At 37.7% G+C, this 144,179-nt stretch overlaps 7 protein-coding genes across 10 annotated transcripts in view; 2 read left to right on the forward strand and 5 right to left on the reverse strand.

Annotated features, from left to right (window-relative positions):
* Nucleotides 1–4,375: 4,375 nt before the first annotated feature.
* Nucleotides 4,376–73,441, forward strand: LOC127810649 (mRNA export factor GLE1). Of its 3 annotated transcripts, none has more exons than XM_052350223.1 (16): nucleotides 4,377–4,619; nucleotides 8,740–8,822; nucleotides 8,950–9,111; nucleotides 9,447–9,596; nucleotides 10,058–10,172; nucleotides 39,569–39,717; nucleotides 40,359–40,530; nucleotides 42,253–42,499; nucleotides 43,091–43,206; nucleotides 43,872–43,942; nucleotides 44,554–44,635; nucleotides 44,849–44,923; nucleotides 58,605–58,688; nucleotides 72,524–72,655; nucleotides 72,753–72,875; nucleotides 72,974–73,441. In XM_052350223.1, coding segments are annotated over exons 2-16 (1,965 nt in total). In that variant the 5' UTR covers nucleotides 4,377–4,619; nucleotides 8,740–8,820; the 3' UTR covers nucleotides 73,259–73,441. The 3 variants fall into 3 exon arrangements, with proteins under 3 accessions (XP_052206186.1, XP_052206183.1, XP_052206185.1); XM_052350225.1 differs by having other exon boundaries at nucleotides 43,097–43,206; XM_052350226.1 differs by lacking the exon at nucleotides 58,605–58,688 and having other exon boundaries at nucleotides 4,376–4,619.
* Nucleotides 73,442–74,515: 1,074 nt separating this feature from the next.
* LOC127809876 (uncharacterized) lies at nucleotides 74,516–94,453 on the forward strand. Its single transcript, XM_052349029.1, has 5 exons — nucleotides 74,516–76,218; nucleotides 76,303–76,379; nucleotides 82,653–82,764; nucleotides 82,966–83,082; nucleotides 93,786–94,453. The coding sequence occupies exons 1-5, from the start codon at nucleotides 74,815–74,817 to the stop codon at nucleotides 94,128–94,130; spliced, it is 2,055 nt and encodes a 684-aa protein (XP_052204989.1). The 5' UTR covers nucleotides 74,516–74,814; the 3' UTR covers nucleotides 94,131–94,453.
* Nucleotides 94,454–95,692: 1,239 nt separating this feature from the next.
* On the reverse strand, nucleotides 95,693–97,260 carry LOC127809877 (uncharacterized). The gene has a single exon (XM_052349030.1). The coding sequence runs from the start codon at nucleotides 96,935–96,937 to the stop codon at nucleotides 95,981–95,983; it is 957 nt and encodes a 318-aa protein (XP_052204990.1). The 5' UTR covers nucleotides 96,938–97,260; the 3' UTR covers nucleotides 95,693–95,980.
* A 23,920-nt stretch (nucleotides 97,261–121,180) lies between these two features.
* LOC127809206 (pentatricopeptide repeat-containing protein At1g13040, mitochondrial) lies at nucleotides 121,181–126,103 on the reverse strand. Of its 2 annotated transcripts, none has more exons than XM_052347966.1 (4): nucleotides 124,386–126,103; nucleotides 123,753–123,901; nucleotides 121,809–121,921; nucleotides 121,181–121,679 (listed from the first exon to the last, which is right to left on the reverse strand). In XM_052347966.1, the coding sequence occupies exons 1-2, from the start codon at nucleotides 125,947–125,949 to the stop codon at nucleotides 123,897–123,899; spliced, it is 1,569 nt and encodes a 522-aa protein (XP_052203926.1). In that variant the 5' UTR covers nucleotides 125,950–126,103; the 3' UTR covers nucleotides 121,181–121,679; nucleotides 121,809–121,921; nucleotides 123,753–123,896. The 2 variants fall into 2 exon arrangements, with proteins under 2 accessions (XP_052203926.1, XP_052203927.1); XM_052347967.1 differs by having other exon boundaries at nucleotides 121,804–121,921.
* Nucleotides 126,104–132,020: 5,917 nt separating this feature from the next.
* On the reverse strand, nucleotides 132,021–133,436 carry LOC127810655 (F-box protein At5g03970-like). The gene has a single exon (XM_052350233.1). The coding sequence runs from the start codon at nucleotides 133,434–133,436 to the stop codon at nucleotides 132,291–132,293; it is 1,146 nt and encodes a 381-aa protein (XP_052206193.1). The 3' UTR covers nucleotides 132,021–132,290.
* An 83-nt stretch (nucleotides 133,437–133,519) lies between these two features.
* Nucleotides 133,520–136,908, reverse strand: LOC127810656 (coilin-like). The gene is made up of 5 exons (XM_052350234.1): nucleotides 136,557–136,908; nucleotides 136,032–136,096; nucleotides 135,677–135,943; nucleotides 134,584–134,799; nucleotides 133,520–133,763 (listed from the first exon to the last, which is right to left on the reverse strand). Exons 1-5 carry the CDS (start codon nucleotides 136,752–136,754, stop codon nucleotides 133,520–133,522), a joined length of 990 nt encoding a protein of 329 aa, XP_052206194.1. The 5' UTR covers nucleotides 136,755–136,908.
* Nucleotides 136,909–139,312: 2,404 nt separating this feature from the next.
* The window catches only part of LOC127809126 (uncharacterized), a 5,945-nt gene continuing 1,078 nt past the window's right edge, over nucleotides 139,313–144,179 (reverse strand). The window contains exon 2 of the mRNA XM_052347826.1: nucleotides 139,313–139,759. Coding sequence (XP_052203786.1) covers nucleotides 139,750–139,759 — 10 coding nt within the window. The 3' untranslated portion in view covers nucleotides 139,313–139,749. The remainder of the gene's footprint in view (nucleotides 139,760–144,179) is intronic.

The raw sequence follows: 144,179 nt of genomic DNA on the forward strand, positions 1-144,179 counted from the left end.
TAAACTCAAAATTAAAAATTAAAACTGTAAAGAAAACGTAGCCTAAATTTCTTATTTAATAACAAAAATTTTAAAAATTTGACTTTTGTTTAATATTATAATATTTTGTAATAATATTTGTCATAGAATATTGGCGCCAAATTTTTGTTGAGATTAATTAGAAATATTGAAAAAAATAAAATAATATTTAACTTTTGATAATTTTTATCAAATATATCTATATAATAAAAAAAAACGATTTTTGAAAATGTTTAACATACATTTTGATCTTGCAGTTAAGATGAATTTTAAATGTTAATCAATGCTGAGATCAAATACTTACATATTTCCCCTCCCCCCAAAACCATCCCATCCTTCCTCAATGTGCCTCTCTCTCTCACAGACCCACTCACTCTCTCATTATCTCTCTCTCTCCCTCTCTCTTTCTCTCTCTCTCACAGACCCCGCTCACGCCATTGCTTGCCCCCTGTCGCCCCCAAACACACATACATATATGTACACACATATGCGGGCATACATATACACACACAGATATATATACATATGCATATACATACATAGGCATATATACATGTGTTTTAGAAAAATAAATTCCCCAGTGCACCCACTGTTCCTTCTGACCATGCTTTATCAATTCACTTGGCGGTTGAAAAACATTTGGGACAAACCATGGGATGGTGGGTAACGACTATAAGAGAGCTTATAATGCCTTAAAATGTAAATTATGAATTGCCTTTAGAAGAAAAACTGGGATATATGCCCTAAATGTAATTTATCTTTTGTTTTATTAATCCTAAGTTCCTTACACATACATATATATACATATACGCGTATATAGATATATATATATACACACACAGACATATATATACAGGCATATATATATATACACGCACATACGCATACATATATATACACATAGGCATATACACATATAGAAAAAAGAAAGGAGAAACATGATGAAGAAGAAGATAGGGAAAGAAAGTAAAAAAGAAAAATAAAATAAAATATAGAAAAAAAAGGTTTCGACCATGCGTGAAGGAGAAGCAGAAGGAAAAAAGAAGATGGGAAGGAAAAAAAATAAAAAAATTAGGGGAAATGGCATTGTTGATGGGTGTGTTTTGGCACGAGGGAAATATCCAAAGAGGTGACACGGGTGTGAATGTCTGCTAGTTTCTCCTTCAGATTGATTGATGTAAAAATAATTATTTTTGAATTATTTAAACCTTTGGTTAGTGTTGTTTGAAAATTGTTGATGGGTGGGTTTTGCGAGTCGGACCCTTCCGTTGTTTTTTATTTTTATTTTTTGTAAAAATATTTTTTGATAAAATAGTTTAGAAAAATATTTTTAGATAAAATATTAAAAGTTAGAAACATTAATCGATATTTAAAGTTTAAAGTAAAATTAAAAATATTTCACTTATAATATTTTAGATAAAATATTTAAAGTTAGAAACATTAATAGAAAGTAAAAAAAGGTTTAGATAAAATTACCGATATTTAAAATTAGAAACATTACACTTATAATTTGTGTCTATCTACGTATGTCTATTAATAAGATAAAATTATAATTATAATTTGTGTCTACTCGACCACTATAAAAATAAAGAGTATCATAGATTATGAATTCTTTTTTTATTTTTTTTAAAGAGTACCATTCTAAATATTCTAATTTTAAAAATATTTAATACTTAATTTTTAAATATTCTAAATATCAACAATGTAAGTTTTAATATTGTTTTTAGTGTAAAATTTTATTCAAAGTAGGAAGCTTAATTCAAAATTTCATATTTTTATCTTTAGGTGTTGAATCTTTGATATTTAAAGAAATGTGAAATTGGTTAATTTATCTTATTGAGTTACTTAAAGATGCAAATATTCAAAAAGAATTTATTTTTTTAATTCTATTTTTATTTTATTAATTTTATATTTTAATTTTTTAAATTAAAATAATATAAAAATCAAAGAGTTTTTGATCACGCATGGTCGGAGAACCCAAGGTTCTCTAACCCCAAATCAGAGTCCCCCCACCCGTTGATGGTCGCGATCATGGCTACCAGCGACAACTAATATGTATTGTTTGATATTTAATTTTTAATTTAATTTATTTAGATTGTAGAACACTTATTGATATACTTTATTATATAAATTTAGTAATTTTTTTATTATAAAACGTTAACAAGTATACAATAATTTTTGTTTTTATTTTGTGTTAAATGTTTACAATTTTTTTTAACTTAGCTCTTATATTTTGATTTATAATATTAGTGAACATTATAAATCTTATATATTTGAGTTTTGTAGAGCGTTTAATACAAACAAAATTATTACAACATAATATATATAAATTAAAACTATATTTTAATCTTAATATTATTTATATTGTGCTTTTAGGGACGAATATATGCTAGTAATATATAATAAGAGAGGAAAGAGAAAACAAGTTGTGCAATACCCCACGCGCTGCCATGCCTGGCCTATGTGCCCCATTGCATGCCAGCCACACCTATGTTGTGCCCCCCAATACACCAACCACACCTATGTCATGCCCCAAGCAGGCCATATCACGCCCATGCGTGATCCAACGTGCCCACACGTTATTTTGGCCATATAATCTCTCTTTTCTCATTTGTCTTAATCACATATATAAGGATTCCATCTACACGACACATTCATGTGCATGAGCACCTTGCATCATATTATATTTTTACTTTGTTAATATATCACTTTTCCATCATTAATATACAAATTTTTCGTTATTATTAATTAAAATTTTTAATTCTAACAATTAAATAATAAAAAATAATTATTAAGATTTAACTAACACTTATATAAATAATTCCTAATATAATTATATTTTTATGTAAATGTACGAATATAATTATTAAACAATTATAATTAAACATTAATTATTTATTGATAATATAATAAATTAAAAAATTATGAACATATTTAAAAAATATAATATAACAAACTAATTTATTATAATTAGTAGATTTATAATATAATTAAATTTTTAAATAAATATTAATTAAATATAATAATTTAAATTATTTTATTATCATATTTTAGATGATTATCATGATTTATTATTTAAATTATTTAATTATTATCATAATTTAAATTATCTTATCAATTATCATAATCTTAAATTATTTTATTTTTATTAATTAAATAATTATTAATATTTTTTTATAAATTATTTTTTTATTTAATAACTAAATATTTAAAAAAATAAAAATAATGATGAATTAATAATGAAGATTAATGTAATATTATTAATGATTAAATATAAATCTCTTTAAGATAAATTTTATCAAGAGACTAAATAAATCATGTTAATATACTACTTTTTTGTTTAATAATTTTTTTTTTTAATTTTAACAACTAAATTTAAAATAAAATAAAAAATAATGGTGAGAGAGGCGCTTTTTCCCTTAAGCAAATCTCTAAATCCCTCAATCCCCCTTGTCTTTTTAGGCTTTGTTTGGCAAAACGATTTGACCTGCTTATAAGTTATATCAATAACTTATAAGCTATTAATAAAAGTTGGTGAGGTGTTTGGATACACCTCACTGGCGTTTAAGCTAAATAGCTTAAACGCCATTGATATAGCGTTTTGCAAAAGTTATTGGGAGATAGCTTTTGCAAAAAGTTGTTTATTTAAAAGCTGAGTTGACCAAGTAGTTTACCATTTTACCCTATCTTTTTACTAATTTTCAGCCATATCCTTTATCTTCTACCTCTGCCTCCCATCGCCTTCTTCTTCAGCACTTCTGGCTACCATCGTCAGCCATTGCAGTCACCCCCACCTGCTACTTCCTGTCGACAATCACCCCTATCGACAACGGAAGCCGCCCTCGCCCCAACCGCTGCTCCCATCATCGCAGGCCGTTCTTCGCCCCATTGCTGCTCCCATCGTCGCAGGCCATCATCGGCCGTGGCAGGCCGTCCGTCACCCCATCGGCTGCTACCCGTCGCCGTCCTGCTTCGCCTCTCTTCCTCCCCGTCCTCGTTGCTCTCTGTGCGATGTATATATATAATGATATTTTATATATATATTATTGTTATATAATCTGTATAATAATATTGTATTAATATATTTTTTAATAATTATGTATAATTTATTTACATTTAATGATAAAATTTTATATCATTCAAACAACATGTCTATTTTTGTTTTTTTATCAAGTTATAATAACTTATCAGTTATTTCAAATCAAACATATAATTATTAATTAATAGCTTAAAAGCATATTTATCCAAACATATTATCAACTTAAACACTACCTAATTTAAACGCTATTACACAACTTAAACACTACTCAGCTTAAACGCTATTTAAAAAAAGGCTAGCCAAACTATGCCTTCATCTCTAGCCCTTCTCTCTCTCTCTCTCTCTTTTTCATACTCCCGTCGTCGCCGCTTCCAACCCGCCGCCTCTGCCTTTGGCTCCATCGTGGCCTCCTCGTTGCCTCTATGTCACCTACTGGTCGTCGCCTCTACATCGCGGCCTCCTCCTAGTTTCCGCCTCTGCCGTCGCAGCTCCAACGCATCGCCTCTGGCACCGCGGCCTCTAGACCATTGCCTCCGACGCCTCTACCTCCATCGCTGATCAGGTCTCTCTCCTCAGATTGCAGTTTGTTACCACATTAAGTAGTTTTAACGATGCATTTAGAATGAGGCATATCAAAGACTCTAGCCCATAATTACCTTAGGAAATATTGACTAGGTGTGTTTGTTTAATTTTTTGTCATTGTTCCTGTATAATTGCATATATATGTCAATGTAGTTTAAAAGTATTTCTTGGATCAAAGCCTCTAATGCAAAGTATTGATCGGACTTGGCAATGATGTTAATGATGACAAAGTCATTAGCAGCATTTCTTGGGGGGATTGATTTGGGCTGTCATAGTCTAAATCAACCATTCTGGATTTGCTTATTTATGGGTAGAAGCTAATTTCGCTGGCATGGTAAAAATTTCTTTTTGCTCATATTTTAACTATTAAGTAGTGTTTCGTGGATATGTTGACTATATTTTAGAAAAGTAGAAAATTGGCAACTGAAATTCCCTTGTAAACATTTCTGGGAATGACATAGTTCAGGGAAACAAGAAATTGATATTAGGTGTGTGCTCTATTGTATTTATGATTGGTATTGCTATGATCTCTTGCAATCCATTGACATATTAATGAATTTATGAATAAAAAATGTTGAACTTTTATCTTTCAGCTTATCTATGGGAAATTTATTATGAATTTGTCAATAAACATTCCAGACTTAAGTGGTTTGTTAAAATTAAGTATGCAAATAATTAGATAAAAGTTCATGAATTTGTCATTGCAACCTGATATCACTGATAACATACATCATATTTCAAAATTCTAAACAATTTTAGAAAACTACTTTTTAGGTGGTTAAAATGAATCAGAGATATATGTTCGTGTACTATAACATATTAAAATTTTAGAATTCAATTCCATACTCAATAAACAGAAACGGTAAGAAAGTCAAATTTTTATCTATTCTGACCTTACTCAATTAGATCAACAATATTTCCCAAACCCAAAGGGTTAGGTTTTGAAAGTTATAAATGTTAAGATACACTTAATTTCACACAGTTGCAGTACAAGATATAGATTTTTCAACCAAGAAGACAACCTCTCTCAAGTTTAGATTTCTTAATCTCTGAAGCTGATATCACTAAATCTTACTCTGTAATTCTTGATATCAATATAATCTTCAAACAGTTACAAATAATGTACTGAAAATGTGTTCTATTCCTAAAGCTTTAGTTCCGAACACTAGACTTCCTCATCTCTAACCTAAGAACATGATTATGCGCTATAATTAACAGAAGAGACCTCGACTTACCTAGATAATAAGATTGCTTCTAGAGAGGAAGGTAACGTATCTTGCTTTCCTTCTCTATCTTCTGGAGATAATTATTGGTAAAGAATAAACATAGGTTATTTTGTTAGACAAAAAGCTTCCACTATTTTTTTAAATCATGATTCCCGTGCACTAAATAATATTGCAAGGCAATATTTTTAAGGGGGTCTTACAATATCAAGACAATCCCATTACAGTTGTGCTTCATGTGAGTAACTAATGTTATGAAATTTGAACTTGGTGGACAAATTTGGATGTATTTGTATTTTGACAAGTCAGGATTTGTATTTGAACATGGGTCACAAATCTGATCCATTGCAGCTGCATGCAGTAACAGGATTGTAGTTTTCTGGACAACATTCAGATCATGTTAACCTGATTCTGAAGCAATATGTTTTCTGCACATCAAAATGTTTGTATGGGTTTGCCTTAAATTAGTTATTGGCTGTAGGCATATTCTGAATTTTCTGTTTCTAAGTTTAGTGGTTTGGCTCTTACATATTTTTATTGCATGTGGTGTTGTAATGTTAGTCTAGGATGGAGAAATATGATCTTTGTATATGGCAAAGAATTTAATGTAATTACCTCATTCAATGGTGTGTTGATTCAGCCTCTAGGCTGATCATCTCTCTCTCTCTCTCTCTCTCTCACACACACACACACACACACACACGACTGATTTTGTATTTTTTATATCCGATTTTTCTTTATACATTTTTCTTTCATTTTCTGAATTTATGATTCACTATGACTGTGTGTGCATTTTTTATTAAAGAGTATGTTTATGAAATTTAAATAATGGGCATGCAGGAATTGGACTCAATTTTGCTAGGTTTAGTAAAGTGGATATTTACCTAGCTAGGCTCTTCTTTTGTTTACTTGCTTTTAAAGTTTATTTTTTAAAAGTTCATACAAGGTTAAAGTCTAACTCTAATAATGAGAAGCTGAATTTTGTTATGAATAGCCAACTCTAGCATACTTTAAGTCAAGGTTAAACTCCTCTAGCATACTTTTTTCACTTTCAAGAAGGTAGATGTCAACTTGCTGGATTTCACAGAAGCAGTATTCCTCCTCTTTTGTATGTCAACTTGCTGATTTTTATAGAAAATTGATTTGACAGGACAAGTGGAAATACCGGATTTACCATGTTAGCTTGGGGTTGGAAAAAATGGGTCAGTTATCAATTGTTAATGTAAATGAAATGGTAGTGAACAAGAAAAGCCACTTACAAAAATTGATTTGAGCTTGTTAAAGTGATAGTCACTGTGACTGGGCACATTTTCGATCCCTTCTTTCAACTTGCACATTTACATAAACTTGAGTGGAAACAGTATTTATGGTCCAATTCCATTCTCACTTGGAACAAATACCAGCTTACAAAAATTGTAAGTATAACCATATATTGGTTTCCACTTTAAAAACTGTTGACTGCTTTGCTATATGTTTTGTAATTATGAAATGTTAATAACTTTCTTTATCTGTAAAGTTCATTGTGAGTCGCCTAATGACTTGTCAGTTGTGCAAGAAGTGAGAAGTAGCCCCGTTCTCTATCACCATATATATATAGTGGTTTGCACTGATTTGTTTATTCTAATTGTTTCTTCTGTTTGAATTGCAAGCATGTCTTGCCAAAGAGAGCTAGACAATCGATACCTCTAAGTAGACTTCCTAGCCTAGTTGTTGCAGGACTCTCTTTAAGAGACTTATTGTCGAGCTCGTTTGTTAAATAGAACGATTTTATTTCATTTTAAGTTTTGTTTTAGCTCATTTAATTTATGTGAATTAGTTTTAGCTTATGCAAGGAGAAGCAGCATATTTGTTTTTGTTTAAATTGTTCATCATCACTAACTTATCCAAAGTGATTATCAATTATTAAGTAATATTAGTTCCAATATTTATCATACATTATGTCTCTTAATTATTTGAGTTGCTATTTCCTCTTTTTTTGCTTGAATTACTTCGCTCCTAATTATTATAGGGGCACAAGTTCTAAAAATATTAGACAATATTAGATTATTAAAAAATATTTCAATTTTGACAAAACATTTTTGTCATTTTTTACGATTTTGTGAAAAAATTATTTCATCATTGTTAATATTTTCTTACTAAAAAAATTTGTCACTTGTATGAATTATTGACATAAATATTTTTGTCACTATTGGGACATTGACAAAAATATTTGATCACTGTTGAATAATTTAAAAAAAATTGTTTTGTCACTATTTTTATATTGTCAAAAAAAAAAAAAAAACTATCACAAGATTAAATGATTGACAAAATTATTTGTCATTAAAAAATGTACAACAAAAATTTATTGTCAATTTAGCTAATAAGTGACAATTTATTTTGTTGCATAAAAAATTATGTTAATAAGTTTTGTCACTATTTAAATTATGGCAAAATATTTTTTTTTACTAGATACACTTTGTCATGATAAAACATATGATTTGTATCTAAAATTTAGATTTATTGTGATTAAATTATACCTATTGTGACAAAAATATTTTATTTTTCAACAAAATAATTTGTCATAATAAGTTAGTTTAAGTGACAATATATTCTTTATTATAATAAAATTGATAATATTGTGACAAAATTTAGTTTTGTCATAATATACTTATTAACAAGCTTGTTATGACTAATGTGTGATAAATTAATTTTATCATAATAAATATGTTATGATAATTTTTATAATTATTGTGATAAATTAATTTATGACAAGAAACCTAAATTCTTGTAATATTAATAAGAAATCTAAAATTCCTTAAAGTCGGGTCGGGGATTAATCGCTTCTTTTGTTCAAAGCCTCTCAAACACTAACGGGTTTCCTTCTCCGTTGAGCAACAGGCAGAGGAGGAAGGAAAGGGAAGAGAAGAGGAGAGAAGGGAGGTGACGGGGGCTCGGAATACAGTGAGGAGGCCATTAACAATGTAAGTTCCAGACTTGGCTTTGCTTCAATCCTCCGCATATGATTTCGTGGCAATGAAGAGTTTTAGGGTTTTGGATCATTCTCTCTTTATCGTGTTCTGATCTCTAAATTAATATTGGTTGCTTCAGGGGTGCTGTTAAATTGGAACCTAGGTGTCCGCAACGCATTGGTGGAATTGTAATTGATCCCCAACCAGATTGGAGTTTCGATGGTCTCTTGTCAGAACTCAGTTTGATAGAGAAGAAGCTTCACATATCTTCAACATCGCCATTTAGCATAAGGAAGTCAGGGTGTTGTGCTTATCTCTACTAGCCTTCCTTTGTTATTCTTGAACTCGGTTGTTTCTTTCCCTGCTTAGTGTTTTTCTGGAACTATGATTTCTGAGAGGGGAATAGAAAGAAGGAAAAGGGTAGTGGAAAAAATTATGAAGAGTTTGAAAGTAAATTTATTATCTTCTTATTTGGTTAGAGAATGAAAACACAATTAATTTGCTACAAATCCTAATTCTGAGTGTACCATTAGCGAGTCTAAACTTTTTGTGATTAATGCTTTGCTTTTAACTAACTGGTTTGATCATCCATAAAAATGCATAATAATTTGTTTGTGCTTGGATGCTTGTTGACAGAGAAGTATTCTCTGCAAAGTCTGCTGAAAGGAGGGGATTTGTAATGCGTGTAGATGAAATGGTGGATAGTGAAGAAGACAGCAAAGGGGAGGCTTGTGACTGGCCTCTGGTTAGAGCTAGAAGATTTACCTGTGATGAATTTGATATCAGGTGCCAAATCTGCATTGTTGCTTGAATAAGATATCTTCAATACAAGCATAAGTGTCAAACATGAAATAGGCCACAAGAATAAAATGACGAGATATTTCACTGTTGAAAGCTGGGTTTTGAACTGTGGGTCTGCATTCATTGCATAGGTACTGATTTAGGATTCTTGAGACTCGTTCAGATATTGAAACAATAAATGGTGATAGAAGGTTAAGTGCTGGGAGTGATTGCTTTTTTATGTCTAATGAATATAATTGAAACAAATCAAAAGGTTTTATGAATGAAATGGAGCTCAGTGAGACAAATATTGTCAACCAATTACATATTGCAATGCTAATTTAGGAAGTCAAGTTATTTTTTCTTTTTTTTTTTTATCTGTCTTTCTCTACATTAGAGGATGCTGAAGTGAATTTTTTTTTCTGTATATCATGAGTATCATTGCCCTCTTATTTATATGATTACAGTTATGATTCAGAAGACGACTCAATGAGTGAAACTCTATGTCTTTTGATGGATAAAGTGGGATTGATAGAAGGTGCTTTGTCTGAGCTAACCCATGACCATCAACTTCGTGTTAAGGTGTGTTGTGTTGTGGATTTATTTTATTATTCATTTGACTTTCAAGCTTTGGAAGTCCATAAGTTTTTCATATGTTTCTTATAATTTGTAAGTTGAACATGCATAAACTTTGAACTGTCAAATGTGCGTATTTGAAAATTTATGTTTTACAATTTTGTTTCCAACTCTAATCCTTATTAGAATTCTATGGGAATTAAATAAAAGACAAATATAAGTTTTCTTCAGTAAAGCACTGTAGTTTTTCTTTTTTCTCTCTCGATAATTTAACAATATAGCTGCCAAAACGGCTAAAACATTTTCATATACAGGAGATATTCCTCCAACCCATACCCAAACACCTAAAAGTCTGAAGGAATGCATTATTTCCCCAGAATTCACAAAAGGATAAAACAAAAATGGTGCATGCCCTTCAACCAAAAAACTAGGTAATCAGTCTGGAACCCTTCAATCTAAGAATAGATGTGTCAATGCCCTCAGTGTTCTTTCATTACGTACCTCAATATCTCAAACTTTCTTCTATTATGCTGCCTCGATTATTCTCCTATTGCACCTCTTACATAAACACCACATCAAGCAGTGCAGAATTTTGGCCCAAAGTTTCCTAATAACATCACTCCAGTCAAGCACTGAAAAAAGGATCCAGGATATCACAAAACCGCATCATCCATATGAAAACTAGAAAATGTGTCTCCACTACTTTCTATAATAACATCACAAGCCTTAATTCCTCTAGGTGAAGTCGGCTACATGAATTCTAGCTTTCCAACAATTTCTATCCATGGTCATATCTTTTGTAGAATCATTTTTCTACTAAGTCTTCTTTTTTCGGTCCTCTACCTGTTTTGCTGGAAACTTCTATTTCATTCATTCACCTTAAGGTAGTTCTATTGGTTTTCTTCTTACATGTCCACATCATTTTAATTGGATATTGTGCATCTTATCTTCAATATTTGCCACTCTAACCTTATTATGGATAATGTTGTTTATAGTTTTGTCTTTTCTTATATAATTGCACATCCACCATGAAGTACTCATCTCAGTTTTGCTTATATTTTTCACATACCAATTCTAAACATTGTTATTAAAACTGGATTGGTCTTTGAACCAGTTGGGGTATTGGTTCACAGTTTGACCAATGGTTCACTGATTGTACAGAAATTTCTGTATTAAATATACTAATGCCATTGTTCAAGTTACATGAATATTGACAGTTACTAACATACAAAAAATATTAAAATGATTTAAAAACATGAATCTGTAGTTAAATGTTTAAGCTTCATAATCATGAACTAATAAAAAATACAAAAAGCTAATTAAAATATTCAAATCTCATCATCAAAATACATGCAAATAGAGTTTGATATGAACTGCTAGTGATGGAGACAGAGGTATGGGTGAACGGAGATTCCCCTTAGTAGGATAGAGACTAGGGATTTGAAGCAAAGGGTTTACATTTAGTATCGATTTGTGGTTTTGAGAAAAGGATGAGTTGAGCTATTTCAATCTTCACTTTTTTTGTTCTTTGCTTTTTTTTTTTCCCACAAAACTAATTTAGCCCTCTATTAAAGAAAAGGGATCTTTTGAAAATTGTGGGCAATTAAATATTTTTTTGATAAAAATAACATCTTTATTTGATTTTACCAATTAAAAAAAAAAGGCCAGTTTTTGACTGGTTTATACACATCTTTGGTCTTTTCCTTGAATTACATTGGCATGGTGACTGATTTGCGTTCTAGCTAATCAAATCTGGTTTTAATAACTGTAGTACTAACTCCCAACATTTTGAGTCATACAATAATGATAGTCTTGTGGTTGTTCAATAAAACTTCCCTTTTATTTTTAAAGGGATTTACAGCTTCTTAACAACCCAAAAATGGACAGTATTCCTTTCGTCTTGCACGTGCAACACAACCAACACTTGTATGTTTGATCTAGATTTTGTTTCAGCAAAAGAACAATCAGCTACCACCAAAAATGGAGAAAAACACCACTGTGTGGATGCTGCTGAAAAAACACCACATAGTCTACCAACAGAAACACCCATCTCCATCATTTGCTACTCCAATACATGTAGAGGCAGAAAAAGAAAACTTTGAAAGATGCTCTGCATAAAATCAGTTCCTTGGAATTTGAAAAACCTGTAACTGTTTGAAGCCTAGCAATAGACCCACAGAGTCAACCTCTTGTGGAGACCTTTTGAACAATGTGACCAAGCACCATCCGTAGAAGATGCAACTCAACAATCCTTGTCAAGCCTAGGATCTAAGGCGAGGCCAATTCTGTAATTATAAGTGTTGGAGAACTTGGAAAAGTGATAAGAAGAATCGAGAGATCATCTAGATGCGGTTCCAATTTAAAAATATATAATTCTAGAGTTTAAATGTTGTATTTTAAATTGTAGATATTGTTGTATAAGTTTAAATTTATTTCCTAAGTTTTAGGAGATAATTTTTCCTAGTTTCTAGGAAGTAGATAGTTTATATCTTCTCCTAAATTGTAGGAGAATTATTAGCAACTAGGGTGTATATATTTTCATTCGTACCTCTAGAATTATTTATTCAAGCTTTTCAGCTATCTCAAAGCTTGTTTCAATAAGAATATATAGGGAAGAGAATTTGGAGGGAGAATTTGAAAGGAGGAGGGAGAATTCAAGAGGGAGAGAGAGAGAAAGAGAGGGAAAAGAAGTTAGAGGGAAATAATCAATATTCTCATTCACGATTTCCATCCTCTTGCACATGGCCTTTTATAGGCTATTCCCTTCGATTGTAATGTCAAAACCGAATGGCTACAAACAATTAAAGTTATAACTACCTAGTACAATAGATGTAAAAAATACTAGCAAGCTAAGACACTTGCCCCTTTGGATTATTCTCTATTTATAACCACATAATTTACAGCTTAGGAATTTTAAACAAAAGAAAAGAATACAAAAGTTATCCTAATTAATACAAAAGTCATCCTAATTAGTACAAAAGTCATCCTTGATTGCCTCCATAGATTCTGCCATTTAAATGTCAATATTTACAGCTGTAACAGCTGTTTTGCCAGCCCTCTTTGACCCATGATTTCACCATGTGACAGTTGGCTTCTTTTCAACATTCTAGAAGCAACCATAGCTGGCTTTTTCCTTTCTCTTGAATTTCCTCATGCCAACACTCCTTCTTAAGTTGGTGAATGAATATCCATCATTCCCATCTTGCATACTAGGTCTTCAAATCTTCTAGTTGTCAATCCTTTTGTTAGGAGGTTAACCACCTGTTTCTTGAAAGGAACATAGAGCATTTGAATTATTCCTTTCTCAAGCTTTTTCTTTATAAAGTGTCGGTCAGTTTCAATGTGCTTAGTCCTGTCATGCTGTACAGGGTTATGAGCAATGTTTATGGCTGATTGGTTATTACAAAATAACCTAATTGGTTCATCAACAGTAATCTTCAAGTTTGCTAGCACAATCCTCATCCATAGCAATTGACATAGACCAAGTGCCATAGTGCTGAATTCAGCTTCAACTCTTGATCTTGCCACTATGCTTTGCTTCTTATTTCGTCAAGAGACCAAATTCTCACCTAAAAACATGCAATACCCAGTAGTAGACCTCCTATCCATTAGAGATCCAGCATAGTGTGCATCTGTATACCCTTGTATATCCAAAGAACCACCACCTGCTCTAAATAGTTTTCCTTTGCCTAGGGTCGTTTTCAAGTAGCATAATATCCTTCTCACAGCTTGCATGTGACTCTCAGTAGGACAATGCATAAATTGACTTAACAAGCTCACTGCATAGGCTATATCTAACCTAGTGTGTGACAAGTAAATCCAATGTTCAAAAAGGTGGCCACCTATGCGCCGTTGAGACGTTAGGCAGCCCCTGGCCACCGCGAATGCATGCAAATCGACACCCCTAGGCGTCGGGCCTGATTAATCAGGCCTAGGCGGCACCCAACCGCCTCGATCACCCAGATGTGCATTTGGATTTCCCTTGTTCAGTATTTGCCCTTTCCTTTTTATATCCTCTTGCAAGTGGCTGTGGTTTGGGTTCGTCTCTCGTGGACTTGTCACGTTCTCTCTCTCGTTGCCGCCAATCGTCTCTTTGATTTTCAAATTACGGATCCAAGGCCTATCTCTCTGTCGGTTCTCGCTCTTCTTCCTCCGGCAGTGTTCTAAAATGCGTTAGGCGCTATGCATATATATATAAATAAATTATATATATAGATGTTGTATATATAAATTTATCTCTATTTATATATATATATTAATAGAATTATTATATTATATATATATGTGATATTGTGCGTATAGGGTGAGAGACAACAACCAGAAAGGTTGAGACTCAGAGAGAGAGCAAATATTCTGCGGTTGCAACTAGAGGGAGCAAGCGGGGGCGGGGGCGACAACGATGGTGAGTTCACTGTCCATAAAAGGCGGTGGCGGCATGCGGCGAGAGAGGCTGAGACAAAAAGAGAAAGTGACAAGAGACGGTTGACGGTGACGGCAAGAGAGCAAGCGGCGACGGCGAGACAAGAGAGAGAATAGGTAAGGGGGAAAAAACTCTAAATCAACTTAGACGCCGCAATAGAGAGAGCAAGCGACCGAGGCAGTTCATGGGGTTAGGCAACCCATGTGGCTAGGCGGCTTGAAAAAGAGAGTGTGGTCTCCCTTACTCTGCTGGTATCCCATAAGCTTCATGGCTTTGGAGAACCTATCAAACCAGGCTCTCGGTGATTGCTTGAGGCCATAGAGGGCCTTTTTAAGTTTACATACTTCACCTTTTTTTCCTTCCTTGAATCTTGGTGGCTGCTCCATAAAGACCTTTTCTTCTAAATTACTATGAAGAAATGCATTCTTCACATCTAGTTGTTGTAGTTGCCATCCATAGTGAGCTGCTAAGGATAAGAGAATCCTCACCGTGGTCATCTTAGCTACTGGAGCAAAAGTCTCTAAGTAGTCAATCTTGTATGTTTGGGTATAGCCTTTGGCCACCAATCGAGCCTTGTACCTTTCCAAAGATCCATCTGCATTGTATTTTAAGTTGAAAACCCATTTGCAGCCGACTAGAATCATTCCCTTTGGTTTAGGCACTAGATCCCATGTGTCATTCTTTTTTAATGCCCTCATTTCCTCCTGCATGGCTAGCTTCCATTTTTGATCCTTTTAAGGCCCTTATCCACTGATTTAGGGATAACAATGGTGTCTAGAGAAGTCAAGAAGCTTTTACGTACCTGGGACAACCTGTGGTAAGAAAGATGGTTGGCTAGGATGCTAAGTGCATCTTCTAACTCCTTTTCTAATGGCAATAGGGATATCCAAATCAGTAGAGAAAGAATGAACAGGATTAAGGGGGCAAACCATTTCAGCACATGGCTGGGAATCAGATGTTGATCCTTGCTGAGGGTGAGACATAGGCTGCTGTTTTCTATGGTACACAAAAGGAGAGCCCTTAAACCTTATCGAGGATGAGGTCTTTGTCTGGCCTACTTGATCAAGGCTTTGATAATCACTGGCAGGATTAAATGATTATCACTATCAGAGGAGAGGTTTGAAGCAGTAGATGGAACAAGATTAACTGGATTAGGGGTAGAGTGATTTCTTGTTGGTTCTGATGTCTTGAAAGGGATTAAGTCCAGACTAGGAAGAGTTGAACCTTGGTCACCATTCAATTAATTCTCCCCCTGGAGACCAAGGTTAGGAGGACCAAAGAATGGTTGAGATTATACAAAGGTCAAATCCTTCGAAACAAAAAATTTCCTAGTAGAAGGATGATAGCATTTGTAGCCTTTTTGGGTAGGAGAATAACCAAGGAAGAGACATCTAAGAGCCCTAGGGTCTAGCTTGTTTCGAGCCTGTTAAGGAATGTGAACAAAGGCTACGCAGCCAAAAACTCTAGGAGAAAGGGGGGTGTGCAAGCTAATGTAAGGAAAATAAGAAGAAAGATACTAGAAAGGACTGTGATGACCAATAATTTTAGATGACACCCTATTAATTAGGTAGGTTGCAGTGAGGACTGCCTCTCCTCATAAATTTTTAGGAACATTATGATGATGAAAGAGAGTTCTAGTGACATTTAGGATGTGTCTCATCTTCCTCTTAGCCATTCCATTTTGTTGTGGAGTGTTGATGCATGAAGACTCATGGATAACCCCTTCTTGCAGGAAAAAATGGTGTAAGTGTTGATTAAAATAATCCCTTGCATTATCGGTTCTAAATTTTTGAATATGAGAGCCAAATTGAGTCAAAATCATTGGATAAAAGTGAGGCAAAATAGTACTAACAGCCGCCTTGTCCTTTAGAAGGAATACCCAAGTCATTCTAGTGCAATCATCTATAAAAGAGATGAACCATCTAGCCCTAGAGCAATTGAGAGTCCTAGATGGTCCCCAAACATTCGAATGAATTAGAGCAAAAGGGTGAGAAGACCTTTTATTACTAACAGGATAGGAAACTCGATGATGTTTGGAAATTTCACATACATCACAATGTAAAGTACTAGGATCTACTTGCTTAAATAAATTAGGAAACATAGTTTTTAGTAAATGAAAAGGTGGACGCCCTAGCCGGTAATGATGAAGCCAAATGTCAACATGGGATGAATGAGACTGAGATGTGTAGGCTATTTTTAGACTAAGTTCTATTAGGACGCAAGAACTTCCTCTTTAGAACATACAACCTAGAGATGTCAAAAGAGTCGGCTTGGGTTTGCCCACGGGCTTTTTAAACGGGTCGGGCCAGCCCATTTACTAAAAGGGAGTGGGCCCGGTTCGGCCTTTTTGCTGTGGGCCTGCCCATGGCCCCCCTGTAGGGGGTCGGGTTGGGCCGAGCTAGCCTGTGGGCTAGAGGGTCGGGCTTGACCCTTAGCCCATAGGGCCTAGCGGGTCGGGCTCGGTGGGCTTAGCCCACAGGCCCTGGTAAGCTAGGCCCACAGAGCCTGCCTTTTTTTTTTTTCTTTTTTTTTTAAATAATTTTTTTAAAAAATAATGCATATATAAATATCAAAATAATACATATATAAAAACCAATTTTTTTCTTTTTTTCCTTTTTAAACAATTTTCTATCTTAAGTTTTAAATATTATTTCATCATTTTATATTTCAAAATTCTATATGCCTTGTAAATTTTCTTGTGAATTGATATGAAAAATAATGCACATATAAAAAGAAGAATGTTTATTTATAATTTAAATATATAAAAAATTTAGCTTGGAAATTTTTAAATATATTGATGGTTATTATTTATATATATTGCGAAATATAAATTTTTTAGCATCCAATATCAATAATTAATAAAGAATAACACAGTTAAAAAAATAAATAAGCAAGGGACACTGCAATTTATAAGGTTCAAGCCGTTCGGTAAACAAATGGCCTACTCATCTCTCTTCAGGCCATCACTTGAAGAAGTTCAATAAAATAATTTTTTTATCTTTTTTACATGAGTTAGCCACCGTCCCTAATAATCCTAGCCTTTTTTTAGAGGTAGGAAATTTTTTAATCTGTTGCTGCAGCAAGATCATTATCTTGCGGCTAGCAAAAAACTCCCATCACTCAAATGGTAATTGCCAATACTGATTGACGAGGGAGTATAATAGTTAAATTAAATTTTTACTTCTTTTCGATTAAGTAAAAGACAATAGTACAAAATTGCAGAGGTAAAGTGGCGTCAGCTAGTCATCAACATCATCTTCACTTGATTCATCTACTAACTTGATCCCTTGTTCGAACTCCACATCGAATCAATCTTTAAAGCAAACACATTTCCAATATTTTTGGTGATAATCTTGATATTTTTGAATCTAACACCCTGTTACGTGCAGAGAAAGCAGATTCCGATAGTACTGTGGAAATCGAAGGAGTTAGCACATCAATGGCCATGGCAGCCAACACGGGATATGTGTGTTGGTTTAGGCACCACCAGACCAAAACATCAAAATTATTTATTTCATCATCAGAAAATTGCATATCTCTATTTAAATAAAAGTCTAATTCATTAAATACACTACTTGACGTTGTAGTTGTTTTTTTTATTGTTTACTTCTCAAAAATTTTGAAAATTCAAATTTTAAATTTCCTTTGGATTTTGTTTGTATTGATGAGTCTTCAACTTGTTGTCTAAGTTTAAAATGAAATTCGTACAAATTATATATTTCATATACTAATTGTTTAACTTCATATTTCGTATCATTTATATTAATGTTCATAGCATCACCATAAAAATCTAAAAAACCATCTACATCATTTCACTTTTGTGTGGGATCTAACGTATTAGCTATTAGGTAAAGTGGTAGAATTTGCATCCAATATTTCTTAAATTTTGCTTCCATTGGGTCAAGAAATGGCATGTAACTTTGATGTTCTCTATATTTATTGAAACAATTTACTATACTATATATTTCTCTTAAAAAAAGGTGAGTTTTGGGTATTTACAATGAGAAAATGTAACTGTAGCATGATAAAATTGTTCTAATATAAAAAGAAGTATATCTAACAAATTCCAATCAAGTTCAGTTATGTGATGAGATGGGGGCATTTCTTTCTTCCAAAACATTGTTAAAAGTTCTCTCTATGGTGTTATCATTTGTAATAACAAAAATGTTGAGTTCCATCTAGTTTCAATGTCTTTTGAAAATTTTTTATAGGGAAGTTGATAAGTATGAACTAATTGTTTCCATTCTCTAAGTTTAGATGTATTAGTGCGTATGAATTTTAAACAATTTTTTACTTTTTCTAATGAGTCTGAACCTACACGAAGACCATCTTGAATATATAGATTTAAAATGTGACATGCACATTTATTGTGGAACAATTTTTCCCCTAAAATTAAGGGCATATAAAGTTTTAATCGTTCCATTGCGACATTATTATTACTAGCATTATTAAAAGAAATAGTAAATAATTTTTTCAGAATATTGTAATCTAATACGGATTGTGAAATCACTTGAGCAATGTAGTTTCCACTGTATTCTTCTATAAGTTCTTTAAAAATAATTATTCTTCTTTGAATAGCCCACATGTCATCTATCCAATGGGCTGTCACACATAAATAATGGTTAGTTGTTAATCCATCATAACATATGTCGGATGTAAGTGAGATTTTACTAGTAAATTGATTAAATACGTTTTTTAGCTTATCTTTATATATTAAAAATAATCTCATTGTTTAATTTCTAATAGTGCTCCTAGAGAAACCTCTAGACTGTGAATTGTGTACAGTTTTACAATACCACTTAAAAGCGGGATCTTGTGCAAACAAAAAAGTGCATTCTGATTTAATTATCATTTTAGCTAAACATTCATTGTCTAATTCTAGATTATAGCGATGAATATTACTTGAAAGATTTAATTGAGTTTGTGTACTACCTTTTTCACTACAGGCCATTGCCTTCTCATGCTTTGTCGCATGCCTTTTCAGGTGACCTGTTCCATTGCCACACACAAGACGTTTTTTACATATCTTACATTGGGCCCTTTCACCCTCGCCTTCAACCTAAACTATTTCATAATAGTTCCAAACAACGCCTGTCCGCTATCTTTTCCTAACAACTCCCAAATTTGACGGACCTGCATCGTTTTCTTCGTTCTCTCTGAGTGTTGGTGGGGGTGGAAAATCAGCAGGTCCAGCAAAGTTGATGTTGTCATTCTTTTCTAGTGAGTCAAGTGGAAGTGTTTCATCCTAATCTGCATAATTTGTGTTATACAAATCATGAATGAAATCCACTGGGGGTTGGGGCTGAGGACGACGAGGTGGACAGATTATGGGGTTAGATGTGCTAGACCGTGGTGGATCCATAGAACCAGAAGAAGTCTCATGAGAAAAATGGGTGGATTTTGAGCGACGAAGGAAATACATTATTATTGATTGTTAAAAATAAAAAAAATATAAAGTGTTTAGGAATAAGAATAATATCTAACTTGTGAATGGATAAAACTTATAAAATGGAAAGGGAAAAATAAGTAAAAATTATAAAGTCAAACTCAAGAACAATCGAACAACTGAATTGCATGAAATTCGAAAGCAAATGAAAATAACTCATATCTGTTCTCCTATTTATAGACAATCAGTGATAGGGGACTTGCAAGGCTGCAAATTTGAATTTCAAACGTTGGTACTTGTGACATAAAGACATAAAGCAACTGTCCCAAGTGCTTGTGACATAAAGTACCTGTCATAAGCACTTTATGGTGCTTGTGACATAAAGCTTAAAGAAATGCCACACATAATTATGTGTTGAAATTGACATTAGCCCTGGATCTTTATTGGATCACTTTAGTAGGTTTACTAGTTTTATGAACTTGTTTTTCACAATTCAACATTCTAAGTAATGATAGTCCATTTACCGAAAAATATAGAAATGTTTTAATAAATGATTTTTCGTTAACCATAGGGCCTAACTGGCCGGGCCCATAAGATCCCAGCGGGCCAGGCCCAGTGGGCCACGGGCTGGGCCATGGACCTAGATTCTTCGGCCTGACCCGTTTGAACAGTGACTAGCCGAGTGGCCCTTTTGACATCTCTACGCTCCCCAAGGGCCGCCCGACCCTTTTGACATCTTTACGCCTCACCTTGGGGGGGAGGGGTCTAAGGCTCAGGGGCTAGCGCCCCTTGCGCCTCAGGCACGGTTTTCACAACTCTCTCTCCTATCACGACCCCAAGGATTTACAAGAATATAATAATAATTATGTATTATATGTATTTCTCTTTTGGTTGTACATTGTTGTTGTAGTAGTTGTACCTTTTAATTGTATAGTAACTGAAAGGATATAACAACCTATAAATAGGTTAGATCAGTTAAAGAATCAAATAGTTGATGAATGATGTCTGATTACTTCCCACTCAAATTCTCTCCCTCTATGTTCTATTTGAATTCTCCCTCCATTCATTTGATTTCTCCCTCCCTTTCTATTCTCTCTCCCTTTCTATTCTTTCTCCTAAAGAAAGTAAGCAGAGCCAATGATTCTCGGCTAAGAATTTGAAAATTTTTAGCAGTTTATTAAGGTCTAGATTGTGAAGGCCAAGCAGATCCAAATGATTTTCAATTGTTGATTCAAAGTAGCTAGATCTCGAATGTTGAATTAGATATAAGCGATTCAGGAAGCTAGTTGATTCTTGGTTGTAATTCTAGCGATCAAAGCATCAATTTGGTAGGCGACTCCTAGAAGCAATTACTAAGGTAAACTCAGGTGTGCTAAATGGAGTACTAAAAGGCTATCCTTGGAAGTTGATAGTAGGCGATTCTCAAGAAGTAGCAACGAGAATCAATTGATTCTTAGAAAACTCAACTACCAATTGAGTCATGGAAATTTGTGGATTCAAGCGATTTAGAGTTGATTCTAATCCAAAGGCGATACCTGTAGGCTATTTCTCGACTGAACTTGAAGTAGTGATTGAGGCAGATTAGGTTTGTTGAATTTTAGTACTGGAATAAGTTTCCAAGGAGGTCGTTAGAAATTGATCAAGAGGCGATTACTGGAAGCAAATTCAAAGGCAAATACAAGCAAATCTAAATTGTGGAGATGGAGAGCGGATTCCCAAAGAAAGTAGCTAACCTCAATCAAAATTGGATGACTTGATGATTCTGATTTCATAGAGGTTTTAGATTAGTTTACCAGAGAAATTTTTTTTAAGTTCCACTGTAGAACCAATCCGAGCAAACACCAGAAGCCTACCTAATGTTTCTAGTTTGCAGAAAGCGGATGAATTAGCATTGGATCAGGCAACTTCAACTAGAAGATCAATCAGATGTGCAGATACTAGTAATGGAGTCTTTCCTCATATTCTTGACTTACATGAGACTAAGGAACAGTCTAAATTAGAACAAAACATTGATTCATCGGATATGCCATTGCCGGCTATAAATTAGGTCAAAGATGAGAGTTGCAATGAAGAGTTCAATAAACTAAAACAAAAGCTCTGTTATGGATTACTAGATCAAGTTTGAGGAATTGAAATCATTGATACTCAATTCCCATTCGACCTTGAATGAGTCTTACTTTTATATCGAGCTTCATCCGTGGTCTAAATGATGAGTTGAGGTCTACCATGAAAATGATGCATCTTGCCATGGTAAAACAAGTGGTCAGGCTAGGCTGCAAGAATTGGCACTAAAAACCATTTTCAGAAAGCATAAGCTGTAGCCTAAAAGTTATCTCATGAGCAGCCAACAGATTAGAGGTACTTCTAAGGCCGCCAATCAAGTAGTGTAGAGAGGAAGCCCTATTCCTAAGGCTTTACCAAGTCTAATCTTGGTTAAGCCTCTTTCTATGGAGACAGAAGAAAGACGTAATGACTGCATGAAAATCAAAGAAATCACTTATGAAGGTCCTAAGAATATTACTTCTTTGCTTTTGATTCTGTAGAAGGCTGAGTTATCCATAACTTTGGTTAAATCAGGCATCAAGAAGATCAAGACAATTTCAGTAGGAGAATATCTCACTGTTGTTTTAAATGTTTTTGATTCCGAACAATGTGACAGTTTTGCTGTCAATTCAGATGGTGTAGACCAATTTCTGGTGCTAGTTTTATCAGAGAAGGAACAAGTGAAGTGAACTGACTAGAAGGATTGCCATAAGGCTCAGAAGATGAGGGAAGAGAAGGTTGCTGCTAATATACTTATTGCTACAACTCACTGGCATAATTTCTTTCTGAAGGTCAAGGAAATTACTGGCACTTATATATCAATTGGAGAAGAGAGCTTTGACATGGAGATATTTGAAGACTACATTTTATATTTGGAAAAGCAAAAGAAAAAGAATGTAAGAGAAAAGAGGACAAGCTTAGAAGTAGAAAGAAAGAAAGGAAAAAGAGAAGCAGGGACAACTAGATAGTAAAGGTGGGAATTGGATGAAGAACAGGGCCAGTCGCTGTACGTCCTTTGGGACAAGAACTCTCTCAAGGAAGGGAGAATTGTAACGATCCCAAGGATTCACGAGGATATAATAGTAATTATGTATTATATATATTTCTCTTTTGGTTGTACATTGCTATTGTAGTAGTTGTACCTTTCAATTGTATTGTAATTGAAAGGATATAACAGCCTATAAGTAGACTAGATCAGTTAGAGAATCAAATAGTTGATGAATGATATCTGATTACTTCCCTCTCAAATTCTCTCTCTTGCTCTTCATTCTATCTAAATTCTCCCTCTATTCTTCTAATTTCTCTCTCCCCCAATTTCTTCCAAATTCCCTTGCAAACCCTAGGTTAAACCTTGAGGTGTGACGTCTCTCTCTCTCTGAGTGGGGTTGGACTAGCACAATTTGTTTAAAGGTTTCTGTAAGAAAGGTTGGGGAATTTAATGTGGTACATTTTCCATAGGAGAGGTTGCCAAATTGCTTGTATTTTGGAGAAGTATTGAATGGATAAAGGAGGACTTTTGTGGGTTTTTGGAAGGAGAGTGTCTTTTTGGCAAAATGTTTGTGGGACCAAGAATCTTTGAATGAGGAACTCTTTCATGTGGCAATTTCCTTGAAGCTATTGTTAAGGATTATCACAACCATAAGGGTACTATTGTGATTGAGTTGTTAGTGAATAATTGTTACGAACCTAGGGGTATAAGGGATAATTGGGTTGTAACTACTGTAACTAACAAACAAGAGGGTGAATTGTAGGTTGTTAGGGAGTTGCAAGGAAGTTAGAAGATAGCCTTTAAGAAGGTGGGTGTAATAGTCGAAGGCAACTTTTGGAATAAGAGAGCTCTAAATGTCTCTCTCGAATGCTCTCTCTCCCTCTCTATTATAACTCTCTGTTTTATCCCTCTCCCATCTTTTTTGTTCTCGATCTCTCAATTCTTTTCTCAAATTTAGTTCTTTCTCGATAATTCTCCAAGAATTACCTAATTAACCGACTCTCCATCAGAGGTCGTGCCAACTTGGTATCATAGCCGGCGATCCCAATAACGCACGACCCAAGGCATGGTTGGGTTGATAGATGCAAGTAAGAGCGGTGATCGAAGGTGTGGTTGGACTTATGGACGCGGGTAGGAACGCGACCCAAGGCGAGGTAGAATTGAGGGTTAAGAGCAAGATAAGCGATCAAGATTGGCGAGATTAAAATCAGCTAAGTGGAACAGAGACTTGAAGATTGGTCTCGGTGGTGGTCAAATGCAGCTTGGTAGAAGTTCTGGCAATTCTTGTTGATGTTTAAAGGCGAAGCAGACAAAGCGAGTTCCCTTGATTAATTCGTGGTGGACTTGAAGGCGGAGCAGCAACCCCCTGTTCATCTAATCGGGATCGACTTAGGATCAATTGGGTCGTCGGAGGTGGACAAGCAGTTATGGGCTCTCAACTCCTTTTACTCGCCATTAATTTTTGTTGGGTCTTGGCGAAATTCCAAGATTGCAACAAAGGGGGAAAAAAAAAACAGCGATCCTTAGCTAAGGAGACCGTGCAACGGGGCTTTAACAAGATTGTGTGAGCAAGAACAACAACCAAGATTGACGGAATTGGCTAAGAAGGAAGATGCAATAAGGCTTGGCGAGATTGCATGATGGTTGAAGGGACTCGGATGAAACAATTGGAAGTCCAGATGGAGGCGTTAGAAGTCAGGATGTCACAAATGCAGGAAGCCATGATTCGGAACCGAGAGGACATTTCGGCTATTAAGGATAGCATTCGAGAACTGGAGAGGAATAGAGAAGTGGTGAAACAGTACGAGCATAAGATTATTTGCATGTTCAACATGCTGGCAGCACTACTCCAGTTCTGTCTTCCACCGGATTTCCCTCCAAGAACAGGTAGGGACCCGATCTTGATTCGTGACAGCATCCTCCCTATGCCAGACGAAGGTCCAGGAACAAGAGATCAAATCCCCTTAGAGCAAGGCAGCTAGGCAAAAGGGATTTCCTCTCAAACTTTAGTTCATACCCCCATGCCCTGACTGGAAATACTAGTATTTGAAGGGTTGAAACCACGATGGTGGGTCTGCCGTTGTGAAAGGTTTTTCTAATTTTACCGAATTAATGTTACGTTGGCAGCAGCCTATTTCAACGATACGGCTGATTCTTGGTATCAAGGGTGGGTGCAAGATAAGGATAGTCCACTGAATTGGATGGAATTTGCGGAAGAACTTTGTTGCAGGTTTGGAGAAAAAAATGTCAAATGTAGTTGAAGAATTCAATAAAATGAAGCAGGAGGGTTCGGTGATTGATTATCAGGTGAAGTTTGAAGAATTGAGGGCGTTATTGAGGTTGTCCCAGCCAAGTTTAACTAAGCCATATTTTATATCTAGCTTTATTAGTGGGTTGAAGGATGAATTACGACCTATGATTAAGATGATGATGCCTACAATAGTGAAATAGACGGCTAAGAAGGCAAGGCTATAGGAGCTTACGTTAGAAGCAATTTGCAATAAGTACGCAATGGAAGCGGAAATGTAGCCTTCGCTTTATCAACCATTGGAAGGAAATCAAGTGCATGTGAATTCTAAGGTTTCTCCCAACCCGAAAGTAGCCAAATCAACTACTATGGAGCAAAGACGGAAGTTGGGATTATGTTATAAGTGTGGCGATAAATTTAGCCCCGGCCACCAATGCTAAAAATAGTTGTTTAACATGGAAGGAATAGAGGATGAAAACAAAGAAGAGGAACCAGCGGGAATTGGGTCACGAAGAAGGTACTGTTGTTCTAAATTCTTGGGGATAAGAATCTTCTTAAAGGGAGGGGAATTGTTACAAACCTAGGGGTATAAGGGATAATTGGGTTGTAACTACTGTAACTAACAAGAGGGCGAGTTGTAGGTTGTTAAGGAGTTGCAAGGCTGTAGATAGCCTTTAAGAAGGCGGGTGTAATAGTAGAAGGCAGCTTTTGGAATAAGAGAACTCTAAATTTCCCCCCCTCTTTCTCTCTCTGTTATAACTCTTTGTTCTATCTCTCTCACATCTTCTTTCTCAATCTCTCAATTATTTTCTCAAATTCAATTCTTTCTCGGTAATTCTCCAAGAAAAAATGGTATTAAGAAAAAAATGAAAAAAAATAAAAATTTTAGTAAACCCTTCTCTAAGCCATTCTCTACAAGTAGGATACTCCTATGCGTTTTAAGCCATTCCCTACAATTACCCCAGGCATATTTTCGAGGCTCCACCTAGACAACCTAGGCCCCAGCCCGACTAGCGTTTAGCACGTTTTAGAACATTGACGTCTAGCGCCCAGCCCTAGCCTGGCCGAATTATGGCCCGACCCGTCACTGTTCAAACGGGTCGGGCCGGGTCAAAGAATTTGGGACCACGGCCCCGGCCCTTTGCCCACTGGGCCTAGCTGGTTAGGCCCTATGGTTAACGAAAAATCATTTATTAAAACATTTCTATATTTTTCGGTAAATGGACTCATTACTTGGAATGTTGAATTGTGAAAAACAAGTTCATAAAACTAGTAAACCTATTAAAGTGATCCAATAAAGATCCATGATTGATGTCAATTTCAACACATAATTATGTGTGGCATTTCTTTAAGCTCTATGTCACAAGTACCATAAAGTGCTTATGATAGGTGCTTTATGTCACAATCACTCGTGACAAGTGCTTTATGTCTTTATGTCACAAGTACTAACGTTTGAAATTCAAATTTGCAGCCTTGCAAGTCCCCTGTCACTGATTGTCTATAAATAGGAGAACAGATATGAGTTATTTTCATTTGCTTTCGAATTCTATGCAATTCAGTTGTTCGATTGTTCTTGAGTTTGACTTCTTAATTCTTACTTATTTTTGCCTTTCTATTTTATAAATTTTATCCATTCACAAGTTAGATATTATTCTTATTCCTAAACAATTTATATTTTTTTCTATTTTTAACAATCAATAATAATGTCTTTCCTTTATTGCTCAAAATCCACCCGTTTTTCTCGTGAGACTTCTTCTAGTTCTATAGATTCACCACGGTCTAGCACATCTAACCCCATAATCCGTCCACCTCGTCGTCCTCAGCCCCAACCCCTAGTGGATTTCATTCCTAATTTGTATAACACAAATTATGCAGATCAGGATGAAACACTTCCACTTGACTCACTAGAAAAGGATGACAACATCAACTTTGCTGGACCTGCTGATTTTCCACCCCCACCAACACTCAGAGAACGAAGAAGAGGATGCAGGTCCGTCAAATTTGGGAGTTGTTAGGAAAAGACAGCGGACAGGCGCTGTTTGGAACTATTATGAAATAGTTTAAGGTTGAAGGCGAGGGTGAAATGGCCCAATATAAGGTATGTAAAAAACGTCTTGTGTGTGGCAATGGAACAGGTTATTTGAAAAGGCACGCGACAAAGCATGAGAAGACAATGGCCTGTAGTGAAAAAGGTAGTACACAAACTCAATTAAATCTTTCAGGTAATATTCATTGTTATAATCCACAACTAGACAATGAATGTTTAGCTAAAATGATAATTAAATCAGAATGCACTTTTTTGTTTGCATAAGATCCTGCTTTTAAGTGGTATTGTAAAACTGTATGCAATTCACAGTCTAGAGGTTTCTCTAGGAGCACTATTAGAAATTAAACAATGAGATTATTTTTAATATATAAAGATAAGCTAAAAAATGTATTTAATCGACTTACTAGTAAAATCTCACTTACGTCTGACATATGTTATGACGGACTAACAAATAACCATTATTTATGTGTGACAGCCCATTAGATAGATGACATGTGGGCTATTCAAAAAAGAATAATTACTTTTAAAGAACTTATAGAAGAACACAGTGGAAATCACATTGCTCAAGCGATTTCACAGTCCGTATTAGATTACAATATTCTGGAAAAATTATTTACTATTTCTTTTGATAATGCTAGTAATAATAATGTCGCAGTGGAACTATTAAAATTTTCTATGCCCTTAATTTTAGGTGAAAAATTGTTCCATAATAGATGTGCATGTCACATTTTAAATCTATGTATTCAAGATGGTCTTCGTGTAGATTCAGAGTCATTAGAAAAAGTAAAAAGTTGTTTAAAATTCATATGCACTAATACGTTTAAACTTAGAGAAAGGAAACAATTAGTTCATGCTTATCAACTGCCTTATAAAAAAATTTCGAAAGACATTGAAACTAGATGGAACTCAACATTTTTGTTATTACAAATGATAACACCATATAGAGAACTTTTAACAATGTTTTGGAATAAAAAAATGCCCCCATCTCATCACATAACTAAACTTGATTGGAATTTGTTAGATATACTTCTTTTTATATTAGAACAATTTTATCATGCTACAATTACATTTTTCTAGTTGTAAATACCCAACAACTCACCTTTTTTTAAGAGAAATATATAGTATAGTAAATTGTTTCAATAAATATAGAGAACATCAAAGTTACATGCCATTTCTTGACCCAATGGAACAAAATTTAAGAAATATTGGATGCAAATTCTACCACTTTACCTAATAGCTAGTACGTTAGATCCCACACAAAAGGGGAATGATGTAGATGGTTTTTTAGATCTTTATGGCGATGCTATGAGCATTAATATAGATGATACTAAATATGAAGTTAAACAATTAGTATATGAAATATATAATTTGTACGAATTTCATTTTAAATTTAGACAACAAGTTGAAGACTCATCAATACAAACAAAATCCAAAGGAAATTTAAAATTTGAATTTTCAAAATTTTTGAGAAGTAAACAATAAAAAAAAAAACAACTATAACGTCAAGTAGTGCATTTAATGAATTAGACTTCTATTTAAATAGAGATATGCAATTTTCTGATGATGAAATAAATAATTTTGATGTTTTGGCCTGGTGGTGCCTAAACCAACACACATATCCCGTTTTGGCTGTCATGGCTGTTTATGTGCTAACTCCTTCAGTGTCCACAGTACCATCGGAGTCTGCTTTCTCTGCACGTAACAGGGTGTTAGATTCAAAAAGATCAAGATTATCACAAAAATATTGGAAATGTGTGTTTGCTTTAAAAATTGACTCGATGTGGAGTTCGAAGAACAAGGGATTGAGTTAGTAGATGAATAAAGTGAAGATGATGTTGATGACTAGCTGATGCCGCTTTATCTTTGTAATTTTGTACTATTTTCTTTTACTTAATCGAAAAGATGTAAAAATTTAATTTAACTATTGTACTCCCTCGCCAATCAGTATTGGCAATCACCATTTGAGTGATGAGAGTTTTTTGCTAGCCGCAAGATAATGATCTTGCTGCAGCAAGAGATTTAAAAATTTCGTACATCTAAAAATTGCCTAGGATTATTAGGGATGGTTGTTAGCTCATGTAAAAAAGCTAAAAAAATTATTTTATTAAACTTCTTCAAGTGATGGCTTGAAGAAATATGAGTAGGTCATTTGTTTACCGAAGGGCTCGAACCTCTATAAATTGCAGTGTTCCTTGTTCATTTATTTTTTTAACTGTGTTATTCTTTATTAATTATTGATATTGGATGCTAAAAAATTTATATTTCGCAATATATATAAATAATAACCATCAATATATTTAAAATTTCTAAGCTAAATTTTTTATATATTTAAGTTATAAATAAACATTCTCCTTTTTTTATGTGTATTATTTTTCATATCAATTCACAAGAAAATTTGCAAGGCATATAGAATTTTGAAATATAAAATGATGAAATAATATTTAAAACTTAAGATAGAAAATTGTTTAAAAAGGAAAACAATGGTTTTTATATATGCATTATTTTAAAAAAAAAAATATTTAAAAAAAGAAGAAAAAGGCGCGCTTGGTGGGCCCGACTTACCAGGGCCTGTGGGCCAGGCCTAGTGAGCCCGACCCGCTAGGCCCTGTGGGCTAAGGGTCCGGCCCGGCCCTCTAGCCCATGGGCTGGGCCCTACCCACGGCAAAAAAGACCGGACCGGGCCCACTCCCTTTTAGTAAATGGGCCGGCCCAACCCGTTTAAAAAGCCCGTCGGTAGACCCGGGCTAGCCCTTTTGACATCTCTAGGTTGTATGTTCTAAAGAGGGAGTTCTTGCGTCCTAACAGAACTCAGCTTAAAAATAGCCTGCACATCTCAGTCTCATTCATCCCATGTTGACATTTGGCTTTATCATTACCGACTAGGGCATCTCCCTTTTCATTTACTAAAAACTATGTTTCCTAATTTATTTAAGCAAGTATATCCTAGTGCTTTACATTGTGACGTATGTGAAATTTCCAAACATCATCGAGCCCGCCCCGTAGGGCCTGTGGGCTAAGGGCTCGGCCCGGGCCCTACCCACGGCAAAAAAGGCCGGACCGGGGCGACCCTTTTGACATCTCTAGTGAGGCGGCCTTATAGAGGAGAGCTCCTTAGCAAAGGCAAGAGGCATGCCTCTCATATCTTTAATATATATAAAATAAAACAAGAAAAGCCCTACAACCCAGCCCAATAGAGATAATCCCAAACCCTAAAAGCCTTTCTTTCCTTAGGGGACGTTTGTTAAAATGAGCAAGATAAGGTGGTATCAAGATAAGATTGAGATGCTTTTCGGATCAAGATATGAAATGATCAAGATAAGGCCGGGAAGCATTTCAAGATTTCTATCAGACTGTTTGTTAAATTTTTTAGAATCCACTGATAATTGTATTTTTTCTTTCCATGTGTTTGTTAATACATATGATAAGCACCAAGATAAGGGTTTTTTTACCAAAATATCCCTATTATCAAATTTATGATTAAAATAGTATTTTATGATTAATATGAATTGTCAAAAAAATTAAGATTAAAATTAAAAATAATATTTTATTTTTCAAATTCATGTCCAAAAATAAATTTAAAAAGAGTTGAAAAGAGTTAAATAAAATATATATAGAGAGAGAAATTTAAATTTTAAAAATCAATGAAATGAATAATGTCATTTAAATTTTAAAAATTGTCAAAACATATAATAATTTAAAAATATATTAAAAAATATTAATTATAAGAGTTAAATAAATAAGGTTTTTTAATAAATTTAAATCTTTAAAATGCACTAAATGGCATTAATTATCTTACAAGGGGCAGATAAGTAATTCAGCCTTATCTTGAAAGAGCAAGATAAATTTATCCGAGGGGGAAGGTCGGATAAATTTATCTTGAAAGGAGGAGATAAGAGGTCACGTGAGGCATTTTTCGGAAATGATCAGATAAGGTTAACAAACACGTTGGAAATACCAAACATCCGGAATGCTTCCCATATCTAATCTTTTCTCCTTCTTATCTTGGTTAACAAACACCCCCTTAATATGAATGCTTAGGGTTTCAGTTGCTAAGAAAGAAAAGAGGCAGACTATAGTCCTTTGGCCGCGACTAAGAGAAGAACCAACCAATCGAGAGCTCCTGGCCACGAAGAACCAATAACCAATCGAGAAATATTAGTTATTTTGAACTACAGTCCTTCCAACCAAGTATAAGCTTGCAATGATAGCTATCCAAAATACGAAGTATGGGCTTGTAGGAAGCTACGGAAGTTGAGAGGAAACCAACAATAGATGATGTAGATGAAGATGATATTGTTGGACTTAAAATTAAGAATCCAAAAGAGGGCAGTAATAAGGCTATCAATGCAAAAAAGCCAAATGTAAAAAGGCCAATGGATGTATTTTGTACTCCTAGTGCAGAGAAAGTATTGCAAGATAGGAAGAGGATGAGACAAAGTACAATGAATGAAGTTTGTAAACAGGAATTGTGTGAGGAAGCTTGTAGAGATATTGCTAAATGGATGTATGATGCGGCAATTCCATTTAATGTTGTCAACTATCCTAGTTTGGCTGTGATGGTTGAATCTATTGGTCAATTCGACATTGGGATGAAACCACCAACTTACCATGAGGTTAGGGTTCCTTTGTTACATAAGGAAGTTGTTGATGTGAAACTAATGATGAAGTCTCACAAGGAAGAATGGGCAAAGTATGGTTGCTCTATTATGGTTGATGGATGAATTGATAAGAAATAGAGAACTTTGATAATTTTTTTGGTAAATTCTCCAAAGGGTTCAGTTTTCTTGGAATTTGTTGAATTACTTAATAGCTTGGTGGAGTGTATCAGAGAGAGAAACGTTGTCCAAGTTGTCACCGATAGGCGATAATGCATCTGATAATGTCCTTGTAGGTAAGACAATTCAATTTTGAATTTACTTACAAAATCTTCAATTCATTTTCATAATCTTATTTTAGTTAGTGATTAAATTTAAAATTTATTTTCTTATCTTAATTTTTAGGGGAATTGTTGCAAGCAAAGCAAAAACATTTATATTGGACTCCTTTTGCGACACATTGCATTGATTTGATGTTAGAAGATGTTGAATCAGAGAACTTGAGAGAGACAAACCCTAGTTGGAGGAAATAAATTCCTCACTCAAACAATAGATTGTACACCTATATATACTAATACTAATACTAAATGGGTTATGACATAAGCCATGACATAAAAGATAAATCTCACACTCCCTCTCTAGTTTATTTGAGGGTGCGTGGGCCATAGTTCTGAAAGGCGCGAGGCGCAGCCTGAGGCGCGAGGCGCACGAGGCGAGGTGCGCCTTTGCGAAGCGAGGCGCACCTTTTAGGAAAAAAACTCAAAATCTTGTAAAATCATAAACAATTATCAAATTATCAATAATAACACATTCATATCATTCATGATTCATTATCTTCAAATTCTATAAACTAACAACATCAAAGTTAATTCATTCATCATGCAAATTCTAAACTAGAAACATCATCAAAGTTCAAACTTAAAGTCTTAAACTTTACCAAGTACCAATTATAATGCAAAGTTCTAAACAAACACATAAACACTACAAGTCCACAATCAATATAAAAAAGTTTTTTAATCAATCATCATCAAGGAGATCATCAACATCAAGGTCAATATCTTCATCATCCCCTTCAATCACCCCTTCATCTTCTTCTTCATCTCTCAATTCTTCTCCCTCTTCCAAGTCTTCATCATCTTCGGTCCCTGCCTCACTTTCCTCCTCTTCAATCTCTTGAGTTACTCGCCGCTTTGAAGTCGAAACCGAAGTTGATCCCAATTGTGATTGAGTTTGTTTAGTTCTAAATTGATAACTAGGCTCTCCAACTCCTGCAGCCGCAGCAACATTACTCCATGTCAACCCATTCCCAATGTCATCTGGAAAAACAGTTTCATCATCTTTATCATTCTCCTCATCAAGTTTTCCAGTCAACCATTCATTGCTTTCATCAATGTCGGTCAATATGATAGGGTCAATGGTATCACGCATTTGATATCGACGCCTCAATGCTCTATTGTATTTCACAAACACCAAGTCGTTTAAACGAAGTTGATCAAGCCTGTTTCTCCATTTAGTATGAAGCTACAGCAATTTATGCAAAAACATACTAAGAATAAGTTACATGAAACAAACCAACTACTAATAAAAATTGTAAGTGTATATGTACAATGCACTTACATTTTCAAACACACTCCAATTACGTTCACACCCAGATGAACTACAAGTCAAGCTAAGAATTTGAATTGCAAATTTTTGCAACGTGGGTGTTGACATTCCATATGAAGCCCACCATTCAGCTGTCCAATAAAATTCATGGGTTAGTTATTATCTATTATCTAGAATGATTATATATATAATGTAATATTTATATGTGTACCTGGTGATTTCTCAGCTCTCTTTTTAATAGCCATATAGTTTCCAAAGAACCCATCTGCATTGTTATACATCGAAAGCTCAGCATCAATTTGGTCTTGAACCTTTATATCTGGATTTAACTTTCTAATGCATTCATATAAGCCAGTCATGATCTCTGGATCTATACGTTCAGCCTTGTAGAAATATTCTGGGTTCAAGTACCAACCAGCTGCGTGCAAGGGGTGATGAAGCTGAACATCCCATCGATTATCAATAATCTGAAAAATGGGTGCATACTTCTTTTCATCCCCATTAAAAGAGTTAGCAATCGCTTCTTTGGCCCTATCCATGGCCTCATATATGTATCCCATAGCAGGCTTCTTCTCACCATCCACTAAGCGCAATACACGCACCAATGGACCAGCCACCTTTAAAGCAAATACAACATTGTTCCAAAATGAAGGCATCAAAATCACTTATACAACCTTTTTAGCCCCCGCTTCTTTTACCCACTTGCTTGTCATCCACTCCTCGGAGGTAAACATCCTTCTAAGGTTGCTTTTCAGACTATGCATCCTGCCCAAAGTGATAAAGGCAATTGCAAACCGTGTTTTTGCAGGTCTCAACAACTCTTTCTTGTCAGTAAACCTTCTAAGCATGTTTACTAGACCCGAACGAGTATAGATATAGCTATTCACCATAACAGTTCTCTCAAATGTCTTCTTCATATTAGGTAACTTGAAAATATCTTCCAACATTAAATCCAAACAGTGCGTTGCACATGGTGTCCAAAACAACGTAGGATATTTTGCCTCCAAAAATCTTCCTGTTATTATTTAGAGTGAAATTAACAAGATATTAGTAAATAATAAATATCTAATGAATATTCAAATTGTTCTATTTATAAACATAATACAAATTACAAAAATGAATTTCATACCTGCTAAAACATTGTTTGAAGCACTATCGGTGACCACTTGCACCACATTTCTTACTCCAATCTTTTCCACACATTTACTTAATAATTGAAACATCTTTTCCCCAGTCTTTGAATAGCTAGAACCATCAACAGACTCCAAGAACATACTTCCTTTAGGAGAATTGACTAAAAAGTTAATCAATGTCCTTTCCCTCTTGTCTTTCCAGCCATCTGACAAAATGGAACATCCATATTTGGCCCACGCCTCTTCATGATCTTTCATCATTTCACGAGTGGCTTCCACCTCTTGTTTGAGAAGGGGAACCCTGACTTCATGGTAACTAGGCGGCTTCACACCCGGACCATACTGACCAACTGCTTCTATAAATACTTTAAAATTGTCATATGTCACTGCATTGAATGGAATGCCTGCATCATACATCCATCGTGCAAAGCTTCTACAAACTCGAGCTCTTAACTCTTTTTTTGCAAAATCATGCTCACCCAACCTTGTTTGCTTTCCTTTGCCCTTGCTTTTCAACACATTAACTTCTGGGTCTTTAAGAAAAACATCAAGTGGACCTTTTTGTGTTGGCCCTTTAACACTACCAATACTACCAGTACCGCTTCCACTTCCGGTAGATACATTGGGTCTTTTTCTACTTTGAGGCAGCGGCTCATCATCATCATCATCATACCCTTCACCAAATTGAATATCATCATCTAACGATGCTATATTTCGCTCATCCCTGTTATTTTTCTTCTTTTGCATGTACTCTCCAATCTCTTCTTTTACTGATGGAGGACATTTTGGACAAGCTTTAGTATTCCTAAAATCGCCCACAAGATGTTGTTTCGCCCGAAATATACCACCTTTTGTTACTTTACGACAAAATTTACATGTGGTGGTATTTCTATCATTAGGATCAGCTTCAAAATAATTCCATGCCGGGTCCGTTTTGGAAGTGGTTGATGACATTTATTGGGCTGTTGCAACACAGTTCCAATTTCATCAAAATTCTCCTAATTATAGAAATAAATTATAAAGACTTAAAAGCAAATTTTAGCAACTAGCTGCCAGCAAAATAAATTAAGCAAAAATTCAAGAAATAAACAAATAAAATACAACTAAAGAACTTACAATATGAAATTATGAATATAGGAGAAGATGTGGGCAGCGGCGGCAGCAGCTTTAGGCCCTTAGCAGCTTCAACTTGAAGAGCTCAAGAGCAGATGAGAAGAGGCGAGGAAGAGAGGAGAAGACCGTGGCGTGGGCAAACTCAGCAGAGGAGAATAGAAGAAAGGGCGCGGCTGGAGACTGGAGAGGAAGATCGAGCAAGCAGCGAGCTGGAGAGGAGAGGAAGAGAGGAGGCAGGCGCGGCAAAGAGGAAGAGGAGGATCGGGCTGGGGCTGGAGAGAAAGAGAGGAGGGGGTCGCAGCTGGAGAGGAGAGGAAGAAGAAGATCGGGCGAGGGCGAGCTGGAGAGAAGAGGAAGAGAGGAGGCAGGCGCGACCGCGCGGCTAGGGCTAGAGAGGAAGAGGAAGAATGGAAGATCGGGCGAGGGCGAGCGAGCAGGGAGGGCGAGCGAGCAGCGAGGGCCAGCGAGCAGCGAGTTGGGAGGAGAGGCAAGCACGGTAGATGCTATAGTCGGGAGGAGTGAGGAGCGAGCAGCGAGCTGGAGAGGAGAGGCAAGCGCGGCTGGATGCAGTCGGGAGGAGAGGCAAGCGCGATTGGGCTGCAAGATTTAAGTAGAAAAGCTCAGTTTCATGAGGCACGCCTAGGCGCGCCTCACGCCCCAGCGCCTAGGCGCGCAAGGTGAGGGCCTCGCCAAAACCGCCTCGCCTTGGCCAAGGCGAGGCGCCAAACTGGCGCCTTAAGGCGCCTCGCGCCTAGGTGCGCCTTTGATAACTATGGCGTGGGCATTGTTGTAGAAGACAACAGTGAGGAAGGAGGCGGCGACGATGGTAGATTGGTGATGTGACCGGATTTGAGAAATGATGGCTGGAGGGATGGCAGCTGAGGAGATAGATCTAGCGAGAGATTGATGAGGCAGATTTGACGAGAGACGAGAGATAGATTTGACGATAGATCGTGAGAGACTAGTGAAAGAATGAAGATGCAGATTCGACGAGATCTGTAACGACAAGTCGACGGAGATGGTGTTAGTGGGAGGCGATAGCGGAAGAAGGTGGTAGCGACGAAAGTTGCGAACGTAGATCTAGGTGGGAGCTAGGATGGCTGGATTTGGAGGCAGCGATAACTGGAGTTGGGCAACAATGGCGGCGATGGGAGCATATCTGGGCGATGAGAGAGATGCGACCGGATTTGGGTAATGAGTCACGGCTGGATTTGGACAACAACAGTGGCGGTGACTGGATCTAGGCAAGTGGTAGTCTGATTTGAGCGAGTCAGCAGCGTCGGAGGCAGTGGAGAAGCAGCGACGACTATGGAGGCAGGCTGACAGGTCGCAGAAGAATCAGATCTAAGGATGGTGAGGCAAGGTGACAGACATATGGCTTTGAGGCAGTGGAGGCGCAGTAGCGGTGGTAGCAGACATAAGTGATGGTGGTAGCTACAGTGCAGGCCGTGGGTGATGACGGTCAATGGCAGTTGCGAGCTGGAGACAAGATGGTCGCTGCTGGAGAGGAGGCCGGAGGTGTGATGCACGCTAGAGTTGAGGGAGGAGACTGACAACGTTATGGCGGAGGCAGTGTTGAGGCAGCAAGGAGGCTACGGTTGCAACTAGGATTTGGATGGTGGCTCTGATACCATGTTGAATCAGAAAACTTGATAGAGACAAACCCTAGTTGGAGGAAATAAATTCCTTACTCAAACAAACCCTAGTTGGAGGAAATAAATTCCTTACTCAAACAGTAGATTGTATGCCTATATATACTAATATTAAATGGATCATGACATAAGCTAATCCTAATGAGATAAGTCATGGCATAAAGATAAATCTCACAGAAGATATAAGCAAAATGCCTATTGTTGGTACAACATTAAAGAGGACAATGCAATTGAATGCTTATATATATATATTAGACTGGGAGTGGTGAATATGTTTAGGAAGTTTACAGGAGCAAGAGAGTTTGTTTGAATCAATGTCATGAGATTTGCAACTACTTATCTCACACTTTTGAGAATACATAAGCAAAAGACGAATTAGAGACAAATGTTCACCTCAGAGGACTAGACAACAAGCAAATGGTCTAAGGAAGCCGCGGGTAAAAGAGTGACTACCACCATATTAATGCCCACATTTTGGACTAGCATTGTTTATGTTCTTAAGGTATTTGGTCCTTCAGTCTGAGTCTTTAGGTTGGTTGATGGTGGTAAGAGACCTGCAATGGGATACATTTATGGGGGATGGATCTAGAGGTAAGGAAACCATTGCAAAATTCTTTTAGGAAAGAGAAGAAAAATATGATGAAGTGTTAAATTCGTTGATAAAAGGTGGGAATGTCAACTCCATCAACCTTTGTATGCAGCTGGACACTTTTTAAATCCAGAATTCTTTTACTCAGATTCTAGTATTTCTGAAATTGAAGAGATTATGACGGGATTCTACAAAGCTTTGCAAAGGGTTGGTTCCAAGCTATGAGGAGCAAGACAAAATTAGCGACCATTTCACTCGGTATTAAAATTCTGAAGGAGTTTTTGGCATGGAGTTGGCTATTTGACACAGAAAGACAAAATCCCCAAGTAATTGGGTTTGTTGGGATTTATTTCAATTTTCAAATTAAATTAACGTGTAGTTAATTTTTTAAGATTAGTTTATAAGATGTTTGATAATTAGCATTAGCCTAATTATTCCATCTCAATAGTTGAATGGTGGAACTCTTATGGATCTTCCATGCCGAACTTGCAAAAATTTGCAATTAAAGTGCTTAGCCTTACTTGTAGTTTAGGGTTTATGGATAAAGGCTGGATATGTTGTTGTTGTTGTTGTTAGCCTTACTTGTAGTGCATCTAGATGCGAGCGTAATTGGAGCATTTTTGAGCATGTAAGTAACAACTAACATAGACTGTTTACTTAGTTTTTTGTTTCAGATGACATATACTTATTAAAAATGTTCTGTATCAATTTGCAGATTCATAACAAAAAAAAGGAATAGGCTAGCTCAACAATGCTTGAATGATTTGGTGTTTGTAAAATACAATCGAGCATTGTTGAAGGACATAGATGATAGTAATGAATGGTTGATGGGTAGAATGGATGGGTCATCAGATGAGGAAGAAGACTGTGTTTGAGGATGATTCTTTAACATGGAGTACTGTTACTAGAGCTGCTGGAGTTGAGGAGAGTGTCCATCACACTAGATCAGCCAAAGGAACAAGCGTTATGACAAAGGGAAAGGGAACGACAAAAGTATCTTCTTCTCAATCAAAGATTAGTACTCCTGTAACACTAAGAGATGAGGAGGAAGATATTGATTTTGAAGAAGAATTTGAAGAAGAGGAAGACTTTGGAAGTGACTAATATAATTTAAATGATGATGATGATCATCTTATGATTGATGATGATTGATGTTGGATGTTATTATTGTTGTGTTTATTTTCTTGAATTTTTTTGTTTGATTGTGAATTGTTTATGTTTGAATTTGATGATGAATACTTGTTAATTTATTATATTTTGCTTTTATCTTTTTAATTTGCCTATATTTTATTAAATTATATATATTTTTCCCAGTGCGCCTCACCTTTGTTCTGCGCGCACCTCGGGTTCCAGGACCCCTTTGTGTCTTAGTTTGCCTTGCATCTTTAATAACTACCGCAGGGGGGCGGGGGGGGGGGGGGGGGGGAGAGAGAGTCAATTGCTTAGTGTATGAGATGACAATGTGTAAACTCGAAGTAAAGCTGGCCACTTACTCTTTTGAAGGAATCCTTTGTTTGTTCCTCCCCTCATAAAACAGCCATTGTGTCCTAATCTTTGCTCTAAGTTAACTATGTGATGAACAGGATGAGATTAGGAACCAAATATTAGCATGGGAGGCAGATCTGATGATTGAAAACAACAAATTTACTTCTGCGCTTGCTCAAGTAAAGAAATATGTTGAAGCTCGGCAAGAAATGGATAGAAAACTTGATGTGCAATATCAACGCAAGAAGTAAGATCCTCTATTCTGGTTCTGACCTATTCCGTCAGCTGGTTCTGCATTGGTTTAGCAATCTGTTTACATTTTCAGTGTTATCTATGCAAATTATGCATTATAATGTAAATGAATATTCTTCATATATGATATTGTTGACCTATCTTCTTTCATCACTTTTCTTTTTATTAATCTGAGTTGGATTGTATATAAAATAGACGTTACTAAGATGTGTTGTTTTAAGTTTCTTTTCCCCCTTGCATAAGTTGATTTCTTTTATCATAATATTTTTATTATTATAACTAGAGTAGGTTGACTACAGAAAACCAAATGGTGATTGAAGTTTATTTTGAGATGCACATATATCTGTTAAAAATGTCCCAAAATTATACCTAGTAGTCGCATAACATTGATGAAAATTCATGTTGATTGATCAATTCAGTGTATTGATGTAGAGTTTTCAATTCCCTTGCATTATAGAAGAAAGTGTTGTCAATTTTATTACATGATTGGCTGAAGTACATGATTTAAACTGAGATGATATTTGGTTCTTTTTTTCCCTGAACCAAAGAGAAATATTTGATTCTGTTTTTGTGTGTATATTTTCTTGCTAGAATTACCAGAGCAATTAAATTTATACTTTTTATTAATTATGTTAGAGCAGAAGCACTTGATAATCACTTGACAGCTGTCCAGAGGGACCATGAACACAAATCCCAAATAGAAGAAAGGAGAATAAGAGATGATGCAGCAATTGAAGAGGCCAAAAGAAGAGAAAAAGCTCTTCAAGAGGAAAAATTTCGCCAAGAAAAGCTCAGAGCAGAAGCAGAGGTTTGTTAATTCAGTATCCAATTACTTAAATTTTCTTTGGGATAAGACGCAATATGTTCAGTGGCATTCCTCATGCAATAGCTAACTCGACCTGTCATAACTATTTTGGAGACAGCAATATGCTTCTTATTTTTCTTTTATTTTTTTAATTCAGCCCTTGAACGATCCTAGTAATGTCAATAATTTTAGCTAAGATACATGCTACCATGTATTTCCTCACTGTCTCCAGTCCACTCTCATTGATTCCAATTTCCCTAGTCTTGCACTAAATGTGGACCAAGTTACCTCTTCATCATTGGTTGAGTGATCAGTCTACTCTCTGTGTGCAGCAACATAATGTGGATCAGTTTCCTCTAATTGTGTTTGCAACTGGTTTTACTTTACAATATGCAGTTCTTCTTTTAACTGCTTATATGAACAACTCCACAACAAAATGACATGATTGAAGGGAAAAATCTGCTTCTTGTTGAAAAAACCAGTTGTTTACTCTTTTGAATAAAATGTCAAAAACTTTCTGGAGAGATGCTATACTTATTACCTTTTATGTCATTAATTGGATGCTGTCTTTAATTTTAGTGTCACTCTCCTCATTCTATCATGTTTCTTGGCGAGTCATTGTTTCCTCTTCCTCCTTTATCTCTGATTGTGCCTTGTTTGTTCATCAACTAGCTGGTAGAGATGATAAGTTGGATACTTGAGTTTTGAAGTGTATTTTTTTGGGTTACTCTTGGTTATAAAAAGGATATTGTTGGGAAAAAATGAGCTCCGTACCCACTACCCCTAAGGTTTGCCCTAAAAGAAAACATTACCCCCTGAGCTTCTGAAAATTGCAGTAACCTCCCTTGAGTTTACAAACATTTTTGCACTAAACCCCCTGCATTCAGTTAACCCAAGTTAAATGTCTGGAAATGACCAAATTGCCCCTGGCATATGAGAAATTACAGCAACCACCCTTTCTGTGTAAACCTTGCTGCATTTTGTCGCCCTCCATTTATTTAACGGCGCTAAAATTTTTGAAATATCCAAAATGCTCTCTCTCTCTCTCTCTCTCTCCCCCCCCCCCCCCCCCCTGTTTATCAATTGAGCTGAACCCCATTTCTAAACCCAGATAGAGTTCAACAATGGTGGTTTTTAGCAGTGGTGGCTGGCCACCATCAAGGATGGCATTTTTAAAATTTTTGAATTTTAATTTGTATATAAATATATTACATATTTTTAGGTTATATATTTTTTAATTTTCTATGCATTTTAAAATAGATAATATATTTTCTATTATTAAAAATATTTTTACTTTAGAATTAGATTTTCTAAATATAATTTTGTGAAATAAAACCAGGTTTATGTATAAATATATATAGTTTAGAGAGAGAGAGAGAAGAGGAGAGAGAAAGAGAGAGGAGAGAGCCCATGTTAAAATAGTCAATTTACCCTGTTTTTTTAATGGCAGGGTGGTCATTGTTATTTCCAAAATGTGGAGGGTACTTTCTGTAATTAGGTCAAACCTCAGGAATGGTCAGTGTAATTTACTTTTTTTTTTTTTTTTTTTTACGCAGCACTTATGACTATGCTGCTTTGAGATTCTTTAGATTATAGTAGTTTCATTCCATTAATTTGCACATAATTGATTGGCTTCTGTTCTCATGTAAATGTACTTGCTGAAGTTGGTGGTAATTTAATTTCAATACAATTGTGTGTTAATCTTGAGGTTCTATTCTTATGCAGGCTAGACTTGAGGCTGAAAAGAAGAGAGCTGAAGAGGCAAAAGCAGCAGCTTTGGAGACTGAGAGGAAGGCAGCAAAAGAAGCTGAGAAAAAGATTGCTGCAGAAGATTCAGCGAGGTCAGCAGCTGCTGCTGCTGTAGTTCCTTCAACGGATGCTACAGGGAGCCCTAAAAGAGCCAGCTTAGGAATTCTGAATGATCAATCCAACAAGTCTGTATCTGATGGAGTAAAAACAGTTCAACAAGCAGGTTGTCTCAACTCCCAAAGCCAATCCCCAGCCTCACCTCTGGGGCATGGGTATTTGATCCTTCTATTACCCAGAAATTTTAGGTGTAGAAGTGGCAGGATTGATGCTACCTTATTGTGCTTTGAGAGAGTCTTGAGTTGATGACTGCAATCAGTCTTGGTACTGAAGGCAACCAAAGCAGACCAACATCTTTTTCCACTTCCTCAATTCAACTTGATATGATGGCTCTTGTTAAGCATTAGTAACGATGTTTACACTTTCTACCTACTAAGTGTCTCTTCTGGCTTTCCTCTAGTTGGCATAATCTAAGTTCTGTAGCATGGCTCAATACTCTTGACAAATAAGATTGCATATCATTCAGGTCAATCATCTAGCAGTAGAAAATCAGCACATTACTAGACTTTTATTCAGAGTTATTTAGGAATGCCGCAAACACCAAGCCTTATTCCCAACTAGGTGGAGTCGGATACATGAATTATATCTCGTCAATCATTTCTTTCATAGAATAAAAATATGTTTTTTTGCTGGCCTTCTGCTTTACAACAATTAGAATTTTTTCCTTATCTGCAAAGTGGCCAACTGATAATTTTAGCTGCAGGAAATGCACTCAAGTGTGCAGAAAGTGCTTTAAAATTGGAGGATAGAAGACGGCAGATTTACCAGGAAGTAGCTGCTAAGAATGCATCACTGGGATTGGGTTCTAGCAGTGTAAGTGACAAAATAAAAGTTATCAGATTTTGAAGCTCCAGCTCAGTTAAAATGCTATTTTTTAGTTAATAATCCGAACATCTGTTTTCTTAAAAAAAATTGAAATAATAATTTAAGCATCTGCTTCTTTCTTCTTGGTCTTGTGCAAATTTCTATCTATGGAGTATCAAATTTTATATTATTCATGAAGTTCATCTAAAAAATGCTGGAGTTATTAAACTGCATCCGTAGAACCTGAATAATACGGGCATGATCTAGTGGTTTATAATGCATTCATTGTTTTCCAGCCAAAAAACTCTAGAATATTTGAAATCATTTTTTTTTCATATAATGTTGATTTTTGTGTGTCAACAAATTTTAGAACTAGAACATTATTTTCCTTTATGAGATAAATTTCTGAAACTAATTCACCAAGTGCATTTTCTTGAATTTATTCAGTTTGGACTAAAAAATAGATTTTACTACGAAAACCGAACATGCTCTAATGTTTTCTTGTTATTAAAAATGTATCAATGTTATTCCCCATGTCTGACAATTATATCCTTGTTTTAGTTTCAAATTCACAGTCAGATTCATTATTTGGCTGTTGAATGCTTTATTAAGTTCAAGTTTTGTATTTATGTATTGAAGTACAACATTTGATATAAATGTCTCTCCTGTGCCAGGCTCATCTCAGCCTTCAATCAAAAATAAACAGGCTGATCAAACAAATTAGTGGGTCGAAAGAGAATGTAAGGTGAGACGAATGCCTCCAATAAATGCGCCTATCTCAGTTATCACGGTTATTGTGCTCCCATTCGCCATGCATATCTATTTGTTTTACTAAAATGCACAGAGACATTCGAAAATTTGAATCCTTCTTTCCTTTTGATAATTTATATTTACTCTTCCACGGTAAAAAAAAATGGGGTTTGGGGGGGGGGGGGGGGGGTTGGGTCTGGAAAGGAGTAGAACCTTCAATTGGCTTGTCAGGGCCTGACACATTTCTGCAACCTGTCCCAGTAGACACAGGAGCCATAGAGCAGCTATTGAACTTAGTGTGATATGAAAGGTTGCAATACCACAAAAAGGAAGATACCATAATCACTAATCTAGAAGGGAAGTTGTTGGTATTAAAACTATAACTACACTATTGTCAGACATTTTGGAAAGGAACCTGCTTGTTCTTTTGCCCTTTTCCATTCGTAATAATCCTTATTCTGTGGTATACTAGGTTGTGCTTTTGGAATTTGCACTTGTTTACCACACCTAACTTTGTTCCCTCAGTCTTTAATTTGGGTTGAAGTACTTGCCCATGATGCATGTGTTTTATGTATATGTGTTATAAAGATCAATTTACTTTTGCAGAAAGAAAGTAGATCAACTGAACCAGATTTTTTTTGATTCATCTTGCCCTCAGTCTATCAGTGTTGCAATATATGCTGAGAAGGTAATATCCAGAATTTATTATTCAGTGAAAATGTTGTCTATTGCTCTCTCTGTATACGTGTCTGTGGGATTTTTCTGTTCTGTGTACGGGAATTAGACTGTTGTCTATTGCATCTTTATTGCATTGGTTTCTTCTACTTGCACACCTGTCCTAACAATAGATGTTAAAGTAACTGATTATTGCACTAACACATTTCCTGTTTTTTTGTTTCAGATTGTCGACCAATGTGTAAACCCTAATAATTCTGTTTTTGCATATGCCTATGTCACTGTTCTTCTTGCTTCTCAGGTACAGTAAAACAAGTTTTTTAATGTTTCATGCCTCTATTTGTAGTGGGCAATAGGCATTGCAATTGGAAATAAAATGAAAATTTTAAAGATAAACTTACTATACTTTTTGTCTTGATATTTCCGTCAGCCTCAATTTTGTTTGTCAAATAATCAGTTTTGTGATTTATATAAAACTGAATTAAGCCAGCTTGGTTGGATTGAAGGCCTTGTGAGTACCTAAGGTGGTGTGCTGTGCTCATGTCTTACATGTGATATTTTTGTCTAATGATGTCACTTTTGATACTTCTTAAATGAGATTGTATCTGGTCTGATTGCTTCAGAAAATGGTGAATACAAACTTAAGTCCTCACTTCTAGTATATTATAAATTATAAAAGGACTTGTCAGGGTCTCGACCTGACAATGGGGAAATTCTCCTTGTGAGGGGAATTAGGGTTGGGTTTGAGAGAGAGAGAGAGAGAATGAGAGGGAGAGAAGGAATAGAGAGAAATTGAGGGAGGGATTGACTGTAAATTCATCAAAGTATTCATTGATTCCTTTCATTAAAGGGAACACCCCTTTATATAGGCCCATCCTCTGCCAATCATCGATAGTTACATGTTAACAATCGGTGGTAACTTCCCAACCATCTTAACAATTTGTCCAACCACCTAACTGCCCTTAGTCGTTTAACCCCCTAGCTAACAGCCTATTGTTATTTGTTATAGCTGTAGCTAACAACCTAACTAATCCCACTGTTACAACCATCCCTACTAACCATCTAACTACCATAGGGTCCTGACAATTACCCCCTGGTTCAGAACTTTCTTGTCCTCAAGAAAGTGAGAAGCCAACCAACCTTTTTTCTTCCAATCTGTCATGGAAGCGGTCTATTGGGAGTTCTTTTAAATTTTTGCTAGTCGTGATCTTCATTTCTATGTTTATAATTTCTGCTGTAACCGTTAGTGTGCTAGAGGACTAGTAGAATGTGTTAGAATTAGTGTTTGTTATGCGGTTATGGGTGAGGGCCCAACTGTTAGGAGAATATACTCCCCCAAACAGCCTTACAAATATGCCTCTCGTGCGCTTGGGAAAGGCATGCATGAAAATCAACAAAATTCTATTTCTCCTATCTGACCACTCTCTCTCTCTCTCTCTCTCGTTCATCTTGCTCTCGTTCGTCCCTCTTCTATCATTCTCTTCTCTAATTTCTTACTTGTTCTTCTTCACTGTTGTCTCTATTCTCAAGTGGAGGACTAAATCTCCCTACCAATTCCATCGGATTAGTAGGAGGGTTGCAGCTGTCACAACAAGGCTGTAACATATTGGTGTTGGAGCTCGGTTTTGGCCAGTGGGTGGAGAAGGTAGCTCATGGCGGAAGGGACATGTATGAAGAATTTTGAATCCCAGTTGCAGCAAATTGGGGTGGTGATAGCTGAGTGCCAAAACAAGATGGAGCAGTTGGAGTTGGGTACGACCCGAAATTAGGAAGTGATCCTTGCGTTGGATCGTAAGGTAGAGGATGCCATGGATGGAATGGGAAGGAGGCTAGAAGGATCTATCACTCGAGTCCAGGAGGAACTGGGTGCACAAATGCGACAGTTCATGGCCATGTTAGGCCGTCAATACTTGATAAGGCTAGCGCCTGAGTTTCCCCCAAGGGAGGGGATAGATCCTATCCTTCAGAGGAATAGGATTGATCGCGAGTTAGAGATACAGGAGGACAAGATTAATCATGGGGGCAGAGAAGAAGGAATATTGGGTAGGGGACCTGGTGGTCCGATGAACCATCAATCCCAGGGATTCCCTATGCATAGAATGGAGATTCCAATGTTTGAAGGAATTAACCCCCGGTGGTGGGTGAGGAAATGTGAAAGGTTGTTCGAATGGTATAATGTCCCTGAACAGCAGAAGGTACCCTTAGCAGTTGCCTACTTCAACGAGGAGGTCGACGCCTAGTATTAGGGGGTGATACGACTAAGGAGGAACCAAACATGGGGGGAGTTCATTGAAGGATTGTGTGGGAGGTTTGGAGAAAGAAGCATGACTGACATTGTGGAAGAGTTCAATAAGCTCAAACAATTGGGAAGTGTGGAGACGTATCAGAAACTCTTCGAGGAGCTAAGGTCTTACATGATTCAACACAACCCTTATCTAACCGAAGCCTATTTTATGTTAAGATATTTGAGTGGCCTCAATGATGAACTAAGGCCAATGGTGAAGGTGTTGAGACCCCAAATCGTGGCCCAAGCATCGGAGGACGCTAGGTTACAGGGGTTGGTAGTAGAAGCCTTGATAAGGAAGCACAGGCAGCAGGCGAAGGGGATGGTGGCAGGAATCTCAAGTGGAGGTGGGAGGCATTTTAGCCGAGAAATAGGCAGGGGTAATAGTGGGGTAAAGGGGATTGCTAGCTGAAACCAAGCACCTTTTGGAGATCAATTGAGGGAGCAAAGAAGGTTAGCAGGTTTATGCTTTAGATGCAGAGAGAAATACCACCCCGGCCAACCCTGCAAGAGGTAGATCTTGCTGCTCGAAGGTGGTGAAGGTAGTGACCAAGAAGTTGGGGAAGAAGAGGATGGGGGTGATGTGAGCATGGAAGATAATGGATGACAATTACTGGAGGAAGAGAAGCTGGAATGTGTAAACAGGAAAAGGGTTGAGAGTGATGAGGGGAAAGTGGATTCAGTGGGCACAATTCTTTTCAATTGTGGCCAAGGAAGACATACTCGAGGGACAAGGGGAGTAGGGACAAACTTATCTGACAGTTAACAGCCTAGTAGAGCCTCCTGATCAGGTAATCCATTTGGCATTACTTAATGAATTATTGGTCAAATATGAGGACCTTTTTGCTGAGCCAAAGTCCCTACCCCCTAACTGGTTGTTTGACCATTCAATTAACCTGAAACCAAATACATGACTAGTTAACATTAGAGCCTACCGATACCCACCCATCCAAAAGAATGAGATTGAGAAGATGGTTAGGGACATGCTCCAACAATCTATTATCAAGCCTAGCTAAAGCCCCTTTGCCTCCCCTGTTTTGTTGGTCAAAAAGAAGGATGGAACGTGGCGGTTTTGTGTAGACTACCGCCACCTGAATTCCATAATAGTTAAGGATAAATTTCCCATACCTTTGGTGGAGGATCTTTTGGATGAACTCCACAATACCCAATTCTTTTCGAAACTCGACTTAGGGTTATCATCAAATTAGGATGAAACACAAGAATACGCCTAAAACTGCATTCAAAACCCACCATGGACACTTCGAATTTTTGGTAATGTCATTTGGGCTTATTAATGCTCTAGCAACATTTCAATCACTCATGAATCGTATCTTTGAACCCCATCTACGGAAATTCATCTTAGTGTTCTTTGACGATATTCTCATCTATAGTTCCACTTTTGACCAGCATCTACTTCACCTACAAACCACCCTTGACATCATCCTATCTCACCAATTATTCATTAAGAAATCCAAGTGTGAGTTTAGCTAAGGGCAGATGGAATATTTGGGGCACATAATCTCTAAAGGAAAGGTGAGCACTGACCCTAAAAAGATTGAGGCAATAGTATCTTGGTCGAGACCAACAACAATGAGGGCCTTAAGGGGATTCTTTGGGCTAATAGGTTATTATCGGCAGTTTGTTAAGAATTATAGAGTGATCAGCTTCCCCTTAACCGAGTAGCTGAAGAAGGGGGGATTTAGTTGGGGGCCCAAGGCAAAGAAGGCATTTGAAGATGTGAAGGAGGCCATGAGTAGGGTGCTTGAATTGAAACTGTCGGATTTCGACAAGCCCTTTATCCTAGAGATTGACGCGAGTGGCACTGGTATCGAGGTTGTGCTGGTGCAGGAAGGAAAGCTTATTGCCTTCCTAAGTCAAGTGTTGGGCCCTAGGCACTCCGGGCTAAGTATTTATGAGAAGGAATTCTTGGCAATCCTAATGGTTGTGGATAGATGGAGGCATTACTTGGAAGGGGGACGATTTATTATCAAGACAGATCACGAAAGTTTAAAGTTCTTATTGCAGCAAAAGCTTCAAACACAGCTTCAGCGGAAGGGTATGGCCAAATTCGTGGGATTAGATTATACTATACAATTTAAAAAAGGAAAAGAAAACATTGCCACGGATGCCCTTTCCAGGTGCCATGAAGAGGGAAGCCTTGCAACAGTCACTGTGGTGACTCCACAGTGGTATGAAGAAATGATTAGCAGTTATGTTGGGGACTAGAGAATTACGGCCTTGCTAGGAAAATTGACTGTGGGTAATGGAGAGATGGAGGGGTATACATTGAATGCGGGAATGCTGAGATTGTAGGGAAGAATAGTGGTTGGGGACAAGGCTGATCTCAAAAGAAAGATCATGCAGGCCTTGCATGAGTTTCCCTTAGGGGGCCATTCAGGTGAGTAGAATACATATGTGAGGGTTAAAGGAATATTCTATTAGCCGAGGATAAAGGCAGAGGTCAAGGAGTTTGCGCGGTAATGTGATGTATGCAAGAGGTGCAAAACAGAGCTGGTACCCTACCCTGGATTACTGCAACCCCCTACCCATTCCAAAACAAGCTTGGTCGAGTGTATCGATGGATTTTGTAGATGGGTTACCTAGATTAGAGGGCAAGGACAGTGTTTTGGTGGTGGTGGAATGGTTCACCAAATTTGCCCACTAGGGTTGTCCCATCCATATACTGCTCAAGAGGTAGCCAGGGTCTTCTTAGATCGGGTAGTCAAGCTGCATAGTGTTCCTCAGAACATAATCTCGGATAGAGACAATATCTTTACCAGTTTGTTGTGGTAAGAGTTAATGAAATCATTGGGCACTGACCTAAAATTATCCACAGCATACCACCCTCAAACAATTGGTCAAACCGAGAGGGTGAATCAATGACTTGAAACCTATCTAAGGTGTATTTGCCTACTGTGCCCCAAGGAATGACATAGATGGTTATCTTTGGCGCAGCGGTGGTACAACGCCACTCTACACTCATCTAGTAAGGTAACCCCCTTTGAAGCTTTATTCAAGTACAAGCCCCCAGTGCTACCAGTAGGAGAAGGATAAAATGTGACCTCGGTGGAAGAATATTTACAGAGGAAGAGGGAAGTGACTCAGCAAATGAAACAAGAACTGGCTTCTGCTCAGCATCGCATGAAGCAGTATGAGGACAAGAAGAGGATGGAAAGGGAGTTTGAGGTTGGAGAAGAGGTGTACCTAAGGCTGAGACATCCACATTTGAAGTCACTGACACAAGGAAGGGTTACCAAGCTTAGCCCCAGGTGCTTCGGATCTTTTCCCATAACTGACAAAGTGGGAAGAGTGGCCTATCGTTTGCAATTGCTGGCCAAAACTCACATACACCCTGTGTTCCATGTTTCACTACTAAAGAAATAATCTATTGGGGGGCAACCGGTAAGTCCTGCACTACCCTCTCTATCCAAGGGAATTGACCAAGCTATGGAGCCTGAGGTCATACTCGAGAAAAAGTGATCCAACGTGGAGGAGCTCCATTGATCTAGGTTTTGGTTAAATGGCAAGGCAACACTACGGAGAGCAACACTTGAGAATACCTCCTAAATTTGCTCAAGAAGTTTCCCTGCTCTGTCAGCCTACTTAATCTTCCTTGAGGACAAGGAAGCGTTTAAGAGGGGAGTATTGTCACGGACTCGGTCTACTGGGAGTTCTTTTAAATTTTTGCTAGTTGTGATCTTCATTTCTATGTTTATAATTTCTATTGTAACCCTTAGTGTGCTAAAGGACTAGTAGAATGTGTTAGAATTAGTGTTTGTTATGACGTTATGGGTGAGGGTCCACCTGTCAGGAGAATATACTCCTCCAAATGGCCTTACAAATATGCCTCTCGTGTGCTTGGGAAAGGCATACATGAAAATCAACAGAATTCTGTTTCTCCTATCTGACCATTCTCTCTCTCTCTCTCTCTCATTCATCTTGCTCTCGTTCGTCTCTCTTCTATCATTCTCTTCTCTAATTTCTTGCTTGTTCTTCTTCATTGTCGTCTCCATTCTCAAGTGGAGGACTAAATCTCCCTACCAATTCTATCGGATTAGTAGGAGGGTTGCGACTGTCACAGCGAGGCTGTGACACAATTTGCCATGTTGATTAACCCGGGCTGCTGACTGTTACCAGCATTCTTGCGGTTGGATCCCCACTTTTCTGCAGTGGTTTGTAGAGAAAACAACTTCGCCACCTGGTTCAGCCGGGATTTAATAGTCTTCCTCAACCTCTTCCCAGTTATTATCTTGCACTCCCCACTGTCTATGCTCCCCATCAAAGTTACTGATCTTCTGTCTTTCGTGATTGTGACTTCCAGCTTGTTGAAATTGAAGCTGATGGTACTAACGGTCTGCATCCAATCCACCCCAACACGACATCATAGCCTTCAAGTTGTAATAGTTGTAAATCTGTCGAGAACGCTTCACCTTGCATTTCCCAGTGAAAATTCGTACAAGCCATCCTACTTACCATTTTTTCCCCATTTGCAGCCATCACCATCAATGGTTGCACCCTTGCGGTCGTACACCCCAATTTCTTCGCTATTTCTTCACCCATAAAGCTGTGTATTGCCACTATCGAGTAGAACCATCAATTTTTGATTTCTTGTCGTCCCTTCCATCGTGATAGTCCTACTGTCTTAATGCATGTAAGGAGATCACTCCATTCTCCGCTTCTTCTACCACTACCTATTCCTCATGTGGAACATCTTCAGATGTGAGCTTTTCTTTGCCTCCTTCCAACATTAGCAGTTGTTTCTTACACTGATGCCCGGGTATGTACCGATCTCCACACTAGTAACACAAACTAGCTTGTCTCTGCTGCTCAAAGATCCCAGAACGGCCTTCAAACGACGAATTTGCCTTTGTCACAAGCAGAATAGTATTGCCCTTCATCTTTTAGCCAAATTTCCCTACTTCCTTACCCTCACAGATGAAGGCAATCTGAATGTTGCCAAAAGAAAGCTGTTGTTTTTTCATCAAAGCTTCCCACCAGCAGCTCCTATAGCCGAGCACCTTCAGCTGGCTCCTTCATCGACTTTGGTCATTACATTTTGACTGCTGGCCTAAGTTCGTCATTTAGGCCACTTATGAAACTCGAAACGAAGTAGGCTTCACTTGATCCCGGATTCAACGTGTGCATCACTGACTTGAGTTATTCAAATTTTTCTTGGTATTGCTATATTGTTCCTACTTGCTTTGTTTGTTGAATTCTTTCAGAACGTCCCCTGAATTCCGGTCTCCAAATCTTGTATAGAAATCCTCCACGAATTGTGACCAACTATTGCCTTCTTGCGATTCATACCAATCTTGAAACCAAGAATCAGTAATGTCATTCGAGTAGGTTGCTGCCAATGTAATTGTTGAAATCCTGAATGATTTGAAGGGGATTTGGAGGAGATTGTGGTATGAGATTGAGATTGAGAGATCCAATATTTGGAATGTTTAGGCTGTTTATTTGGGGCTGATTATTTTGGGTTTAATTTCATGTTTCCATATTTGTTCTCTTTGTTCACGTTAAATAGGGATTAAGCATGTAAAGGAAAAATATACTTATGGAATAAAAAGTCTGATTCAATTTCCATATTCTCATCGTCTTCATGGTATTAGAGCCCAGGTCACTCTGAAAACCCTAGCAAGCCATGGTTGACAGCCATGAGTCCACCCAGTTGGTAACTCAGGAGGGAGAATCAGAGATAATCCCCTCCATGGGCTTAACCGACGGGTTTGAAAATTCTTCAATTTGTCTTACCGTAGAAAAGCTGAATGGGAAGAACTATCGAGAATGAACCCAATCCATCAAGCTGGTCATCGACGGCAAAGGCATATTGGGCTTCCTTACCGGCGAGACCAAACAACCATCTTCCAAGGAGGTAGCGGCCTTCCAGAAATGGCGGTCTGAGAATTCCCTCTTCACCTCCTACTTGATCAACTCCATGCGACCAGCAATCGACAAAACATACATGTTCCGGCCGACAACAAAAGATGTGTGGGAAGCTGTTCGCGAAACCTACTTCGACGTCGAGAATGCCTCTCAAATCTTTGAGATAAAGACTCGATTGTGGCAGATGAAGCAGGGAGAGAGGGAGGTGACGGAATACTTCACGGAGATGTTGGGTTTATGGTAGGAACTGGATCTCAGCTGTGAAGAATCTTGGGAGTGCACGAGTGACAATGTGCGATTCAAGAAGAGGATGGAGAACGAGAGGGTGTATGAATTTCTGGCCGGGCTCAACAGAGAGCTCGACGGTGTGAGGAGTCGAGTCTTGGGTCGTTAGCCATTACCTTCCATTCGGGAAGTATTCTCTGAAATACGGTGTGAAGAAAGTAGGCAAAAGGTTATGTTGAAGGAGAAAATTGTATCTGGGCCTGACGCTTCAGCCCTTGTAATCCGTGGGCCTCCTACTAGATCTGGGTTGAGACAAAACAAAAGGCCATTTTGTGATCATTGCAAAAAATCAGGCCATTCCAAAGATACCTGTTGGGTTTTACATGGCAAGCCTACTGATTAGAAGCCCAGACAGCCCAATAAATCTCATGGGTACCAGGCCTTGACTGAACAACAAATAGAGACAACCCATCATACTCAGTCAGCCTCTATTGGGGGTTTTAACCCCGAGCAACTTGAAAAGTTATATGCTCTTTTTTCGACCTTACAAGCCTCGGGTCAGTCTTCTACACCTCTGCCATCGGGTTCCTTAGCCCACAAAAGTATCTTTTTAACTACTCTTAGTACTACTTCACGTCGTACTCATTGGATTATTGATTCTGACGCATCTGACCTTATGACTGATACCCATTATTTATTTTTCACATATTCACCTTGTGCTGGTAACTTGGAAGTAAAAATTGCAGATGGTACTTTACCCCCAGTAGCTGTCAAGGGGAGTATCTGTATCTCTAAATTTATTACTTTGGAGTCTGTCCTACATGTTCCTAATCTATCTTGCAATCTGTTGTCTGTTAGTCAGCTAACTAACTAATCTCATTGCTCAGCTACATTTTTGTCTTCCCATTGTGTCTTTCAGGATCTATCATCGGGGAAGACGATTGGCAGTGCTAAGGAATACGAGGGGCTCTACTACTTTGATGACGCTCGCATGAGTAAACAGTGTCATCCTTCTATTTGTAATTCTGCATCTAGTCCTAGGGACAATGACCTTGTGTTATGGCACAAATGAATGGGTCATCCAAATTTTCAATATTTAAAACGGTTGTTTCCTTCACTTTGTTCGAATAAAACTCCTTTGGATTTACAATGTGAAGTATGTGAACTTGCAAAACATCCTCGCATTACTTTTCCCTCATGTCCTTATAAACCATCACTGCCTTTTACTTTGATTCACAGTGACCTTTGAGTGCCTTCACGTGTTCCCAATCGGACCCACACAAAATAGTTTATTACCTTTATTGATGACCATTCTCGTCTTTGTTGGGTGTATTTACTACATGATAAATCTGAAGTTAGTTTTGTCTTTATGAACTTCTACACTATGATTTACACTCAATTTCACACAAAAATTCAAATTCTTCGTACTGATAATGGCACTGAGTACTTTAATCATTCTTTGGGCCCCTTTCTTCAAGACAAAGGTATTGTTCACCAGAGTTCTTGTGTTCACACCCCCTAACAAAATGGGGTTGCTGAACGGAAAAATCGGCATATTCTTGAGGTCACTCGTGCCCTACTATTTACCTCTCACATGAAAAATAATTTTTGGGGTGATGCCATTCTAACCTCGGCATTCCTCATTAATCGAATGCCTAGTCGAATTCTTTCATTTGCAACCCCTCTCCAAAAATTCTTGTAGATCTTCCCTAATTCTCGGCTCAATTCATCTCTCCCGCTTTGTGTTTTTGGGTCCACCGTGTTTGTCCACATTCACACCTCCCAACGTACTAAGTTGTATCCGAGAGCCCTCAAATGTGTCTTCCTTGTTTACTCCCCTACTCAGAAGGGTTACAAATGTTATGACCCCCTTTCACAGAAATTATATGTTAGTCTGGATGTCACATTTTTTGAGCATACTCCCTACTACTCGCTTCAGGGGGAGTCCTTGAGTAAAGCTCGACCCTCAGACACCGATCTCGATGTTGCAATCTTTGAGTCTACCTCTTACGATATACCCTCTCCTTCTTTGTCCAACGCAGAAGGGATCTTGAACTCAGGGGGAGATGTGGGAAAACAAACAGATAGGGAACCACTTGTCTACTCAAGGAGACCTAAATCAAAGCCCGATGAGACCCTCACATCCGAAGCACCAAAAGAGTTTGAACCGGTGATAGCTTCGACTACTCACGAGCCAAAACCCAATCCTGACCAGGTAAAAAATCTTGATGATTTACCCATTGCTCTTAGAAAACAACCTCGTTCATGTACTCTCCATCCTATCTCAAAATTTGTATCTTACAATGTTCTTTCTGCCAAGTGTCGTGCTTTTATGTCTAACCTTGACAGAATCCAGATTCCTAAGAATATTCAAGAAGCCTTGGAGGTTCCAAAATGGAGAGAAGTAGTGATGGAAGAAATAAGGGCATTAGAAAAAAATGGAACTTGGGAGGTGATGATGTTGCCAAGGGGGAAGAAATTAGTGGGCTGTAAGTGGGTATTCATGGTGAAGTACAAGGCGGATGGCACAATAGAGCGGTACAAAGCCCGCCTAGTTGCAAAGGGGTTCACTCAAACGTATGGTTTTGACTACACTGAGACATTTGCACAAGTAGCAAAGCTGAATACCATACGAGTTCTCTTGTCCTTGGCAGCAAACCTGGACTGACCACTCCATCAGTTTGATATCAAGAATGCCTTTCTGAATGGTGAGCTAGAGGAAGAAGTATTCATGACACTACCACCAGGATTTTACAAGGAGGGAAAAGAAACCAGAGTAGGTAGGTTGAAGAAATCTATATATGGGCTCAAGCAAACACCAAGAGCGTGGTTTGATAGATTTGCGAAGGTAATTAAGAATCAAGGATATCAACAGGGACAGTCAGATCATACTATGTTCTTCAAACAATCCAATGATGGAAGAATGACCATTTTGATCGTGTATGTCGATGACATCATACTCACTGGAGATAACATAGGAGAGGTGGAGAGGTTGAAGAAAGTCTTAGCCACAAAATTTGAGATAAAAAACCTAGGCCAAATGCGATATTTTTTGGGAATGGAAGTTGCCAGATCCAAGAAGGGAATTAGTGTCTCTCAGAGAAAGTACGTTCTTGACCTTTTGACTGAGACTGGTATATTTGGTTGCAAGCCAAGCAATACCCCGATTGAGGCAGGGAAAAGAATGGAAGACGTTGGAAAGCCTGTGGATAGAGAGAGATATCAGAGGCTAGTAGGTAGATTGATTTACCTATCTCACACTAGACCTAACATTGCTTTCGCTGTAAGTGTTGTCAGTCAGCATATGCATTCACCAAAGGAGAGTCACCTAGAAGCAATGTATAAGATTCTCAGATATCTGAAAGGCTCACCAGGACGAGGTCTATTCTTTAAGAAATGAGACAGTAAGAAGATAGAAATCTATACAGATGCAGATTGGACAGGCTCAGCAGAAGACATAAGATCCACTACCGGCTACTGTACCTATGTTTGGGGAAATCTAGTAACATGGAGGAGTAAGAAGTAGAATGTGGTAACCAGAAGTATTGCTAAAGCTGAATTCAGAGCTATTGCACAAGGGATGTGTGAAGGGCTATGGTTACAAAAGCTTTTGGAGGAACTACATATCACGGTAGAGTTCCCCATCAAACTCTATTGCGACAACAAAGCTGCTATCAGTATTTCCCATAATCCTGTTTAGCACGACAGGACTAAACATATAGAAGTTGACAAACATTTTATAAAGGAGAAATTTGAGAAAGGGATAATCTGCATGACCTATATTCCTACTAGAGAACAATTGGGAGATATATTCACTAAGGGGTTACAGAGGTCTAGCTTTGAAGAGTTTATCTGCAAGTTGGACATGATCAACATCTATGATCCAACTTGAGGGGGAGTGTTGAAATCCTAAATGATTTGAAGGGGATTTGGAGGAGATTGTGGTAAGAGATTGAGATTGAGAGATCCAATATTTGGAATGTTTAGGCTGTTTATTTGGGTTTAATTTCATGTTTCCATATTTGTTCTCTTTGTTCACGTTAAATAGGGATTAAGCATGTAAAGGGGAAATATACTTATGGAATAAAAAGTCTGATTCAATTTCCATATTCTCATTGTCTTCAGTAATCTTCTGCTCCTCTGGGGGTCTAATAGAGGCGGAATAATTTTTCACACCTCCGAACCCACCATCGTAGGTTCTGTCCTTCAAACATCGGCATGTCTAGCTTAGGCATAGGAAATTGGGGACGGTATGAAACCGAAGGCATTATTGACCTCCAACCAGCCCGCCCATTTCTGACCTCCACAGTTAGTACAGAAACCTCCAAGCCCGTGGTTTCCACGATTCTTGTTGGAGCGGCTGATTCCTTTCGGCATGCTTGCCCAATTCCGTCGTCCTCCGCTACGAATCTTTCTGCCTCCAGATCCACTGTTTCAGCAGTTCTTGGTGCTGTCCCATGCTTGGACAAGATCGGTTCTGATTGCTCTCTTGGAGGAAATTCGGGTGATATCTTGACTGAATTTTGATCCATGAACATGAGCATAAAGCTCTGGATTTGGTCCATCACTTCTTGAAATTGTCTGAAAAATTCCTCCCACATGTTCGCCATCTCTTGATCAAACTTGTGATCAATTGTCTGCTCGATCTTCTGTTTAATCACACCATCGATGGCCACCATCTTCCCTTGAACTCCCGCTACCGCCGCACTCACTTGCTGAATTTGCAGCTCCATCTGCTTCAATCTTGTGCTATCAGCCATCGTTTCTTGTTTGAATTAAATTGCTGCAAGCCTAGATTCAAGCACCTGGGCACCCTTTCTACAATTCCCACACCCAGTGCCTACTGTCACCCTTCAATTTTCTGGATGGGTCGGCTTGGCCTCCCTGCTCAAATCCAAGATCACCACACCAAGTCATCGCTCTGATACCAATTGTCTAGGTCTCGATCTGACAAGGGGCAAAGGCAAATTCTCCTTGTGTGAGGGGAATTAGGGTTGGGTTTGAGAGAAAACGAGAGGGAGAGAAGGACTAGAGAGAAATTGAGAGAGGGATAGACTGTAAATTCATCAAAGTATTCATGGATGCCTTTCATTAGAGGGAAAGCCCCTTTATATAGGCCCATCCTTTGCCAATCATTGGCCGTTACATTTTAACTATTGGCAATAACTTCCCAACCATTTTAACAATCTGTCCAACCACCTAACTGCCCTTAACCATTTAACCCCCTAGCTAACAGCCTATTGTTCTTTGTTATAGCTGTAGCTAACAACCTAACTAATCCCACTGTTACAACCATCCCTACTAACCATCTAACTACCGTAGGGTCCTATCAGGACTACAGTCCAACTCATCCTACAATACTTTGCTATATGTTATTTGGTTATAAATTTATAGGGGATGAGGAAAACCTGAACTTTAATTCCATATGCCTAGCAGTTGCATGAATGATGAAACTCTAGCAGGCTTGTGTTTGCTGAGACTCATTCTTACATGGACATTCTTTTCACATAGAGAAATGACTACATGTGAGATAACTGATTGTTGCAATTTTTTCCAGTTGTTTACACTTGTGTTTATTATGAACTAGGTCCCACTTGTTATGGATCTTGTCCTTGCCAAGTTGAATAAAGTTTGCATCTACACAGTCCCAAAGTATATTTCTTACTCCAAGGTACTGAACTTCCCTTGATAATCCATTTTTTTTGGTGATTGCCATATTTCATGTAAAATATGTTCTTGTTTGCTGCATAATATCGTGGCCACAATTTTCCATCAAGTGCCTGAGAAATTTTAGCTGGGTTCCCATTATTCTAGGATATACAAAGAATAGGAAAGGATATACAAGAATAGGAAACTACTAATAGAGAAAGTTGACCTAAATCAATCCTTCAATTCTAAATTTATTATAGGATTCTAACACTCTCCCTCAAGCTAGTGAATAGATGTCAATCATTCCCAGATTACTTACAAATGACTCAAATCCTGCTTTTGATAAAGCTTTAGTAAAAACATTAGCTTCTTGTGATTTAGTAGGGATATAGGATATGACAACATCTCCACTTTTGATATCTGTTTTGATGAAATTAGGTCAATTCTCACATGTTTCATTATGTCATACTAAATTGGATTATATACCATGTTTATGGCTGATTTGTTGTCACTGTACAACTTCTTAGGTTTTGACCACAAAACATTTAGGTCCCTCGATAATCTTTCCAGCCATATCAGATCACAAATGCCTTTGGCAATAACCCCATACTCAGCTTTAGCACTGCTTGTGGCCACTACAATTTACTTTTTACTCCTCCAAGTAACCTAGTTGCCCCATAGTTTTGTGCAGTAGCTAGTTGTAGACTTGCTATGCTCAATTGCACCTACCCAATCTGCGTTTGCAAAGCCTTCGACTTTCTTATGATCATTCTTCCAAAGCAAAAGTCCTTTTCCTGGGTCCCTTTTAGATAACTAAGGATCTTGTTTACGGCCTCTAGGTGTTTGTGTTGGTAAGTGCATAAATTGACTCACAACACTTACACAAAAGGTAATATCAGGTTTGGTAAGGGAAAGATAATATCAAATTTCCTATTAGACATTGGCATCTTTCCTTATTTATCACTTTCAGTGATCTTTTGTTTCCAATTTCGTTCTAATGGACTATCTGCAAGTCTACAACCAAGCTTTCAAGTTTCCTTTAAGAGATCAAGTGTGTATTTTCTTTGGTTTATGAAAATACCTTGTTTACTCCTCGCTATCTCTATACTGAGGAAATATTTAAGTGTACCGAGACCTTTGACCTTAAATTCAGCTCTAACTATTCTTTGAGCCTTTCTATCTCTTCAATGTCATCACTAGTTATCACCCTATCATCTACATAAACTATCAAAATTGATTTTTTTACATTTTCAGCTTGTTTGGTGAAGATTGTGGTCAGCCTGTCCTTGCCAATATCCAAACTGTTTCATAGTAGTACTAAACCTCATGAACCATTCCTATGGTGATTGCTTTAGACCATAGAGAGACCTCTTTAATTTAACGACCTTACTTGAGACTTTAGAGGATTCAAAGCCAGGAGGTAACTTCATAGACTTCCTCTTCCAAATTCCCATTTGAAAAAGCATTCTTGATATCCATCTAATGAAGTTCCCAATCTAGGTTGGCAACAAGAGACAAAAGGACCCATACTAAATTTAACTTTGCTACAGGAGAAAATGTTTCTTCATAGTTTATGTCATATGTTTGTGTAAATCCTTGAGCAACCAATCCTGCCTTATATCTCTCAATTTTTCCATCCAATCCACATTTCATAGTAAAAATCTATTTACATCCAATATGTTTCTTTCATTTAGGTAGTTCCACAATATCCCAAGTTCCATTATCAATCAATGCATTTATTTCCTCTAAGACTACTTTGTCAGGATTGGATCTTGACAAGGGCTTCTCTTCCTAAATAGAGGAGAATTAGAGAGGTTTAGGAGGGAAATTTGAGAAGGAAAGGAAGGATATAGAAGAATCGAGAGAGAGAGAGAGAGAAGGAAATGAATTATGTACTGATCGATATCCCTCATGAGCAAGAGCAGGGCTTTATATATAACCCTCTGCAGTAACTACACAATTCAATGTAACTACCTACCTTCTGAGTTATTACACTTAGGCCTTCCTTATAACAACTGCTTACAATATTTTCCATTTGGCCCTTATAACTTTTGGGCACATAACAATTCCCCACCCCCCCTTTAAGATGTTTCTTGTCCCCAAGAAAGTTAAAGCAGCCCGATCGCCTTTGGAATTACCGGAAGAGGTTGGGTTGACACTTCCAAGTATTGTTCTCTGGGTGTAGGTTGGACCAACAAACTAGGACTTGTGTAATTGGGGCCCCTTACTAATGCATGACTCATCTATCCACTATAGCCATCTGCTCTACTTGTTGGCTGTTGCTCCAACCATAGGGGGTAAAGTGGAGCTCGAGGGACTATTTCCTGTCGACTTCTTAAGGAGGGAGCCAAGAAACACAGGGTGTATCTATGTACCCTTTGGCAGTTGCAGTCGATAGGCCACCTTACCTACCCTGGCCACAATTGGATATCGTCCATAGAACTTCAGACTTAATTTGGTCACTTGTGACTATGCAAGGGTCTTCAAGTGAGCCTGCCTTAGTTTAAGATATATTGCTTTCCCAACCTTGAATTCTCATTCACTCCTTTTGTCTGCGAATTGCTTCATTTTATTCCGTGCATTAGAAAGTTCCTTTTTCAATGTGGTCAATACCTATTACCTTTGTTGTAAATAGGAGTCTACTGTTGCCACTGTGGTGGATTCTCCCAAGGTTGGTAGCAGTGGGGGCTTATAGCCATATAGGGATTACAAAAGGGGTCATATTCAGAGAGTTGTGGTAGCACGAATTGTAACACCATTGGGCCAAGGGTAGCCATTTGTGACAACCTATAGGGTGTATGAAACAGGCAGCGAAGATATGTTTCCAAACACTAATTAACCCTTTCTGTCTAACTGTCTGTCTTTGGATGATAGACCGAAGACATGTGGAGTTGAGTGCCTAAGGACCTCATCAATTCCTTCCATAGGAGGCTGGTGAATACTTTATCTTGGTTTGAGACAATGGATGGCGGAATCCCATGTTACTTCCCCACCTGATCTAGAAATGCCCTTGTCACTTCCTAAGTAGTGAAAGGATGGGCCAAGCTAATGAAATGGGCTTACTTAGTAAACCTGTGCACGACTACTAATATACAATCTTGCCCTTCTGACCTTGGGAGATCTTTCACGAAATCCATAGTGATATTAGTCCAGGTTTGGTTTTGTATTAGTAAGGGTTGTAATAGACCTGGGGTGGTATGGACTCATGCTTACACCTCTTACATATGTCACATGCTGAGATATAGTCCTCCACCATCTTCTTTTGTTGGGGCCAATAGAATAACTACTTGATTTTGTGACAAGTACTCTGCATGCCTGAATGCCCTCAAACAGGGGACCCATGTAAGGATTGGAGTATCTTCTCCTTGAGTGTGTCACAATCCCCGATCACTAATCTCCCTTTGTACTTGAGTATGCCATTAGTTAGTGTATAATCAATTCTACAGTTAGGGTCGAGAATCAATTGTTCTAAGAACTCCTTGGTTCATGCCCCCTTCTCATAGCTGTTAGTAACCTCTATGTACCATGGTCTGTCTTGATGATGAATTCCCCCCCCCCCTTCTAGTTAGTATCTCCACCTTTCAACCTCAATGAGGACTGCCAGTAGTTCTTTATCATACACACCGAGGCCAAGGTGTTTAGGGGCTAATGCCTAACTGATGAAGGCTAGGGGTCTGCCCTCCTGCATTAGAACCGCTCCTACCCTATTGTTACTGGCATTCGTCTCCAACACAAATGGTTTGTTGAAGTACAGAAGGCTCAAGGTTTGTACCTCACTTGTAACATCCCAGCATTTTAAGAAAATAAATTGGGGGTGATTTAGGGTTTTTAAGGAGTTCGATTGAGGGATTCTTGGCAGCGCGCCGAAGTGTTTTAAGGCCGGTGGATTTATACTGAAAAATGACGACATGGCATGTCATTTTGTAATTTTGGTAAATGGGTCGTCAAGTAATGAATTGGGCAATTAGGATAATCAAATATTTTGCTTGGGGGTATTTACGGAATTGCCAACATGTGTTAGTGTATTTATGAAATTAATGTATTTAAGGAAAGGGGTGCCTTTGAGAATTTGTAGAAGCTCAGGGTGTAAATGATATTAATATGGTGGTGTGTATGTAATTACCGGAAGCTGTGGGCGTTGAATGCAATTTCCGGAAAAGGCTGTAAAATCACCTTAAGTTTAATATTGGGGGGGGGGGGGCATATATAGGTTGAAGGCAACGTGTAGCGTGGGCAGTCGTGCGTGAGGAGGGCCAATTGAGGGACACGGGTTCAATTCCGCAGAGGCTCGCGCAAGGCTGGAGAAAATTGCTGGATTTTTCCAGCAAGCCATCCCTGAAATGACGTCGTTTCGGGGAGGCGGTGGGGGCAGCCGCTGGCTTCCACGCGGCTCGTTTTTGGCCGCTTATTTTTGCTATAAAAAGGCCACATTTTGAGGAGAAATCAGGCAGAAGAAGGCGTGGAATAGAGGAGGAAATTGGGAGTGGGAAGAAGGCACAAATAGCAGCTAAAAATAGGAGAAAAATCCAAGGAAAGTGAGGAAAATCTCGGATTAATTTGCGTTTAAAGTGGCCAGGTAAGTAGAAAGATTTGTTAGAAGCTTTGCATGGTTAAATTACAAGTTTTTCACGGTTGAAATTAATTATTTGGAGCTGTGGACTCATTATTTATTTTAAACATAATGCTCTGCAATGGGAGTGCGGAGAAGGCGAGAATCGGCTATATAAAGGCAAGTTTCAACCCGTCTTCGTACGTTCTTTAATTCGTTAACAAGCCCTTATCGTTTTGTGTATTTTACTTCTTCCCTCACTATGATTCGGTTCCACATATTAATTACATAAACACGCATGGTAACCATTGTATAACTGGTGAGTTGTTGATGAGGCTGTTGGCGGTGGTTTTAAGCTGAAAATGAGACCCCTTGCGATATTCCTTTCCAGCCATCATGGGGCTTTGTATTGCCCCGCTTCCTTGGGAATGATGTTGAACCCATGTGGGGTTAGGTTCTTAGAGAGAAAGTTGGGGAGACTCGGTGTGGCCGGGGAGCTAATGGTGTGTCCACTTGGTTGTCTCACATGGCAATGACGGTTAATTGACTAGCCTCCGCTTAACCGGTAATGGCGACTTATAAGTAGTGGGCTGGGACCTACCACCGGCCGTATGAATGCGGGTTAACGGTGTGTGGCATCAACTGTATGCACCAAATGGTTTGGGTGGTTGCGTGGGATAAGTGGGGTCATGTGTGCATGCATGACATGATATTTACGGGCTTGTGTGTGTATCGAGTAAGTTGCCTCTGCATGATGGTTGATAAGGGTTATGGGATTTGACGTTATGCATAGTACGGTGGTAGTGCATTGACGAGTGTGGGCTTGGGGACCATTTGCATTCCATGAGCATAAGCACGTACTAAACATGAAATAAATCATGACATGGGGTATACCACGTGAAAAGCAATATGAATGAAAAACGTGTGTTATTGAAGTAACATGACGTGATCACAAGTTCGTCACGTGTGTACATGATATATTGATGCTGACATTAGCGCACCTATTATTTTGTGTGGTGGTGTGACTGCAAGACGAGGATATCCATCTTTAATTGACTCGGTGGTTAACCAAGGGAGTTACAACTCACCAGACTCACTTGGGTTAAAGCCAAGACGAGGGATACTCAATGGATAACCGAGGGAGCTACGGCTCAACAAACTCACCTGGGCGAGAGCCAGGATGAGGGGTGGACGATGGTCTACAGTGTTTACGTGATTCCTTATTACACGTACATGGCATATGGGGTTCACACTGGTGTATGTTGTGTGAGCAAGTAATTAAGTGGTTATATCTGGGCATCATTATATCTATGTGCGGCATGTGGGGGGTATGCACGTGGTTACTTTCATGGCATTTCTAGATGTGTACGTTTGGCATGTGGAGTGCACATTAATACGTGTAGCATGAGCATTCATGCATTTGTGAAAGTCTGTAGTATAGCGTTATGCTTAGTGTGACTAAAGTCATGGCACAGGGCATGAGTGACCATAGTGGGGCATGGTTGTGCATGGGGTTCTTGGCTGCATGGTATCGATAAGTTTAGTGTGAGCATATGGGCTTTGTTAGTAATAGCATAGCCGTCTCTCATATGACAGGTAGTGTGAGCTCGCTCTGTGTCGATTTCATACTGTGCCCTTTCATTTCAGTTATACTTGCTAAGCCTTGTGGCTCACCTTGTTTTTGACATCATTCTAGGTGTGGGAGTGCTGATGCCGAGGATAGGCTTATAGCGTGTCGAGCTTAGAAGGCTACGTGTATAGGGCAGTCCCGACCAATACGATCTTTGGGAGTGTGTTGTGAGCAAGGGGGCCAGCTACTGGGACCGATTAGTTCTTGTTTGGTTGATGGTGGTTGCGGATGATGAACCCCTTGAAACATGTAGTTATAATTAAGTTGCTACCGATATTGTAAATAGTAATTGAGCAAAGTTTTGGGGTGTTACATCACTCAGGGCCTTTTTCAATAACTCAAATGATTCTTCCGCCTTGTCACTCCAATGAAACCTTTCTTTTTTCAACAACTCCGTCAATTGCTTACTTATCATGCCATAATTCCTTACAAATTGCATGTAGTATCCTATAAGCCCTAAGAAACCTCTTAAGGCCCTAATGGTGTAGGCTTGGACCATGAGATCACTGCTTCAACTTTTCTGTGGTTTGTGTTGCCCATGTACCAAAAATTATATGCCTCAGGTACTCCACATGAGGTTGTGCAAATGCACACTTGGACCACTTGACATACAAATGGTTGAGTCCAAGGACTTGAAGTGTTGTTCTTAAGTGGCTTAAAGGTTGTTCTCTTCGTATTTCAATTTTTATTTTTCAGTTTTGAATTAATTTTTAGTTTTGTGTTTTGAGTGTCTGTTTTGAGATAACTGAAAACGTGTTCTTTTTGTTTATAGCATTTTTCACGTTTTGGAAATTTTCAGCGTAGTTGTGATGAAAACAACTAAAACAATTTTTTGTTGTTTTGAGTTTTCTTTACAAAATTTTTTCTTGTTTTCGAAAATGCGTTTTTGAAAATACAAAAGTAAATTTACTGTTTTAGAAAACTGGAAACTGAAAACGGTCTAAAAATAGCAAAGAGAGCAGGGCCTTAGGTATTGGGAAAAAGAGGGATTGTAGATAAGGATATCATCCAATAACACAAGGATAAATTGGCGTAGGTAAAGTTCAAAAATATAGTTCATTAGGGCTTGGAATGTTGCAGGAGTATTGGTGAGGCCAAAGGACATTACCATGAATTCGTAATGGCCTTGGTGGGTGCGAAAGGTAGTTTTGTGGATGTCTTCTGGGTTCATACAGATCTTGTGGTACCTAGATCTTAGGTCAAGTTTGGTGAACACTTGTGCACCCCCCAATTCGCCCAATAAGTCCTCCACAATGGGTATAAGGAGTTTATTTTTGACTGTGAGGGCATTAAGTTGGCAATAGTCAACACAAAAATGCCAACTATCGTCCTTCTTCTTAACAAACTAAGGGTAGGTTTGATGATGGACTTCTGTAGCATGTCCTTGATCATCCTTTCTATTTCGGTTTTCTATTTGGGAGGGTAACGGTATCCTCAAATGTTTATGGGCTCCAAGTTAGGTTTGAGGTTAATGGTGTGGTTAAAGGGTCTCTTTGGGGGTAAGGTATTGGGTTCCACAAACAAGTCCTTAGACTCAACTAGAAGTGACTCAAGAGACTCAAGTTCATGTACTTGCCATGGCCCTTTGGGTTGTTCATCAGTGGTGAACCTTAGCTCTCCTTCTATCTTCATGTCCTCCTTTGATCTTTCCATGGCATGGACTGAGAATAATTGGGCCACTAGTGATAATTTGTTCCTGAGCATTCTCAGAACCTCTTCCTTGTTATCATTTTGCACACCCCAAACTCCACACTGCTCGTTAGTCTCATCCTTTTCTCTTCTTTTTCAAAAGTGACTTCCATTTTATTGAAGTCAAATCAAATTGGACTCACATTCCTCCTCCAATCAAACCCCCAACACAATGTCATAGCGCCCGAGCTTTAGCAACCTTAGATCTACTTCAAATTCTTCTCCTTGCATTTGCCAACAAAATCCTTCACAAGATGATTTACACACTACCCTTTGGCCATTAGTCATCGTCACCAAGAGTGGATGTGTGCAGGTAAGGGTACACTTCAACTTCTTAGCAGTCCCTTCATCTAGGAAACTGTGGATACTCCCACTATCTATTAGTATAATCAATTTGTTGTTTTGTGCTCTGCCCTCAACCTTGATTATCTTATTGTCAGTCAGTCCCCTCAGGGTGTGTAGGGATATCTCCACCTTCTCTTCCTCTTCAATTTCCTCTTTATTGTTCTCTTCTTCTTCTTCCTCTATCTCCACTTCTTCTTCTCCTTTCAACAACAATAATTGTTGTTTGCATTGATGCCTTGGGGTGTATATGTCCCCACAGCAGAAGCAGAGGCATGCTTGCCTCCTTTGTTCTAGTAATCTCCCTGCCAAGGGTTGGGCAGGGGTGATAGTCACCATCCCCTTGTTGCTATGGTTGATCCTCACATTCTCCTTGTTATACCCTTTACTCCCCTGTTGAGATGCCCCCCCTTGTACCATCCTTCCAATCCACCTCTGTTTCTTCATGAGGGCTTCGACTCTCACCTCTTGTAATTTAGCACATTCCGTGGCTTGCTTAATGGACTTAGGTCAGAACATCTTAACCCTGGGCCAGAGTTCTTCCCTCAAGCCACTGATAAAGCTTGAGACAAAGTAATCTTCCGTGAGGGTGGGTTTAGTATTAGCATGAGGGATTTAAACTCTTCGAATTTTTGTTGGTACGCTTACACTGATCCTTCTTGTCTAAGTTTATTGGACGACTCCACCACATCTGTCATGCCCTCATCTCCAAATCGATCACATAGTTCTTCCACAAAATCTCCCCATACACAATTCTCCTTCACCTTACATTCCCCCTGGAATCAAGCATCTCCAACATCATTCAAAAAAGCAGCGGCTAAGGTAACCTTATGTTGTTCTGCTATGTTATACATGCGCTCATAGCGTCTAACCCACCATCTCGGGTTCTAACCATCAAACAACAGGATCTCCAATTTAGGTATAGGAAATCCAAGTTGACCAACAGAATAGGGACTCCATGTCTCTTTTCCACATTATTTTCTCCAATTATAGGTGGATCTATCTTCAATTCCGAAGATCCTTTAGGCCTAGGAGCCATCCCTTGTCTGGGAAGAAATGGCTTGAATCTTTCTCTAGGGGGAAAATTGGGAGAGAGTCTTACTGGAATTTGGCCGATAAGCATGACCATGAACTGCTGCATCTAATCTCACAGCTGTTGACTATGCTCGTGCATATGTTCTTGTAAACCATTGTGCTGATCATGACTCTCTTCGCGCCAACTCTCCATCGCTCCTTCAATTCTCCTTTCAACTATCGAATCCATTGAGGATTCCAATGCTCCCATTTGGATTTGCACTTCTGCAACTACCGCGGAGGCTTGTTGCAATTGCGATTCCATCTGTTTCATCCTCGTCCATCGGCCATCACAATGGAAGTTTTGATAGCAATGATCACCCTGAATCGAGCCCTTATAACTTTCGGGCACATAACATACTTCTTTCCATTTAGGGTCTTGAAGGGCACAATGAATGTCCATTGGGATTTCCACTTTTTCAATCATAGTGGTAAGGCTCAATACTTAGGAGACAACTTAGACTAAGTCAAATAATTGGAAATAGAATGCTTAGTACAAGATCTTACCCCTTTCCTTATAGCAATTGGAACATCAAGATCATCTAATGTGGCAGCCTCTTCTCTCGTGAATTCCAAAAAAGGACTTGGCTTTAGTTCAGAGGAATGACTTTGTGGAGGAGCTCTTGGCCTTCTTGAGTAACCCTTAATAGTCTGAGTTGAAGCATTTGGTTCTACCCCTTGACTTGCTACTTGAATAGGCTCGAGTTGGTCTAGCAAAGGAGGATAGGATTGTTCTAGTGTTGGGATATGGGATGGACAGGTTGGAAGGGAAATGGGAAGTGAAATAGACAAATCCCAATGATTTTCTTCATGAGATGGCTCCCTCTAAAGAGAAGCATTATGTCAAGTACCTAGGGTTTAGCTTAGGATTGGATTGACAATCAAAAGGATCTGATGAAATAGAATCAAGAACAGATCATTGGAGAGGAAAAAATGGACAGAAATGGGAGAAGGATGTAGAGAGAAATGAGGGAGAGCAGTAGAGAGAAAGGAGAGGGAGATTGGAGAGAAATGTAGAGAGAGAATTAAGATCTTTGTTTATCAATTCAAGCATAAAATCTTCCATCCTCAGTTGTGGCTTATATTTAGCCTAACAGCCTCCCACTTGCACCCATGTGCAATGTAACAAACAACCCAACTGCCTAGTAGCTAAAGACAAAGCCTTATAACAGAAAATACAAAGGAAATGTAAACTCCTACTATTATATTTACTAATCTATCCTTGGGAAATCCTTAGGGTCATGACACATTGGAATAGTGAGGCTGATTTTCTAAAAAAGAGACATCACAAGAGACAAAGAATCGTTTGGTGGAAGGGGAGTAGCACTTGTAATCCTTTTGTGTGGGAGAGTAGCCAACAAAAATACATTTGAGTGCCTTAGGAGCAAGCTTGCCGCAATGTGGGGGATGATTATGAACAAAAATCATACAGCCAAACACTTTAGGAGGAAGAGGGTTTAGGATTTGGATTGGGAAAAGCAGCAAGTAGACAACTCAAGGGGGTTTGGAATTTGAGAGGTTTGGAAGGTAACCGATTTATAAGATAGGCAACGGTGAGAATAGCCTCACCCCAAAAAAAAAAAAAAAATGTGGAACATTTGCAGCAAACATGAGGGATCAAGATACCGCAAGGAGATGGTGATTTTTCTGTTCTGCTATCCCGTTTTGTTGAGGGGTATAGGCACACAAGCTTTGGTGAAATATACTATGATCACAAAAGTATTAGTTATGTTCTTGTGAAAGATATGAACGGAGGATTGGAAAAGACTAGTAACAAGCTTATGAAACTGTTGAAAATATGGAACTAGCTTCAGATTTATCCTTCATTAAATAAACCCAATAGGTACGAGCAATGTTCAAAAACGTGTTAGGCGCTAGTCGGGCTCCAGGCTGGGGCCTAGTGCCTAGGGCGCCTAGGCGGCGACTAGGAAAAATGGTTGTTTTTTTTCCCTAATGAACTAGTATGAATGTATTATAGATAACAGCAACTTGCTGCCAACGCAAGCTTGCTGCTTGTTGCAGCAGTAAGCAGCAAGCAGCAAGTTGCTGCTACTTGCTGCAGCGAGCAGCTGCAGCATGCATAGCGGAGGAAGACAAGATCGGAGGCGGAGGAAGATGGATACATACCGGCCAAGAGACGAGATCGGCGGCGAGAGAGAGAGAGATAGACGACCCGCAATGAACGACCAGAGAGAGGAAGGGAAAGGGGAAATAGAGAAAGGGAAGGGGGAAATAGATTGGCCCAGGCCGCGTGCAACCTAGGTGGTTAGGTGTCCCCTCAGCCGTCTAGGCAGTGCCGTGGCCCGATTAATCGGACCCGGCGCCTAGGGTGCCGACCAGCCCTTATTCGCCATGGCCAGTGGCCGCCTAATGCCTAGGCGGCTGCCTAGGCCGAATTTTCGAACACTGAGTACGAGTGTGGTCATCAATAAAAGTAATAAACCAGTGAGTACCAGTTAGGTTGGAGAAACAAGCGGGCCCCCTAAATGTCACTATGAATAGGATGGAATGGTTGGGAAGATTTGTACGGATGAGGGGAATGATGTGTACATAGGGATTTAGTATAAACACAATTCACATTTCAAAAAACCTAGATCGTATTGATGAATAATTTCAGGGTACAAAGTTTTAAGATAATGGAAGCTACGGTGGCCAAGGTGTTGATGCCACAGCATAACATCACACTTAGAAACAATAGACAAGGAGACAGGATTAAGGGACTTAGGAAGTGAGGGAGAACCCATAGTTGAGAAGTAGTAAAGGCCATTTCACTCGTCAGCATTGCCAATTGTCCTCCCTGGAGGTAGGTCCTATAATACACAGTGAGAAGAATAAAAAATGACTACACAATTGAGATCCGTAGTCAATTTACTAATAGAAAAAAGATTGCATTGAAGACGGGGAACATGAAGGGCATAAAACAATTGTAACCCAGGGAGATTAACAGTGCTGCAGCCAGCAACGCCGGATATACTCCCATCAGCAACTGCAATCTTAATATTGTCAGTATATGTGCTCCATAAGTGGAAATTAGTGTGGATGAGCCAGTCATATGGTCGAATGCCCCTGTATCAATAATCCAACAATTGTCTGAAAGGGTATGAGATAAGAAAGAGCATTGAATGGTCCCTCAATGAGCAACCGTAGCTATGGCAGTTGGAGTGGTAGGTTCAGGTTCCTTAGGCATTTTGGACTGGGTTAAGAGATTTTGCAAAAGCTCCATTTGATCAATGGTAAACGGAAAAAGAGGGCTCGATTTTCAAAGAAAGTTAGTAGTTGATTCAGTTGTGTAGGTAAACTTATGCTGTTCTCATTGGCTTCTCGGCTTCCAGTTGTCTGGCTTGCCATGAATTTTCCAGCATGTGTCCCTAGTGTGGTAGGGTTTGTTGCAATATCACACTAGAGTTGTTTACCTTTGGATTTCTGATTCGTGGAATTGGATGTATCACTACAGTGAGCAGCTACAGCAGAGTTCTGGGAGCCTAAGTCAGATGGCTGGTTTGGAGGACAGGTGAGCATGACTCGCTTGCTGCTCTCCTCACATTGGACTTCAGCGAAGGCTTCGCAGATGAAGGTTAGAGGCTTGGCACCAAGGAGACAACCATGAACTTCATTAAGATCATTGTTGAGGCCATGTAGAAAATCAAAGACCCTCTCCTTCTCTAGCATTTTATTGTACTTGGCACCATCCTCAGGACAGTGGCAACTGTGATCATAGAACAAGTCCATCTCCTGCCAAAGTTTGGTTAAAACATTGTAGTATTCTATGACTGACATTGTCCCTTGTCTGGTGGTACAAAGAGTAGATCAGACTTCAAAACACTAAGCTGTGTTTTCAAGGTCAGAATAAATTTCTTGAACAACATCCCAGATTTCCTTTGCTGTTTTGTAGAAGAGGTAAGTCCTTCCAATCCTAGACTCTATAGAATTTACGAGCCATGCCATGACAATAGAGCTTTCAGCATCCCAAGTTGCATAGGAATGGTACCAGTGAGATAGCAGACTTTGCCCTTGCCTTTTATGACAAGCAAAACAGATTGGAACTATTCATGAAAATTGGTGCCATTTGAGTTTGTGCTGTGTGATTTGAAGGGAATGAGAATCAAGGGTCGAGGATAGGTTTGGTATGGGATTGGCAGATGGGTGGGAAACAGCCGAGGCGGTGGAAGAATCTGCTGTAGACAAAGAAGGGGTATTGGCCACCATAAGGGAATCAGATCAGCACCGAAACTAGAACCAAAACCAGAATGGAAAGAGGAAGGAAAAAAAAATCAGACCAGCACCATTGCTGGCTCAGATACCAGGAACAAAGGTTTTATTGAATGAATACCTTCCTTCATATAGAGGAGTATACAATATATAGAGAAGGATCATTAAGATCCTATTATATTCTAGGATATACAAGAGTAGGAAACTAGGAAAAAAGGGAACTACAAAAAATAGGAACAGAAAGTTGACCCAAATCAATCTCTCTAAATCTGGATTTATTCTAGGATTCTAACATTCTTTGTTACCATTGCTTCTTCTTCTTTTTTTTTTTTTATGGATATCAATATGGTTCTTGCCACTTCAGTCATCATTTGATACAAAAGCAGCTCATTACAAAGCCATTGGGTACAAAGAAGAAGATGGACAGATCGAGAACGAAGAGAGTTATGTATCAGGAATAGCATCATACATGAGCCTATACGGAGCCCTTGTTCAGGTTTGTCCTGTTGTTGCTCAGGCAAAGTCCATTGCACTCTGCCTAGCTTTTAAATTTTTATTGGGTATCGTGCTAATATACCTCTGTGCTTTGACAGACAGAGATTCAAGGCATCCAGCATGCGCATGGTCTGGGCGAAGGTTGGTCGTGGCTCGCAAGATTCTTGAATGCTCTCCCTGCAAATCTATATACAGCAGTTGCACTGCAGGCATTCCTAGAAGTAAGTTGATACAAAACCAACACACACACACACACACACACTCATAAGCTGATTGAAATTTGAAGGTGAAGCTGATTAATAATGCATCGTACCACCAGGTGGCAGGATTCGGTCTCTACAGGAGATACAAATCTCAATTCAAGAAGCTGTTGAGTGTCGTCTATCATGACTTTACGAGTGCATTCAAAGAACCGGCAGGAGTCAATCCGAAGCTCAGCAGAGCCATTACGGGTATCCGGACATATATGGAAACAAAAGGCTTCCTCAAGGAACCCGAAGGCCGGTCCCTGCAGAATTCTTTGTTGTCTCACGACTTTGTTCCTGATTTAGAGTCCAGTGACCATTATCATTATCAGCAAAGTAGGCCTTTCTACCATTATTGAAACTGTATGTATTAATGGTTTATCTGTATACTCTTCTCAACTTAACTGAGCGTTGGTTTGAAGTGAGCCATCTTCTGAACGTGCTTCCTATCCCCAGCTTTGGTTTCAATTTGGATGGATCAGGAACATGTGATAAAACTTTGTAAATTCTAATGATTTTAATAGATATTCTTATTTCCAGTATTTAGTTGTTACCAGGTCCCAGTTATTGGCTTGTGGTGTGGATATATGAAGGAGACGTACAAATCACGCATGTTGGCTAGCTTTTGCCTTGTAATGGCTTAGTCTCCCAATGCTAAAGCAACCATCACAATTTCAGGCGCGGGGTTTAATTTTGTTGTCAATTTTTGTGTTCATTTTTAGTTGAAAAAAATGAAAATTGATTGTCATTTAATTTTTTATTTTATCTTTAAACTTTTAAAAATAAAAGCATAAAATATGACAATTTAGCGATAATTAGACTCAATAAAGATCAAAAGTCTTGAATTGGAGCCCTTTGTCTTGAGTTCATAGATGGCCGGCCACCTCTATGCATATGCAAGGTTTAAAAAATAATTTTTTATTTTTATTTTTCCTCCATAAATTTATAATGTTTCATTCTTTATAAAAGATATTTTTTTTATAATATGCGTATTTTTTTAAAACATTTTATTATAGTTCTTTTTATAAAATGCAAGGTTTAAAACAATTTGTAAACCTAATTGACTATAAAATTATTAATGAACTATAAAATTATAAATTATAATAATAAATTTTATAAAATGTTAAATTATTTTAAAAGATAAAAAACTTCCGATTCTTTCAAAAAAAATTTATTCAGCATCAAACACTACACTTGTATTAATTTGATTAAGTGGTTACCGATTGTTCTCACTATTGTATTCTCTATCAAAAATAGATATAAAAATTATAATTTTTTTATAAAAATTATATATGTAAATTATTTTTTTAATGATTGACCTAATTGATTAAAAACATTTGTAGTATTTCTATATGTATTTAACATTTTTGATTAATGATTAAAAAACATTTTTAACCTTAACAACAGATATTTTTAATAATAAATTGTTTTATATAGTTAATATTATTTACGAAGTATAATATTTATAATAATTTGAAATGTTCATTGGTAATTTTGTTTAAAAATAATTTTATTTTTTTCCTTCTTACTGCGAAATACAAATACGCCCTAATACACGTGCAGGCTGCAGCACGCCAACTCAAATCATTAGCCCTATTGCCTTCCTTTTTTTCATTTTTGTTTCGTTTAGTCGGGAATACAGAAGCAGACTGGTTGGTGGCGATGGTTTGTTAAATCCTCTCTCTCTCTCTCTCTCTCTCTCTCTCTTAGAAACTTCCGATCCTCCTATCGTATTTTGGCGTCTTTGATGAAGTCCACTGATCGATAGAAATTTAGGAACATCGAATGGTTTCTTCGATTCCGACTCGTGTGATCGGAATTCTTTTACTGCAATTCGCTTATCATCAATGCAAGAGTGTCTGATCGATTCGTTGTAGTAACATACACGCTTAAATACATATTGATTTCGACGATAATGGCCAGCGCCGGGGAAGAAGAGAACGACGCCGTTCTAAGCGACGTGGAGGAAGAAGATCCGGTGCCGATTGACGTTAGCTGCTCATCGCCCGAGGATGTGTCCGTCGAAAGGTTCCGGGAGGTTCTCCTTGAGCTCGACCGCGAGCGGCAGGCTCGGGAGGCGGCCGAGAATTCTAAGTCGGAACTGCAGGTTTCTTTCAACCGACTGAAGACCCTGGCTCACGAAGCCATCAAGAAGCGCGACGAGTGGGGAAGGCAGCGCGACGACGCTCTGCGCGAGAAGGACGAAGCTTTGAAATCCAACGAGAAATTGTCAGCGGAGTTAACCGAGGCTGGTAGAGTAAAGGAGGAGACGTTCAAGCAATTTGAGGAAGCGGTGAAGGCGAAGGATTCGTCCAGGTCGGAGATCGAGACCGCCGCCCAGATGCTAGTTACAGGAATCGAGAAAATATCAGGGAAAGTTAGTAGCATCAAGAATTTTACCGCCGGTGGATTGCCGAGGTCTCAGAAGTACACAGGCTTACCTGCTGTTGCCTATGGAGTAATCAAGAGAATGAATGAGATTGTTGAAGATCTCCTGAGGCAAATCGAATTGACCGCGAAGTCAAGGAATGAAGCACGGGAACAGATGGAGCAGAGAAATTATGAAATTGCTATTGAGGTTTCGCAGCTTGAGGCTACAATTAGTGAATTGAGAGAAGAGGTTTCCAAGAAAACCTCTGCAGGAGAGAATATGGAGAAATCTATGGCTGAAAAGGATGTGAAGATAACTGAGATGGAAAAGGAAATGTCAGAGAAGCTAAATTTGGCAGAGGATGAACTTTCACGCCTGAAGCAGCTAGTCAGCGAGTATGATGATAAGTTGAAGAATTTAGAGTTAAAAATGGACACACAAAGGCCTTTATTGGTGGAGCAGTTAAATTTAGTATCAAAAATTCATGACCAGCTTTATAATGTTATCAAGATAGTCGATGCAAGTGAATTAGACCGGTCAGATTTGGCAGAGTCCATGTTTGTTCCACAAGAAACAGACATTGAGGGGAATATCCGTGCCTCCTTAGCAGGGATGGAATCCGTTTGTGAATTATCTAGAATTGTAGTTGAAAAGACAAAGGATTTGGTGGAGGTGAGAAATCGTGAAGTGAAAAGTTTAAGTGAAACTGCATCCCGGTTATTGAAGGAGAAAGAACATATCGGTTCTCTCCTGAGAAGTGCTTTGTCAAAGAGGATGTCAACAGATTTGTCGTCCAAGACAAACGAGTTGTTTAAAGTTGCAGAAAATGGATTAAGAGAGGCAGGGATAGACTTCAGATTTAATAATCATCTTGGGAGCAGAACTGGTGCTGCCCCTCATGATAAAGATGATGCTTCAGAGATGGCGAAAGATGAAGTATATGCTTTGGTATGTCTTATCATAGCATTTAATCATGTTTGGAAATTCTCATTTATCATCCTCGATCAAGTTGTTAATTCTTATTTTCCTCAGGCTGGTGCTTTGGAGAATATTATTAAGCAATCACAAGTTGAGATCATAGAGCTGCAGCATTCAGTGGAGGAGCTAAGGTACTTACATCTATGTCATATTTCATCTGTATGATGTTGTCCTGGTTTTCCTTGTTGCAGATTTGTGATCAATAAAGTGATAAAGAATTTTCTAAAGAAAAAAATAATTGTATCTAAAGCATTTGTGTATATAGGATAAATGATCAAAACAAGGCCGAACTTTGACATGCTTTATAGATTTATTCTGAAGTTTAAATTTTATCAATTAACCACAAAACTTTACAAATTGTATTAATTGTGTTCTACTGTCAACACTCTGTTAAAAATATTGTATTTAACTGTTAAAATGCTTACTTAGCAATGCTTGAGTGTGCAAGATGGGGATGATGTGTACTAAAATTGGTTGACCTATGGATGAGTTGGTGAGATTTGGAGGGAAAATATTGGAACAATTAGGGCAAACCCTAAATGCTAGGATTCCACAAAGATTGGTCAAGAAGCAGTTCAATTCGGAATGATTAACCAAGAAACTAAAAAGCTGGGATGGAGGAGCTGCAGAGGCATTTGGTGAAGAGCAATGGAATTGTGTCAGAGAGAGCCCTTCTTCTCTATAACCTATGTTCTTGTGTGTTTGTGTTTGTGGGGTGGGGGTTGTTTCTTGGGTTTTGTCATGAAGGATATGCAAATGGAGTTGGTTTATTTTTTTTTCTTTCTTTGAAGAAATTTTCTGGTCACCCCCCCCCCAAAATGAATTATTGCCTGTGAGTCTCAATGGATTAGTCTCAGTTTTTTAGATTAGTGGCTATGGCAAAACTAACTAATTCTAACCAAGGAAAACACACAACCCACTAGTGGACCGCTTGGTAACTTTGCTGCCAGCATGGTCTGCATCAGTGTAGATTGTTAGGGACAAATCACTAGATGTAGGGGCAAACAACAATCCCAAACCAATGGTTCCCTTGAGATATTGAAGCAACTGTTTGCAAGCTAACCAATGTTGCAATTTTGGAGAGGACAAAAACTGGCTCAATTTGTTTACCACAAAAGCTATATATGGACGAGTATAGGTCAAGTATTGGAGAGAACCAATGATAGTTCTATAGAGAGATGGTTCAGAAAAAGAATCCCCTTCATCAATCTATGAGACTCCCAAGTTCATAGGTGTATCACAAGGCTTGCAATCCTGCATTGTTGCCTTTTTCAACAAATCCAATGTATACTTAGATTGGGTAAGATATATACCCCTAGCATCCCTATAAGCTTCAAAACCTAGGAAATAATTGATAGAACCTAAGGTTTTGAGAGCAAAATGAGTGTCCAAATCCTGAATACAAGCTTGAAGAGCAATAGGGTTAGAACCTGTGGCAAGGATATTGTCATCATAAACCAAAATGAATATCACAGCTCTAGTAGTCCTTTTAATGAACAGAGATGGCATTAGAAACAACCCTTCTAAAACCCCAATTTTGCAAAGCTGACCTCAATTTTGTATACCAAGCTCGAGGAGCTTGTTTAAGATCATAGAGTGACTTTTTCTGCTTACACACATGAGAGGGAAACTGAGAATTGACAAAACCTTCTGGTTGTGACATATAGACATCTTCAGTTAGGTCTCCATTAAAAAAAACATTGTTAACATCCACTTGTTGAATGTCCCAACCAAATGTGACAGCCAAGGAGAATAAAACTCTAATGGTAGGAGCTTTAATAACAGGGCTAAAGGTCTTGGCATAGTCAATCCCAGGGGTTTGAAGAAAGGCCTGAGCTACCAACTGGGCCTTGTGCTTGAGAATTGATCCATCAGATTTATACTTGACCCTAAACACCCATTTGCAACTAATGAGGTTCATATCAGATGAAAAGGGAATTAGATCCCATGTTTGATTGTGCTGCAATGCAGAAAATTCCTCCTCCATAGCTTTAACCCAATGAGAATCTAAGAGAGCTTCATGAACTGAACTAAGTTCTAGGGTACCCACTAAGGCATGCAGAGAGGTACCAACAAGCTATTTAGACTTGAATCTAGTGACCATAGGGTGAATAGAAGGAGCTGGAGCAACTCTATGTTTAGGTATATTGGGCTGAATGGGTTGACAGGACTGCTGATCTGAAGAAGGCTCTGAAGGCATAGTAAAAGAAGTAGTGGGATCAGCAAGAATAGGAGTGGATAAGGGAGAAATAGAGGGTTGTGCTACTGGAGGAAAGGAGGAAGGAAAACAAGGAAGGGAATGAAAGAGAGTAGTGGAAGGACCATGGGAAACAGACTGAATTAAAGAAGGACAGCAAGAGGAAGTTGAAAATAAAAGAGGATAGGGATACTCATCCGGATTGAATTTAACATGCCTAGAGACATAGATTCTACCCAAGGGATGCAAGCATTTATACCCAGCTTGAACATGGCTATAACCAAGAAACACACACTTGGTAGAATGAAAGTCAAACTTGTGCCTGTTATAGGAGCGAAGATAGGGAAAACAAGAATACCCAAAAGGTTGAAGCTGCATGTAGTTAGGCTATTTGTGGTAAAGTAATTCAAAGAGAACAAAATTTCAGAGGAGCAGAGGGTAAAAGATTTATGGTGCAGACAACAGTTTGGAAAGCTTCTACCCAAAATTTCAATGGCATGTGAGCATGAGCTAACAATATAAGGCCCATCTCAGCTATATGTTTATGTTTTCTTTCTGCTACACATTTTTTTGGTGTGTATAAGGACATGTAAATCGAGGCTGAATGTCATAGGCTTGAAGGTAGGGTAAAAAGGCTTTAAACTCCCCGCCATTATTAGTTTGTAGGGCTTTAAGTTTGGAGTTATATTGTAACTCGACAAATTTGTGAAAGGTTACAAAGTATCAGTTTGTAGGGCTTTAAGTTTGGAGTTATATTGTAACTCAGCAAATTTGTGAAAGGTTACAAAGGAAGGCAAGGCATTAGATGTGAGTTTTAAGGGATATAGCCATGTGTATCTAGTATAGGCATCAACAAAGATGAGATAATATCTATAACCCTCAGTAGAAGTGATAGGAGCAGGACCCCACACATCAGAATAAACCAATTCTAAAGGGTGCTTTGCTATAATTTGACAATTAACAAAGGAAAATTGATGTAATTTACCAACTTTACAGGAATCACAAAAGGAAATATCAGATTTTGAGCAAGGAACATGAATTTTATTCAAAATGAATTGTAGTACATGAGAGGCAGGGTGCCCTAATCTGGCATGCCACTGCTGCCCTACATTGTTTGTGTGAGCTACATTTATACTAGGTGACAGATCTGGAGAAAACAAATGCTGTCTTTTTCATTTATTTGAAGAAACAGGAACAGTAACAACAACATTTGTAGGCCTGAAAAATGAAACAGCCTTAGCCTTGGACACAGCATGACCAAATGCTGGCGTCAACTGATAAAGGCCATCTTTAAGAGTTCTTCGGAGTAGCATCAGCCCTGAGTCCTTATCCTTAACCAAACAAGAATCAAAATTAAACTCAGCAACAACATTATTATCTTTAGTGAGCTGAGAAACACTAAGGGGACTCTTCTTCATATGAGGAACATGAAGAACATTAGGTACAGAAATGATGGCGGTAGGGTTAGTTTGAGTATACAATTGACTAACACCAACATTAGAAATAGATAACTTCTTACCATCACCAATGGCAACTTTATCAACGTTGTTGTATGGAGAGTGAAGTGACAAATTGTTAAGGCTAATGGTGATGTGGTTAGTTGCTCCAGAATCAACAAACCAGGGAATCTCTGCAAGAAGAAGACTGTGATTGAGTATCAATAGATTGGGGCAAATAACCATAGGGAGTACTTGGCATATACCCTACTTCAGCCATAAAAGCCTCATTAGACTCATTAGGACCAGCTAGATAAACTCGTGGATTTGACTGGGATAGAGAGCCACCTCTGCCAAAATTCTGATTCTGGTTAGAAACTCTTTGGAAATTCCTGTCAAAGCGATGGTAACACTTGTCTACAAAATGGCCAGGCTTTCCACAAAGCTAACAATATATTCTTCTACCACCAGATTTACCACGACTTCTACCTCCTCTATTCATAGAACTGCTTGCACAGGACTCAAAATTTCCTCTATTATTGACAAAGCCACTACCAGATCTAGGCCCATACGAAACAACATTGACATTCATGGATGACGAAACAGCAGAATCAAAGTTAATAGAGGAAAGGACAGACATATTCTTAGTTGCTAATCATTGTTCATGCATTAACAACAGATACTGGACTTTCTCTAAATTTATATCATCCATCTGGCATGTAATAAGGCTGACCATTGTCTCATAATCATGATCCAAACCATTCAAAATGGCTAACAATAAATCCTTGTCACCTAGGGGTTCACCGATGGCAGCAAGAGCATGCCCTATAGTTTTAATTTTCATAATGTACTCATTAATAGAGAGAGAATCCTTCTTAACTGACCATAATTGTTGCTTCAATTGAAAAGATTTGGCTACCGTTTGCTGTGAATAGAGATTCTCAAGAGAAGACCATACTGTTAACTTTAGGACTCTTAGATTATACCCTTAGGCAAGAAAAACCCTCTCATAAGCCCTCTCCAACACTCACGAATGCAATGGAAATATAAGAACAGAAAAATAAACAACAGAAACAAAAATTAACAGAATTTAAAAGGAACAAACACACCGCACAAGAAGACCAAGAATTATACTGGTTCAGGCCAATATTTGGCCCTACATCTAGTCGCCCTAGGCGCACAACAATCCACTAGAAACTAGCAAATCAAATGCAGTACACAGTCCCAACAATCCCTCTTTCCAGCGCTCCCAAGTACAACCTTCCCCAAGAGATTACACAAGATCGCTCCAAGATCAACTCTCACAATCTCTCTCTTTTTCTCTGCACTCAAGCGTTCAAGGGATTCTCAATAATCAGAATGAATTGGATGCACGAGACTGGTGTAAACCTATGCAAAAGTCTAAAATGCCCCTTATAATAAACATAAGAAAAACATCCTACACAGTCTCTCGGGCGAGCTCCTTCATGGGGCTGCATGCATCCTTTCTTCTAGATCCAATTTGACTCTATGCAAAACTCTTAACACATACGAGTACCTCCTTGTCCATTGTAGAGAAGAGCCATCCTAGGAGGAGTTGATCAGATTTGATCCAAGTAATGTACGCTGGATTGACTATTGGGGAATACGATACATCGACTTCAGGATTTGGAGAATATTTCAGAGGTGGCGGAGACTTGTTGATGAATAACAACAAGTCAAATGCCCTAATCGTAGCCAAAATTTGCGCCTTCGGTAGTTGCTAATATCTAGCTTGATTGGATTGTAATTAAAAGCTTTTGCAACCGAGGAAAATTTGAGTTGCGATTCTAATCACAACGAACAAGAAGGAGGAGGCAAGGAGGAAGCACTGCAATTAGGATTAAAAGCCATGGACGTAGGTCCAAGGCTCTGATACCATGAAGCAAGAGCTTTTGGTGTGAAATAGAAAGAACAGAAAGAAAATCGCAAGAAAGCAAGAAGAGAAGACGTGTAAAATGCCTCGATCAGAATGAATTAATCAATAGGAAATAAGGCATAGCTGGTATATTTATATCCAGCTATTCTCGATAACAACCCAGCAGTAACCGCCTCAACAGTTTACAACAACTTAACTAAACAGACAACTAAATACAACAGCCAGCGTAACCAATTATATAACAATACAACAAGCTACTCAATATTAATCTCTTCTACATCATTCAACTTATCAAAAGTCATTTTTTTGTGGCAATATGCTTTTAAGAAGTATAAGAAAAAGCACTCTCACCCTAAACACCGTCAATTAGTGCTTATTTTCCCTAATGTGTGTATGGGTTAATCTTGTAATAAGCTGATCATATTTATGATTGATATCCATCAGAATGGTGTAATTAACAGTCTGCACTGAAATGAAGCTTCGTGAGCCTCCAACTTTTTGTTGATCTCAATCATTAGCCATTCTGTTGTTTTGACTTCAAGTTCATATTTATCACAAAAAAAAAAATTTACATGACATGGTCTGAAGCAGACCCACCTCCATCTTGTCTTTAAACTTGGTAGTTGGACCAGGCTGTTTTCTAGATTTTATGATAGCTTATGTTGTCATTTATAGTTGTGACATAATATATGTTTCTTTTTTTTTTTTGGCTTGAATATAGTTGTTTTGTATTATCACATAATGGATTTTCCAGTCATATAGGTAAGGTATTTCCATTTTTTGTAGTTTTCATAGGAATATCCTTGCCTACAGTAGCTTCAGATCTGTACTTATCGGGGATTGTTAATTTTGTAAATTTTGTTACTGGATTAAGGGCAGAGACAAGTTTACTTAAAGAGCATGTGGAATCTCAAGCCAAGGAGCTCAGCCATAGGAAGCTACAATTAGAGGAACTTGAAGAGAAGGAGCGAGTGGCAAATGAAAATGTGAGTTTCTAGTTTCCTGCAATTTTATTGACTCATACTTTGGTGCCATGTGATTACTCCTTTTCACATTTTCATCTGTGCTAAGAAACAAACACATAAATTGTCTATATCTTGCAGTGACCCTACTGCTGACCCCACCAAGTTGGCTTAAGGCTTGATATGTTATTTTCCGTGTTCTATAGTGATCCTACTATGTTTCAGGTTGAAGGACTGATGATGGATATTGCTGCTGCTGAAGAAGAAATTACGAGATGGAAAGTGGCGGCCCAGCAGGAAGCTGCTGCTGGGAAAGCTGTTGAGCAAGAGTTTGTGGCACAGGTATGCTGAAAATGTTGGGTAGAAACTTTATACTTAGGTATTTCAAAGGTGCTCTTCTGGTCTGCAATTTATCACACCTGTTATACCACCTTCTAATCTATTGAATTTGTCATAAAAGAATGAACTCATATGTGGGGTGTTGGAGAGTGGAATGGGTTCCATGGAATAATTTTATGCATTGATATGGCAGAAGATTGAGGGAGGGATGTAGGGAAAGGACATAATAAATTGATTATTCAAGATGAGGAACCCCTTCTTTTTATAGGCCAATGAAGAGCAGTATTGCATGCTTTGACAGCATTGAGGGTTAGGGGTCTTCTCTTCCTTGACCTGGCAATATTAACTGTTCATCATCAGCAATATACTGTTGCCTGTGCTGGCAACCTGTTGCAGACACTCTGCTCGTTGGTATGATGGTGTGTAGAGTATACATATTACCTTTTTGACTTGTTCCACGTAATCTCTTTCTGCAACTGGTCTTGGGAAAAGCCCTCTTGATGGAGGAGGAAAGCATTTTGATGAGGCTTATAACAACTACTGTAAGTCTCCAGAGATCCCTCACAAAGTATTAGGTCCTTTCTCCAACTTGGATTTCAGTCAGATACTTTGCAAGTAGCAGGTTTGAAGTGGCAGCATACAAAGATGTCACTCAAAGGCAAGGCTTTTAGCCTAGCCAAAAAGGTTGAGCATGTGGCTTGCTATTGAAAAGAAGACATGCTCCAGTAGGAGACTGCTCAGATAATCAGACGAGCTATGGTGTTGAGTGCAAGCGAGGAGAATGGTTTGTTCATGTGAAGAGGAATGTTCTAGCATAGGTACCACACTCTAGTATAGGCTTCCTTAGCCAAACTAAAGAGATGTGTCAGAGTTGGATCTTACAAGGGAAATTCTCCTCGAAGTTTGGAGAATTGGAGAAGAATTGAATGGGGAAGAGGGAAGAACAGAGAGAAAGCAAGGGGAAATTAGAGAGAGAGGGAGAGTTTAGTCTGGAGAAACGAATCAGTTGTATTCTGAGATGATCAAAAGGAGCGGGATCAGTTAGTCTTTATACTAATCCGTGGCTTGGAAAAGGTGCTAAATGTTGCCCAAATTCAAACAATACAAATTGAAATTGAAATTGAATTAATGTTGTAACTGCCTTAACCATAATTTCTCGCCTTCATAATCGTAGGCACATGACAATCCCCCCCCCCCCCCCCCCGGCGGATACATTTCTTGGCCTCAAGAAATTCAGAGCAACCTTGTTACCTTTGGGAATTAGGAATGTAGGTTAGGGAGGTACTCCCACTCCCAAGTGTTGTTCTTTGGATGTAGATTGGACCAACGTACAAGAACTTGTGTCAATGGGGATCCATGTCTATGAATTACCCTCTTATCTATGATGGCTGAGGGTTTTGTCTCCTAATCTTCTGTGAGTTAGGAGGGGGGGGGGGTAAAGTTGGACTTACTGTGTTTGTTTCGGCCAATCCCTTGAGCCCCACACATGGAATATGGGGTATATCTAACAGTCACCTGATAATTGCAGTTTGTATGCAACTCTTCCCAGCCTTGCCACAATGAGATAGGGACCATAAAACTTGGGTTTAACTTAGAGACCTTGCCAGATTTTAGAGCCTTCAGGTGAGCTTGTCCAATTTCAAGTAAACCCTATCTCCAACTTTGAATTCCCTTTCACTTCTCCTCCAATCTGCAACTTGTTTTGTCCTGTTTTTAGCATTGGCCAATTCCTTTTGTAACATCTTAAGCACCACTTGTCTCTGTGTAGATATGAGTCCACTACAACAACTATAGCTGGTCCCTTGAATAGCTAATAGCAAAGGTGGTTTGTACCCATAGAGGGCCTCGAATGGGCTCATCTTGATGGAATTGTGGTGGCAAGAATTGTACCACCACTGGGCTAAGGACAACCATTTATGCCATCCCAAAGGTTGTAGGAAGCAGAGGCAATGCAGGTAAGTTTCCAAACACTAGTTGACTCGCTCTGTTTGGCCATTTGTCTCCGGATGATAGGCTGAATACATGTGTAGTTTCGTTCCCAAACTCCTTAGCAACTCCTTCCATAATAGGCTAGTGAATACTTTGTCTTGGTCTAAGACGATGGATTGGGGTACTCCATGGAGTTTTACCACTTGATCTAGAAAAATCCGGGATACCTCTTGTGCTGTGAAAGGGTGTGACAGACCAATAAAATAGGCAAATTTGGTGCGTGTTATGTTTTGCATTGAGTATTAAGGATCTAGAAGGAACAGATAGATAGATCTCGGTTAGATCCCTTGCGGTCATTAGTGACTGTTTAGTGTTTTTTAATGGTAACTATTAGTTGAGGGTATTTTAGGTATTGTAATATTTTTTACTCTCTTGATGTAACTGTCCTATTGCCTATATATATGGGGCTCGAGTTAGCACTTCGGGTATCATTCATTGTTCGCAAAACTCTCTATTGTAAACGAGTAGAGTGTTGTGTGTTGAGAGGAAAGGCTTTGTGTCAAGAAAAGTTCTTTGTAGTCTCAAGTTCAGGTAGCACTACTCTTCTTTGCCTATCACTACTCTTCTTTGTATTGTATGGTGTGTACAAGGCCGGATCTAGCCCATGCTATGAGTGTGGCTAGCAGGTTTATGGCTAATCTGAGAAAAGACCATTGGACAGTCGTTAAGTGGATATTTAGGTACTTAAAAGGAACAATCAATATAACTCTAGTTTATGGTGGAGTTAGTTTGGATGTAGAGCCTAATATTCTAGGATTCATTGACGTTGATTATGCAGCGAATATAGATAAAAGGAGATCCTTTACAAGATATGTGTTTAAATTATGGAATTCAACCATTAGTTGGAAAACAAATTTACAATTTGTAGTGGCTCTCTTTACCAATGAGGCTGAGTATATAGCTTTTATTGAAGCTATAAAAGAAGCCTTATGGTTGAAAGGTATAGTAGGTGAACTCCTAGGGAAAAATATTAAGGCTACTCTAATGTGTGATAGCCAAAGTGTTATTCACTTAGCTAAGAATCAAGCCCACCATGAGAGAACTAAGCATATTGATGTGAGGTACCATTTTATTAGGGAGATACTTGAGAAAAAGGAAGTAGACCTAATAAAAGTGGCTGGTGAGGATAATGCAGTCGATATACTCACTAAGGCAGTACCTTTGGCTAAATTACACCATTGTCTAAGACTATTACAGGTTACTTGTTGTAAATGAATGATCAGTTTCTGTTTTGCTGGTTAAATGAAGAGCAATTGATGAAATCAGCTTCTGGATGATACTTATGCAAAATGGTGGAGAATTGTGATGTTTTGCATTGAGTATTAAGGATCTAGAAGGAAGAGATAGAGAGATCCTGATTAGATCCCTTGCAGTCGTTAGTGACCGTTTAGTGTTTTTTAATGGTGATTGTTAGTTGAGGGTATTTTAGGTATTGTTTTATTTTTAATTCCCTTGATGTAATCGTCCTATTGCCTATATATATTGGGGCTCGAGTTAGCTCTTAGGGTATCATTCATTATTTGCAAAACTCTCTGTTGTAAACGAGTAGAGTGTTGTGTGTTGAGAGGAAAGGTTTTGTGTCAAGAAACGTTCTTTGTAATCTCGAGAGAGAACAGTGTACTCGTGTGAGAGGAAGTGTGGGAACTCTTGTATCTAATATCATTCATATTGGATTGCTTTCGGTATTGCTGGATGTAGGACTAATTATATCAATTCGAACCAAGATAAACATCAGTGTACCCATGTGGTTTGATTGCTCTATCTTTATCATTTGTCAATTCTTTATTTTTTTTGTTTATGTTGCTTTGTTGAATCGGTGAGAGAGTGCTAAAGAGTGATTATATTTGTTGGTTTATTGGGTGGTTTCTTGGACCGACAGTGCTCCCAATTGTAACAGTGAGCCTGCCCACCACCACCAATAATATGTTGTCCTTCCCTTCCAACCATGGTAAACCTTCTATAAAATCCATTGACACGTTGGCCCATGCTTGATCTGGAGTAGCTAGTGGAGTAGCCCGAGGGTGGCAACTGTCTCATGTTACACCTTTTACAGGTATCACACCGCATCACATACTCCATTACCCATTCCATGCTTGATTTGGAGTAGCTAGTGGTTATAGTAGCCCAAGGGTGGCAACTGTCTCGTGTTACACCTTTTACAGGTATCACACTGCATCAGATACTCCATTACCCATTGCTTCAACTTAGGCCAGTGAAATAGCTGCTTTACTCAATGGTAAGTATTCTATATGCTCAAGTGGCCGCCTAGGGGTGATCCATGCAGAGATTGGAGAATTTTTTCCTTCAGCTGCTCACTGTCCCCAATGACCAATCGTCCTTGGTATTGCATTAGTTCATTGGTTAGGGTAAATCTCGGTCTGCTATTGGGCTCTAGGATGAGTTGTTCCAGCAATCCCTTAGACCACTCATCCTTTTCGTAATTGGCAGTGATCTCCTGATACCAGTCAAGAGTGACCAAGGTGATTGCTGCCATGGTCCCCTCTTCCACACACCTGGACAGGGCATTGGCAGCATTGTTTTCCTTCCCCTTTCGGTATTGTATCACATAATCCAACCCCATCAGTTTGGTCATCCCTTTTTTCTATAGATGAGTGTGCAATCTTTGCTGCAGCAAGAATTTCAAACTCTCACGGTCAATTTTGATGATGAACCGACCCCCTTCCAGGTAATGCCTCCTCTTGTCCACCACTACCAACACGACCAATAACTCCTTATCGTAAATACTCAATTCTTGGCGTCGTGGGGCCAAGTCTTGGCTGGTAAATGCCAAGGGTTTGCCCTCTTGTGTGAGTATTCCCCCACTCCAAAGCTACTTGCATCTATTTTTAATATAAATGGTTTTGTGAAGTCCAATAGGCTTAGAGTAGGTACTTAACTCATTGCCTTCTTAAGCCGTTCAAAAGCTTCTTATGCCTTCTTATCCCTCCTCCTTCAGTAAGTCGGTAAGAGGCTTGCTAATCACCCCATAGTCTCTTACAAATCATCGACAGTACCTTGTCAACTCGAGGAACCCCTTCAATGCCTTCACATTAGTTGGCCTTGGCCATGCAGTCATGGCTGCCACCTTCTTTGGCTCAGTGCTCACTTCAGCACTGGATATAACATACCCTAGATATTCCAGCTGTTGTTCAGCAAAGGCATACTTTGTCTTCTTGATAAACAGCTGGTTGGATCTAAGGATCTCTAAGGTAGTTCTCAAGTGGGCTATATGCAGTTAGAAGGAAAGGTTGTATACAAGTATGTCATCAAAGAAGACCATAATGAATTTCCTTAGGTAAGGTTCAAAAATCTAGTTCATTAAGATTTGGAATGTGACTGGGGCATTAGTGAGCCCAAAAGGCTTCACTAGAAATTCATAATGCCTGTGGTGAGTGGTGAAGGCTATTTTAGGTATGTCATTTGAGTTCATTCGGATCTAATGATAGCTAGACCGCAGGTCCAATTTTGTAAAAATGGTGGCATGCTTCAGCTCATCTAATAAGTCTTCTATGATAAGTATAGGAAATTTGTTTTTGACAAGGTGAGTGTTGAGTTGGTAGTAGTCGATACAAAAATGCCAACTACCATCTTTGTTCTTGACAGGGAGTATTGGTGAGACATGGGGGCTTTAGCTGGGTCTAATGATGGACTTTTGGAGCATGCCCTTTATCATCTTTTCATTCTCAGCCTTTTGTTTGGGACGATATCGATAAACCCTTATGTTAACAGGCTCTGTATTTGGTTTGAGGGTGATTGAGTGATCAAGGGAGTGTTGAGGGGGAAGGGAATTGGGTTCCACAAACAGGTTCTCATATTCAACTAGGAGTTTATCAAGGGACTCAAGTTCGTGTACCTTCCACTGGGGTGGAGGCTAGCTGTTGACAGTCAATTTCAATTCTCCTTCCTGTCCTCGGTCGTCCTCCATTTGTTTAACCACATGAATAGAGAAGAGTTGAGCCACCTGTGCCCACCTACTCTTGAATATTTTTTTCAACTTTTTCCCCGTAACCATCTTGCACACCCCTGTTTCAGTGCTGCCAGTCAGAGTCATTCTCTTGCCCTCTTTTTCAAAACGTCACCTCTATTGTATTAAAATCAAATTCAATGGGGCTCACCCCCCTTCATCCAATCTGCCCCCAATACAATGTTGCAACCCCCAAGTTTAAGCAACCTCAGGTCAGCCTCAAATGCCTCCCCATGCATTTCCCAACAAAACCCTATGCAGGCTGATTTACACACCACCTTATGACAATTGGCCAGTGTCACCGATAATGGTTTGAGTATGTGAATTCATAGTTCAATTTCTTGGCTATATTCTCATCTAGGAAGCTGTGAGTGCTTTCACTACCGATTAGGACCATGAGTCTACAATCCTGAGCCTTCCCCTCCACCTTTATGATCTTATTATTAGCCAATCCCCTTAGGGCATGCAGTTGGATCTCCACATTATCATCTCCTTCCAGTTCATTTGAAATCACAGCTCCTTCATCCCCTGCCTCTGCCTCTTCTTCTCCTTCCAATAATAGTAACTGTCTCCGGCATTGGTGCCCCGGAGTATTACCTATCTCCACAATGGAAACAGGGGCTGCTTGCCTTCTTTGTTCCATGATCCTTACATTGTTCACTGGAGCAAAGATAATGGCTGTCAAATTGTTTCCCCCATTCACTTCTTGGTTATTTCTCTCTCCTTCTTTGTTGATTCCTTTGTTACCTTGCCAAGGTACACTAGAGATTATCCCCTTCACCTACCATCTCTGTTTCCTCATTAAGGCTTCACAACTAATAATTCCTGCAACCTTGCACTTTCAGCAGCTTGATTGATGGTTTTGGGTTGTAACATCTTCACGGTAGGTCTTAATTCCTCACTCAGCCCACTTATGAAGCTCGAAACAAAGTATCCTTCCATCAAGTGAGGATTTAAAATCAGCATGATTGATTGGAGCTCCTCAAATCTGAGCTGATAAGATTGGACTGATCCCTCTTGTCTCAACTTATTGAACTCTTCCACAACATCCATTGTATTTCAGTCTCCGAAACACACACACAAATCCTCTACGAATTTTGTCCAATGACAGTTCTCCTTAACTCACACCCATCCTTGAAACCATGCTTCTCCAGCATCATTGAGATAGGCAATGGCAAGAGTAACTCGCTCGTGCTCCGATATGTTATACACACTGAACATTCTCTCACACCATCGCACCCACCACCTTGGGTTCTGACCATCGAATAGGGGAATTTCTAACTTCAGCATTGGGAAGCCAGGTTGATGGTGAACGGCCTGAGTTCCCGACCTCCTCTCCAACGTATTTTCTCCTACATCTACCGGATCTGCCTGGAGTTCAGATGATCCTACAGTCTTGTAGGCCATCCCATGCCCTGCTAAGATTGGATCCGATCTCTCCCTAGGAGGAAATTTAGAAGAGTCTTACCGAATTGTGACTTGTGAACATCCACATGAATTGCTGCTTTTGATCTCACAACTGATTGTTCTGTTCTTGGCTCTCCTTGCGCCATTGTTCCATCCATAACCTCGTCAATCCTCCTTTCCACCACTGACTCCATCGTTGTCTCCATATTTCCCATCTGGATCTGCATGTCTATGACGGCTGCTGTGACTTGCTGCAATTATGTCTCCATCTGCTTCATCCAAGTTCCGTCAGCCATCATGTGAAGGGACTGTGTTCAATCGCCACCCGGGACATTGCTCTAATACCAAAATTGTTAGAGTCAAATCTAACAAGGGAAATTCTCCTCAAAGTTTGGAGAATTGGGGAAGAGGGAAGAACAGAGAGAAAGCGAGGGGAAATTAGAGAGAGATGGAGTTTAGGCGAGAGAAATGAATCAATTGTATTCCAAGATGATCAAAAGGAGCGGGATCAGTTAGTCTTTATACTGATCCGGGCTCGAAAAAGGCACCAACGGCTGCCCAAATTCTAACATTACAGATTGAAATTGAAATTGAATTAATGCTGTAACTGCCTTAACCATAATTTACCGCCTTTATAACCGTAAGCACTTGACACGATGCTCAGAGCATGCTTCATCCAGGCCTAAGGTTAGGGCAAGGTGTGCACTCTCTCGACTGTCTGACTTGTTAACATGAGGAGGAGATGGATGGCTGTTAGTAGCTTGTCCGTTGGCCACAGTCCATGTACTATACTACACCAATAACAACTAAAAAAAATGTGTGGGAGCAACCTCAAGGAAAGATGCATAACCATTGGCTACCAGAACAAACCTTTTATGTTTTGGAAGGCAAAACTCTGCTGCTTGCTTAGTGATTGCAGTGCAATACCTAGCACATTATGGATGCTTGAACCCCAGAAGTTTCTGTTATTTGTGAGGTACTGATTTATGATATTTGTGTGATTTGTTAGTTAAGAATAAGTTCTGAAGTTTCTTGGACTGGTGTAATTTTGTTATTATCATTGAACCATTTTGTAAGGGTCTGTCAGAGCTAGGACATGTGGAGTTCTTAGGTGAGAAATGGAATTGTTAAGAGTCCTTTTAACTTTAGCCTGTCAAAGTTGTAGCGCCTTATTTAGAAAGTGTGTTACTATATCTACAAGGGAAGTTGCAGTTAATTTTAGTCCCAATGCAAGGGTAATATTGTGCAATACAACAACTACATACCAAGTCTTTATCCACCATGTGGGTTCCGCAACATGAATTCTAGCTCTCCAGAATCTATGGCCTTATCTTTTGTAAGACCCTTATAATTAATATGATACCCAAGTGGTCCCCACCAATTTTTCTTAGTCTTCTTCTATCACATAAAATGCCAGATGATCTTCCCCATTTTAAGTATTCTACCATAATTCTAAGGATAACATCCTCATTAGTCTCTCCATCTTTTTCAATTATTGATCCAAGATATCTAAACTAATCTATTTTTGGTATGACTTCATCTTCCAGTTTTATGATATCATCATCCACACTTATATTTTTACTAAACTTATATTTCATGTATTCATGCCTAACTTTTAACCTTTAGATTCCAAAGTTTTCATTCATATATCAAGCTTAGTATTCACACTATCTTTTGCCCTATCCACCAACACAAATGTCATCCACAAATAGCATACACCATGACATCTCTACCTGGATATGTTTAGTGAGTTCATCAATTATTAGAGCAAATAGGTGAGGGCTTAATGCACATCCATGCATATAAGAAAAATACTTGTCCACCTTGAAGTACATGATATTGGCATATGCCATTTAGCCCACCACATGCATGGCATGACCGTTCATATGTGCCAAGATGCAACAGACTCAACCCATTGAGTTCATCTGGCTAATCAAGCAATTGGTCCGTGACAAGTCACTCCAAATTTCACAGCATATTTCTTGAGGCAATCTGGCAAAAATATTGCTGTCATACTGTTGCCCATGACCAGACATAGTAGCTGTGTTTTAGTGCATAATGGATGATGTGGTTTGCCAGGGTGAACTACTGGAGTATATATCCATTTGTGGGGAACGAAATTCTATGAGCTCCATGCGTGCATGAGAGAAATTGTTCCCTTGTACATATATCTGTTCACTTCTGGGGATTAATAAAGTTTCATATTTGTAACATTGAATCTAAAATTGAAAGTTCTATATACAGTTTCCTGGAAGACTTATTCATGTACGCATATCTGTTGTCTTTAAGTGGTGGACTTATCATAAAAGAGTGATCAAGTAATATTTTAATCTTTGTACGTGCCTACTGACACACAAATGAACAGTCTGAAATGTAATTTTCATACTTGCTATCTGGACAAAAGGTACAATATTAGCACTCCCCTCTAGAATAAACACACTCAGATTACAGACTGTAAAACAGTAGTTTAACCTTTGTACGTTTTGATATGGACAAAAGTTACTGTATGGCAATAGTTTGACTTTTGTACTTTGTGATGTGGAGAAAAGGTTTAATCTTAATGCTTTCAAGTGGCAGCTTCTTAATTGAACTTAAACTAAGGTTGTTTCCAGCATCTGCTTTCATGCGTTGAATGTGGATGCTCTTGATTGAATGCCCTGCCTCTTCACAAAATGGAATGCCGAATGTTTTGTGAATTTGCACAAGCAATAACATTGTTCAGAAGGGGCAGGGCGTGTTATTATCCCACCATTGGGGATTTAACAATTTTTTCAAATTAGGTTAAGATAGTTCAAATGGATCCTGGATATAAGCACACTCAAATTATCTGGCATATGACATTGATAATCAGGTTTAATAAAGTGGAATTCAACTGCAATACAACCTATCAGGTTCATGATAAACATCAATAGAAATTATTTTAGGAGGAAACAAAAGAGTAAAAAATTCAAATAAACTGGAAAAATATTTCATGATGCAGTTACATTAATGAGGCATGATTCAGATCAAGTGGAGAAGACATAAAACAAATACAATATGATAAAGAGAAAAAAACTTCAATCATGGATTAGAAAACTTTCAGATGTTATGACTTCAATTTAAGGGAATTATTTAGCAAATTTATAATTATTATTTGTAGTATGAAGCTTTGTATATCAGCATAATGGATGCCAGTACTCTAATTTGCTGATTCTAATTACATCTGTAATCATGATTCATGAATAAGAAGACATGAGAATATCTATTAATTCTAATTTGATGCATAACTGTCATCATGCAATTTTAACTGCAGTTTAACATTCACAATGAGAATAATTGAATCATTTACTCTTAATTGTACTTGCAGTTGTCAGCCTTGCACCATGAGCTCGAAGAGGCTAAACAAGCTGTGTTGGAATCAGAGAATAAGCTCAAGTCCAAAGAAGAAATGGCTAATGCTGCTATGGCAGCTAGAGATGCTGCTGAGAAATCCTTGAGATTAGCAGACTTGGGGGCTTCTAGACTGAGGGATAGGGTTGAGGAATTGAACCGTCAGCTTGAACAGCTTGATAATAGAGAAAGGGGCCTGAATGGTCCCAGATATGTTTGTTGGCCATGGCAATGGCTTGGCTTGAACTTTGTTGGTGCCCAACATTCTGACACACAACAACAAAGTTCAAATGAAATGGAGCTCTCTGAACCGCTTCTTTAAGTATATTCCTTTATTTTTCTTCTTTTTTCTTCTGTGTATTTGTTGTGAAACTGTGATATTTTAAATTCATTAGTTACAAAATGGGAGTTTATAGCACAAATCATTTTCCAGAGGCTGTCTTATTATTAGGCATGGTCAATTGGTATTGTTTATTGTACACAAGTAGCGGGTTGTCCCTGAACCAAAGTGAAGATGTGTTAGGGTGCTTTTGCTTTTCTAGGACACTTTCATTTTCATCACCGATTGTTGTTCTTTTCTAACTATAATACACTGACTAGTCAAAGTGCTTAAATTCTAATCAAAATTCCTTCTTATGTTTGTTATTGAACATTTTGGCATTATGGCATTATGGCACCCATTCCCTTTCTTCCCAGGGACAGCAACCATGTCTGGCAAGTGCATAGTTTACTTGTGATCCAGTATGGTTGTGTTGGTTCCCTTGTCGATTGCATTAATTGCTTTTGACTTATGTAGATCACTCTGCCAGAGATCTCATTGATCCTTTGCAAGGTCTCCCTGGGTATGACCCTTCCATCGGAATGACAACTCATGAAGCCTTCAGGCACCCTTTCTTCAAGTAACACAGGAGTTATTAAGAGGGTATGATGGAATGGTTCTAGATTCAACTTTTTTGATTTTGCCTCGAGTGGAATGATTGGGCTTTCACTTGATCAACTGAGAAATGGTTGCCTTGGTGCTTCTGTTAACAACCTAATCTTAGGAGAAGATATTTTCTCTTTTGTTTTGTTCTATGAATTCACTGCCGCATGATATTCATTTTGTACAGGCATTTTGCAAATTAGGCATAGAAAATTTTTGGTTCACATGTCTTGATGTTGTTTGATATATCCATGATCTGAGAGTTCATTGCCATTGATTTATAATTTGTACTCTAGTTGCTTGTTGGCTTAAATAATTACAAGCAGTCATTTGCTCGTTTCCTGGTATTATGTGCTTCCGATGTTTGCATCAACTTACCATGATTCAGGTGGGGTTAGATTCTAAAATAATTTTGATAGTATAATGCAACCCCCATTTGCTGTTCCCTGTACAGTTACACCCCCATCTGACCTTCTTTCATGTTCATTCGGAGACATTACTTTCGACATTCAGGTTGTTTTGTTGTCCAGAACTTCATTTTTGCTTGTCAGTGCAGGCCTTTATGGATCATGACAGAGATCAAAGCATTTCCAGGTAAAAACTATTTGCAGTTATAATTTAAATAGCTACTCGTGTTGGTCCTCTTGGGCAGAGGCAAAGTTAAAGGTAGATTCGTTGTGGACGGTTGCTATTAGATCTGAATGGATTCACTGAAGCGTTCAAGCAAAGAAGACTCCCGATTAGGTCTCTCAAAACCTAATGTTTCCTAAAGTGACTGAAGTTATAATTCTATTTCTTTTCCCTTGTTTATTAGAAAATTTTGGAGGTGCATCTGCTCAAAGTTGCAATCAGAATGCTTGCCTTCAGGTATGAAGCCTAAACTTACTTGCAGGTATTATACCACATTTAGTATCAATTTTATTGCAAGGGCTCGTAGGTCTATCCAAAGAATGAGGGCCCCTGAAATTCTAAGCCCATTTTAATTAACACACAAACAAGAAGTTCATAGCCAAGTTTGAAAAATTAATGGATTTGACAGGTGTTAAGTATGACTCCAAAGATATATTTTCAATTGATTGAAGATTTGACACAACGAAGATCGACAGAATCTAGTGCGAGTATCAACTCCGAAGCAAAAACAAGATATTTGAGTAGATAGCACAAGATTATGGCTAATGGAAATATTTTAAGCTAATCCAAAAAAATAAAATTGAACAACAAAGTCACCACCTCATCAGAGATTTATGTTTTTAACGCTTTGTCTTGCACCTCTTTGCCACCAATATTCCGCTGGGAGGGCCTGTAACTGCTATTTTGCAATGGCCATACAGCCAATAGGAATATCGAAAGAAGGTACCCAGACTTGATCTGGTTCGTAGCAGCCCTTTTACCTCAAAAATGATTTTGTTATCATTCATCTGCTGCTTTAGTCGTTGGCTTTCTGCTGAACGCAGCCAAACCTGGCTGCTGATCAGATGAACAGCTTTAATCTTGTATTCTGCCTTCATTTCAGAGAACGGATCAATATAGCTGGTGGCAATGAGTGTGTTTCCGTAATAAAGTTGAATGACCACGGTGCTGAAATCCACAGTAGCTTTCTTGCTTGGGTTCGTGAAGTTTGCAAGCAGTGTCATATCAGCATTCAGGAGATACCCCATGTCAAGGTAGGCTGCATTGAGGGAGGCATTTGACACTTCAAACTTAGGGCTCCGTGGACGAAAAAGAACGTAGACTATGAGAACCACTAGGCCTCCCAGGAAGACGGCAATCCATAGCAGCGCGCAAGCTACACCGATCAACCACGTGTATGTCCTGGTCTTCTGTGGTGATGGCACTCTCAGTGCTGAGGATTGCTGCTGCTGTGACTGGCCAGGCCGACCATTGTGTCCAGGAGAGTGTGGACCGGGACCGCGCACCGGCTGAGTATGGCGGGGAAAGGAATTAGGATGCGGCTCAGGCTGACCGCGGGGTGTAGGGGAATGGCGACTGGGGCTGTCCGGTGGCTGGAAACGAGTAGTATGACGACGGGGAGTTTGATGATGTGGTTGTCCGGGTCTCGGAGAATGGGGAGTGAGACTAGGCTGCGGCTGCGGCTGCGGGGGATCCCTGTGCCTTCTTGACTGCTGGGGCGGGAAATGAAGGATGATGCCATCGTCCAGCTCTTGTGGGGGATGGAAATGAGGGTTGGTTTCTCTGGACCTGGACATGGGGAAGCTTTGGTGATTGTATTTGGAAGGTGGTGATGAAAGAGAGAGCAGAGACAGTGGCCAATGAAGAAGATTGCTTGATTATTGGCAAAGTATTCAGGAAAAGAGGAGGATGAGTTGATGACAAGTTGAAGTAGAGGAGGAGGATTCATGAAAAGGCAAAGAATCAGGCATTAGCTAAACGATGGAGGCAAGTAATCTTAGTGGACGCACTTTTCTTAAATGCTGGACCAACAACTGAAGCTGAACTAGACGCTTCCTCCTCCAAAGTTTGGGTCTTAACTGTATCTAATGCTTTGACGGTTTCACTTAAGTGCGTGCGAGGATAACAATAAGGTGTTACGGTACAGAGGATGAGGTTGGAGGTTGGTCGGGTGCATTAGGGGGGCAAAACTGGGCGTTTTTAGTCTCTCTGATTCTGTACCTAGGCTAGATAGTAGTCTTGATTTACTTCTTTTATCTTTTTTGGAGAGGAAGAGAGTATTTATGAATGCATCACCAAGATTATGTTATGTAGCCTTCCAATCAAAATTTTGTTTCAATGTAACAAGTTCTGGGTTGCTTTATTCGTGTTTTTATTTTTCTAAAAAGTACTAGAAAAATTAAAAAAAAAATCATTATTTTTATTGTTATGTAGCCTTCTTGTGATATCATAACATCATTTATATTTAATTTTTAATAGAATTGAGATAAGTGTTTTTTCTCCAAATGAGTCGGTATCTTTTTACACTAATTAAAATAATCCTGAATTATTATCAAGTAATTATCATGTAATTTTACACATTAAATTCTAAGAAAATATTTAATGTACTCATCTTCTTATGTCTTTAAATTATAAATATATAATAATTAGTAAAGATAGATTTTATTTAAATTTTTTAATTTGTATAATACCACAAAGTGGGCATGTCTATTCAACTATTTAAGTAAATACCCATTTTGGTATACTGAAAATCTTGAACTGCTCAAAATGTTCTCTTGTAAATTTTTTTAATATTTTAAAAATATCTATGTCCCTTATTTATTAGATTTATAACAAAATTAAAATTTTAATATTTATATTTTAAAATTTAAACAACCACCAACTTCTAAGTTGAGGTTGAGAAAATGGTGGTGATTACATCTCGACCATGTACAGGCTCGGCTCCAAGGCCTAAAAAAAGAGGCCCAAAATAATTAATTATTTAAATTTTATTTTTTCTTATTTTTAAAATACAAAATTACTAATTTTATTTGAATTCATATTCTATTTATTTTGTTGTTTCATTTGATAAAAAAACTCCACAATCTCATAGAAGGTGTCATTTAGATAAGATGACCCCTAACTCTTCAAGTTTATGAATCATTTTTTTAATATTAGATAATAAATAGTGAGGGGTGTTGGTCCACAGCTATAGCTCCAATGGCTCCGTGAGACTGCCTGTTGAAACCTGGGGATGGGGATGGGGTCCAACAAGTATCAGAGCAGGATGTAGGTTCGAGTCTTCTTTGATGCGCTGGGGAGGGGGATTGTTGGTCTATAGCCATAGCCCCAACAGCTCTGTAAGACTGCTTGTTGAGACCTGAGATGAGGTTGCAAACTCACAGTGTGAATAGAGATAAAGAGTTGTGTCTCTACTAGCAGTTATAGTTTTTGGCATAGTAGTAAGCGCTTAGTCTTGAAGGTTTCTGGTGGGGTCCAACAAGGGGTTATTTAGATGGTAAGGTCTCTATTCCTTCCTAACCAAAAGGGGACGATCGAAGGCGGGGTTGCAAAGGTAGGGCACAAGCTCCGGCAACAAATCTGTCCAGGGGGTAGCTGGCACCTACAAGCACTCTGACGCTCGAGTGAGTAAGAGAGTAATGAAAGGGCAACGTATCAGTAGGTCAAAGGGTAAAACATACCTTGGCTCTAAGAAGAACTGGCTGATATAGGAGGATGAGACGTCCTCCTGCATGCATGCGTCGTGCGTTTGTAGGTGATGGGACTGACTATCAGGCGCTAGTGGAGATTCCCAGGTGGTAGCATGGTGGCGATGGGACTCTCTTTAATGTGGATGAGATCTGCCATTAATGAGGATGGAATCTGAGGCAATCGCGCGAATACCCAGCAGGAGTTGCAATGATGCCATAGCAGGCTGGCGTTGAGCCGAGGTTGGGCCCAGAATGATGACCAATATTGGGCCTACCTTGGGACGAGATTGGGCCTAGAGGAAGGGCCGAGATTATGCCCAAAGGGAGGGCTGAGATTGGGCCTAAGCAAAAGGCAAAGATTGGGCCCGGATGGTCCAAAACCCCCAAGTCAGATGCTCGAGTAGCGAGCGTTCAAGCTAGAGAATGGAGGCCTGGGCAATTTTTGTTGCATGCGCTAGTTTTGGAGAGTTGGATTAAAACATGACCGAGGCGGTCGACCGAGCTGACTTTGGTTTTGCTTAAATGGTGGCCCTGGAGTCATTCGAGATTGGCCTGACCTTAAAAGCAAAGTGGTTTTCTCCGTGGGTTGACCCGTAATATGTGTGGCTTCTGGATTCGAGGCGATCGACCTAGGAGATAGGGGTGCCATCTGGGTAAAGTCTGAGCATGGTGGCCAGCTGGCTACCGTGAGCATACGTCAGTGGTGTTTCGTGCTGCTTGTTGGGACGTGTTCGGGGTATGGCCGAGCTCTTGTCCGCATATGCTATCTCAACTCGAAAAGGAAAGATCGTGCTCCCCTCAATGAGGTTTTGAGTATGTTTCTAAAGGGTGGGTGCTCTAGCTATAGCCTGTCTCCCAATTCTTGCTATGCGGAGATTGGTTTCGGGGGTGTAGGAAGCCCCTCATAGGAATTCGAGGTATGGAGCGTTATGCCAAGAAGGCGCACTGTCGTAGGTATGCACGGTGACTCATGATTTCCTTTGAGAGATTTGAATGTGCGACAGGTGTGTGACATGTGGCATCCTTCTAGCGCTTTACTAAGCGCCTAATGGTGTTTTACTTTCTTCTAGACGTGACATGTGGGCACAGTATAAAGGGTACATCTCTTCTTTTCTGAGTTTTCCATCGTTTCTTCTTTGTTGCGTTAGAGGTGCACTATTTTCTAATTCTTTCTTCCTACTCGTTTCTTACAAGTAGAAGTGATTTTCTATCTTAGTAGGGAAATGTTGAAGTTTCTATCTTAGTAGGGAAATGTTGAAGCCCATTTTTGAGGGAGAGAGAGGAGCCCCTAGCGGTGATGGCAAATGAGGTGCCACATTTCCACTGGTCGATCCGATATCTTCCACCGCTGCGCCAATTCTTTTGACTACTTCTGATGCCTATCCAGTGCTGCATTCTGAGGGACTCGCTACTGGTGAAGGGCGATCATTGGTTGGGAAACGCCCGAGGGATGCCAGAGGGGTTGAGTCGTCTACTGGCGCGCTTTTTGCTAGTGTGTCTGATCCTTCTGCCTCAGGGGATCATCGGGCGGTATACCGCCGGGTGGAGGATCGGGTTTTGGGGGTTTTGGCAGAATGTCAGGCGCTGGAGTTCGAATTCTAATTAGAGGTGGCTGCTCTCAAGTGATCGCATCGAGAGGAGATAAGACATGTCCAAGAGGAGGCGAAGAGCAAGGTGGGAGAAGAAGTAGCCAGGGTGATGGCTGACTTAAGTCAGCGGTTAGAGGCGTGGTTGATTCGTTGTCGTGAGGCCATAAGCCGTCTCAACCGCCAATGCAAGGATGCCAGGGCAGAGCTTCATGATTCGAAGGCAGAGATTGCCTATCTAAAAACGGCGCTAGAGGTCGCGCGATCGATGGCGGAGGCTAGTAGGGCTTAGATGTTGGAGGCCATGAACGAGTATTTAGAGGGTTATGAGGAAGCTCTACTCCACGTTTGGACTTTGTTCCCAGGCCTAGACTTGCAGCCTTGCAAGCCATATATGAGGGTTAAAGGCAGCTGACTTGTTGACCCGATCGAAGAGGCGTGTGCTAGGACTTCAAGAGGAATGCTTGGAGCAGAAATGGACCAAACTGAGGAAGGTGTTGCCGACGAAGTCGAATCTCTGGCCGAGTTGGTCTAATTTACTACTTTTTTTTTTATAGTAGCATAGGTTTCTCAGTATTTCCTTGATAGCCTGGTTTTGTCAGGGCATGTGATATTGTGGCCCGCTACTTATGTTTCTTTTGACTTGCTACTCATAATGAAATGTCTGACTAATTTTCTTTTTTGTAAGGTGCCTTCTTTGTTTTCTTTCTGGTGTGTCACACTTTTTTCCTAGCTGAGCCGGGGCCCTTGAGCGCTGACGTAGTGGTTCCTAAGTTAAGTGTTATGGCTGATGCCCGATCTTAGAGTTTGGGGGGGAAAATGTTTTTTGGAGTGCAAACTCAGGAGTTTAGCAGAAGTTTGGGGGGATTGCGCGCGTAGCACGAGATTCGAGGTTATAGATGAGGTGACGCTGAGCGTGCTACTTTAGCTAAACGTTTCATCTTTTGGGTGTCCATATCAGCACGTAGAAGGCATTGATTAGTCATGGTGGGAGTGGCCCTTCATTTTTCGAGGCTAGGATATGACCATATTAATGGCAATATTTTTCGGAGCCTGACCATATTTAATTTTTAAGGGACGATAAGGATCTTCTGACCATCGAGCAATTGCACTTATAAAAAAGAGAAAGGAGAACCCTGGCTCCTATTCTTGTTGTCCGTGTTCCTTTACGTCCTGGTTCTGGGAGACTAGGGAAATGGGGTCAGTGACTCAAGGTGGAGGTTTTTCATCTGGGAGGAATGTGTCTATTGGTGACCTTGCAGATGGAGACTTCCTACGTGGTACAACAGAGGCCGAGAGGTCTGGGGTTAAGCGTGTTAAAGACAGGAGCAGTACTAGGATGGGTGAGACATGTTGTGTCTAAAATGGGTGATGTAGTTTTCTCAGGGTTTGCCTCTAGTAGAAGTATCGTGCTCCAGCATTTGAGTGCTTGGGTCTTTAATGTCGATATCATCAGCTTGGAGGTGGGGGGTCGTTTGACAACTCCAAGGTTGAAAGTGGGAAATGTCGGAATCACCTAGGCGCCAGGTCATCTTAGATTTTCTTTAGGAGTAGCTGCCACGCTAGCGAAATCCAACCCCTTTGGGGATAGGATGTCAAGCAGTACAAAAGAGTTTCAGCCCTTACCAAGCAACTTGTGGGGAAAATGGTTACTAATGATTATAGGGGGAGCGCGTCCTGCAGCGACTGCTGCTTAGCCTTGCTTTTACTTCAGGCGCACTTTCAGGCATTTGTGCCTTGTAGCAGTTGTAACGTGATAGGCAAGTGTAACATAAAATTACTGTAGATATGAAACTTGTAATCAGATGTAAAATTCATAATGAAATGTAAGTGTCTTCTAGGTACCTTATTTTCTGTTGTGTCTTGTATACTCTTTTTGGTGATAGCGTCTTTTAGCTTTTCTGGTTGTGTCTTGATATAAAGTACTTTGGAATCGGAACGGTGTAGTTTCGAAGTTCGACGTACCTGTTTCTTACAAGGCGCGACTCTGAGATTGGACTGAGGTAAACTCAAGGTCCGACGTGCCTGTTTGCTATAAGGCATGACTTTAGGATTGAACTGATGACTTTAGGATCGGACCGAGATAGACTCGAGGTCCAACGTGCTTGTTTACCACAAGGCCTGACTTTAGGATCGGACCGACATAGACGCAAGCATGGCTTAAAGGAGGACTGAGTCTAGCTCGAGATCTTGTGCTCTTGTCTGATACAAGACATGGCTCAATAAATCCGAGGCGGGCTCGAGGCACCTAGAGCAAAGACGGGGCTTTGCCCAAGGTCCACACGGGGCGGACTGACCATGTCGGTCTGGGTCCCGAGCACCACTTAAAGGAGGATCGAGTCTGGCTTGAGGTCATGTGCGTCTGTCTAATACAAGGCATGGCTCAATAAGACCGAGGCGGGCTCGAGGCGCCTAGAGCAAAGACGAGGTTGTGCACAAGGTTTGCGCAGGGTAGACTGACCATGTTGGTCTGGGTCCCGATGACTGCACTCTCACCCTGCAATTAAAACACAAAACAAGACACAATAAAAATTTTATATTTTTTTTATTTATTTAGGCGAGAGGTTTATACTCGTCAGTGTACGAGTGCAGTTGTAGTTCAAATTTAAATTTATACTTTCTGGATAAGTCCAGGTCGTCCACTGAGAGATTTATTTATGGCAAAAGAAAAAAAAGAATGTCACACACACGCACACGCATTTAGATGGATTGATAACATGATTTTTTTATGATTTTTTTAGATAACAAATACTAGAAAATAAAGCAAGACAGAAGTTGAAATAAATACTGAACGTGAGAATATGAAATTGGAAAGTACTTGAGTTAAGACAATTTCAGTGCCAACCCGTTGATTCCCAAATATTAGCATAAAAGATTAGCAACATTAATTTAATTTCAGATATGAGGATTTGTTATTAAATGCAATTAAAGATAATGATAGCTCTAGTTTAAGCAATCCCCATACATGATATGCGGGATTCTAATTTAAGAAACTACCATAAATTCAATTACAATTAATACACAAAATAACTAAATTAATCATCCGGGTTTGGGTATGATAGCGTTTCCAGTTCTAGTAATTCTCATGCGTGACATGAAAGCTCTAAGTTAGGCTTACGCTCCAATCCAAACCTAGTGATTTTTCAATAATCAAAACACACTCATATTGAAGTTTAAACCAATGTTACTCATTTAAAGCGTAGCTTTCTTTGGGAATCATTGACGTTAGACACTGTCCTTGCCTTAACCCAAGATTAGATTTAGCTACTCATCTCTATTAAATTAATTGACAACAATTTAAATGACATAATTTAAATAACAGAATTTAAATAACAGGAATTAAAATAGAAGAAACTAACCGGCCATTTAGGCGGTAGATAATTAAAATACAAGAATTAAAATTGCAAGAATTTAAAGGCAAGAAACTAACCGTCCATTTAGGCGGTGAACAATTAAAATACAAGAATGAAAATTGCAGAAATTTAAAGGCACAAATTAACCGGCCATTTAGGCGGTGAATAATAAAGTAATAATAAATGACATAAGAATTTAAAAGAAGAAAGGAAGGAAGTAAGATCACAAGAGAGAATACTAAAGAAAATGGGAAAGAACAAGAACAATTCTCAAAGAGAGAATTATAAGGAAACAACTAAACTTTGATTCAAGAATAATAATCACACTTACAAATGCAATCAAGTGATCTATTTATAGGCCACAAGATGCAATACAAACCACACAATTTCAATTATTCAACTAGACATAATTATATCTAATGGGCACTCACACACTTAAAGTTAAATGGATTTTAGCTATAATACACACCTAATATTAAATGGATTTTAGCTAAAATACATACCTAATAAAGCATTCATAAAGTTAAATGGATTTTAGCTATAATATCCACCTAATAGTTAAGTGGATTTTAGCTAAAAAACACACCTAATAAAGCTCTCACATAAAAAATAAAAATAGATTTCTATAAATTGATTTTTAATCTTCATTAGGATTAAAAATAATCCTTGGGCCTTCTCCAAATAATATCTTCCATGGGTTGCTCAAATTGGGCCTTAATTCTTCATGGGCTTAAATTCTTCATGGACTTTAATTTTTCATGTGCTTGATTTCTTCATGGACTTTAAATCTTCATGGGCTTTAAATCTTCATGGGCTTGATTTCTCCATGGGTTTTAAGTCTTCATGGGCTTTAATTCTTCATGCCTAAAAAAATAAAATAAAAATAATTTAATGTTATTAATAAATTATATATTATATATATGTATTACACATGGCACATATATATATATTATATTATATTATATATATATTACATGCATGCATATAATGATGTATATGTATTATATATAATTTTATATATTATTATTATTATTATTAAATTTTACTTTAAAATTTCATTTCATTCATTTTTCAATTTAAACTTGCATATAACCATAAAATATATATTAATATCTAATTTAAACTATTTTTAAGATCAAAAGAAGGGTATAATTATAACAAAATTTTTATAAAATTAACCACTAATCATACCCCCCAACTTAAACATTGCTAGTCCCTTAGCAATCAGATTATACACCTGCCAAACTTTATTCACAATAATTGTATGAATGTAAAAATTTCAAATTCGAAACCGAAATGCATAAAATTGAATAAATAATTTAGCATTCTAAATCAGATTTTTTTGTTAAAGGTCATACAATCTCAGGAATGGAAATTAGGATAACCAACACACAACTATGGATTTTCTCTCCAATAAAAAGGATTCCTCAGGTGTACACACAAGGGGGTGCACCGTTATAAGAGTAAATGCAGAACAAGTTCAAAACTCGGTGCCATCCCAAATACAAGGAACGTATTTTCATGAAAGAACAAGGAAATTGACATAGCTTCATGATTGGAATAACGCTCTAGATGAGTAACTTCTGAATTTAAACATGATTCCCTACTCCAAACTCGAATTCTGAGATCACATGATTTATAGCATCAAAAGGGACCAGACTGGGTTGTAATGGGGCTATAAGGTTAATACGGGTTGTCAAAGAAAAGGTAGAGTGTGCAAAGGGTGTGTCGGGAATTTTTTTTTTTTTTTTTTTTTTAGCATTCATTTTGAAACAGTTATGCTGAATAACTAAGAGAATTTGCCCCTTTTTTTCACTTTTTTTTTTCTTTTTCTTTCTTTTTCTTTTTAAATATGAAAATAGATAAACAGACTAATTCCCAAAATCACACCAGATTGGATAAAATTCATATGGTTATGGGTTAAACAAGGGTAACGAAAGAAGTTGTACTACAAATGGCTCAAATGGGCTAACAAGAGGTTGATTTAAAGAAAAAAAAAATAGGCTCAAAATGAAAGAAATTGATCCCCCTATCATGCTTCTCAGTCATCTAATTCATAGTTTGAAACCAGTCAAATTCATCCGCTATCATACTAGACATTCAAAGCGAATTGATATTTTGAAGCCATTGAAAAGATAAGATAAACAAGAGAGCATATTTAGAGTAAGTATTATTTCACTCAGAATTAACGGTTATTAGGCTCAAACACTTGCTTGGGTAATAGTCTCCACTTCTGTTGAGGGATCATACAGTGTACTAATCAGCTAATTACTGTTACCTTTGACTTTATGACCGATAACCAATTTCTAAATTTTGAATCCCTGATGAATGTAAATTACTTATTCTCATGCATAAACGTTTTCAAATGAGAAATCAATGCATTCATGTTTCATATTGCAAACTTAACCGGCTATCAGTGCATAACTTTAAAGCTTTAGGAATAGCATTATTTAAAACACATAATAATTTTTTTTTTTTTTATAAGAGTAGATAAAGACAATCAATTCCCACAAGACTACAAACTAGTAATTACAAACTCACAATTAAATATAAACCAGATGATTCATGACTAGACCTTACACCCCCCAACTTGAATTGCAGTAATAAATCAGGGTTGTTAGGAATACCTGTAACTCCACAAGTCCATAGATTTGCTGTGAACTGCTAAAACTTAAACAACAAATGAGCACACCATATAGATATATATTTATATTTTCACACCAAAATAAAAATTTCATGCAAGTCATAAGATAAGCAAAATGCGTCTCAAGAGTACAAAAAGTATTCCTTACTCAGCCATCTTATCAAAGACTTTGCTAACAACATTCCACAGTTTTGTTTTTTTTTTTTTTTTTTTTTTTTTTCAAGAACACAACCAAAAAAATCCTGCAAGTTATACAATAACTAGATGCGTCTCAAGAGTACAAAAAGTACTCCTTACTCAGCCATCTTAATAAAGAGCATTTCTCACAGTGATAAATCTAAATTAATCGGACCCCTTGGGCGCTTGTTACTAATTGCCTTAGACCAGTCTATCCGAGGCTCATGAGGATCGTACTGTGGAACATAAGCATGTAATTTCTCTAACAGCTTATCAATGGTGGATGCAGAAATGAGAATCTTTCTTGCTGAACGAGAAATGAACTGTTGGTCCACAGCCTGATCAAGAAAAGAGAGTAACCCATCGAAAAAATGGTTAACATTTAAAAGTCCAATGGGTTTGGTATGGAGATTACTCTTGGCCCAGGAGATTATACAAAAGATTTCTTCAAGTGTTCCAAAACCTCCTGGTAAAGCAATGAAGGCATCTGACTGATAAATCTTACAAGCCATGCGCTCAGACATAGAAGTCGTTTCTATAAGTTGACCGCGTGTAATCCCGGAAATATGTGGTTCAGCTAAAGGGATTGGCATTATACCTACCACAGATGAATTTCCAAGATGTACAGCTTGTGAAACATAACCATTCAATCCACGACTTCCCCCTCCATATACCAAATTAATTTTTTTCTCTCCTAATTTTTTACCAAGTTCGTTCGCTACAAGTGCGTAACAAATATCACTCCCAAGTTGAGAGCCACAAAGTACACATATGGTTTTAATTTGACGAACGAACTGCCCTTCCATGTTTGTTTCTTTTGTATGTCCTGAAAAGAAGTTTGGAGATCAAAAGTAGCTATACAACAATTCAACAAGAAATAAATACAAACAAAAATCTTGCGTATATATAAGTAGTTGTGATTGTGGCTCACATCTTCCTCTGGTTTTACGTCCAGAAACGGCTTAAACACTTTCTATGAAGTGGGGATAAGCTTCCCATCCAATTTTCTTATAGATTGGCAAACAGGGTCGTTTTTAGTCAGATTCCCAAGACTATAGCATTGGTGGTCACTTCTGAACTGGGTCCATAAAGCAAGAAGTTCTCTTTGCACTATTCCACACGGATGCGTCTCAAGAGTCAATCGGATATCATCCAGAGACTCCTTACTCAGTCCATCCTTTATGAAACTAATTTTATCTTCTCGATTTATGGACGTAAACCCCACAGATTTGCATCGTGTGTTACAGGTCCATCGAGCACATTTGTAACAACCATTCACTCTTTTCGCTCTTCTTTTCTTCGCAAAACTACTCTTCCCTAAGCCTGGAAAATGCTTAAAACTAGGTGAAATTTCACCGGCTAATCGAACTTTTGCTTCGATCAGCCAACGAATATCTTCAGGGATGTTATTAAGCATCAACAACCTAAGTCTTTCACACCTAGCAACATAAATTTTTTTCAAATCATTCTGCGGGAGAGATGGATAGTACTTGTGAATTTTTGAGAGATAAAGATCCATTTTTTTTTTTTTTTAACTATACTAAGAAAAAAAAGTAAAGAACTATAAACTTTACAAAAGGGATGAGAGTACCTGATCGGAGAATAACACAAAAGAGAGAAGACTGAGCTCAAGAAGGGTGGCTTGCCTTATACAGATATGGAGTCTCTTATAAAGCAATGACCATCACTATTTTACACTCGGCTCGAGGCATGCCATAATTACAGGGTTATGCTTGGCGTCTCTTTTTCAACGCTTGGTGCCTCATTTTTCAACATTTGGCAGTGTGCCTTATCCTTTATAGGGCAGTGTGATTGCACTGCCCAAGAAAAGATAGCTACCACCAGCGTCAATTATGTCTCTCTCAATTCAAAATTTTTTTTTTTTATTATTTTATTATTTTTTTTAATTTTTTTTTTATTCTTATTCTTATTATTATTATTATTTTTTTTTTTTGATTTTTTTTTTTTAATAAATGTTTTGTTTTAGGGGCCCAATAAAATCATACATACCACACAAGACAATATTATCGAGTCTAACAAAATTATTTGCACAATAGATCAGTTTCAAACACCAAAAAAATCAAGTACACCTTACCCCCCAACTTAAATTGCGCATTGTCCTCAATCGACAATAAAAGGATAGAAGATAGGCATACCTGGTGGTCTTCAATGCATGAACTCGTATGCAAAAAAAATTTTATTTATACTGCACACAGAGAAACACTATTTGAATCAAAGTTAATTAAGTAATGCAGAAAATGAACAACTTATATATATAATTCTTTATTATTTTATTTTATTTTTATTTTATTTTTCTTTTTTTTATTTAATTTTATTTTTTTTTTATTTTTTTTTCAGATCTATAAATATCCATTTAACCTAAATGGAAAGGTGGTCTTTTAACGTCAGATTCCCAGACGATAGGAAACTTTCCCTACTCATCAGATGATGATGGATCATCTAAATCCACAACTCCTTCATTCTCCTCAACACTACCCTGGTATGGTTTCAACCTATGACCATTGACTGTTAGAAGCTGTCCTGACTCCGGATTTTCTATCTCAAATGCCCCATATCCTGAGATGGACTTGATTACAAAGGGGCCGACCCATCGAGACTTCAATTTTCCTGGGAATAGATGCAATCGAGAATCATACAAGAGTACCCGTTGCCCTACCTGAAAGCTTTTTCGAATGATGTGCCGATCATGTAACTCTTTCATGCGAACCTTGGCCAATCGTGCATTTTCAAATGCTTCATTCCGAATTTCCTCAAGTTCATTCAATTGGAGCTTCCTGGATAAGCCTGCTTCAGTTAGACTCTTGTTGATCTTATGAATTACCCAATATGCTTTATGCTCAATTTCCACCGGCAGATGACAAGATTTACCGTATACTAGTCTATAGGGAGACATTCCCAAAATTGTTTTGTAAGCTGTTTTGTATGCCCAAAGAGCGTCTACTAGTCTTAAGGACCAATCCTTACGATTAGCAGCAACAGTCTTTTCCAATATGCGCTTAATCTCCCTATTGGCTAGCTCGGCTTGACCACTGGTTTGGGGATGGTATGGTGTTGCAACTTTATGCAGTACACCATATTTCTTCATTAATCCTACCACTACTTTATTACAAAAATGGGAACCCCCATCACTGATGATTGCTCGTGGCATCCCAAATCGACTGACTATATTTTCTTTCAAAAATTTCACGACAGTCCTATGGTCATTTGTTCTGGCCGGGATTGCTTCTACCCATTTGGACACATAGTCAACAGCAAGTAAGATGTATTCATGACCAAATGAATTGACAAATGGGCCCATAAAATCCATACCCCAACAGTCAAAAACTTCTAACACTTGGATCGGATGTAATGGCATCATGTTTCTCCTTGACAGACTTCCTAACCTTTGACATCGATCACAATTTGAACAGAACTTGTACACATCCTTGAACAGTGTCGGCCAATAAAATCCACTCTGAAAAATTTTTGCAACTGTTTTCTTGACAGAAAAATGGCCTCCACATGCAAGAGTATGACTGAAATTGATGACACTTTGTTGCTCATGATCGGGTATGCATCTACGGATGATTTGGTCAGGACAATACTTGAAGAGGTAGGGCTCATCCCAAAAGAATGTTCTGACTTTTCTGAAGAATTTATGCCTATCTTGCTTACTCCAATGGTCTGGGATCAGACCAGTTGCCAGGTAGTTCGCAATGTCGGCATACCAAGGGACAACAGATGATGCACGAATAACATTCACTTTAAACAGTTGCTCATCAGGGAAATTGTCATGAATTGGTTCATCAAATTGTGTGAGATCTTGACTTGGAATCCTTCACAAATGGTCAGCCACCACATTTTCTACTCCCTTCTTGTCTCTGATTTCAATGTTGAACTCTTGCAGGAGTAAGATCCATCGGAGCAGACGGGGTTTTGCATCTTGCTTTGTGAACAAATACTTCAGAGCAGCGTGATCAGTAAAAATGATCACTAGTGACCCTACGAGGTAAGATCGAAACTTGTCCAGGGCAAAGACAACTGCTAGTAACTCTTTCTCTATAGTGGTGTAATTCTTTTGTGCCTCATTAAGAGTTTTGCTAGCATAATATATCACATGAGATTTCTTATCCTTCCTCTGCCCTAACACAGCTCCTACCGCATAATCACTAGCATCGCACATAAGTTCAAACGGGAGGGACCAATCAGGGGACTGAATGATAGGTGCTGAAATGAGTGCATCTTTCAATTTATCAAAAGCATTTTGACAGGCAGGACTCCATTCAAACGGAACATCTTGAGACAACAAATGGCACAAGGGTCTTGTTATGGTGCTAAAGGAAGCAATGAATCTCCTATAAAACCCTGCATGTCCCAAAAAACTTCTGATGTCTTTCACATTCCTAGGGATGGGGAGTTTTTGAATTGTTTCAATTTTTGACCTGTCTACCTCCATCCCCCTAGATGAAACGATGTGCCCCAAGACTATGCCCTGTTTCACCATGAAGTGACATTTTTCCCAATTGAGTATCAGATTTGTTTCCTCACATCTTGCTAAAACCTTTTTCAGATTCTCCAAACAGGCCTCAAAGTTACTTCCATAAACAGAAAAGTCATCCATAAATACTTCAACAATCTGCTCAACCATTTCACTGAAAATGCTCATCATACACCTTTGAAAGGTGGCTGGAGCATTGCATAACCCAAATGGCATGCGCCTGTATGCAAATGTCCCAAATGGACATGTGAAAGTTGTCTTCTCTTGATCTTCTAGTGCAATTTCTATCTGATTGTACCCTGAGTAGCCATCTAAGAAACAATAGTAGGCTTGGCCTGCTATTCTCTCCAAAACTTGATCCAAGAAAGGCAAAGGAAAATGATCTTTCCTTGTCACAGAATTGAGCTTTCTATAATCAATGCACATACGCCATCCTGTCTGGATGCGCGTGGGAATCAGTTCATTGTTCTCATTTTTTACAACAGTGACTCCAGACTTTTTGGGTACTACCTGTGTTGGACTTACCCACTTAGAATCAGAGATTGGGTAAATTATTTCAGCATCCAATAGCTTAAGCACTTCTTTTCTGACAACTTCTTTCATGTTGGGATTTAATCTCCTTTGCATTTGCCTAACTGGTTTTGCTCCTTCTTCCAAGAATATCTTATGAGTACAGATCAAAGGGCTAATACCTTGCAAATCTGAAATGGTCCATCCTAATGACTTCCTGTGTGCTTTTAGAACTTCTATCAGTTGTTGCTCTTGCTGAGGTGTCAAACTTGAAGAGATCACCACTGGGAATGCTTCCCCTTCTCCTAAAAAGACATACTTCAAATCACTGGACAATGGCTTTCTCTCAGGCGTGGACTGATGGCTATCAGGAGCCATGAGCTTACTGTCCAAGTTCCTTAATGGCTCTAAACCAGGCATCCATGTAGGCTTTTCACTTTCTTTGCTTATGACTTCCACTTCTTTTATTTCTTCGAGATCTTGATTTCCTTCTTTGGGTCTTCTCATGAACTCTTCAAAACAGTCATTGGTCAGTGTTTGGATCAAGTCTACCTCCTCCACTTCACTCTCAGTGTCCTGATGTTTGGCTACCCTAAAGATATTCATTTCTACAGTCATGTTCCCAAAAGATAGCTTTAACACACCATTCCTACAGTTGATGATGGCATTTGATGTGGTAAGGAATGGTCGACCTAAGATGACTGGCACATGAGGTTGAGGCCCCTGATGCGGCTGGGTGTCCAAAACGATGAAGTCCACTGGAAAGTAGAACTTATCAATTTGTACCAGAACATCCTCCACAATTCCTCGTGGAACTTTGACTGATCGATCAGCCAGCTGAAGGGTCACTCTAGTGGGTTTAAGCTCACCTAATCCCAACTGTTGATACACACTGTATGGCAACAAATTGACACTAGCTCCTAAATCCAAGAGTGCCCGATCAACCTTTTGACTTCCTATGATGCATGTAATGGTTGGACAGCCTGGATCTTAGTATTTGGGAGGAGTTTTCAATTGGAGAATGGCGCTGACTTGTTCAGTCAAGAATGCCTTTTCATGCACATTTGTTTTCCTTTTGACAGTGCACAGATCTTTCAAAAACTTTGCATATGAAGGTGTTTGTTTGATTGCATCCAACAGCGGGATGTTGATTCTCACTTGCTTAAACACTTCATATATATCTGCATTTTGTTGCTCTTTTTTCAAATGATTCAACCTTTGTGGAAAAGGTGGTTTGGGCCTGTATTGAATTTCTTTCTCATCTTCTTTTTGTTTTTCATTTTTCTCATTTTTTTCATTTTTATCATTTTTTTCATCGGTGGATTCATGATTTTTTGGTTCTTTTTCTTCATCAACATGTTGGTTTATCCTAGGATCAGTTGGTTTCTCAATTATTCTTCCACTTCTTAGGGCAGTCACTGCTTGCACTTGTTCATGAGTGTTGGTTTCACTATTTGAAGCTTCTACCTGGTTGGTTTGCCTAATTGGGTTAGGATTAGTTTGGGATGGAAACCTCCCAGGTTCTCTCACACTCAATGTTTGTGTTATCTTGGTCAACTGGCTCCTAATGTCTTCTATGGCTCTGTTTGTTTGGTCTTGATTTTTGACAAGCTGAGCAACCTGATTATTGATACCTGTTTGACTTTGGATGAACTGGTGCAAGGTATCTTCCAAAGATCTCCTATGAGGAGGTTGGTAAGTATTGGATGAAGAACCTTGATTTTGTTGGAAGGTATGTTGTTGTGTAGGGAAGGGAGGTTGAGAATGATTTCCAGAATCATTTCTCCAAGAAAAATTGGGGTGATTTCTATTATTGGGATGGTATGAATTGTAGTTCTGATTATTCCCATAATAGGCTCCACTCTGATTTTGATTTTGTCTCCCCTCAAAGTTGTGTGAATGATTGTTATTAATCTGCCCATACAATACCTCCTTGAAAGCAGGTAGGGTAGGACATTCTTCAGTTGAATGATCTGTTGCATCACACACAGCACACTTTACTTCCACTTGATTAACAGATTGCACCTTTTTGGGTTGCATGTTTTCAACTTTCTTTGTTAAAGCAGTTAATCTTGCATTTAAATCGTCACTCTCACTCAGTTGGTATCTCCCTCTAGGTTGTGGATTTTCTCTTGAATCAAGAGCAGATGTTGGACCAACTTCCCAGTTCCTTGTATTCTCAGCCAATGTGTCAAAGAAGTGGAAAGCTTCTTCTGGAGTCTTCTCATAGAATTCTCCATTGCACATTGTAGAAACTAGCATTTTCAATTGGGGAGTGAGTGAATCATGAAAGAAACTGACCACTCTCCATTGCTCAAAAGCATGGTGCGGACAAGTGTGAAGAAGGTCTTTAAACCTTTCCCACGCTTGAGCAAAATTCTCATTTGGTTTACAGGCAAAGTTCATGATTTGTCTTTGAAGAGTAGCAGTTCTGTTGGCAGGGAAGTATTTTTTTAAGAAAGTTGTTTGCATTTCTCTCCAAGTTCCTATAGATCTAGGTGGGAGAGTGCTTAACCATATTTTTGCCTTATCTTTCAGTGAGAATGGAAAGAGTTTTAATCTTATGACATCCTCATTTGCTGTATGGTCCATGCAAGTGCTACATACTTCCTCAAATTCTTTCATATGAGTATATGGATTTTCAGAATCCATGCCATGAAAAGTTGGCAACAATTGGATTGTGCCAGGTTTGAAGTTAAACCTATGATGATTGATGGGAAGAATAATGCATGAGGGGGTTGTCTGCCTAGGAGGATGAAGATACTCCCTAAGGGGTCTGATCATCTCCTGATCAATGGGATCAGGGTCACCGTGGTCACTACCACGTGCAGACATGTTCTGTGGAAGTGGCATGTTCTCATTGTGTTGAGACATGAGTGACTGATTTTCTACAGTTTTACCTGACCTAAGTATCATACATTATGCACAAATAAAAATAAAGTAAAAAGAAATAGAGTTACCGAATTTATCAGGAGATGCTTCTTCTTATATATATATATATTTTTTTCCTTTTTGTTTTTGCCTCAATCTCCCCGGCAACGGCGCCAAAATTTGACTGCACTCTCACCCTGCAATTAAAACACAAAACAAGACACAATAAAAATTTTATATTTTTTTTATTTATTTAGGCAAGAGGTTTATACTCGTCAGTGTACGAGTGCAGTTGTAGTTCAAATTTAAATTTATACTTTCTGGATAAGTCCAGGTCGTCCACTGAGAGATTTATTTATGGCAAAAGAAAAAAAAGAATGTCACACACACGCACACGCATTTAGATGGATTGATAACATGATTTTTTTATGATTTTTTTAGATAACAAATACTAGAAAATAAAGCAAGACAGAAGTTGAAATAAATACTGAACGTGAGAATATGAAATTGGAAAGTACTTGAGTTAAGACAATTTCAGTGCCAACCCGTTGATTCCCAAATATTAGCATAAAAGATTAGCAACATTAATTTAATTTCAGATATGAGGATTTGTTATTAAATGCAATTAAAGATAATGATAGCTCTAGTTTAAGCAATCCCCATACATGATATGCGGGATTCTAATTTAAGAAACTACCATAAATTCAATTACAATTAATACACAAAACAACTAAATTAATCATCCGGGTTTGGGTATGATAGCGTTTCCAGTTCTAGTAATTCTCATGCGTGACATGAAAGCTCTAAGTTAGGCTTACGCTCCAATCCAAACCTAGTGATTTTTCAATAATCAAAACACACTCATATTGAAGTTTAAACCAATGTTACTCATTTAAAGCGTAGCTTTCTTTGGGAATCATTGGCGTTAGACACTGTCCTTGCCTTAACCCAAGATTAGATTTAGCTACTCATCTCTATTAAATTAATTGACAACAATTTAAATGACATAATTTAAATAACAGAATTTAAATGACAGGAATTAAAATAGAAGAAACTAACCGGCCATTTAGGCGGTAGATAATTAAAATACAAGAATTAAAATTGCAAGAATTTAAAGGCAAGAAACTAACCGTCCATTTAGGCGGTGAACAATTAAAATACAAGAATGAAAATTGCAGAAATTTAAAGGCACAAATTAACCGGCCATTTAGGCGGTGAATAATAAAGTAATAATAAATGACATAAGAATTTAAAAGAAGAAAGGAAGGAAGTAAGATCACAAGAGAGAATACTAAAGAAAATGGGAAAGAACAAGAACAATTCTCAAAGAGAGAATTATAAGGAAACAACTAAACTTTGATTCAAGAATAATAATCACACTTACAAATGCAATCAAGTGATCTATTTATAGGCCACAAGATGCAATACAAACCACACAATTTCAATTATTCAACTAGACATAATTATATCTAATGGGCACTCACACACTTAAAGTTAAATGGATTTTAGCTATAATACACACCTAATATTAAATGGATTTTAGCTAAAATACATACCTAATAAAGCATTCATAAAGTTAAATGGATTTTAGCTATAATATCCACCTAATAGTTAAGTGGATTTTAGCTAAAAAACACACCTAATAAAGCTCTCACATAAAAAATAAAAATAGATTTCTATAAATTGATTTTTAATCTTCATTAGGATTAAAAATAATCCTTGGGCCTTCTCCAAATAATATCTTCCATGGGTTGCTCAAATTGGGCCTTAATTCTTCATGGGCTTAAATTCTTCATGGACTTTAATTTTTCATGTGCTTGATTTCTTCATGGACTTGAATTCTTCATGGGCTTTAAATCTTCATGGGCTTGATTTCTCCATGGGTTTTAAGTCTTCATGGGCTTTAATTCTTCATGCCTAAAAAAATAAAATAAAAATAATTTAATGTTATTAATAAATTATATATTATATATATGTATTACACATGGCACATATATATATATTATATTATATTATATATATATTACATGCATGCATATAATGATGTATATGTATTATATATAATTTTATATATTATTATTATTATTATTAAATTTTACTTTAAAATTTCATTTCATTCATTTTTCAATTTAAACTTGCATATAACCATAAAATATATATTAATATCTAATTTAAACTATTTTTAAGATCAAAAGAAGGGTATAATTATAACAAAATTTTTATAAAATTAACCACTAATCACCCGAGCATGACTTAAAGAAGAACCAAGTATGTCTCGAGGTCCTGTGCGCCTTTCTAATGCAAGGCATGGCTTGATAGGGCTGAGGTGCCCAGAGCAAAAAGGGGTTATGCCTCTGGGTCCCGAGCACGGCTTAAAGGAAGACTTAGTCTAGCTCGGAGTCCTGTGCGCCTGTCTGATACAAGACGTGACTTTGGAATCGAACTGAGGTATGTTCAAGGTCCGACGCGCCTGTTAACACTTGTATTTTAATTTTTAGTAAAATATGGAGTTTTTGAATACCTCGTTACTTTTGTCGACTTTGTCAGTAGTTCATTTGAACATTCGTCTTTGTTGGCATGTGTACTAGGTGAGCCGAGGTTGTGGATGACTTGGTCTTATATTTAGTTGGTCAAGCGAGGCCGAGGTGATCCGGGTTGAGGCGATATCAGGGTGATGGGAAAACAGGGATATGCCAAGGGTTACTGGGGACTGCCAAATGAGAGCCCATGTTTGTACCTTGTGAAGATACGACAAGTAATAAGCGGAAGTAACTGTCTTTGATTTAATAAAGTGCATTATAACAGGAAGTGCCTGAAAGGATGATTGCTTAGCTATGATATGTCCATGCTTCACCCATGTTCCTTGGTTTGGGTGAAAGTTTCCTCCTGGGTTCGGCTGGGTGGCGAACTCCGTTGTTGATGCTGTTGGTGATCTAGTGAGGTATGCTTACCATAGACGGTCTACTCCGGGCAGAGGTTTGGGCCTTTAGGGTGGAGTTCTGTTACGGGTTGGCAGTGGTCATTTGATGGCCAATGTTATAACTCTGCCATGTGCACACTAGGGTGTGGAGCTTGGCTACTCGTTCATACTGCTTGGCTACTGCCTTTAGAGGTTTTGCTTCCTTTATTGTCATTGCCGGGTTCGGGGCTTTGAACTCTGAGGTTGTGGTGGTAGCATTGTCGAGCCTCTTTCTGATCAACGTGAATGGTTCTGACCTTGGTATCTGACACTAGGAATTTCATGGCTAGATGGGAAGTGGATACTATTGCACCTAAGTTGTTGAGAGAGGGGCGATCGAGCAGTGCGTTGTATGGTGTCTGGAAATCAACGACTATATATCGGATGCCAATTGTTTTGATAAGGGGAGTCGTCCCGAACGAAGTAAGTAAATCGAAGTAGCCCCTGATGCCTACCTATTCTCTAGAAAAACCGATCAACTTCTCGTCAAACGGTCTTAACTCCCTCTCGAGGATTCCTATTTTCTTTAAAGTTGACAGGTATGACAAGTCAGTCGAGCTGCCCTGATCCACGAGGACTTTCTTTACCAAGAAATTCGCGATCGCGACCGAGATTACTATGGGATCATTAAGGTTTTTATCAATACCTTCGAAGTCCTCATTGGTGAAGGAAATTGCGGGGTGTCGGGCTATCCTCTTAGGCTTCCTCTCGGTGTTATATATCGACATTACCTCCTGAAGGCGTCGCTTCCTTGTTAAGCTTGATTCTTCTCCGCTTGCGAAGCCTCCAGATATGGTGTCAATGACTCCAGCTACTGGATTCCCTAGGGGTGGTCTGGCGTTTTGCATGTTGCCTGATTGGTGTCGTTTCTGAGGGTTGCAGCTCTTTTGCCTGTCTGGGTTGCCCTGCAGGGATCACCTTCAATCTAGTCTATAAACGTATTGACAGAGATATCCTTCCCTGACCAAGCGTTCTATTTGGTCCTTTAGGGCGGCACACTCTTCGGTCATATGGCCAAACATGCGGTGATAATCATATCGCCTGCTGGTATTGGTGTTGCCACCGAGGGGGTCGCTGTTCGCTGATATCCAAGAAGAGGATGACCCTAGCGTTGTAGACCTCTCGGAAGATCCGATCCCGCTTTGTTGTAAGGGGGTATATGCGTGATAGTGCAACTAAGGTGGTTCGAGGGCCCGGGGTGGTTCTCTCCGCCCTTTGTTGTGATCTCAGCTCTATTATTTTCAGTAGGAGTCCCTCCCTTGGTTATGCTGATGCCTGGTAGGAGGTCCCAATTGGGGAATCGGTTAAGGCCGTGCTTGTAGCTCTGCTTCGCTGTGCCGAGTTGCCGAGGCCTCTTCCATGTTGATGTATCCTACTCCGCGCGTTCTGAGATCATCCAGGATGGTAGGGGTCTTTCAGGCTAGTGAGTTGACAAAGGGACCTGTTCTTAACCTAGCCATGATGGCATGTAAAGATACCGCAAGATTGAGATCCTTGATCTGAAGGGCCTCTTGAAAGAACCTATTCATGAATGCCCGCAGTGGCTTGTGTTTGCCCTACTTCAGGTTGATAAGACTGGCCGACGTCTTATGATGAGCTCAGCTAGTGGAGAAATGAGTGAGGAAGTGAGTGGCTAGCTCGAAAAAGTCATGGATGGAGTTCGGCTCCAAGGATAAGAACCACAACATGGCTAACTTCCTCGGGGTGCTAGGAAATGATCAGCACATGATCGAGTCCAAACTTCTGCTTATCAACATGATGGCGCTGAATGTGATGAGATGGTCATAAGGGTCGATGGTGCTGTCATAAGGTTCCAAGGTGTAGGGGGTGAAAGTCGTCGAGTAAAAGGACGGCCATGATAAACTAGGAAAAAGGATTGTGGGAGTACAAAGACGCGGAAAGTGGGGGAATAGGGGTGTGGGTGGTTTGGTGGTGTTGGTGACGACTGTCTTCTGCATCACAATCGACCCGCTCGTTAGGTTGGTTGCAGTGCTGGTTTCGGGCCAATTCAATAACTTGGTTCTAGAGTTGCTGGACCGTCTGGAGAAGGACTTCTATGATAGTTGGGTTTTGCGGGAGATGGTCAGCATTATTCGGTTCTTGGGCGGGGGCGTTTCTAGTTCGTACCATGGTATGGCAACGAGGGGGTTGGTTTGAAAGGCTCTAGTGAAATTATGGGATAGGTAAGTTTTACCGAGCCCCAGATGGGCGCCAGATGTTCCTTACTGATCAAAAGAGGACGATCGGAGGCAGGGTCGCAACGGTAGGGCGCGGGCTCCAGCGACGGGTCCATCTGGGAGGCGACTAGCACCTACAAGCACTCTGACGCTCGAGTGAGTAAGAGAGTAAGGAAATGGCAGCGTATCAGTAGGTCAGAGGGCAGAACATACCTTGGTTATGAGAAGAGCTTGTTAATATAAGAGGAAAAGATGTCCTCCTGCATGCATGCATCGTGCGTTTGTAGGTGATGGAACTAACTATCAGGCGCCGGTGGAGGTTCCCAAGTGGTAGCATGGTGGCGACGAAACCCTCATTAATGTGAATGAGATCCGTCATTAATGAGGATGGGATCTGAGGCGACTACGTGGATACCCAGCAAGGATTGCAATGATGTCGTGGCAGGTTGGCATTGTGCCGAGGTTGGGCCTAGAGGGAGAACCAAGATTGGGCCCAATGAGAGGACCAAGATTGGGCCGAGATTGGACTTAGAGGGAGGGTCAAGATTAGGCCTAAGAAGAGGGTCAAGATTGGGCCCGGACGATCGAGTCCCCCAACTCCCCAAGCCCACAAATCATTTTTCAATGTTAAAGGTAATGAATTGTGAGATATAAATCAATAATGCAATAGAAAAAAAAAAATCAATAAGTGACATTATTTTATAAGAACAATTTGATAAAACAATTCTTTGCATGATGAAAATTTCTTCAGGCGAATCTCCTTTGATCTGGGCATTAAAAAAAATAAAAGTAAATCCATTACTTTTTAATTTGCAAAATCGAATTGTAAACTCTTTACAATTTTTACTTATTCAACTCTTACTTTTTCAAAAAAATTTCTCTCGTCTATATTTTCAATTGAAAAAGATTTTTCTTTTAATCTTGAATACGCAAATTTAATTTGTCATTTTGCATCTCAAAAAGCAAACAAAGTAAATTTGAAATACTTTTTAATATTTATTTATATTATTAAAGAATCACCAAAATAACTCTTGTAAGACCACAAATATTCTTAAACCGGTGATGTTCTATCTATTTATTCTTTTTTTATTATTTATTTCAACAAATACCACATTTCGTTTAATAAAACCTTTTATTTTCTCAAAATCTGTGATCTAAAATGGAATAAGATTGCACGTCTAGTCGCTTGGGCTTGAGGCATATCCCAAACTCCCCAAGCTGGCAACCATAATCGACGCTTGCAGTGTGGCTTTCGATGATGCCTTGATCGTCTTTGCTTGGATTCCAAGCTGCCTAAGACTAGTCTGGGGAAATGTCTACCTTGAATCGTGGATGCATGCCACGTATGTCAATTCCAAGCTATAATCTCAGTCCATACATTTCAAAGAAATCCAAGCTATAATCTCAGTCTATGCATTTCAAATCCATATATACAGATACAGCAAGAGAATTAGAAGAAGATAATAGCTTTTCCCTATAGTTTGATTCAATAAAAGCGTCCAAAACCGGATCATTAAAAGTGGAGCTTGCAGGAGATGTGCCTATCATCACTTCCAAGTTACTACCCAACAAAAATAAAGAATAAAACAAAATCTTTTGGCTTCTATCTTAATGAATGAAAGAATATTGTTTCCTATTGCTGTTTGCAGGAACACAAAACAAAAGACCAGCCCTGCAAGCAGAAGCAGAGAACTCCTCCAACAGTTTCAGTTACTAATATACAACAGCATTCAGACTCTCAAAAACACGAGTACAACTTAGCAGTCCGTGTTTCATGATTCATGGTTAATAATTATTTGTGGCTTCAGCGCTTCTCGGGCTCTTTCCTCTGGAAGTGAGGTCAATCTTGATGTTATTATCGCAGAATTTTGACTCTACCTCTAGCAGATTGTCCTCCAACATTGCCGATAAAAATGCAGTTCTCAAAGCTTTTAGGATATCAAGTTTACTTATCCATAAATACAGAGAAAAAAAAAAAATCGACGTAATGCCTGTCACACCAACACCTACGCGGGCAGATTGCATTCTCAATTTATCTCCGCTTCATTTCCCTTCCCGTTTCCTTCTGCAAATTCTGATCACATTATAGAAATATTTTTTCAGTATCACTTGATGTTTTAGACTAATGCCTTCCAGACACAAAAGAGATAAACATGAGAGTTAAACAAAAGCAATAAAAATGCCAGACATCTTATTACCATACCGCTGCAAGTGGATTTTATGCTTGGATTCGTCATAAGTTCATCTCTCTGCACCCTCATTCTCAACCCCAGCAATTGCTATGCAGTATTGTTAAGTTGAGAAGCCCCAAATACCCTAAGGATAGTGGCAAGTGATAGATTATTAGATAAAACTGTTCCTTTTGTCACTTAAAAGAGAGAAAGAAAGGTAATATAATGTGGTCTTATGCCATGGACATGTGCAAATCCCCACATTGCTCCACAAAACACTTGGGATCAATAGGATTGTTAGACAAAAAATACGAATATAGTTATCCAAGGAAAAGAAAAGAGAAATAATCCACTCAAAAGCAAAAGTATAATATGTTATGAAAGTAGACAACAAATCTACCGAAACAGAATCTATTAATTGCATTGTCAAAACATCAAGTGGTAATTTTATAATCCGCACAGGTTGAGATGCAACAACCAATTGGAACCAAGGAACAGAAAATAGCAGGAATGTACTGCACCCATGAACTATGTATTGCACAAGTCAAAGGCATTGGACACATAATGCACTTGTGTCATATTGTTTTTCTATTCCAGTCAGTCCATTCTGGAAGTAGGGAATGAACCACTACATAAGATTTGTTCAAGAAAAAAAAAAAGTATTTATAAATAATCCATTGTTAACATGAACATCTCCTACTTACTAATTTCCTACAGCAAAAACATGTGGCTTTATATTATTATAATACCAAAAAGAAAGTAAGTTTATTGTTGCTTGGGAGGCCTGCTTTTCCAGAAAGGGTTTTCCCAGCAAGACTAAAGCTATTACCATTCATCCACAGGACTCTGCCATCATCTACACATGCAGTAACTGAAAGTAAGGGAAATGGAGCCTTTTTGGATCAAATAATTAAGGCTACACTGCTAGGGCTGCAGTTATGTTCACACTATATTCTTGAATTACTAAGATAAAACTAGAATGGAGAAGGATTGATGGGCTTTCCCAGGTAACAGAATCCCCAAAAGACTTTAGAAACCCATGTCTCTTCATTCTAGAGTCGCAGCCTTGTAATCAACAAGTTATTAGTCTGAGTTCCACAAAGATTATGATTATGAGATTTCGTGAACCTGTCTCAATTAGCCTCTATCTAATAACATCTGCAGCCTTTTTATATTAAACTCTACTCAGAGTTCACATCATTGGATCCATTTAATTCACATTTTCCTTTTCTTACATTGGGTAAGTCATCCCTTTGAATTTCTAACTACTCAGCAAGCAAATTTACAAAAATTAAACTAATTCAATGTCTAATATTATGATGCTCTGGAACAAAACTGGATTTGCATTTATAATTTAAGCTTACCATGTTTAGCCTGAGATATTAACAACCAGTAGTGAGGTATCAGCATGAGTCATGAACAAGCAGGTTTGGAATACTATAAAGAAATATGTACTATATTTTTTAACACCATTTAATTGACACATGCTACTGAGTAAGAGAACTAGGCCTTCTACATCATAAATGCACATAAAAAGCATAACTTAAAGAGTGATATGATGTCTATATCAAATCAAAGACAAATCAAACTGGTGAAGAAAAGATAAAACTCATGATAAACAAAGTACAAAGAATAAAAAGAAAACTAGAAGATGAGAAGTTTTATGATCATTTAAAACGGTGGCACAAGACAAAGCCTTGAATAAGATTATCATAGCAAAAGTTTATGACCTGTTGCTTTCCTCTGTAGATTGAATTGCCCAAGCAAACAAAACCCATTTGATTTAGGGAAATTATGAACATTTTTAGGAAACATAACTACATTATGTCTTAGCTTTCCACAACTCAGCTGTTTATGTATAGAATACAAATTGATTCAATGGAACTAAAATTTTTGACAGTTGACATTACCACAGTTCTGCTTTTTCTTTGACTTTTAACAACTGGAATGAAGTAATATAGGCAAGCAGTTCAAACCTGATCAATATTTTCTCCAAATTGCCAGAAGTTACAAAAAAATCTGCTACAAGACTGGCTTGAAAATGTGCATTCTGACACTGACTTTCTGATCACACCTTGCAGTAGCATAATATAGAACCACAGAGACTAATGCCACAAAATTCAACCTGAAATTTGGTTTCAAATCAACCATTAAAATTGCTAATAGAAATAATTGATTATATGCATCAATGTTTAATTCTAGGACCATGATCACCATGTAAACCAAAAAGGATTTGTATTTATAACCATGACTCATTCCACATTTTTACTTAGCATTTGATACACCTGCACAGCCATCTTAAAGAATCTCAAGAACACTTTCATAGCTCCCAATCGTTGAGAACATTAGTCACTTTGTCAAAGAAACAATTGGAGCCCACGTTGCTAAAGAAAACATTATCCATTTTGAGGCCATCAAGAAAAGTTTGAAAAAAAATTGGAATCCACTTGCTAAAGTATGCTATATGACAAGATTGACAAACTCAGCATGACTAAGAAGCATAGGTCCATGTAGAGGTTGCGTACTGCGAATAAATAGATGCCTTCATAAACACATTCACACACATATACAACACACACACACACACACAGAGATAATAGGAAACTAACCGTTCCTAATCTTCATGTTAGAGGTATCATTTGAGTGAATAGCCTTGATAAGAATTTCAGAAACATCTTTATCAAGAGTGAAGCCCTTTTCCATCATCTGATCCCATACTGTACAAGCCACTGAAAGCTTCTTTTCCTGTACAAGGCCTCCAATTATCACTTTGCAAGTCACCTCATCAGGATGGCATCCTTTTCTTTGCATCTCCTCATACAGAAGGATGGCATCGCTTATTCTAGAAGCCCTGCATAGTCCATTTATAAGGGCATTGTATGAAACTACATCAGGGGTGATTCCCTGCTCTGTCATATCACAGAAAACGCTATAAGCCATTTCTATTCTTCCAGTCTTACACAGGTGATCAACAATTGTAGTGTAGAGTACCCGATCCAGTAACAGGCCCAATCCAGTCATCTGGTCCAGGAGCTTCTTGGCAAAACTTGAACTACCTTCTTTCAGAAATGCTTCTATAAGAATTGTAAATGTCACTACGTCTGGGGAAATCCCCTTCCTATCCATCTCCTCAAACAACTTATAAGCTCTTTTGATTTGGTGGGTCTTGCAAAGTGCTTTGATAACTGTGTTGTAGGATACAACATCAATCAACCCTCTGCCCTCCATCTTTTTCACCATCAACAGGTAAGCCTCATCAATTCTATTGGCTTTGCAGAGACCCTTAAGAAGTTGATTATGGCTGTAAACATCAGGTTGCAACCCACTCCTCTCCATCTTTTCCATCAACTTCTCTGCCTCCTCCAACATAAGCTTATTGCAACAGTAATTCAACAAGATATTGTATGTAACTAGATCCGGTTCACACCCACTCTTCCTCATAAACATTCTAATAGTTTGAGCCTTGTTAATCCTACCAGCTTGACAAAACCCGTTAATAAGTGCATTGTACACTGATGGGCTAAAATTAATCTGACCCTTCATTGCACCCACAGTAAGCTCATAAGCCAAATCCACCTTCCCATCCTCACACAACCCCAGAACAAGTGCCCTGCAGGCTTTATCGTCTGGATTGATACCTTCTTGAAGCATACAACGCCAAAGTTTAACAGCAGTATCGTATCTTTTAGCTCTACACAAGCCACTGATTACGGTGGTATAGCTCACAACATCAGGCTTTCTCCCCCTATCGACCATGACTTGCAACACGTCCAAAGCGCTGTCCACCAAATTCTCAGAGCACAAAAAGTCCAAATAAATATTATAAGCCCACGTATCTGGGACCGCCCCGAGCCTATCCATATCATCTAGAAGTTTCTGAATGAGCTGCAAGTTCCTAACTTCACACAACCCGGAAATGAATCTTGAATATGTGAATGAGGATAAAGAAAACCCAAGTGGGATCATCTTGTTGTAATAGTGCTCCGCTAAATCGAAGCGGGAGTGCCGAACCAGTACCCCAATGAACCGATTGTAATCGATGCTGAATACCCTGCAATCTGATTGGGACATTTCCTCAAACACTTGGACGGCTTGTTCGATTAGACCTGTTTTCACGCAGTTTGATATACGAGTGCGGTATATAAGCCGATGCTTGGCGAGAGTTCTATACATAGCAGAGTGGCAAGCTCAAAGTCGAATGCATAGCATCAGTCTACAAAATAACACAAGAGAGACGCCGGCGCGGAGCTGGGTTTTTGGGAAATATTGGAGACGCTAGAGAGACCCGAATCTGAGCCCGGGCCTTCCAAACGCTCTCAAGCTCCTTGATGCCCATATAGTGGTGCAGGCAACGTATTGTATATATAATAATTATATATATTATTATGAGAATAGGTTTCTCCCTCCCAAACTTTCTGTTTGCTAGGGTTAAACAACTCAATGAGATTTATTTTGTATATTTTTTTGGTCTTCATAATTAAATAGCCTCTCTATTTTATTAAGACCCAAATTATTGTTTTTTGTATTGGATTTTAAAATATAAAACTAAATCATAGAGAGGCTCCTAATACCAATAAAATTATAAAATACTCAATTTTTGGCCTAATTAAAATAAAAATAAACCATAAAGACATGAAATATTAAAAGTAAACAGTAAAAAGCGAATGTAAAATAATTGAAACTATAATATATAGATCTAATGAATTTTACCTTAATCATAAAAATTACATCGATAGAAATCTTCGTATCAATATTAGTGTATTTAAGTGGCATCCCTCTAAGAGTGAGGTGAGGCTCAAATAAAGAGATATTGAATTCAAGTATCATGTCTTGCATAAAACTTAGATAGTTGATTGCCAACTTAAATAAAACTAACTTAAAAAGAGTGAATGTGTTAATAATATTATTATTACTTATAGCCTATTGAGGTAATTCACGCTAATTTGGACAATTTTTGTATGTAGTGAAAGCAACAAACTAATAAATTGACTTCATAAAATGTGTCCATAAAAGAACAACACGACCAAATCTCATTTTACATACTTTAAGTCGTAGATATTGGTTTAAGCTTTTTATAAATCATAAGAAAATAAGTGTAATCTTATGACATTAGGTTGTACTCCCAAAATCAAAAAAGGAATAATAGCCTCGGATAGCGAATGAGGTTCTTTCAAAAAGATCGAAATAACACTTTTTGGAAATGAGTTTTTTTCTTTCCGAAAGAAAGCATGACTAATTGGCACGTGTCCCCCAAATCAATTGACATGCGTAATTATGATGACTTTCGATATTCAAGCCCTATAAAAATCGAGCTACAGTACTCAAAAAATGACTTTTGGTAATAATTTGTCACCCTAACTTTTCTTTCTGAAACTTTAGTTTTCTTTCCGTAACACGTTTTCTCTCGATAGCTAACTTAAGTATTGAAGAGTCTTTGCGAGTGGAGATCCCAGCAAGTCTTCTGACCCTTTATTTGTTGTTCGCAGCTCTTTTCGAAGGCCGTTCATCATCCTTCTCGAGAGAGGTCCCAAACTCTCTCCGAAAACTTATATCATCATTTCTAAAAGAGATCTCAAACTCTTTTCGAAAGCCCGTACCATCCTTTCCAAGAGAGGTCCCAAACACAAAACCCATCCTTTTACAAATCCTTTCAAAAAAACTATTCTTGGGAAGCCTTAGATCCTTTTGGAAAGACCTCTCTCTTAGGTGATCTTTAGCTAGTTGACCCCTCCTTGTACCGAAATCTTCCATTACAATTTTTTTCGTTTTACAAAAATTCTAATTGTTATATTTTTGTTAACAACACATTGTGATGACATTATTTAGTGACCTGAAAAATTTAAAGATCTAACTATCCTACATAAATCTTCATAAATCATATAATACAAAAGAGAAATAGCGCAATCAAAAGAAAAGCACAAAAAATATATTCTAAATAATTGAGGTAGAGAGAGAAATAGTATAAACTTTGCCCTATATAGATAAGAATGATGGTGTGAAAAGCCATAATATCAGCAAAAACAACAGTACACCATATTAGCATTTAGCTCAACTTGCTAACAGTACCAACCAAACCTCAAACTTCAAACCCCAAAAAAAATTACTTATAGTGTAAAAAGTAGAACCAAGCCAGTTTTTAGTTACGAAGGCTCACTCATAAAAAGGACCAAATATACGGGTAAACTAAAATAAAATACCAAGTAGAGCCGTGAAAATATCTCAACCTTCAATGAGAACAAGAGTCCGTTTTAAGTCGCCCCCACGACATAGCTCGGTGGTGGAAGAGAGAACGGGTGGTAAGAACGTCACAGGTTCGAGTGGTGGGAGGAACAGCTTGGATACAAGTGATGTAATTCCTGTTAGATTGTACGTCGTTAGAGTCAATACTAACTCTGCTAACTGAGATCAAACTTGGATTTACCTGCCTGTTGTTCTTGGGAAAGGGTCATAGGTCCAGAATTAGGGGAGCGTAAGCACCGATACTTGGTTTATCCAAAAAAAAAAAAAAAGAATCGATTTTAAGTCATAGGCCACTAAAACTTATGCTTAGGACTCCTAAAAAGGGAGGCCCAAAAAAATTTTTAAAAGACGACCCTACCACTCAAAAAGATTTTACTTTTTAAATGATAATCGAAGAGAATGAGGGGGAAATAATTATAAAAAAATTAAAATAAAAAAAAGGAAAAGATGATAAAGGTCACTATTGACAACTAAGCCTATTATTCTAGTCTGCAAAATCCACTTATGAGCTAAGAATTGAGTAATGGAAAAAAATTAGTGACCATTGGAATTGGAACAAGATAATATGGAGTGAAATTGTGAATATAAAAGGTTTTAAGCAGTTTGAACTTTAATCTCTCGCCCACTTTTCTCTCTCTCTCTCTCTCTATATATATATATATATGCCTAATCAGGTGCTACCATTTTTACTTTATTGTATTTTTATAATTATTTTTATTTTAATAAAATAATATTAAGAGTTCTAAATTATTTATTATTTAAATAAAAATATCTAAAAGAAAATATGAATCTGGATATAAAAAATGTAAGAAAAAAAAAAGGTAGAAGAACAAATTCATCTCAAAAAGGTGTATTTGAAAGACTTGTTACTAATACTAAACACCAAATATTAAAAATATTAAATGAATATTTAAATGAAAAATTGGTTGAAAATTATGAAAAAAAATTGAGGATAACAGTTCAAATTCACCAAAAAAAATTATGAAGAATATGATAAAAATTTAGAAAAAAATGTTCTTATTGACAAGAATAAAAATGTTAATAATGAAGATGAAATAACTATTGAAAATATTTATGATCTGACCCAATAAAAAAATTTAAACTCCAGACTAATTGATTTATTAGTTGAGAAATGACTAATTAGACATGTTTTAAATTTTTTAAGAGATAAAAATTCTAAACACTTTTCTACAATTCATTATATTTGAAATTTACCAAATAAAAAAAAATGATAGAAAATGACTAATATATTCAAATGAATTAGAAAAATTATTTCATTATTGTTGTAAATTATTTACTTTGAAATCAAGTACAAGTCAAAAAGCAAATTAAGAGTGTGGAGATTGAAAAAATCTTAGTGTCAAACTTAAAAGTTAATAAACAAGTAATGAACGTGCTATAAATATAAATACTTGGGTTGATGGTGAGATAAGATTACTTAAAAATATAACAATTGATCAACATTTACAAGAGGAAATAAAATTCTTAGTGCCAAACTTAAAAGTCAATAAACAAGTAATGAACATGCTAATAAAAATTATTGCTATTGTAAAAAGCTTTTAAAAAATAATTTGAAATTTTGTGGCATGAATGAGAAGATTTATGAAGATAATAATGAAAACATTTTAAACTTCATCGAAATGATTGTTGGGTTTGATTCAATAATGCAATAACACCTTAAACGCATTCAAAATGTAGAAATTCATAACCATTACCTCGGTCATAATATACAAAATGAGTTTATAAATATTTTAGCATTAGAAATAAAAAATATCATTATTAAAAATATGAAAATATGAAAATATTTTTCAATTATACTTGATTGTACCCTAGATGCAAGTCATCAAGAACAAATATTTTTTTATATTAAGATATGTAGATATTTCAACAAATCCGATAAAAATAGACAAATATTTTATAGATTTTTTAAAAGTTGATGATACCTCTTATTGAGGTATTTTTAATATACTCATAAGTAAAATAAAAAATCTTGAATTTGATATAAATAATGTCAGAAGATAAGGATATGATAATAAATTTAATATGAAAGGTAAATAATAAGATGTGTAAAAAAGATTATTAGATATAAATTCTAAAGTATTTTATATACCATGTAGTTGTCACAATCTTAATTTAGTTCTTAGTGTTATGGTTAATTCATGTATTGATATTATGATATTTTTGGGAGTCACATAATGCATGTACTTATTATTTTTTTCTTCTACAAAAGATGAAAATTTTTACAAGATTATGTTTTTAATTTAACATCTAAGCCATTACCATAAACATGAGAAAGTTATATTGAAAGTGTCAAAACAATAAGATTTCAAGATTCACGAATAAAAAATGTTTTATTTCACTTAATAGAAATTAGTGAGGATCCTAAAACATAAAGTAAAACTATTTCTTTAACAACAAATGAGATTGAAAGTTTTGAATTTCTTTTAGACATGATTATTTGGTATGATCTGTTATTTGTTATTAATACAGCTAGTAAATATTTACAATCTAAAAATATAAACATTATTATTTTAATAGATCACTTAAAAGATTTTATTTTTTTAAAAAAAATAGAAAAAAATACTTTTAAATCTTCTATGATTTATGTTAAAGAGATTATAAAACAAATAAATATAAAACTAAAGTTTCATAAAAAACGTATAATAAAGAAAAAGAAACAATTTGATGAGAATGAAAATAAGAAAATTAAATTATGTATTAAATTTTTTTTAGAATTAATTATTTACATATTTAATTTATCATGTTATTTCACCTCTTCAAAATAGATTTGAATAATTTAAAATTTATGAAAATAATTTTAATTTTCTTTATAATGTAAAAAAGTTAAAATTACTTGATGATGAAATTTGAAGAAAAAATGTTTCAATCTTGAAAATTTTCTAAAGATGATATGCTCTGATGATTTAAATTTATTTTTAAAATTAAAAATTTTAAAAAAATTATAATCATAGAAATAAAAACAACAATTACGATATTAAATCTTACAAAATTCTTTTCAAATACATAAATAACTTATAAAATATTATTAACCATTTATGTTGTGTAACTTTAATAGAAAGAATTTTTTTTAATTAAAATTAATAAAATCTTATTTACGTTCAATTATTTCAGAAAGATTAAGTAATTTTGTTATATTATCAATTGAAAAAGATTTACTTTCTAAATTAAATATAAAAATTTAATTAGTAATTTTATATATTAAAAAATAAAAAAATAAATTTTTATTATTTTTTAAAGGACACCTAAATTAATAATTGCCTAAGGCCCAACCCTTTGAGCTAGCCCTAATGAGAACAAAAGTGACTCAAAATATCATGGCCAGTTAGTGTCTTAGTCTCATCTGATTTTTTTATTTTTTATATATATTATTATAAATAATTATAATTTTTATAATTTAACCAGAACTAAAATTCTTTTTTGGCTCCGCCACTTATGGTCTTGGCTGTTGAGCACGGTGAGGTTGAAGTTTTACACCAATAGAATTTCTGGAAATGGAGCTTATCACCTCAGCATTTTTGAATCTTGGGTTCCTCCAGAAATGAGATGCAAGCATTAAACTCGATGAACTATCTGAGAAGACTCGACGAAATATCCAGACACCTCTAAATCTGCTCTTTGATACTTAAGTTAGTTGCAAACTGTGAATGATCTGAGTAGCAATGTGCGTGCATGCGCGCGCGAGAGAGAGGGAGAGAGGAGGGGGGGACACCTTTATATGCTTTTCATTCCAAGTGAATCACGTTGATTCACTTGCCGCTCTCCTCTAAAATGACATTTATGTCCTTCGTTTTCTAACTTAATCCATGCTCTTCTTGTTGACTTGACAGACCCACTGACTCTTCCCCGATCACAGTAATTGTTGAATCATTCCAAACAGCACAGCAGATAAGTAAAAGTTTCCGGTTGTAACCTCTAAGGATACAGATTAATGGCAGTTAGAATTACCAATTTACTGACCATTCAAACGACCGTAACAACAGCAGTTGTTCGTAGAAAACCTCAGTCACATCATATAGCTTCATCCATTCTGGAACTTGACTAACATAGAAGGAATGTACAAGATAGAAGTTTTAGTCTTTGCTTACATCTTTTACTAGCATATAACTGCACAAGCCTAGCAAAATTGGCCCCAAAAGCCAATGGCCATTGAAGAGAAGCAGAATGGAAGAACAAAAAAGCAGCATATGAACAACTGAGATCCTGAACACGGTCAAACATATTGGTCGAGATAAAGAAACTGAGACAGTAGACTGCTATGGCCGACCCAATGGAACCAAACTCATGGTGTATGGTAGCACTATTGGCGAAAATGTGGCGTTTGGACCCAACATGGAAACAGTGCAAAGCTGGTCCAGTTTCCTTGTTTCAACGTTATACAAGTATATCTTTGATGCAACTTTCATGAGCAAAAGACCATCTTTAAAGGCCAGAGGGTCAATCCATGGATCCATATCATGGTACACCCGAGCAGCCACTCTTTTTCGTATGTTACAGAGCAAATTAGAGTTTTCTCTCTCCATCTCATCCAGAGCAACGGAGTATTCGAGTGCCCAAATGAAGTCAAAGGAATCCTCAAGAGCCCACACATGAAGTCCATCGTCAGAGATCAAAACATAATGCAGTTTGCCTTTAGATTCTCCGATACACATCTCAGGGATGCTATCAAACTGCACTAGAGGGGTTGGTACAGTTACCAGCCAAGATAGTTGCTTTTCAATATCAAACATGAGGACTTTGTCACCATCAGTTAGCCAAAACAAGGCCCCTTCAACAAAAATGCCTTTGTTCTTAATTACCTTATGATGACACTGGCACATCTCCACTGATCTGCTCCAAGTCCCTGTTTTCGATGAGTACAAGTCAAAAGAAAAGTATGAATCCTCTGCCTCATTCACAGTTTGATAAGCTCTAACCACTTTGAAATTGGTGGATTTGTCTATAGGATCATTAACGGGGTCAAAAGCCAATCCTAGGCTGCTTTTTTTGTCAGGTTCAGGCCACTGCAGAATCACCCATTCCCTGTTCAAGGGGTTGCAGACATATATTACAGGTTGTGGAGAAGAAAAGCAACTCCGGCAACAGATCAGGCCATTACACACTGCCAACAGCACAACGCACTCGGGGAGAAAATTGAAGACAGAGCGCTGTAATTCAGTGCCTTTCACCTTAACTGGAATATAGCTAATAGATTTGATATCATCGTCACACCATTGGTACCTTTCCTGGAAGAAGAATCCGCAGACAGGTTCCCCCTTTTTCAACTGACGCTTGGCAAAAGATCTCTCTAAGACAAGACTGTTCAATTCTTTCGAAACACACTTTAAACCAACCAAACTTTTAGTAGGTAATCGCGAAAGAATCTCAATTGAAATGTCATTGTTCCCAAGTGAAACCTCCATTTCCTGAAATGAGATGGCCAAAGTCTTTAGGTTTTAAAGTTTTTATATGATCCAAGAAAGGGGCTGACCTAAGTGTGCAGAAACTACAACATGCAGCAGACAACCAGCACACACCTACTCTCCTCCTCTTTCATAGCTGCTACCATTATCAGTGATAAGTAAAACTTAAAAAAGAATATGAAAACAGTTTTTTCAACTTGAAAGTATATGATAATTAAAATAGCATAAAAGGAACTAAACGTGATGGCATACCACACCTTTCCACTTCCATCAGGTATATTACAAATATCAGCACATCCTTTGACATTTTCTTGAAGTTCACCAAACCTACAAAGTAGAAATTTTCATGGGCTTAAAAATGAATCGAGAAGGAGAAAGGTTCCAGATGTCACATTTGTACATGCATAACTGCATGTTCACTAACATATTTAATATGCTTCAGTTTATCTATCTGTGTGTGTGTCTCTCTCTCTCTGACATGCTCACAGATGAAAAAGATAGAATCTTAATGGAAAAAAAGACTTGCACATTATTAAGATAATTAAGACTTTTTTTTCTGAATCACAAATATAAGACTTAACACACATAAGGATTCCTATTTGAATCAATATTCTAACAAGCTCCAATATAACATGGCATTGCAAATGATTAGTTGACAAATACATACAGAAGAAAATAGACTTTCCATTGGCCCCCAAAAAAAGTGAAAAAGACTTTTTAATACACTACAGCTTTTAAAAAAATTGGAAATGCTAGTCATATGGAATTATTTTCCAAACGACACACAGAAAGTCTTCAACTTTAGATTTTGTAAACAATGCCAAAAAACTCTACTTAAGAGAGTTTCTGTTAGGCACATCAACCAACTTCTACCTGACATCAAAATAATAGATTGTTAAATATTTTGTGTCTAGTAGCATTTTTGAATTTTTTTGAAAAGTAAATAAAAAAATAAAAAATGCACTAAATTATTGTTTTCCAACCAAATAGATTATTATCACCAAGTCTAGATAAAAAAAAAGAAAAGATAATGAACGAAAAAAATAAAACAAACAAAAGACAAACAGTAAAAGTAAAAAAAAAAAAGATAAATGATATTATTAGCATAACCACATTAAAAAGAGGACAAAGAACTCATTCTACATACCTTTTCAAACTAGGAAAACGTTCAGAAATGCCATTACTCCTTGCAGCATTCCTAGGTTTACTTGCTCTCTTAGGTTTACTCTTCACTTCATATAATTGATTTTTCATATTGATAGTCTTGCCATGGTGGAGGCCATCACTGTGACAGCTCACATTCTGCTCTGTTTGAACAGCATTCTCAATATCTGGAAGAACCATAGAACATTTTTTCTTCTTCCTGTGTGATTCACAAATTACAACATGATTACATGAATAATCAATTTAACAGTCAAGAAACTGCTTATTGAATGCACATTTGATTCACATGCTAGGATATAATGGGGTACAATCTTCTGGGACTGGGAGATAATCTCCCAGAAGATTATATACAGACAAAATGTACAGAATGTTGGTTTTTCTCCTATATTTGGTTACTGCAGGATAAGTTGTGCATAAAGGTTCAATGAATTTGTTTGTACATATTCAAAATAAAACTAAAACTAAAATATTAAGTTTGCCTATGATAATATTTAGTTACATATTGTATGTTATTCTTATATGTTTGCGGTTAGAACTCCTAAAATTCAGTACTATGTCTCTGAAATAAAACCCAATCTGATTGTGAAGAGCTATTTGAAAAGAAAAGAAGGCGGCAAGGTATATAACTATTTGAAACTACCAAAAAACATTTATTGAGATTTGGCATGCTATATACACAGGAAGCTTGCTGAAGAAAAAGAAAAAAAAGTTCATACAAAAGCCAAAGAATTCATGTGTATGAGACAAAACTTCAAATGAGAAACAGAAATTCGGAAGTGCAAGATGTAGGAGTGTGAGCTAGAATTCTTCAACTCCTATTGTAAAATTTATTCGTAAGGATCAACAGACTTGTTTGGTTGTTCCATTAATTATCAGTTTAATCATGTCTTGCTGTATCCAATTTGACTCCATGAAGACCAGGAGAGCAATGCAAAAACTCTGCAGTAGCTTGGTTCACAAGTTTTCTTTAAAAGACAACCAGAACTTCTAAGAACCAAAACCACAGCTACCACAGATACTAGTTACTACTAAACAAATTCTATGAATAGGCTTAAGAAATGAGTTGTACAACATACTTTGCGCTTTGGTGTTTTTTTGATGCTTTTCTTTTCTTGGAAACCGCAGTTCCACCTGATGAATTTTCCACATGCAACTTATTCTCTGGCTGGTCTTCATCCTCTTCAGATTCACTGCAGCAACTTCCCAACACTTTTTCAAAGTCATTTGCCGAACGCTGGCCAGCAGTAAGCAAGTGTTGCTTCTTCTGAACTTCCTCCTCAATCACATTAGTTCCATCACCAACCTCAACAGTTGCAGGCAGAATCCGTCCTTTTCTTTTGACACTGATACAATAAACAAGGGATTGAAACAACATACATTACTTTCAATAAATTTTAATAGTATCCGACGAATTGCAAGTTAGAAACAGACCTGATTACATCATTGTCCCTCAGAATACAAGTGGACTCAAATGGTGGCAACACAAAACCATCCACCTGCAGGAATACAAAATCTTTTATCAATGCACATTTAAAGTTGAAAACTAAGAGCAAAACAAACGTGCTCTAGTTTTCGAAGTCGCTAAAATCCTTCACCAAAGAAAGCCCGATATTTCAAACAGTTGATAATTTCCAACCCAACAGAAGTCCATCGGTCAAAACCCTAAGCAGTCCGTTCGGAAATACGAAAAGCCTACAAAAAGACTATGAATACTGGTTCGTCTCGTCTGCCTCCTTGAAGAAGCAAGCCAGCATCTCAACGGCCTACAACGAGACGAAGTTATTTCACCAAACCAGATAATTTATTACTTGAATTTAATTCCCAATTTATTCAGTCCTTCGAAGCTAATAAACTCGTTTTCTCTGAAAAACAACAAAATCAGCTAGGAAAACCGAAAAAGTCCATTCCGAGCGAGAATAACAGCAAGCAGTGTCGAAAACAAGGTAACGGGCTTACGGAGAGGACGAGGCCATTAGGGCAAGAGTGATGGAGGTGGAAAATGTTGGAGATATGAGACGAGAGATCAGAGATGGCTGCTCCGTGTTGCCGAGGTCGGAGAAGCAGCCAGCTCCGATTGAGCCCCTCTGATCTCTGCGATTCGCTCAGAATGTTGGGCGATTGGAACACCAGCCGGAGCCTTAAAGAGTCCATCATCCATATAACAAACTGAAGCAGAAAACGGAAAGAAAGATGGAGAGGAGAGGAGAGAAGAGGAGAGCGAGGACTTGACGCTCTGTCATACGCACACCACTCTGCTGGCTCAGTGCCACTCTCGTCTCCCCTCTCTCTCGCCTTTCCCCCTTCTTCAGACTCCTCCAGCTGGTAAGCGCAATTTGTTTTTAATTTTGACTCCTTTAAACAATATTAGTAAAGATCTCTTACCTCACGTTTAGTACAGATTTTTTTTTTTAAATTTTAAAAATGTTAAGTTGAAAATTTATATTTTTATATTTAATATACTTTTTTTAAAAAAATCTTAAAAATTAATATTCTTAATATTTATTTTTAATCAATTTTCTCACCAAAAAAAAAATTCATTGGAGAGGAGAATTGAGAATCTTCAATTTTTATTAATTTAGTAAATTTTTTAACAAATAAAAAGATTAAAACATCTCTTATTTTCTTATAATCTCGTGATTTTTTCACGATTATCTTTGTTATAACTTTCTTTTTACAGACATATATATATATACACACATACATAATGTATAAAAAAATGACATGACATTTTTTTACTTTTTAAAAGATTGTGAGTCTTAATATTTTATATATTAGAAGAAATTTATTATTTTTAAACAAAAAATCAAATAAAAGTAATTTTGAAAAAATAACATAAATTCTCAATTATATTTAAACTAAACATAAAAATATAAAATTCTTAATAAAAGAATACCCAGCATTTTTCCAAAATATTTAAAACCAACCAAACATAAAATTGTATAAATTCTAGGAATTAAAAATTCTTGAGAATATTATCAGAACTCATGAATACTAAAAATTTAAAAACTTCTCTTATATCAAATGTTCCGTTAATTCAAACTAACACTTCATTTAAAAAGATGTTAGTTGAATTAATAGTAACAAGCAAACAATAATTCAAGAAATAATTATTACTTACCTCACTAGGTGATTTTAACGATCAGCTGGGTAGGTGAGTTAGCCTAATCTCTAGGTTCGAATCTTCCCCAGCGTAGTTGTTGATGGATAATACTCGAATTTATCTCTTCGTCATTAAAAGGGTGCGATGATGAGGCGTTCGTACGGTACGTCATATCAAAAAATAGTTATTACTTTATTTGAAATGTAAATTTTATGTGCCCTAAGAGAGTTAATTGCTGCAAAAATAGCAGGCATGTAGAGGGTAGTACTCATTGCAGTAAGGGCCGAATTACCCAATTACCCAAGGCTTGCCTTCCACAGTAACACTGTAATGGTGCGAAGAATATTGGTTTAATATATAGGCAGATGTTTAATAATTAAAAAAATATCATTCTTAAATATAAAACATTAAATCTATTTTAATTATTAAAAATTATTATTTTAAATTTTTATCATAATTAAGAATAAACGAAATCATTATCTACACTAAGATGTTATGTTACATAAAAAATATATATATATATATATTATTTTAACAACACACATTAGATTAGATTTAATACATAAATATAATATTTAGTCCTCAACAACTAAATTTTTTTTATATTTGATGGTTGATATGAAAAACAAATCAAATTTGATTAAAAAAATACCTAAATTTCATAAAAAAAACTTAAAAATTTCACAACAAATACCTAAAAATATTCAAAAAAAAATCCTAAATTTCATAAAAAGATTTAAAATTCTCATTAAAAAACTTTAATTTTTTGTAAAAAGACCTAAAAATATTTTTTAAAAAGGACCTAAATTTTCATATAAAAGATAAAAATATTTTTAAAAAGACCTAAATTTCATAACAAAATCCTAAAAATAATAAAAAAGATATAAATTTTATAAAAAAACCTAAAAAGTTTCATTGAAAAGGTCTTTTTTGAATATTTTGAGATCTTTTTTTTATGAAATTTTTATGTCTTTTTTTGAAATTTAGGTCTTTTTTTAAAAATATTTTTAAGTCCTTTTTATGAAAATTTTATATCTTTTTATAAAATTCAGGTATTTTCTTGAATACTTTTAGCTTTTTAAAGAAATTTTTATCTCTTTTTACTAAATTTAGGTCTTTTATTATTTTTAGGTAATTTTTATGAAATTTTTAGGTCTTTTTTTGATGAAATATATTTATTTTTTTAATATTTTTAGGTTTTTTATGAAATTTTTTATCTTTGTATGAAATTTAGGTAATTTTTTTTATCAATTTTTTTTTTTCATATCAAAAATCAAGTGTCAAATTTTTAGTTATTGAGGGACCAAATGCTATATTTAGTATTGAATCTAATTTGATGTGTCTTAGTGTCGTAATTCTTTTTTATGATGTGACATTTACGTAGCTTAAATAATGACTCTATTTACTTTAAAAATTTAAAATAATAACTTTTAATAGTGAAGATATTGAGTTTTTACGTTTTGTACTTCAAGAACGAAACGCCACAAAAATATTCAATGAACTAACACAGTGAATGACAAAATAATTCTAATACACAAGTCTGAAAGGAAGTTTAAACGTAGATATTATTGTCAAATTTAGTTCATTAAAACCATTCATTAATGTGTACCAGTTGAAAAATTAAAGTTATATATGACATGACAAAATGGCCTTGCGGTGTCATACAATGAAATGAATAACCGACTGCCAAATTTTTAAAAGTGAAATTTGGCCATTGTTGTGATTGGTGATAAATCTGTGCACAGACTTCAAAAAGGTTTAAACTTAAAAAGTCAAGTAAATATAGTTTCTTACTACTAAGCCAACTCTATCTAGGTTCCCAGCAGCTTTGCTTGAGAGGAATGCCCAAAATCACCAACATGTCTTATAGCATGGGAGTGACGCAAAAACAAAAAAAAAAATGCCTCAAACAAAGGAAGCCAGATGAATTATGTTTGGTCTAGTGATTACGATGTAAAAACTACGACGCGCCAGTCTCTACATAAATAAACTGGTGGTGAACCAACAGCAGCAACGCGTGAAGTCCCCTCGGTATTCTCAAAATTGTTCTTATAAACCCCTGCACAGATTGAAATCAAGCACATAAGCACACTAGCAACTGGTCTTTTAAATCTATAAAATGCATGCATAAATTTTTGGAAAGAAGTTATAATACAACTTTGGAATGTGCTTAATAGAGATCGTAGTGCCAGATAGAGGCAACAAATAAAAATTAATAACAAAAATGAAGGACACCAGGAAAAAGTTAAAAGCAATTGCCCAAGGGACCACACTTAAGTTCCATCATCATCATCATCCAAATCCTAGTCCAAAACTCCTGCAAGTTGACTTCCTTCATTACTTAAAAAGTGTCTTGAGTGAATGTAGACATGAATGAGTAAATTCACATACATAGTCATAGCCAAAAGAGCAAAGACATTTAATATCACCAAGAATCCAATAAATTTTGTAAGCAAGAGAAATAAAGGGAAACCAGGTGGCAACAATTAACATTTACCATTTGGAACCATCCCCCTCGCCGTCAAATCCAAGAAATTATGCAGTAATATGGATGTGTAGATTAAATGTGGCCGGAAAATAGTAGGGAGTTGAGACACTTAAGTCCCTTGTTAGTGGGAAAATGAAAAGAATTTTGGGATATTGTACTCAAAAGGAAAAGCGACAATTAGTAAAATGGAAGAAAGATTGCTCCAGGCACATGATAGACTGGAACAGTAAAGGCCAAAGCTTCACTTTTCTTCCACCCGCTTGCACAAGGGAAAACAGTTAATCATAGATTGCATTACTCCCCAAATTAAGACCTAAACATTATGCAGTTCCATATCTCTACCAGTACAAGTGGAATTATAATGTGAGAATTCCTTGCAATTGCAGTAGATCAAGAATACAATTGAGTTCAACAGATATTTTCTTCTTCTCCGCGTATTTATATTGCTACCAGTACAAGTTGAATCATAATGTGGATTACGGTAATTGCAGTAGGTCAAGAATACTAAACTTGCAAGTTCAACAGTTATTTTCTTATTCTTCACACAGTTCCACTGTTACCAGCACAAGTTGAATCATAATGTGGGATTCCTGTAATTGCAGTAGGTCAAGAACACTATCTTTGCAAGTTAAACAATATTTTCTTCTTCATTTTTTAACCGGTAGCTTGTAAAGGCATATCTTATTCTAGCAAGGGTTCTTTGACTAGAAGGAAGTAACCAAATTACAGTGATGTGGTCCAGATAACTACTTATAAGTGTGTCTGAATCTTCGCTGCTAGTTTGTTGCAGATGAAACATTATAGGTGTAGCATAGAAAGACTGCCATTTTGTCTTTCAAATCTAGTTAAAAGTACAAAAGAAGACAAAATCGAAAAGAAATGCAGGTGGGAAAAGTTTGTATAAGGGTTTTCACAAATTGAATGTCAAGCCCCGAGATGAGGCTTGGAGAATTTGGGAAATCAAGAAGAATTTCAAGAACAAGAACAAAAATTAGGGAAGAAACAGAGAGAAAGAGGGGGAATTGAGAGAGAATCAGGAGGAAAGAGAGCTTTGAGAGAGAGAATAGTTTCTGTTATTACTCCACTGATATCCAACTTCTTACAATCGGCCCCTTTTATAGACTACTCCAAAAAACCTAATCTACCCCTGGGGTTGTAACATTTCCCCTCCCCTTAAGAAAATTCTTGTCCACAAAAATTTAGAACAACTGTGCCTTCTTCATCACTCAATTCCTGCCGGTTCTTCTTCTTCGTTTTCATCCTCTATTCCTTCCATATTAAGTAGCTGTTTTTAGCATTGGTGGCTGTGGCTGAATTTATCTCCACACTTATAACATAATCCTAACTTTTGTCTCTGCTCCATAGTAATTGATTTGGCTACATCAGGGTTGGGATAAACCTTAGAATTCACATTCACTTGATTTCCTTCCAATGGTTGATAGAATGAAGGCTGAATTTCCATTGCGATCGTGTACTTATTGAAAATCGCTTCCAACGTAAGCTCCTGTAGCTTTGCCTTCTCAGTCGCCTGTTTCATTGTTGTAAGCATAATCCTCTTAACCATAGGTCTCAATTCATCTTTTAACCCACTAATGAAACTTGATACAAAGTATAGTTCAGTTAGGCTGGGTTGTGAGGTCCACAATAGGGACCTTAGTTCTTGGAATTTCATTTGATATTCCATCACTGAACCTCCTTGTCTTAATTTGTTGAATTCCTCAACTACATCCACCATATTCTTTTCACCAAATTGATCACACAATTCCTCAGCAAACTCTGTCCAACTAGCCTCATTTCCCTTGGCTTGGGTCCACCCATGGTACCATGAGTCAGCCATATCGTTGAGATAGGCTGCTGCCAAGGTAATCCTTTGCCCTTCAGCGACACAATAGAATTGAAAGAATCTTTCACAACGGCGGATCCACTACCTTGGTTTTAGTCCCTCGAACACAAGAATCGCTAACCATGGCACTGGTGTGTGGATAGGAGTGTGGGAGGATGCTAATTCAATTAGATCATTCCCTAATTTCACAAATATATTTACACATTTACATATTCAATTTGATTACACACACTCAATCAAATCTTACCGACAATCCTAAATTATCTCCAAATTGAATTTGAATTCATTTCCTTAGGTCTCCAAATATTTTAAAAATATTTCGGGTGTTACAACCCACTCATGATCTTCCCAATCTCCATCAAATTCTAAAATATAACTCATTTGGGATTAAAACTTCAACTAACGATGATCACAATAACATAAATTAAGCCCATAAATGAAAAATTCAAAGGCATGACAAAATAAGGATAAGAAATGAAAGATAGGGCTTCATAATAATAGTATTCATGTCCCATAAATAATGTCATTGATGAGAATTTAAGTATGCAATTTGCCATAGAAATGTAGAGTGAGACAGCCCACAATTCAACAACATTGTCTCGTACGATGATTAAACTCCATTCAAAAGAAATTGGTAAAGATTTCTTTACCTTCCATATCTTCTCATCCCACCTTATACCAATAACATGAAGTCCAAGGCCACATATTTATGTATGTTATCTTACCTTTATTCATCTGGACAAGCACTCCTAAGTAGTAAAATCTTACTTGAAATTAGTAAAATGAAAGGGGGTAGAGAAAATAAAAAAATGGAGTGACTTGTTGGTGCCATCAGAAATTCAAATCATTTACAATGAATTTTTAACATAAAAGTTCGAGGGCAAGAGATAGGCAAACAAAAAATGCAAGTATCCAAAAGAAAAGCTAATATATACATTATTGTTGAATTATTAAACAACATTTGATCTAAAAGCTTAAGTTGTTAAATCGAATGTTACCTTTTGTCATGACTCCAAGGATATAACAGTACTTTAGCAGTAATTATTTTGTTATTTTAGTTGTTATATTTTCTCTTTATTTTGTAACGGAAATACTTACCTAGGAGAAGCTATATAAAGCTACTGACTGGAGCTGTAAAGAAAAGATCATTGGAAAATATATCAAATTGACACTTCTGATTCTCTCTCTACATTCTCTCCCTCTCAAATCTTCTTGCTCTTCCTCCCTCAACTTCTCTAATCTCTCTCTCTTTCTCTGTTTTGTCTGAAATTCTTCCCTAATTATTGCCGCATTTCCTCCTCTTTCAGTCTAATTTCCACTCAATTTCTTCCAAATTCCTATTCAAACCTTAGGCAAACCCTAGGGTTGTGACACCTTTATCTTTTCTACTATTATTTTACTCTTAACACGCCCCCTCACGTGTGACCAAGCGTTGTTGACTACCGGTCTAACCATGTTATGCAACAATTTAAATATTGGTTTAATGGTGAGGGTTGAACTCAGGACCTTTGCCTACTCTGATAACATGTTGAATTGTTAATCGCTATCTGATCTAAAAGGTTAAAATATTAAGATAGAGGGTTAAACTTTATCTTTTTACCCTTATTTTACTCTCAAAGATTAAAAAAATAAAATAAATAAAAAAACCGAAGGCAAGCATCAAATAATGAACACATGCCACAAACACTCATCAATCCAATAATTCTTTCATAGTAATTGAACACTACTCCGCTGATAAAAGGCAGAGAGGCTATGGTAGTGCAAAAATATACAAAAATAACTAGCCACAAAGACTATAATCTATGAAATTCTCAATGTATAATAAATGTAGTTCATTAAGTGTCTGTGGCTGAGGATTTGCAGCTTATTCCTTCCACCTTTCTCAGCAGCTATTGGGACAGTGAATTGCAAACTTCAAATGTTACCTTTACTAAAATTTAAGTTCCAACATAGACCCCCAAAAAGAAAAGGAAAATTAAAAATAAAATAAACAAAATGCAAAACAAACCCTTGTAAAATCCCTATTCTTTATAAAAAGGTCAAGTCAAACATAAGAAAGGTGTAAAGAATGCCAGAGAAACAAAACACTGCAACTAGGTCAGCTTGGTGATAGGAGAAACTGTCATCTGCTTACAGAATACACAACAA

This window comes from Diospyros lotus, chromosome 9 (genome assembly GCF_014633365.1).
Source record: "Diospyros lotus cultivar Yz01 chromosome 9, ASM1463336v1, whole genome shotgun sequence".
Classification (NCBI taxonomy): domain Eukaryota; kingdom Viridiplantae; phylum Streptophyta; class Magnoliopsida; order Ericales; family Ebenaceae; genus Diospyros; species Diospyros lotus.

Coding starts and splice junctions, on each gene's coding strand:
- LOC127810649 (XM_052350223.1), top strand. Junction 10,173..39,568: donor ACCATCAACTTCGTGTTAAG/GTGTGTTGTGTT, acceptor TGTGATGAACAG/GATGAGATTAGGAACCAAAT. Junction 58,689..72,523: donor AGTATATTTCTTACTCCAAG/GTACTGAACTTC, acceptor TTGCCACTTCAG/TCATCATTTGATACAAAAGC.
- LOC127809876 (XM_052349029.1), top strand. CDS start 74,815: ATGGCCAGCGCCGGGGAAGAAGAGAACGACGCCGTTCTAAGCGACGTG. Junction 76,219..76,302: donor AAGATGAAGTATATGCTTTG/GTATGTCTTATC, acceptor TATTTTCCTCAG/GCTGGTGCTTTGGAGAATAT. Junction 82,765..82,965: donor AGCGAGTGGCAAATGAAAAT/GTGAGTTTCTAG, acceptor ACTATGTTTCAG/GTTGAAGGACTGATGATGGA.
- LOC127809877 (XM_052349030.1), bottom strand. CDS start 96,937: ATGTCCAGGTCCAGAGAAACCAACCCTCATTTCCATCCCCCACAAGAG.
- LOC127809206 (XM_052347966.1), bottom strand. CDS start 125,949: ATGTATAGAACTCTCGCCAAGCATCGGCTTATATACCGCACTCGTATA.
- LOC127810655 (XM_052350233.1), bottom strand. CDS start 133,436: ATGGAGGTTTCACTTGGGAACAATGACATTTCAATTGAGATTCTTTCG.
- LOC127810656 (XM_052350234.1), bottom strand. CDS start 136,754: ATGATGGACTCTTTAAGGCTCCGGCTGGTGTTCCAATCGCCCAACATT. Junction 135,944..136,031: donor AGGGACAATGATGTAATCAG/GTCTGTTTCTAA, acceptor TTATTGTATCAG/TGTCAAAAGAAAAGGACGGA. Junction 134,800..135,676: donor AAAAAACACCAAAGCGCAAA/GTATGTTGTACA, acceptor TGAATCACACAG/GAAGAAGAAAAAATGTTCTA.